At 44.4% G+C, this 126,659-nt stretch overlaps 4 protein-coding genes across 9 annotated transcripts in view; all 4 read right to left on the bottom strand.

Moving 5' to 3' along the window:
• Positions 1–15,784: 15,784 nt before the first annotated feature.
• On the bottom strand, positions 15,785–26,890 carry LOC144142466 (uncharacterized). Its single transcript, XM_077674009.1, has 3 exons — positions 26,733–26,890; positions 24,203–24,518; positions 15,785–16,169 (listed from the first exon to the last, which is right to left on the bottom strand). Exons 1-3 carry the CDS (start codon positions 26,806–26,808, stop codon positions 15,800–15,802), a joined length of 762 nt encoding a protein of 253 aa, XP_077530135.1. The 5' UTR covers positions 26,809–26,890; the 3' UTR covers positions 15,785–15,799.
• Positions 26,891–40,740: 13,850 nt separating this feature from the next.
• On the bottom strand, positions 40,741–84,152 carry LOC144142464 (uncharacterized). Of its 5 annotated transcripts, XM_077674004.1 has the most exons (17): positions 83,994–84,152; positions 80,085–80,162; positions 71,208–71,426; positions 70,712–70,843; positions 66,254–66,424; positions 64,671–64,799; positions 61,126–61,236; positions 60,198–60,293; positions 55,131–55,304; positions 52,280–52,453; positions 50,205–50,444; positions 48,794–48,880; positions 47,147–47,233; positions 44,181–44,243; positions 43,131–43,268; positions 41,354–41,500; positions 40,741–40,939 (listed from the first exon to the last, which is right to left on the bottom strand). In XM_077674004.1, the coding sequence occupies exons 1-16, from the start codon at positions 84,064–84,066 to the stop codon at positions 41,391–41,393; spliced, it is 2,082 nt and encodes a 693-aa protein (XP_077530130.1). In that variant the 5' UTR covers positions 84,067–84,152; the 3' UTR covers positions 40,741–40,939; positions 41,354–41,390. The 5 variants fall into 5 exon arrangements, with proteins under 5 accessions (XP_077530130.1, XP_077530132.1, XP_077530131.1 ...); XM_077674006.1 differs by lacking the exon at positions 47,147–47,233; XM_077674005.1 differs by lacking the exon at positions 48,794–48,880.
• A 10,019-nt stretch (positions 84,153–94,171) lies between these two features.
• LOC144142969 (uncharacterized) lies at positions 94,172–106,199 on the bottom strand. The gene is made up of 6 exons (XM_077674797.1): positions 106,111–106,199; positions 105,093–105,164; positions 98,285–98,452; positions 95,809–95,910; positions 94,992–95,129; positions 94,172–94,182 (listed from the first exon to the last, which is right to left on the bottom strand). Exons 1-6 carry the CDS (start codon positions 106,160–106,162, stop codon positions 94,172–94,174), a joined length of 543 nt encoding a protein of 180 aa, XP_077530923.1. The 5' UTR covers positions 106,163–106,199.
• Positions 106,200–111,487: 5,288 nt separating this feature from the next.
• The window catches only part of LOC144142463 (uncharacterized), an 18,486-nt gene continuing 3,314 nt past the window's right edge, over positions 111,488–126,659 (bottom strand). The window contains exons 4-7 of one of the 2 annotated variants that reach the window (XM_077674002.1): positions 121,449–121,604; positions 117,831–118,049; positions 113,851–114,009; positions 111,489–111,645 (exon numbers count right to left, since the gene is read on the bottom strand). In XM_077674002.1, coding sequence (XP_077530128.1) covers positions 111,527–111,645; positions 113,851–114,009; positions 117,831–118,049; positions 121,449–121,604 — 653 coding nt within the window. In that variant the 3' untranslated portion in view covers positions 111,489–111,526. Of the gene's footprint in view, positions 111,646–113,850; positions 114,010–117,830; positions 118,050–121,448; positions 121,605–126,659 lie in introns of both variants that reach the window. The other variant, XM_077674003.1, reaches the window with a different exon arrangement.

Below are 126,659 nucleotides of genomic sequence, written 5' to 3'. Positions count from 1 at the left end.
TTGTCAATATTGTTGAACAAAATGAAAACTTTAGCCTGATCTGAGGCATGGCAACATTAATACATAAGTAATATTTGCAGTGTTCCTTAATCAAAGACTGCACGGATGCGTGATTTTTGCATTTGAAAATGAAAAATGTTGCCACTTTAGACAACGCACCCAGTGGTGCCATCTGGCAATTGCCCTGGCTGCTCACATTCATGAAATTCCCAGATCCACCACCAGATGCTGCTACCCATACTGCTAAATGCTGTTTACAGCCGTCCGTTACAGGGGGGTAAAGCGAGCTCCGAGACCGTACAAATTGTGGGCGCTGACATGATACAATTTCCATGGTTGCCAGATCAATTGTAATCAGCCTTCTAAAAATTTCTGCCATAATTATTTAACTAAAACAAAGAATTGAAGCAATAGTTACAAATAAATGCCTCAGTAATTAAAACTAGCTTTATAAAAAACTTTTAGTGTAATTAAGCTCTAATTAGCGAAGAAAGAGTTAGTGCGTAGTTCAGTTTTGGTTTCGATTTTTTTTCTCTAATTAGCGAAGAAAGAGTTAGTGCGTAGTTCAGTTTTGGTTTCGATTTTTTTTAAGTGTGCTAGGAAGTGGCGAGGCCCTTGCGCCTGACTTGCGCAGTGTGTGTGTGCAGTCTCCGGCTCAGATCTGCGTGCGTGCAAAACGTATACAAGTTATACAACTCCGAGGCCCGCGCTGAGCAAGTGCCTTGCGAGGCTGTCATTCTTTCTCCACGTTAAGCACCCTATCTATTGCCCCTCAACTGACGCCGGAACAGCAATTCCGATCTGACCTTGACTACCGCAAGTTCACTACAGGCTACGGAGTGGCAGCCAGCGATCGTTCCCGTTGGAAGAGAAATAAAAAGAGGTTTTATAATCCTTCGGTTCCAGTTGTTTTATTCATGGAACTTCTTACAGCTCTTCGTGCTTCGAACTTCCGCGCAATCGTTCGTGAAGGTAGAACGAAAAAATAGGTAACGAAATGCGGTTTCTTTTTTAATCAGTCACAATAAATCAATAAGTCAGTGTTTTCTCCTCGCGCGCTATGTGCGGTAAATTACTGCCCATTCAATACTGCGCATTCAGTCCCGCAAGCTTTCCCTTTGAAGTGGTGGAAAGCAGCTAGAACTTGACGAATACAGACAGAAAGGAAAACGGGACACGCCGCGGACTGTATTTCGCATACTCCCTTGGCATGCATTCTTCCACTCCGTTGGCCTGCGATCGACAGCGCTCTTTCGTTCCTGTGCTTCAAAGCGCCGCGACTCACCGGCAATATCAGCGTTGGCCCATGCGATGTTTTTTTGTGTGTGTCAATAAAGGTTTTACATTGAGCTAAAGCCACAGTTCACTTTACTTCGTTTGAAAAGCCTTGAGCGACTCGCAAAATGTCACAGAATGGCAAATAAAGCGGCACAGCGCGAAAATGCACGGAGATCATACGGAGATTCATTTTTCTGTGCGCCCAATACGGATCAGCTGACTCCTTGGCGTCCTCGCGCATGCGATCAGTCGCATTCGAGCTTGCGCGCAAGTGTTGTGTGAGCGTTGCCACATCTTGCTCAAATAGTCTCAGTACATATATGTCACACGTACGCTAAACCGAAAACACGTCGGTTACCTACCCACAGGAGATAAACTACGCAATGCTGTCGACGCCGCCTACACAAAATCCGCCTGGCCAGCGGTCCGCCATGTTACAATTAATCCCGGCATGCTTCGCTAGCCGGACGCGGAAACGCCACAGTAGCACGTTGCCAGATTACAACCCATCGCTTTCGCCGTTTTTAGTAAGCAAAAACTCAGCTGGCAACCTTCAAATCGTTGTATCATGTCTGCCACTGTGTGTCGTACGGTTCCAATGCATTGGCTCAGCGGCGCGCTTTCCCTCTAGAGTCAGTATATTATCTCTATGGTCCGTTAGGCCCGTCTCTCTCTCTCTCTCTCTCTCTCTCTCTCTCTATCTCTCCGCTCTAATTGCGCTGTTAGCAAAATGGGCTAGGCAAGAAGAACAGTCATACTTTAATATTGTGGACGTAGTCGGATGTGGCTGTAGCTAATGTGGAAATATGCCAGGCTCCCGTGATTTTGTGAAATCTGCCGAGATCGCTGAAACCGAGGGCGACACACGATCACGATCAGTGGACTCGCACGACCCTCTCTTGGAACTCTCGGCTAGTACGTTAAACTCATTTGGGAACCCCTTTGCTCTCCCAGATGGTGGTACTTCCCCTGTTAGCTCCGTTCGCTACGAGCTCACTGGTTTGTTTTTTATGCATCGTGCGCGAAAATAAACCCATTTTCGCGTAGAAGCTTATCGGAGACTGGGCAGAACGTACTGCTTCGTCTCGCCCGGCATCGTCGGCTGGGTTTTTCCACCAACGGGTTCGACGCCACCCGCTTCAGCTGCTGGCAGAGCAGCTAAGCCACCGCGAGAGGTTTCCCAGTTTTCTGTTTTCCGTCGCATTGCAGATCGAGCTACGCTGCTCGGGCTCCTTTCCTGTCTCGCTCGTTGGGAAAGTGTCAAGTTTCTGCGAGAGCTTTCCCGGTTACGATCTCGTGAGTATCATGCGCTTGCCACATCTCGCTGACTGTTCGAGCGTTTCGAAAGCCTTCTTATGACGCTGATCCTCTGCCTCGGCGCCCTTCTATTTTTCTTGCCTGTTTCACTGTAGAATAAATCAATCGCGGCCGCTTAGCATTTGTCCTGGGACGCTCCGAGTTTAGACCCAAATTTCTCAATAACGAACGGCGGCAGTTGGTCTAAAATTCTCGGAAGGCTCGCCTGAACCGTTAGTGAAGCTATGCTGGACGCCGGTAAACATTGCCGGAGCTTCAACCACGTCAGCTGTAACAGCTTCAACTCGAGCAGTTCCTGCCCTTCGGCTCGTTCCCCCCATTCCTGCCTTTCCACCTCCTCGTGCTCATGGAGTTCTTTTTTAACACAAAAGTGTTTCACGCCGGTGTACACAAACCTCAGTGACAGGATATCCGTCACGGAAATGACATCACAGAAAAATTTCCACTGACGCTGTGGCACTAAGATTCGAGCCCACGATCACTTTGGCCGGAAAGGGAGGTAAGAAACACTGTGCCAACTGGCCCTGAAGTCAAGCCCGGATAACTGTACGAACGCGCCTTAAAGGAGCCATGAAGAGAAAATGCAAGTTGGTTTTATTCGAAAGATTTCGTGTTTTATAGTGCCCCCAGCGCTTGTCCGGATACAAACGGTGCTTTATTCACTGAGAAATTAAACAATTTAGGTTAAAATTTTGATTTTCCCGGTCAATCGTGCGTTTTCGTGGACCCAAGTGACATCACTGAAACCGACCGCTCTGCAGCCTAGAGTACCTTCATTCACGCATCCGCCGTACAGGGTAGAGGCACGTATACGCTGGCGCCGCCATTTTCGGTTGCTCGCTCGCCGCCGAAGGAAGTCATTGTGTCAAAACCGCGCTAAAAGTATCGCCGCAACGCGGTTTACTGAAGAAGTTTGAATCATATTGTCTGTTTCGCGTTGCTAGGTCTCGTGGGAAACGAAAAGAATAACGCGTTGAGCCCGTTGGCCCAATTGCGGCGGCACGGGACCGTTCAAAGGTTGTCTCCAACCTGTACAGCGGTGTTGGTTTGTTCCCGCGTTTCTTTACGTTCCGTAACCTAGATGGCGCCATCATACCGTGGCAAGCGTTTGGTTTGTTTTTGCCCGCATTTAAACCTGGCTTGTTTTTGTTCTGGGAGAAAATATTCGTTCCCTGAAACAGTGCTCGCTCGACAAATGGGGTCACGTAAAACACCGTTGCTTGCGTCAATCGGCCAGTGTCGTCTGAGACAACCCCAAGCCCCGTAGTGCTGTGCAGCTAAACAAGCATGCTGTGCGCAGTGCGAACAGCAGAACGCATCAGTACCTCTATGTTTACATGTGCTTTCGTAACTTCCACTGTTTGTCCCATCATTCTTATTGCTTTGTAAAGAATGTTCCCTAAATTTAAGCGCAAAATTGCTCGTTCGTCTAGTTTGTAAGTTCTACCTAATTTGCGTCTGCTTCTGCCAGCCTCCGCCAATCGCAGAGCTTAGCTCATGTGACGACATAGGTTCTGTTGCGGGAAATGAGCTGGTGGGTCGCATGACCGTTCCCGTTTTTCCAAATTATGTAGCTTATTTGAGCGAAGTTTACGTTAAAAGTGGTGTCAGTATGATTCTAACGAGAGAATCTTTTGAATGAAGCAAACTTGTGTTTTCTCTTCATGGCTCCTTTAAGTCCTTCCCTCAAAATTTTTCCATTTATATGGGGCTGCCCTCTAGGAGACGTTAAGCGAAGTAGTGTGTCATGACGCTAATGAGCGCCAATAGTTGGCGCCTCGATAGGACATCGCATAGCAGCGTAAGCTGTTGTGTTCGCATCCGTCCGCCGCCTATGCTGGGGGTCTGATGGCACCGAGCACAGGGGAGGAATAACTTATTCCTCCAGGGTGAATTCCTTTACCGTGGCCCCGTTTAGGAAAACTGTTGCATTAAGGCAGAAAGGCAATGACGGCGACTGGCGAATGTCGCTCCCCTGACAGCTTTGTTGCGACGAGAGACACGCCAGCGGGAAGCGGAACGCGTTCACGCATTGAATTGAAAACTGCCTGTCGCCTTCCACAAGCTGACTTCGCTGCAAGGCCAGCGTCTGCCATACACGCCACGAAGCACAACCTCAGTTGTTCCACGTTTGCTAGCCAGCAGAACGTCGCTCGCCAAGTACACCCGCAAGACTGCAGCCGACCCGCAAATCATGCTCCTTTCGCTGTAGCTGACCTAAAGTTCACCAAACGATTCGCTTACAACCGGTTCGGTTTCATTCTCGCGGTTTGGGAGCGCCTTGGGTTTCGATATGATTTACGCAATGCTTCGGCGCATGTAATCGAGTGTCTGATGTTGATGAGCTTAACCGTGCCATGCAGGCGAAATATAAATAGGGATGCGCAAGTTCATATCGATGCACAATAAACAGTCAACTGCTCCTTTGAAGGCAAATTTCACTTTCGTATTTTGCCAGTTGGTATGAAAGAGGTGTCAACCGCATTTTCTCGGTCTCCTCGCGCTGGCGACGCTCTTTTATTTCAGACCTGGCCTGATTGACTTCCTCAGCCGTTACGTTCCCATTCCACATTACTTCAAGAATCGCCAACTTTCCTTTTGCATGTTCTAAGGCAAGGCCTAGCTCCTCGGAAATTTCTATAAGCTATTTTAAGGTCTTCAATCGTTTCCACTAGCCTCTTCCTGCTCGCCCACGTGATACAGTCAAACCCGGTTATAGCGAACTGCAATATGCGCCATGATTAGTTCGATACATCCAATAGTTCGATATAGCCGAACCCGCCAATAACGAGTTTATTGTTACGAGTTCGCAATGCGCGGTACTCCCCTTGTCATCCCCTCATGCAGAAACGAACGCAATAAAGTATGTCATTACCATACACAAAACAATCGATTTATTGCAAATAGTAAGGCTACTATCCGCCTTAACGATGTAACTGCCTACTTCCAAAAAAAGCGGTGAGTTCTGTTTTACCTTTCGTTTTGGCAGCGTTTTGGATATTTAGTATACTTCGCTCTATCCGGGTTCGTTATAGCCGGGTTTGACAGTAATACCCGTGCCACACGTACACAAAAAATGACATTAAATGCTTAATGCCCTAAGTTTTAATGCCATTAATTTGCTGCTACACGCAAAAATCTAATGCCATTCGCTTTAATGTCAGTTTGGTTTAATGACTTCCGCACAACTCATTTACCTTCGCGAACACCTTAAATCTGCCTACCCTCGAACCCGATGAGCATCAAATGAAACCAACGAAACTCTCACCACCCGAGAGTTGACGCGGAAACGTAGCTAAACTTCCAAATATGACGATTTTTTGTGCACAATTGGTGGCGAAGTTTTGAAGAAGACGAAGTTCACTAGAACAGAGGCAAAAGTGAGAACATCGCGTTACTCTTCGTGTTAAATTTTTCGGATTTGGCTGCCGCTGGCCGGCGACGGCATGCTGAAACCACTTTTAGAAACGGCTCCCACCATTTTTAAGAAAACACTATTTCTCATAAAATTTTGTTTCGCAAAAAACAGTTTTAACGCTTCTAAGGCGTTTTTCTCTACAATGAAGACTTCTAAAATATGAGTGAATTTCTCTTTTTGGTCATGATCACCATCATGCCTAACACATTTAATGCCTTTGCGTTTTCGCGTGTAGCACGGCCCGGCCAGTTAATGTCATTTACCATCTTAAGGCCTTCAGCACTTAATGCCATTTTTTGTGTACGTGTGGCACGGGTATAATTGTGTCGCCGTTCCTATACTATAGAGCTACTAGTAAGGCACGCGCAAGTAATTTCCTATGCTGCTTTGTTCCCACCCTGTGCATGAGCTAATTAGTTTCAAAATACGCTTTTTAGGCTTGAAACAGTAAAAGCTTTCCACAGCGATTCCCACAGCCCTTCCATAAACTACAAAAACTCGTGCTAGAGAAGTCTGCTTAACTGAGAGCGAACATTGAGCTGTTACCACACTAGGTAGTAGCCGTTGCCGATCGATCCCGCAGCCGCCATCCACTGTTGGGACTGGCCATCCCAGCGCAGCCACCACTTTTGCGACGTTGTCTTGGTCAGCCCGCTACCAGTGCGGCGCAGAGCTGAGCAACGAAGTTGCCGAGCTGACGGTGAATTGAATCAGCATTTATATAGCATATGTGCAAGGATACCAAGAGCGTTACATGGCTCGCACAAAGGTGACAGCACGTCTCAACTCGGGGCTGCCGAAAAATGCCGCGCTCGCAACTGATTCCCGGCTGGTTTTGTACCCCCCGGGGTCCGTTACAGCCGCGAGCAGTTCGAATCCCTCCAATGAGGACTCCCACTGGCCGAACTTTGAGTCCGACGAATGGAGGCGAGGCGATTGCTTCAGCCGAGCCGCCACGATGGGGAAAGGGAAGGTGATGGTGCGCCGCCGTTGCCTGTTATTTTGGGTACGTCTGTAGAGGGTGGTTTGACCAAGGCGCAAATCGGCGCTGCCGTCGGTGCGTCGCCAGGTGCAGCGAATTTGGGCTGGGCGCTTAGGCACTTAGGCACAACACCCCGCAATGAAACGGATTCTCGCGATGTCAACTGCCTCCATGGCTTATGGATTTTTTTCTTTTTGTTGAAATTTTGCTGGCGAGTTTTGTGCAACTTATTTAAAATCAATGCATTCGAATCGGCTTCTTTTTTAGCTCTTGCTCACGTTTCCTATTCGCCCTCTCCTTTTATTGTAGGTCAACTTCTCCCCACGAAGCGGAATTCATAATACTGTAATATGGCTCTGGTATGAACGAGCAGCAAACGTCCCACTGACCACTTGTAAAATCAATAGCATAAAATTTATTCCCTGACACGGATAAAAAAAAACGCATAAAATCGTTCTCTACAAGAATGAATGTTCCAGAGCCCGCCCGAGGGAATATGGCCTGCAGTTTGCTAATCAGCGAATTTGGCAACGTCGTTAAACATACGTCATTTACCCGTTAGTTGATTGGCACCACCCTGTAGAGTCGCTCTCCCCGCCAAGAACAAGTGGATTCAGTTACTTGAAAGTAATATCTTGTGATTCGTGGCGTGGATATTGTTGAAGGTTCTTTGTGGCTGCAAGACCTCCTAATGCGACTTTAGAACGTTTTGTTGGGTTGTCAAAGAAAAATTGCGACCTAACTGCACTGGCAAAGAGAAGCACGCGAATAAGCACACGCAAATTCGTCCACGTACGCCTCTGCATAGCAACACTCAACACGGCTGAGCCGTATGTGTACGTAAAGTTGTCATGATCTTTTTTCGCCCTCCCGAACTCCTGTGCATGTGCTGCTGTTATAAACGTGTTTATGACTCCATAAACAAGCAGGAAATATATGATAACCACTTCTACTAGCAGAGACTGCTACCTTTGGCAAACCTGGTTGCCTTGATGTTTATTTTTGCTTGCAGGAACTCGAAATGGACTACCCTTTGGACCTATGACACTGGTTATTTGGCACGCAACGAGTCTTTCCTTTTCGAGTAAGCTTTGCGAAGCCAGGTAGGCAGACACAGTCACCGACGCGGCAACTTCTGACACAGTAGGTCGGTCTGCGACGATGGCACCACGGTTGGCAGCTTGACGGGCAAGGGCGAAAGACGGAGTGATTTGGACACCTCGGCGGACAACCCCTTGCGGCGACGCAGGCTTTATGACCCTTGCCCGGTTGCCTGCAATGAAAAGAATCCGAACAACACTCTTGTTGTTTCCTTGCCATTTTGGAGCTAAACAGGGAAGTATCACTTCTGATTGGAATGTACGAATGGGATTGTATGACGCAGGACCAGGTGTAACGTTGAGATGATCCTCCTTGCCCTAATATTTTGCACATTAATATAGGGTAGTAATATTGCAGAGTAATATTTTGCAGAGTTTTTATACGCATCGGCAGGTTCAACCCCACAAAAAATTTTGCAATGTACACGGCGTCAGTGGCTGTCTTCGGTCTGGGCAGCAACAACAAAAAACCATAGAATCGAGAAAAAATCGAACCATTTATGAGAGAGACCCTCGTTGTTGGACGGGATAATCTTATACCACTGCATTGCGAGCTTTCTCTAACTCTTAGGGATCATCGCAAGCCAGCTACTCACAAGAGATCGGCATAGTGCTGTAGGGGCTATTGAGAACAGGCTTCCACAAAGGTGATATGCAAACTTTTCGGTCTGAAGTAGCGCAAAGATTACTGCGTAATAGTAATAAAGTTGGCTGCACGTCCAAAGTATTTTTAGGTAGCGAATTCCTTTGCGTCAGGTTTACCATGGATGTGAACGAGGCCATCGTTTTTTTTCGCATGTGGTGTAGCCGCTGAACTGAGCAGCTTTATTTTCACAAATATATGTACTCAGCCACAAAACTGCCACTTTTTATTCAACCATCAAAATGTGCCAATCATCAATCATCAATGATGATTGAATCATGTGTCATTATTCCATCATCAAATGGGTCAATCAAATATTCAATCATCAAAATAATCAAAGCTTGACATAAAAAGAGGTAGTCTAAAAACTAGCCTAAGTTATTAAATGTGGGGTAAGAAAAGCTCAGGTTAAAGTCATCGTTAAAACGAAATAGTGAGGAGGGATATTACGATGACTGAAATAACATTGCCCTCCTAAACAGTCTGTACACAAGCGGAATAAATGTGATTCTTAAGCGACTTGTGTGTAGGCATAACTTATCATCATTTGGTCCTGCAAGGTGTTAGGCAATTTCTGAAGCATGAAGAAAATGTCAACGAGTCTTTTCAACCTTATAATGTATATAAACGCGTACGTACTTTGGAACATGGAAGCTGCACGGAACAGCAACTTTTTTCGCCATGCTCTTATAATTTCAAGTATTCACTCCTCAAATTCTATCCGAGGGTGACTGAATTGTAAAGAAGTTAAAGATTGATAAAAAGCTTAATTGTATAGTCTACCCTACCAGGCAATCAGACCATTGATGTATGCTTAGAACTAACAGCGGCTGACCCTTTCATTCGGACAGCAATATGGTCCACTTACCTCACGTAGCCAGGTGCGCAGGCGCAACCTCTCACGCACTGTTTTTTTCTGCAGTAAGCAGCTATGGGTTTGTTGCAGGTTATTAGGCAAGGCGAACGGCACAGGTGAAAGTCTTGTTTCAACCTTCGGTCACAGCTTCTGCACTGGGAGATAGTGATGCACTTGCCCCACGCGTTGCGCACGTATCCACTTTTGCACACGCAATACCGTCTTTTATATAACCTCGAAGCTATGGTGAGACTGGGATGACAGAACGTGTCCGCCCGTGGCCTCCACCTGACACGTCTTTCTTGTGGTCCGCATCTGCGACGTTGACCTGCGAGGCAGTAAGGATGACACGGAGAGGGTAACAATTATGTTTAGCGTTAAATGGGTATAGGTCAAAATACTATCGCTGCTTGGGGTCACTATGATCTCATTCGTTCGTAACAAGCAGCAAAAAATACGATAGGTGGCAGATATCAGCGCGTGTCTTCGGTTTATATTGTGCTTCACAACAAAACGTAGCCTCTTGTGCTTTGTTAATTTGTTATTTCTGCCGGAAAATGGATTTGTCACCCACGATTGTTTGGTGACTTGGAATAATATACTACCGATTCTTGCTGGGGTGCAGCATTGTTTGAACCAAAAGGGTCGGCTTCATTTTGAGGAAACCTCTAAAAATAAACAATTTTACTAAGTATGGCAATCATTCCACGTAAAGCCTACCTTACATTCATGAAATATTGGACGATATATAGGGGGATGAAATTTAAACATTAGCTTGACTTTTCCATATAAGCTTTCAGTATTTTTGGTTCTTTCAAAACACAGGAATTCCGGTAGAACTTCCAGCGAAGCATATGTTCACAGCTATATAAGTCTGACGTGATTGTGACAGAACTTTCTACGCCAGCGGGAATACTTCGTTAATTACGGCATCTGCAGGTGGACAAGACCGCCCGCTGTCATTGTTTCATTTGAAGTTATTAGTATAATGCTGTACCCTCTCTAGGCACCGATTTGATATTAAAATTGTGTTTTAGTGCTTTTTCTTTACGTGTAGTACTGCTGCTACTTGCAATTGTATTTTTGCACTAAAATTAATAATGAAGCCTCAAGGCACATCACAAGCTCGAAGGAAATGATGATGCAAAATAAATGCGTATAGACGAAATAGGCCTACAGTAGTTGTAATCAACAACAAAAAATGGAAAAGAAACGAGTTATAAATGAGGAACTCACAATAAAATGTTATTAGTATGGTTAATATAACAGAAACAATTGTCATTTGTATATCTCCATATGCAAGTGACGTTGTACAGCCTGCAGCTTAATGAACGCATAATCGCTTTTTGATGCTGGTGCATGTTAATTTGTTTTCATCCATCTCCTTGTACATTACGCCACGACTTTCTTTTGTTTCTGAAGTTTTCGTGGATTTTATCTCCTAGTCTTTGTTTAATTTGAGGTGTCGAAGAAACTATTAGGTGCCACGAAAAAAAGCTCTGCATAATATTCTAACGCCTCAGTATTCACAAGAGAAGCTGTGTATGCACCGTTCTTTTCTAGGTGAGCTGCGAGCACCTAAAATAAAAAAGCGCGTTTTGATAATAATTCTATAGAGATTTGATTGATTGATTGTAGGGTTTGATGCGCCGACGCAACGCAGGCAATGAGGGGCGCCGTAGTGAAGGGCTCCAGATCAATTTTGACTACCGAGGGATTTTTAACGTGCGCAGAAACCTCGTACACGCGGGCGTTTTTGCTTTTCGCCTCCATCAGAAAAGCGGGCGCCGTGGCCGGGAATCGAACCAGCAACCTTGTACTCAGCAGCGCAATGCCTTAGTAGTAATTCCATAGAGAACAATGCCTTAGTAGTAATTCCATAGAGAAAGGGGGCACAACTCTATTCCATTGTTTTAGCGCCATCGTGTAAAACCACTAATTTTCTAAAAAAACATCCACTGTTCATTCCGCCGAAAACAGCCCACTGTTCATTCTGTCGAAAACAGCCCACTGATCCAACGGCAATGTCGCGACGCCTAAGGACTGTGGAAGCAAAACACCTGATAAAACGCGTAACACATAACCGAGGAATGCGAACAAACGGAAGTAGACCAGTAAGCTACATATGATATGGGCATGCTCTTATGACCTGTTTTAAATCACTCCGAGATCTGGTGTGGCCTAGGTTGAGAAACATTCCTTAAAAGAGATCCAGCGGGGCATGGGTTTGTGACCCGTTGTTGCTACTAAGAAGTTTTTTGTCAACACGGAAATTAAATACCTAAATTGATCAACAAACTTCAAAAGAGAAAATTTTCAGTCGTTGCAACTTTAGTAGTACAACAGTCCATCTGATATCATCATTTGTAGAAACATCGTTGGTCAGCGAGACAGACGTGTTTGGACAGGTGCCTGCTCAACAGAATACGAGTCTTTTTTCTCCCAGCCACTTACTCCGCCTCCAGGATATAGGCTGTATTTCTGCAGTTCAAAAATAAATTTAATGACGGAAGTAACTACCAGCTCCAATATCTCCATATACTAAAAGTAAAAAGTCTACTTGCCGATTTTTCGGTTGCTTGCCACGACGACTAATACAATAGCCAGTAAAAAAACGCGGCAAAATATTGTCGCCCCCATTCCGGCATTGAAATTGATGTGATAGATTACTGATGCAATCTTTAAAAAAATCACCGTGCAGTTTCGTGCTGCGCGGTAATACACCAGTTATAACATCGCCAGAGCTCCCGATAAAAGTGCGTAATCAATTTCCAGGGGAAATAAGGAAAATCGTCATTGCTGGCTTAGGGCTTGGTATAAAGTCTCTGGAATACCGGATGGGACAATGGACAATGTGCGCTCAAACAAGCCACCATGTATATCTGCTGCCCGAATCTCTTCGTGTCCGCCAGGTGATGGAGCAGGGTGTGAACAATGGGACTGAGACCCCTGTGGCCACGAACGAGGCCAAGTTTTTTGTTGGTTGCAATGGAGACAGCAGGCCGCAAATAAAGAAAAGGTGTTTTGAAAACACTGTTTCTCATGTTTGTCTAGTCATACACAGCGAAGCTGTTTACAGCTAGGGCTGTGTACAAATTTGTGGGCGAAAACTACGAGAGCTTTGGGTGTAAATGCGCACACTGTTCATAAGTTGTGTAGCCTCCGTAGTCATGTCTTGACGATACGGGAAGATATTTGCTGTGCATAACACGTTCATGTCGTGGAGTAATAAGAGACAAGAGCATTCTGTTTTCGACAGCGTGTTGTAGGCTTATATTGCAACAGAAGTACGACGTTCGAGCGAGAAATATAGACTAGGTAATATACTTAGGCCATGTATCATAAAATGTCAGATCTGTGGGTGTTAGGTTGTGGAATATGGATGAACCACGCGACGTTCGCGAAGGAGGGCGTCAACGAGTTCTGAAGGAAAGATGCGGCTTCGCTCACTGAGCACCTTTTGAAGAGCACCAGTGCAAAGTACTAAGTGTCGCCTCAGCAAGTAGCGCAGCTGGTTTGCCACCATACGGAAGTGGTTTAAGCCCACAATAAACCAGCGGTTGCCAGAATTTGTGGCAGGCAGAGGGTCACAGAGGTCAATTCCTACGCGTGGTTTTCAGCTTGACTTACCTTTCTCGTTTACCAGATAGCGGCCGAACGATATCGATGATTGCCTTTACCATACAAGCTAGACCCAGCGTATTTAACCTGGTAATCTCGCCGTGTTTCTGCGGATAGTTGAGAAAGAGCAACCGTGCTGACGTCACGAGCAGGGGAAGGCCTCCAGCTTACGTAGAGAAAACGGAAGGCACGGGATTCAGGTGGTTAAGTTTTTTTACGGAGAAATAAAACAAGCCCCACGGTTAAGTTACTCTACAGCGAAATAAAGCATACCCTGTGGTCAAGTTACTCTTCGGCAAAATAAGGCATAGCACGGCAAGAATCCAAGGCCAGGTCCCCTGACATGTCAAGAGCGCTACGCCAAGCGGCAGAGGTGGCAGGACGGCCGAAGCAGACAGATGCTTTCTTGAGCAGTCCCACAAAGATTATTTGCTTTATGTCTTCCTCGAAGCACGCCTGCAAGCAAGCGCCGACCAATCCTTCAGTGTATGAAGCCGAAAAGAAAGGTTCACAAGTGCGTCTTTTTTGGGGAGTGCTGAAAATTATTTCTTTGAATTTTGCATGACTTTAAGTTTGCTTTTCTGTGATGCGGTGAATTTTTCTGAATCACGCTATTTATACACTAAAAAAAACTGTGAGAAATTACAAAATCACGTGCTGTCACCGTTGGTTGATTGGCATACATTTTGGCATACATACATACATTGTATGTATGTATATGTATGTATACATGTATATGTATGTATATATGTATATGTATGTATACATACATTGGCATACATACAGCATACAAGAAAAATTCGTCCTGGTCCAGGATCCTGGATCCTGGACCAGGACGAATTTTTCTTCAACTGCGAAGTTTCCGAGAAAGCTGTATAGCTTTCCTTTGTAGCCGTATGGCTGCATTTAGGTGGATGTCAAACTTTTCTTTACAGAAACTTACTCCACCTTGGGGATTTCCCCTAAATCTGGTCGGTTTTATTTGAATGATTAGGTTCTTCAGTGTGACCAAGCACTTGACCCGGAACAAACGGTGCTTTAGGCATTGAGAAATTACACATTTTAAGCCAAAAGTTACACTGGCCATCTGAATCCTGTGTTTTGTGACGTTATCATGGGCGTACAAAGTCAGGTATCTTAAAAGAGTATAAGTATGTTGACTAGGGCTCCAGCGGATGGCGAAACTGCTTCTTTACTGTCAGTCCTCCACTATGGAACTACGATACTGCCAAGGACCATTGTTAGCACACACTTTCTTTTTGACGGGATTTGTACTTGGCTATTTTTGTTAAGATTCATAATAATCGCTTCAGCAAAACTTCGGCATGCTCATCAAACAAAGTCACAGAAGACACTGTCGCGTATCCCAGTTTGCCAGTGTAAGCTGAACGCGCGTTCCGGATTGCAGCGAAAGCCGTAATTGTGCGCGCAGTACGCAGCGGCACTTCTATGTTTACGTGCGAGTTCGTGACATCTTTTATTTACTCCACCATTCATGCTTCTACAAAAGGAATATGCATTACATTTAAGCGCAATAATATATATCAGCGGATTATAAGCCGTGCGTAACTTGCGTTTTATTTTGCCGGCCTATGCCAATCGTTCGGAAGCCCACAAGACGTCATATTTTATAGTGCAGGAAATGAGCTAGCGGGTCTCATGGCCATCTTTTTTTCACAATTATATAGCTAATTTTAGCGAGGTTTGCGTTACACGTTTGCCAGTGGTATTCTAGAAGAGAACTCTTTCGTATGAACCAAACTAGCATTTGGTTTTCATTGCCCCTTTAAAAGAATGATAAAAACTGGGGGGACGGGGCTACACAACTGCAGTTTGCAAAAGACTCCGCATGTATTTTGCCCTAGCACAGTACAAAATAAACATTCCGGCTGTTCAAGAGGATAGCGTTACTGTGTGCAGCTTTAGTGTTAGGAACAACTTTCTAGCTTCGAAAAAACTAGGGGAAGACTAATAAAAACAAAGACATATAATAACTGTACACACAACGAATGATTATAAGGCTAACAGCAAATGTACAAAGATATGGGAGACGAACGCTAAAAAAGAGCAGAGAATAGTCTGATGTAATGCGGGATCACTCATGCACTGATGAGAATAGGTGTGAACAGGGACATCTCATGAGTACAGAATTGGCGTGTCGGCATTGCACCATCGCTTGTAAATACCCATGTATTTGATAGTAACTCTCCAGAGAAGAAATACTTACGAAAATCGTATTGCTATTTATGCATGCGACAGCGGCTTCGGCGCTGTTGGCGGCTTTTTTGCCAAGGAGACCTTCCAGTACGAATGCAATGTCCCTGTGCAAAAGGGTAACTTACCTGGTTGTTGCTGTCGTCAATGCGGCTCTATCAACTAGCAGCAACTAGTTTTTTTTTTTTGGGTATTACCGTAGCTTCAAAAGCTCAAACACGGTATGCATCTTCCGGAGTGCGTGGATATTTTTAATTGATTTGCAGCATCACAACTCGCGCATGGCTGCAGGGTCTGCGCCTCTGTAACGGGGGGCAATGGTTTTTAACACTACACTGCGAAAAAAAAAACAAATACAGGTCACCTTTTTTTATAGAGGAAAATCGTTGTTTGTAGGTTTATTCTTTTCTTGGAAGGGGTATGACGGGGTTCTATTCTTTTCTTGAAAGGGTCCTGGCAAGGTTTTATTCTTTTCTTGATAGGGTCCTGCCGGGATATCATTGCGGTGAGGACACTGGTCTTTTGCCACGCAAACTTCCTTGAAGTATCGTTGAAGCTTTGCGTATCCGGGCTCGCAGACGCAGTCACCAGTGCGGCACTTATGTACACAGTCGACTGGATGTCGATGCTGGCACCTTGGTTGGCATGTAGATGGGCATGGATGAAACGTTGAGTGCTTAGGACACCTAGGTGGACAAACGTTTGCTGCGACGCACCCTCTTTTATTACGTCCCGGTTCCCTGTAAAGGAACACAAAAGAACACCATTGTTCTCTTTCTCGATTGTTTTGCCTCTGTTACTTGACGCCGTTACTTATCGTTGAAATCGCCGTATCTATGTCGAGAACACAGGAGCCCTTATCATGATTTTATGTGCTCTTGTACGCTGCAATATTTCTTAAATCGATGTAGGAAGGGCGTCTTTGAACCCAACATTCGTGGTTGAGGCGATTTGGTGTGATAGGTGGTTGTATCGTGCTTAGTAGGAAATTTTCTTAGTTGGAAACTAAAAAAATCACGGAGAAGCAAGAGCAGTTAGGGCGCATTCTTGATTTCACGCGCTTCACTATCGTCGCGAGTAATCTTAATTCTCGCTGTAGAGATGGTGAGCTTTTCCTGATTCTGAATTAATGGGATCAGAATGTCGCTCTTCAAAAAAGGAAGTCGTCTCGAAGTTCGCATTAGTAAAATTGTCACACCATGATTCTACTGAATAGTTTACGATTAAGGCAGCATTCTCAGCAGAACTCTAAAACAAAATGGTTTTACAACAGTGGCGTTATGGAGCGATGATATCCAGGTATTCTGCATAGAGTTTCTGCGGAGTAATCAGTATGCATACCATTCGTACCAGCTAAATTTCTTGCCACCCAGCGGAAGTCCCCTCTACGGCTATACCATGTTTCATTAGGAAGTGAGGAGCTAATAAAATCAAAGCAACTTCATATTTAATTGGATCAATTTAGTCCAGCACTTGGAATAAATAATGCGGCTTAACGAAGAGGTATATCTATTTCAGTATGGAAAATTGGCTGGCAATTACGATGCTCCCTAATGCGATATTTCGACGCAGCAGCAGTGCGCAGAGGCAGCACTCAATCGTGGGTTCTCTTGACGGCAGCGATGATGAGCGGCGCGAAGTGCGTCTCAGGAAGGGAGCGCGACCGTCGTCTTAGGCAGAGAACGCGCACCATCGTCCATAGGTCGGCAAAACAGAAAGAACTCACTCAAACTCAATCACACTTTTTTTTCATTCACGCTGTACTCAATCAAACTCAGACTCAAAAAGTTCGTCTGTTCACAAAATCACTCGTACTCACTCATCAAATACTCATTTGTAATCGTACTCACTTGTACTCAAATTCATTTGTCCTCACGAGTATTCGTACTCAATCTGTACTCATGAGTACTGAATATGTACTCATGAGTACTCACTCTGTACTCATGAGTACTCAATCTGTACTCATATGAGTACTCAATGAGTACTACTGCTCATGAGTACTACTCATGAGTTCTACTCATTCTGCACTCATGAGTACTACTCATTCTTCACTCATGAGTACTCCATCTGTACTCATAAGTACTCAATTTGTATTACTCACGAATAATCAAGTTATCTGCACTGTTAGCTAGGTCTTAGCTCGAATGAAAGACTAAGTAGAAAAAATAAATTGTTTAATTGGTTAGAAAAACACACGTTACAAATAAATAAGGACAGAGGAGGAAAACGTCTGACGCGGTGCACTGTCGTGGGGTGACTTACTGCGCGAAGGCAAGTACATGTGAGAAAGCGAAACGGAACGTAAGCACTTGCGTTGCGTCTGGCGTCTCCTCTTGTTCTCAGGCCGGGTCGGGCTCAGGGGAGCTCGGGGCTTGTCGGAGCGGCCGTGGCCGTAAACTGCGTTTTTCTGCATGTCTTCGGGTGGCAGCTTTTGTCGTCCGTTTTCTTGCTTGCACTACTGCTTGCACTACTGTACACAGGAGTGCATATATACTCAAGAGTGCAAGCACTCGGAAAAACAGTATTCATGAGTATTGTACTCATGAGTGCTGTGTACTCATGAGTGCTGTATACTCATGAGTACTGTGTACTCATGAGTACTGTGTACTCATGAGTACTCATACTCATGAGTACTCAAACTCACGAGTGCTCATACTCATGAATACTGTACTCATGAGTACTCATACTCATCAGTAGTGTACTCATGAGTACTGTTCTCACGAGTAGTGGCCTTACCCTTGTACTCACTCGTCATCGTACTCACTGTTTTTGAAATGCAGAGCGTTTCTTAGCCTCGCTTGTTCCTGCGTAAGACGGTGTCAACAGTTTAGCGTCCGAAGCAGGTGCGCCTCTCCTTCCCTCCTCTCTCTCAACAGCAGCTGGCGCGCGTATGCGTCGTAGTCAGCCCGTTCACTCCGTCGCGGTCTCGGCGTAACAGGTGCGTCATAGGAGTGCGGTGGTGCGTGGAAGGGCGCGCGCTGCTTGCGCATGCGCGCTCTCCCCCCCCCCCCCCCCCGTACTGCTCTCCCTCTACTGCGCGCGCTGCAAACATAGCGGCTAGCGGTCGCTCGTGTTTCAGTCACTGCGTTGCTCCTTCCTTCCTTGGTTGACGCTCGTGCCCACGTTTACTCGTGTCTGCTACTCCAGCATCACGGAAGAAGCGATGGAAGCAACACTGCCTTCAATCAGCACTGAGGCCCCAATGCTCTGCATTTACTCGTGTTCCCCTCGCGGGAAGGCGCGGGAATTTTTTTTTCTGGGTGTGTGATGACTCATCATCGTACTCACTCGTGAGTTTGAGTACAAATGAGTACAAATAAGTGTACTCACTCGTGAGTTTGAGTAGAAATGAGTACAAATGAGTGTACTCACGAGTGAGTACGCTGACCTATGCCATCTTCACCGGTACGCCCCTCCCTCTATACCCCCCCCCTACCCCGCGCGCACGTTTTCGCCAGCGTCGCGCAGAGGAGCGTCACGTGCGGGCATAGCATGCTGTCTCCTCCTCCCGCAACACACACTTTCAGAGGGCGCTCGTGGCGCCACGGTGAACCGCCATTTGTTCACGATTTCGGGACACTCTCCTTTTTACATCATACGGCCTCTCCTCCCCCACCGCACACTTTCGGAGAGCGTTCCGCCACCACAGAGAAACGTGCTCCCCTTACAATTGCGTGCCCCCTCCTCCTTTGCTTTCTTTCACTATTCGGTCTTACCATCGTTCACTCGGTTACAACTGTGACGCGGCTCACCCCAGATACGTTCGCCAAGGGCTTTGTAGTAAAAAAAGTGGCAGTTGCTTAGCGTAAGCTAAGGTTCAGCTGGTTAATTTAGGTTTCCTGGTTGCAGAGGATTAGCTCGTTATCATGCTTACTCTAGCTTAAACCATTTCCAATCTAATCCAATTCAATCCAGTTTAGTCCAGTCCATTCCGGTCCAGTCCAGTCCAGTCCAGTCCAGTGCAGTCACTGCTCCTCGAGCATGCGCAGAACGGCTCTCCGGGAGCCACGCGAAACGGCTATCAAGCGGCTCCAGCGTAGCGTCAAACTTGGCTACTGCGCTACGGCGGCGCAGAGCTAGGCACGCGCTTGGCGGCAGTGCGTCTGCCGCGGCTATGACGTCACTCCTCTGGAATCCGCAGACCGGCAAATGTGCAGACACAATTCTCTACACACCCGTACTCCTATTGAATTGGATTTCAATCCAATTTAATCTAATTCAATCCAATCCAAATTCAATCCAAACCAATCCAATCCAAGCCAATTCAATCCGATCCGATCCAAACCAATTCAATGCTCCTTGCGCTTGCGCTGAACGGCCGTTCACGACACACGCGAAACCGCTCAACCTCGGCCACTGTATCTTACGCTAGAAAACCCTTACAGAAGGACCGAGACGTATTCTAAATCGCCGTGTACTCAATATAACCAAAGCAGCGCGTGCTTAATAACAATCTCGTGGCGCACTGAAACTGCTCAGTAATTTACTGTGTTTTTGTTCCGATCATTTTGACACCAACGAGGGCATACCGAAAGGAAAAAGGGGTCGTAGGAGCACTTTGTATTCTAAGTAGGCATATTCAAAATGGCTTTGTGTTTTACCTTTGTTCAAGCAAGTTTTTGTTTCCATCACAACTTTAGTCAGGCATTCTTTTAGGCTGTAACATTATTGGTGTGTGACTTTTTATACGAAGATTGCAACATTCACAACAGGCTGTCTTAACATTTCATACCTTCTGTTTTACTGGAAACATAGCCTCGACAGAGCACTCGCAGGCAGATAAAAGTTGATGCAAATTTTGACCAGGCCATAATAACAATGTCCACCACATAGCATAAACAGCGCACAAGCAAAAGTCGAAAAAGCATCTGTCTGGGTGTTTTCTTCTGCACTCTTTTCTCTATCCTTCTTTGGTCAATGCGCTTTCATACAAAGCTGTACAATGGTAATTGGGAAGCTGTTTAGGTGAGCGGTATCCTTCAGTCGCCATAAAAACACTCAAAAAGTGAGGGAAAGTAGCTAGGAGGCTTAGGGAGGTCCCGGTTAGTCGAACCCGCAATTATGAATATGATTAGGGAGGTCCCGGGAGTCGAACCCGCGACCTTTTGCTATGAAACCCGCAACCTGACCACTCGGCCACCCGGAACGCCCGAGAGGTATGGGTTGCGGCGTCGGATAACAATTACATGTGCAGCGAACTGGACAGAAAAAAAAGATTGTGTTGGCACGCAGTGCGCTAAACGTGCGAGGAAGGAAAGTTAAATAGGAAATTTCACAGGTATTACAGCCAAATGGGTTAAGTTTGAAGCGAAAAAACAACAACGATTTGAGGCGCCCATAGAGTGCAAAAACCATTTCATCTCGCCTTATCAGGCTCCCTCATTACGATGCGGGAAGGCAAATATACCCATTGCCTTGGGATGCCAGTAATAAATAACAAACGAAAGAAAAAGAGATAACCTAACCGGCGAAATTAGGCACCCCTAAAGGATGTTAAATGCCGCCGCCCCACGAAACCAAACTGGGAGAACCGAAGAATAAACGCTTCCTGTGGTCGGAAGCTGAGCTTGGTCTATCGCGTCTTGAAAGCGGCTTCTATGAAATTGCGTTCGTGGCGGGGCCTCTCGCGTGCTGTTCTCGCCAGTTCTCGTGCGTCCGCTCCTGAACATAGAGTTTCATACTAATATATACTACAGGGAAATCCGGAGCTGCATTCGCGAGCCGCCGTGGGCAGCGCCATTGCAGCTAGCGACGTTCCTCGCCTCCTTGGCTTGGTTAGCCACATGGCTTCTATTTCGTCTTGAAGCCGAAATCCATAACAACTGGTAACATCATTTTTGTTCATCTTCCATGAAGCTTCTATATATTCCCTGAAAAATACATCTTTCAGGAGGTTTAATTTTAAAATAACAAAACAAAATCGATTAATCTTCTGCAGTGATATTGTTGCATTTTTGCAGCCAGAGGCAACTTTTCAGCCTGTTCGTGAGCCATGCCAAGGACAAGCATAGAACGTGCTTGCCCGGTACATGACGGAACGCTCACTGGAGCGCGGCTCCCCTAGACAGTGGCGCCAGATTTCTCTCTAGTGTATATTAGTATGAAACTCTATGCTCCTGAAGGAGGGGAACGGGCGCCGAGTTGGCGCTACAGACGCCGAGTTCACGCTGCAGTTGACAAGTTACCGCTACAGACGCCGAGCTTGCGAAGCCGGTTGTCGGGTTCTAGTGCGTGCTAATGCGGTCCGCATCGGGAGAGATGCGCAAGAGTGCGGACAAAATGATCCGGACCTGCCAATTATGAAGAACTTTCAGTAGCAAGTTTGGAAATAAATGAGAAGAGCAACAGCCAGATCTCCAAAGAAGGGAGCGGGGTCGCCAGCTCTGCTACATCCTTAGCCTTGCACCACTAGTGCAAGCTGCATCAATTTTTTCTTGCCAGTTTTGGGCCAAAACATGCAAACCAAAACGGAGGTAAATGCACTGGCACCAGTTTTGAAGCATCTGGAAGAACAGTGTGGCCGCCACAGGTTGGCGCTTCCGCTGGGTGAGGTGGACCTTCTGTTTTTACGCTTCAACGTGGCTACCCACATGCCCACTGTCGGCGTCTAACGAGCTTCCCAAAGCAGACGCGCAGTTTTTGTTCCTCTACCCTTGAAGTTCACTAACTGGCTAAAGGTGAAGGCTCTCCGGAGCAGGTGCCGTAGAGTGTGCGTCGTACAGCTCGTCGTTCTCGCGTTACAACAAGCCACCAACATAGGATCGCTTGTTGTGTACAGGGTCTGACGGCGTTGTTTCACTCCTTACCTGCAATATAGGTCGCGGCTAATTTTATCCGGCTGCTGATCGGGGTGATGACGGCACACTACGCGGAAGCAGCTTAGACGACCTAACGTCAGCAATAACTGGAGCGGCTTTACAGCGTTCATCCTACTTTGCCGTGGTCGACAGCAGCTCCGACAGTCAGCCCAAACAAGGCAAAATATTCATCGACAAAAGTGACTGATCCAGACACGAGCTATCGAGTCTAGAAAAGATTTTGCACAGTTAAGGGAAGAGATGAAAGCACTACTCCGGCATAATAGCACCCCGAAGGCTGAGAATGAAAGGCTCACGAAGACAGAAGAACTGGTGCAGCATCACAGGCCGAATATCTTAAAACTAAGGGGTATCCAACACGGCGAGCTAGAGAATAGGGATGATGCGGTGGTACTGGTAAAAAAATCTGTGAAACAGTTCATGCAGGTGTTCAAAAATGACTGTGACGCTTTTCACTGGGTCCCGACATGAAAACGCGATGTACAGAACATCGTTGCTCTGTTTGTGCGTAGGGGTAGACGCGATGATGTACTTGCGAAGGTTAGGAGGAAAAAACTGACGTGCAGAAAACTCGGCTTCTTCTCTGATCACCAAGGCCACGTTTACGAATACCTAACGCAAACGAACAAAAAACGACTCGGCGCTGCCCACAAAAAGCTGTTTGAAGAGTAATGGAAGCTTGTGTGTGCAACAAACAGGGAGGTTTGTGACTCGGAAGGACGAAATTGCACAAATTATACAAATTACATCCCAGCGTAACCTCTCAAAATCACATGGGTGCCTTCACTGGCGTTTTCAATGATAGCGTCATGGTAACAGTAGCGGTTTTTTCATAAAACGCAGGGATGAAAGTGGCGCATATTACAGTTTTCAGCGCCTGAGCGGACAATGTTTTGGTTTAAAAGTTTTTTCGGCACTTCAGATTGTTCCAAAAAGCGGAAAAAACACAGTTCACGAGTTACACCTTCTGTCTTCGACTGACACTCAATTTAGGCTCTCTTCTTCACTGAAACCTGGTTTTCCAGGCGTGACTTCACTCCATTTTCCAGTGGGGACCTTGTTCAGTATCTATTAAGAAAAACAAAGAGGCGGTGTCGTCGCAATGTTCGTAAATGATAAGCTAAGTTTTACTTTGGTTGCAGGGACTTCTCTAATTGCTGAAGCTATCGAGCGCATAACAATGCGTACAATAGAACGTAAAATGACCGCAGTTTATAGGCGTCCCACTGGTGATAAGGGAAAATTTTTCAGCTTCCTGGAACACCTTTTGACATGTTTGCGCCTTAAATTACCCGTTCATTATGATAGGTGATGTGAAAATAAAGTTGATAGCAGAAAATGCATGGCCGTCGTCAACAACACCACCGTCAACAACCTTTACCTCACCAACGCTTAGAGGCGAAGTACCTCTTGCTCGGAGGCATGTCACTTGTTCGTGCCCCGTCCCCAGTGCCTCTGATGATGATTGTGTCAAAATGACCCTAGGGATTGGCCAACCAAAGAATCCATCACGAGGCAGCTTCGCGTTCAACCACCGTCGTCACCTTCCCGTAGGGAAACCGCTGAAGAAGGAAAAGGACAAGAAGAAAAAGCTGCGAAGAGGAGGGCTTTGACGTTGCTCTCAGCCGGTGCGCCAACGTCAACAACCTTTACCTCACCAACGCTGACGGAGACTACCGATTCGACCACAGAGACGACAACCTCGGCAAGAACATGATGTATGAGTTTTGCGACTTGAGAACCACCGCCTACTCACCGTAACACAACAGTACTTGCGTGCCTTTGCCACCGGTGTGGACCCGGACGCGGAATTCCCTCTGGCGCTACTAAACACCAGATGACTCAACATAACGGCAACACAATATAACCACACGGAACCCCCATGATGCTTCGAATCCTCATCATGGTTCCCCACGGGAAGATGGTGTAATTTTGTTATTACAATGTCCACCTACCTCACATAGCCAGGAGGGCAGGTGCATCCAACCACACACGGCTTATTTCGGCAGCGTAGTGGGATAGGTCTGTTGCAGGTTATGTTGCACGCCGAGCCACACGGGTTAAAATCCAGTTTTAGTTCCGGGTCACAGCTCTTACACTCCTCTTTAGTGATGCATTTGTCCCATGCGTTGCGTATGTATCCCTTCTTGCATACGCATTTCCGCTTTTTGTCCAGAAACCTTGGCATCGTTAGTTTTGGATGACAAAAAGTGTCGCGTCGTGCCAGGAACCTCACGTGTCTTTCGGGATGTTGGCATTTGTGAGGTTTACCTACGGAATCATATAAAAGACACCGATGAGAAAATAGGAGAAAAACAGGCATACGGCGTATCTTCGCCTATGCCAATAAAAAAGGCTAATTCTTGTCATCGAATAAAGCAAAAATAGTAATTTTTCCCTGCCGTGTTATCTAGCTTTTTCTCCATTTACGCTCGGCTTTCTCTATAGAGATTAGTTGAGAGAAGCCTGTTTTTGTAAGTACTTCGGCAGCGATGGGTGTCTCGTATATACCATTCACATTGTAGAGATATGAGCATTTACGTTCCAGGGAAGTGTGAAAAAGTTAAAAGAATATTCCAAATTTAGAAATTTCAAAAAATGACACAATAAAGTTCAGAAGAATATTAACTATAGGGCCATTCCTGTGCTCATTTGGAGGAGTAACTAAATATACCACATAATAAAGTTCCTATTTTCTTCAATGTTCTCCTATACAAAAGCGTGAGATGTACTTGCATTTTTTGACAACGCGATAGTGTAAGCCTTCTTTCTGTCTAAGGACGTGCAAAAATACCAACTAAGCATTACGCATGCTTTGTAGATTTGCTCGTTCGCTACAATTGTTAAGCAGATATAAATGCAAAAATTAGGGAAACTTTACATATCGTGTTTTAGGGTGGAACTATTGTACCTGTGTTCAATAATATTAACAAATATTATTATTGGTAATAATATCAGAGCTCCAAGTCGCGATAATCGGTGATATTTGAAGGGAATACAAAGATGCTTTCAAAGTATCAAATTCAACCATGCTTTTACTATTCAAGGAAGTGTTTCGCACTCGATAGCTGGTGCCGTAAAAGCCATAAAATTTACTTAAGATATAGTAGGTTATATTCTCCATCGGAAGTTCTGAAAGTTATCCAATCAACGGTAAATTATAAGCACTGGCGGCAGGCATTACAGGGAATTTGGCGATAAATTACTATATTATTGACAAAAAGAACTCCGGATGATCCCTGAAGGCGAGTGGCCTATGTTACACAATAAAGGGAATATTGGGCCAATCACACCAATCAAGGGAAATGACTATCAGAAACATTCGAGTCGCTCGGCCAAGTAACCTTGGATTTCGAATAAAATCCTTCACCTCCGCGAGGATGTTTATATGGACTAAACTTTTATGAAGCGTGACGTGAGTTCTGTGGTGTGGAAGCGAAATTCCGTTGTCTTCTGGGTACAAGCCAATCATTTAATGTGTCGGGCCGAGATCGAGTTACCCCAATCAGGTCAATCAGCTTTATGTCAAAACCAGTGATATTTTTAACTGCCAAATGTTCTGTTATCTCACCTTTGCGGATTTAATTTGTAAATACGCGTGGATTGGTACACTTTAAACGTGTTCACAGGAGGGTAGTGAGATATCAACGCGTTTGCTTACCGTTTACCGTCGAACCGGAAGTAGCAGGCGTACACTTACCTTGCAACAAAATATCGCCGTGTGAATTACCGCCATATGCGAACAGATAGTTCCAAAATATTAGTTATATTTTTCGTATATTCACATGCGGGGATCGCCGGCGCGTGTATCCCATCAGCAAATACGGAAAGTTGCGTTTGGCAAGACTAGCCTGTGCGACGACCGTACTGATATCGGTATATATTGTTCGCATTCGGCCCGAAAAGCCCCACATACTCACCTGCATGCGTATGTTGACCCCTCTTCCCGAAAATAGAAACGAAGAAGCTCAAAGAAGACATTTTTGGGGGTCACATGGAGGAAGCACCAGCGTCTAGCTTCAATCTACGGATAATTCAGAAGCGCTGTTTTAGCGTTCTGAAACAGCTGGTAGGTTTCGTGGCGCCTAATCTCAAGGATTCGTCAAAGCTTGAATTGGACCCCTACCACGAAGAAGGTAAATTTAAACGCAATTTTTTTTGTTCCTATGGTGGTCAATAGACGTTTGGAAAATATCATCAAGTGAACTCTCAATGCTAAGTACAATCATCAAAAAAAATTCAAGTGGTTTTTCAAAGGCATAATATGGGGCTACATGGCAATGCGATACATTATTTTCGCTCCTGTCAATAAAAACAGCAATTAAAATTACAACGCAAAAAATTTTGCCGAACAGGAGTGGTCACCCTAACAAGTACTAGATATGCAGGCTGGAGTCGCATCTTGTACTTATCCAAAGCTGAAATAGCATACGCGATGTGTACCTTCAGTGGTTTTCTTAAGTAAGAAATCAATATTCTACTTGCCTTTTTCCTGGTTACTCTCAACCATTAGAAAAACAATTGCGAGCAAAATAACACGGTAAGCAGCTGGGCTTCCCATCTCTTCCTTCAAATTAGGGCGCTAGATTACTGCTATGCTCTGAATACCAGTAACCTGCATGTCTTAAGCCACCCTCAAAAGACGCTTCGGAAAATGTCTGCATTGTTTCTTGTGACGTGCGTCATCAATTCTGCCATGAAATAAACGGAAACAAGTGTACTGCTGGGGAACCAATTGTTTATTTAGTGGCTAAGGACAGCAGGACATGTGGATTGAAACTTGCGAGTACGTCTTTCGTAAATCAGAATCCCTGCCTGTATATTAGATGATTGATTAGGGCCAGAAGAATAGGTTTCTAATCCCGTAGCGGGACTCAAAAATTTACTTTTTTTTTTGCATAGGCAACAAAACATACCAAATCAATCAGCAAAATTTAACTTCAATAGCACTGCTTCAAGAGAGTGCTCTCTCCTGGAAGTACTTCTTTTAGATTCCCTAAAATAAGTCGTGTGAATTGTTAATCTGTCTTAAAAGTAGGACAGAATGAGGAAAGCGGCATAGTTTCACCTGGAGAAAGCTGCAGAAAATTTTCCAAGCAAACAAAATATAAACTAATGTTTTCACCAAACCTACTTCAGTGCCCAGAGCTTCTAATAAAAAAAGATTTTCTAGCGTAAAAAAGAAAAACAAATGTCCGAACACCAGTGGCGTGTGTATTCAACTGGCAAATCATAGAAATTTTAACGGCGAAGCTGTTTAGCAGGTCATACATTTTCGTGTCCGCAGTTCAAAATACCGACAAAATGCCGAGAGCAGGCACGTAAGCAGTGCCTCGCGGCGACCGCCCGGCAGTTAAACATCCCAAAAGCTGCCGAAGACTCCTGTGTGCGTGCCTCGAGACGACCGATTAGAATCCCTGGCGCCCGTTGGCAAACCAAGCATGCCCACTTAGGGAGATTGGTGGAGCAAAGATTTCGGCGGCCGCCCGGTAATTAAAAACCAAGCAAATGCCGATCGCTCGTGTGTGCGTGCCTTGCGACTGTCACCCAGCATCCGTGGCGCACGTTTTTCAAGCTAAGCATAAAAGGGTTGAGAGTTGGGCGAGTTGGTAATGATGCATTTTGAAAAACAAACTGCGCACAAATTAACTGGGACAAGAACACATGAAGACGGCGCACGCGCTTGTGCCGTCTTCATGTGTTCTTGTTCCAGTTAATTTGCGCGCAGTTTGTTTTTCGAGATGCAAGCTAAGCATACCCAATTGGAGGATTGGCCAAGATTGCAGCGACTGCGCAGCAGTTAAAAAAAACCCACGAAAATATCGAGCGCTCGTGTGCGCGTGCCTTGCAACGACCGCCCGGCATCCCCGGCGTGCGTTTGTCAAGCCAAGCATACCCACTTGTGGGATTAACCAAGATTGGCGAAATGAAATCCAGCTTTCGCTGTAATATCGGCAACACTTCCTCGCAACGAGTTACCACGGGACAGCGTACGCCCCTCCGAGGTAATGTCCAATTATTATCACTTTCAATAAAGGAAGGAAGCTCACACGCGCAGCAACAATGATGGCGTAAGGGCCGTTGCGGCAGCGAAAAATGAGCAAATCGGCTGCAATCGTGGACTTAAACCATCCTGATGGTCGTGAAGGCCGCGTACAGCTTCGCTACACTTCAATTCTCACGCGTTAGTGGGATCTTCCTTCATTTCTTAGAACTTGCGGCTAAAATTGATAGGTATCAGAAACCCACGACCTAATGACATTAAAAAGAGCCCAAGGGAGATTGCGATGTGATGACAAATCAGTTTCAAATAATGAAGGAATGATTGACAACGGTTATGGAACAAATACCGTTTTCGCGCAAACACACTGTTTGAAAAAAATACAAGTACACCATACTGTCACTTGTAGAACGAAGAAATAAAAGCCTTGAAATAAAGCCGCTTTGGCGCAACTTTTATTTGGGGCGGTATTTTCGTAACTGTCCCTCTTGAAAACGTCCCTTTCGCGTCCCTTTCATCGTGACGTACTTCCGGTTAAGCAGTGGGCCTTTGATAATACCGCCACTGTTCTTGAAAAAGCATTTTAAATAACTAAAACCATCGCAGACAATCTTTTATGTGTTTATTGGAACGTATTTTGAAAATATAAACGGGGTGAGATTTTTTTTTATACGACGTTGAAAATTTTCACCGCAAGGGGACGAAACTACCAGCTGCAGCCAGCTGTTTCCTGTGACAGTGAAGTTTCCAGTGAAGTTTCCTGAACAATGCTGCGGCTGCTCAGTTTTTTGCCCTTGGACTCCGTTTTGGGGTCGGTGACAATGCCCGTGTATCAAGATAACCCTCCCGTTACGTATTTTGGCATCGATGCTCTTGCGGCATGCTGACGGGGGCTGTTTCAAGAACCTGCAATGGTGCGTTACGTCGTTGACATTTTCGTGGTGCTCTACGAGTGAAAAATGTGTAATGGGGGGTGGGTGATTTTCGTTTCTTGACTTACCTGTTGCGCGTGAAGTCTAAGAACGTTAGGCTGGTATGTGTATGCGTAAAGCACCAATAAAATATTATAAATGTCATGCCGAGTGCTTGTGTAATTTTTTTGCCGTCTGCTGGACAGCTATCAAGCTCGCAGACGATCGTTTATTCCATAGCACCTGCCAACCGTTAGCTAGATCGCAGACGATAGTTTATTTCACTGTGTAATGGCGGCGGAGTAGATGCACAGGCTCACGGAGCGCTGCGACAGTGATTTCCTTCCTTCGTAACCGACCGCTGACCGAAAGTGACCGGTAGCGAAGAAACGAAGGGCGCATAACAATTGCTCGTCCACGCTGAGCCCGCGCGTCCGCCGACCAAGTTCGTCCCGGAGCTCGTTGCACAGCCACTGCAGTGCACGGTCCTCTTTGAGAAGCGGAAATGCTGGCGGAATGCTTCTAGGGGCATATCGAGCGTGTCTAAATTGCCTCTCGACCGCTTGTTCCGCCGGCGAACCAACAACAACGCGATACTCGGCTTTCAAAAACGGTCTATTTAAAATTCAAATCGCCTGTTCGAAGAAGCCACGGTCAAACGCAGTAGGTCCGCCGCGTTTGCGTTACGTCACATCCGGTTGTTTGCTTTTAGCCAATCAAGGCTCGCTCAAAAGGGACGCTTTTGAAAGGGACACAAAAGGGACAAAACACGAAAATACCGCCCCTGAACTAATCCACAGGAAAAGCACAAGCGTCGATGAACCATTTAAACAAAGTGATTGCTCAGGAAATAACCAGCCAATTGTATAACGGGGGTTTGTTCAGCGTGCATTTACCTTGAAGAACCGTTCCTCCGAGAAACATGCAACCAGACCAAGAACATTATCGACAACATAAAAATATTCTGATAGCCTTTCTATGCTTTGGCGAATTCCTTCAATTTGAGCGAGAAAATTTTGTACAGTCTTGGGGACCTTGCAGAAAACGCACTTGATAATCAGCTGTGAGCTCCTTACTGCTGCTGTCTTCTTCACTAGCGTATACACTGAGCTGGTATGTTGTTAGTCCACCTGACCTCCTGACGGTTTAGCCTAATGACGGTTGAGGACACCTGGCGGTTCAGCCTAACGACCTTCCAAATTTTATAACACAAAGTACATCGACGTGCGGTGAACACATTACCACATTAGGCTTGGAAGCGTAACGTAAGTCCACTCGAGGTCGTTGTAAACCCCGATAAAGCGTACAATCACCCAATGTACCCATTTGCAGTCTCCCCCATTCGGCGCCACATGCCGGTCAGCGCCAATATGGGCACTGATCTGGGATATACCAGCGTTCAAATCCAACAGACTTTGTTGACAGGGTTCCGGCTCTCAATAGTTGAGATAATTGTTGAGTTCTCACCACGGAAATCTGGGGACGGCGTCTTTAGGCCAACCAAAAAGATTCATGCGTGATAACCTCAGATATTATTTGTTACGACCTGGCGTTGAAATTTGTTTTGAAGTGCAGCGTCGTGGTCAGGGGAATTGGTATTTCGTGACGCTCTAACAAGGTAAAGCAAGCACTTTCGGGAGCATGTTCTCAAGATCCCAGAGGCAACTTCCGCTGAACACTGTGCTAATCTCGAATAGTTTACAAACAGGCAGTACTTACCAATAAAAATAAATGGTCACAAGCCTGAATAATTACGGCGAGAAACATCGCCCTCACCTCAGCTCAGAGGGTGGCCAAGTGTACGATTCGTTTTCGCAGGCCTCCCAAATGTAGGAAACGGGCACGATCCCTTACTACTTAGCGCCTTTTTTGAGCCCGAAAATATGCCAGCGCTGTCTATCTGCCGACAACCAACTCGCTAAATTACAGAGATTTGTTATTTCCCGCACACAGAGTGGGTGGTGCTTGGCGTGTCCACCTTCGTTTTACCACCATAGGCAGTGGTTCACTCTTTCTGAACGTAGCAGCTTTCCTGGCCAATGCGGTTTATCAGCGTGAGCATGTGTGTTCGCGTCAGTTCGCGTCACGAGCGCCACCGCGTAACTGTATACAAAGCGAGGAGTTTCCTCTCTGTCTGTGCTGCGCTCTTTCTTGAGGTAGGGGGTGTAGGCTCTCCGTGGCCGCTTGGAGTGGGTAAAACCAGGCAAGAGCCCTTGAATACAGTCTTTTATCACTGAGCGCAGTTGAATTAGTATTTTTTTATTTTTTTGTCAATTTTAAGTTAACTTCATTCACCTTCTTGAAGCAAGATATCTTCATGCTCCAGGGCGTGTTGCCGATTCTTTATTTGGGAGTACTTCTCAATACATGAACTCCTTTCTGATAAGACGAAAAACTGTCATTGTCCTTTAGATTTCGTCTTAGTGTGAGTTCTCTGTATAAGGTTTTTGGAATACCAACGGAAGCAAACAACCCTTAAAGACACGTAGCGTTTCAGAGTAAATGGCCGGAGTTCACTTACTAGCGCAACAGCACCGTCCTTAAAGGCGCTATGAAGATAAAACACAAGTTTGATTCATTCAAAAGATTGCCTCGTTAGAATTATACTGACACCAGTTTTAATATAAACTTCGCTCAAATAAGCTACATAATTAGGCAAAATGATACCACCATCCAGCGAGGGAACCTGAGTTGATGCGAAGCATCACGGAGGTCCCGAAACGTTCCCGAGATTGGGTATCCAAATAACGAAAAATGACAGAACTCCGGACGGCGCAGCGTGACTCAACCAAAGCAGCAACTGATGGAGCGGCGCACGGACCATGTTTATTATATAGAGCAAATGGAGTGGGGAAGAGGAGATGAGAGAGGAGACGCGCATGCCCGCTTATCGCGCAGCTGCGGCGATGAGTAGCGCGCGCGCTATCGCACAGCTGGCGTGGAGAGGGGGAGAGCAGGAGCAGTGCGCGCGCAATCGCACAGCCGGATCGGAGAGAGGGAGAGCAGGAGAAGCGCGCGCGCTATCGCACAGCTGGTGGGTAGAGGGGGGAAAGATACGGACGGACGACGGAAGGACGACGGACGGCAGAGGCGAAAGCAAGAGATGCTTTGCCTCTAAAAAAAGGAATGGCTATGCGACCCACTCGCACAATTCCCGCAACAAAACATATCATGTCATACCAGGCAGCTCTGCGATTGGTGGAGGCCGGCAGAAGCAAACGCTAATTAAGCAGAGCTTAAAAGCTTGCCGAACGAGCTATTTGCGCTGAAACTAATGCCACATTCTCTTTCAAGCAGTAAGAATGGTGGTACCGACCGTGGAAGTTACGAAAGCACACGTAAACATGGAAGTAGCGATGCGCACTGCTGTTGGTACTGCGGGAACTATGCTTGGTTTAGCTGCACAGGACTGCGGGGCTTTGGGGTAGTTTTAGACGACACCGTCCGATTCACGCCAGCAACGGTGTCTTACATGACCATATTTGTCGAGTGAGCACTCTGTTTCACGACACGATTTTCTCCCTAAACAAAAACAAGCCAGGCTCAAATACAGTCAAAAACAAACGAGAGGCAGAAAAGAGCTTGCCACGGTATGGTGGCACCATCTATGTTCACTAACGGTAAACAAGGCTTTCCAATCGGCTGCAGAGCGGTCGGTTCCTGTGTAGTCATTACAGATCACGAAAACACATGATTGAGCTGAAAAATAAAAATTTTAACGTAAATTGATTAATTTCTGTGAATAATACATCGTTTGCGTCCGGACACGCGCCATGGACACCATAAAACACGCACTCTTCCGAATAAAACAAACTGCTATTTTGTCTTCATGGCTCCTTTAAGAGGCGACGTGTGTGGTTTTATTAAACACACTGTAGGCGTTTGAGTTTCCCACGAATAAATAACTATTTGAGCTCTAAGGAGCTATAACTATAAGGAACTGCAAAGGGGTGACCGAACGGTTGAAATAGTCTGGGATACCCAAAATGGCCGAAGTGCTATGACCTATATACTGGTAACGGTGGAATTGGCCATGCGAAAGCAATATCAACGGCATGTGCGCGAGCGCAAAATTTTATTGGCGCAGTCAGCAAATATTTGGGTTGAATCTCCTGCAGCTCGGCGGCCAAGACGGCCTAACTGTGAGGCACTAATTTCAGCGGCGGCGCCGCATCCCATGACACTGAAGTGCGATTGCGTGACGTGTGTGATACCTACCAGGTTTGCACTGCTGTAGTGCCAAACAGCCGCATACCCCCATTCACATCCACGTCGCTCTTTCCGGGACAGTCACAGTCAGTAGCGATGGGGGCACTGGGCCGGCATATACCAGCGTTCGCTGACAACAGATTTTGATTGCACTGTTCTGGTTTTGTACCTTTAAAATGGTTGACGAGTTCTTTTCGCGCGCTTGAGAGAAGGGCGCTTTCTGCGAACAAAAATGTGTTATTCCTGATTGGCTAAGGCAGCGTTTATTCGCTAGGTCCATGCGTTTCAACTATTTTCCAAGTATATCAGTGTTTCTCAAACTACGGCCAGATTAGAAATTTTAGGGCTCAGCGAAGACCTCCCGAAAGGTTATCCCAACCCCTAATTTATTTCTCATTTTTTTACAATGTTTCAGAAATAAAAGAGTAGCTGACAGTTGCGATACTTTCTAAAGCGGAATTAGAGCGTGGTTTGTTAGCTGTGTCGACTGCGCAAGTAATTTCGGTCAGACTATGTTGAGGCAAATAATTTAGGTCAGACAAATATGTATCTTTACAGCCCTTTCGTATTTATTCAGGATACCTTACAGGCCCATGGGAGGGCATAGCGTAAGGGGGAGCACATAATTTGTAAAGGGGGATTACCGACAGAGAAACAAAAAATGCCACAAGGCAAGAAAATAAACACATTTAAGAAGTCAAAACGCAGCAAATACAATGTACAATGTTTGAAGAAGGAAAAACACAAGTTAAGATTGCGAACTAAAGTTAACAAAAATGGTATTATAGCTACTGCACATAGGTATGTATACAATCAAAGGTACAGGAATTCATGAAAGACACAGCCAACATGTGCACTTCGGAGATAATGAATATCGCTAAAAGCCAGAAACATATGAAATAAAAGGTATACAAAAATTGTACAGTGAAAACATTATGGTGCGTAATGATCAGATAAATGGCGTCGAAAGGTTTCGTGGCATGAAACAGATGCGATAACGTCGGGGAGATCATTCCAAAGGAGTATTGCACGTGGGAGGGCAGATGAATTAAAGGCATGCGTGGAACCATAAATGCGTGAGAAGCTGAACTGGTTGTGCAGTCTACGTGACATGGTAAACGGGTGGTGAAGATTAAACTCGGATGATCTCGAGGAATAAATATATTTATGAAATAGGCATAAAAGTGCTAAGGAGCGACGTGTGTGTAACGTTTGAAGGGAGCATTCATGTTTAATCTGGGTGATGCTAGCGTATCGGTCGTAATTAGATGATATGAAACGAGCAGCTCGATTCTGAATAGACTCAATCATGTCAATTAGATAGTTTTGATGAGGAGACCAAATAGAAGAAGCAAATTCTAGCTGTGGAAGGACTAATGTTAGAATAGCAAGTTTACGAACACTAGACGGGGAATTGCGTAAGCTGCGTCGTAGGTAACCAAGTGATCGAGAAGCTTTTGCGCATTTGCTAGAGATGTGGTCCGACCAAGACAAATTGGGAGTGAGAATGATGCCAAGATATTTGTACGACGACGTCCGTGTTAGCAAGTTACTGTTTATGCTATACGGAAAATCAGAGGTAATACGCTTACGGCTAAAAATGATTACATTACATTTAATTAAATTTAGTGACATCAGCCAGGTGTCACACCAGCTTGAAATCAGATTAAGGTCATTTTGAAGGTCTAGATGATCATCAGAATTGTTTATTTTACAGTATATAATTCAATCATCAGCAAAGAGCCGAACACACGATGTTAAATTTGTACCCAAGTCGTTGATGTAAATTAAAAAGAGTAAAGGGCCTAAAACGCTGTCCTGCGGTACACCAGAAGTTACGTCCGAAAGAGTGGAAGAAAAATTGTTGACTACAGTGAACTGCTGACGGAATGTAATAAAGTTCGCGAAGCCATGACAATGTTAGTGAATCTAGCCGAAGAGCTGATAATTTTGCTATGAGACGACAATCGACTACACGGTCGAATGCTTTCGAGAAGTCCAGAAAGACACAATCAGTTTGGAAGCCATTGTCCATGTTAAGGTGCAGATCGGTAGTGAATTCGAATAGCTGGGTGTCACACGACAAATCTTTTCGGAAGCCATGCTGATTTCCTACGAAAAACTGATTAGATTCAAGATGGCTGAAAATGTATGACGCAATGATGTGTTCGAGCATTTTGCAGCACACGCACGTTAAGGAAATGGGGCGATAATTGTTGGGTGAGCCTTTGTCGCCAGTTTTATGAACTGGTACAATCTTACCTATTTTCCAATCAGATGGTAACTGACCTGATGCTAATGACTGGCGGAAGATGTGGTATAAGAATTTGCTCGAACTTGTAACGGTGCCTTTTAGTATTTTTGAGTTGATATTATCAATACCTGCGGAAGTAGAAATTTTAAGGTTGTCTATAAGGCGTTCAATGCCAGCGATAGTTATTTCAATGGATTCCATATATGCCCAATTGTGCTCACGAACATCTGGGACGCTACCATGGCTTTCCAGGGTGAATACGGAGGTGAAAAATCGGTTAAATACAGTGGGGCACTCCGAATCGGGAACCGAAGCTAGGTCGTTATTTTTCAGCAAGATCTTGTTAGTATCGCGTGACGGGGATATTTCTTTCCAGAATTTTTTGGGGTTTGACTTTAGTAAAGAACGAAGGTCATGCGAGTAGTATTTACTTTTAGCGGCATCTATTGCTGCGCAGTATGTGTCCAGGAAACATTTGTATTTCTGCCACGCCTCTCCAGTACCAATACGCTTCGCTCGCTTGTAACGGCGTTTTTTCTTGCTGCGTTGCTGCCGAAGGGACTTCGTGAACCAAGGGTTTGATTTGTCATTTTTAATCGTAATTAATGAAATATGCTCACCTACTAAATCCGTTATTTTATGTTTGAAGATTAGCCAGTTTTCTTCAATATTTCGAGAATCAAAAGATGGTAGAAATGTCTGATCGAAGAATAATTCGAGTTCTGCATTGATGAGGTCGAAATTCGCTCTATTGTAATCCCGAATTTGTTTGGTGGAAAGACCAGTAAACGGTGACGTCATTTTTAATTCAAATTGGAGTATGTTGTGGTCAGAGAGACCTTCTAGGTAAGATATTGGGTTAATGGTTTCCGGGGCCGACGCAAAAACTCAATCTAAAATGTTTGGTCCACGGGTAGGTTCGTTGACTATTTGTGAGAAGTTGAAATCTAAAGAAAGGGTAATGAATTCGACGGAGGTTTGGCAGGAGGACGACAGCGTAGCCCAATCAATGTTCGGAAAATTGAAGTCGCCAAGAATGTAAATGTAATCAGAAGGGCACAGCATGACGGCTTCAGAAATGCTATCTCTCAAGTTCTCTACGAATGAATTTTTACAATCAGGCGGACGGTAGCAAACTCCAATCAGTATGTTACCAGAACGTGTACGACACGTGGCCCAGAGGATTTCAATTGATGATTCAACTGGGATGGCCTTAGACAAAAGGCTGCATTCGCTCCATATTACTTTTTCTTCAACAAACACTCCATTTACAGTCCTTGATTGTCATGAACGAGGTCTTGTGACCAGAGGAATGGACGGATATATGTTTGACTTGCTGTTATGTTGCAATGTCTGGTTCTAAAAAACGAGGTCTATGCAAGTATTTCGCGAGGTAGTTACGGGCTTTTCCGGCGTTACAAAAGAGAGGAACGGGATGTTCTCGCACATCCAGGTAGGAAATTCCCGTTTTTCTTGATTTCTATAATAAAGTCCCCGACTAGTAACATCGGTGTAGCATGATGGGCAGTTACAGTGAGGTGGGGGAGTGCACTACGCCTTTGGCGAACGCGGTAGGCGACGGCTAGACAACCGCTACCACCAAGCCTTTGAAGAATTTCAGGGCACGCAGTTCGCCAACATCATCAAAGGCACCAATGATTTTGGAAGAAATTGCTAACAGACGCATACGCAAGTAGATAGCTCCTCCCGCCGCTCTGTGGCGGTCTCGGGGAGCCGCATACCTGCTGCTTCGGTGGCGCGCACCTTTGGATTCTTGCGCCGGCGGCGTTGAGCTTCTCCTCGGGCTGCGACTTTAGCGGCAGCGGTAGATGCTTTTATACCTTCGTTTCATGAAGGTACCGCGTCATTGTAGTACGCACAACCGCATACGCTTCTCTGGCGTAATCCCGCAGCGTGCCTACCCCGCAGAGATTGTCTCGCGTCGCGTCGGCATGCCGTTCTCCGCCTCACACTTTCTATATGCTTCCATCCTGGGTTTCCCTGCTGTCTCTGTATCGTCGGTCTTCAAATCATTCTTCGTTCGCTCGGTCACTACGAGGCGACGGCAGGTCTGCACCACACACGCGGGCACCTCAGAACGGCGCTCTAAGATGTGGCTGCGCACCATCATTTTCGTTTAGTTTCTCCGCGCAGCCTATATTATAACGTTGCCTTTTTTGTACGACACACGAGTTTTATGAAAACTGCAGCCACACAAAAGGCTGGGTGGCTTTTAACTGCAAGAGAAAATCGTAGGAAAATATTAAACGCCTGAGCCTCATAGTCTGACATAAAAGGCGCGTATTGAAAGAGAGTGTTGACGACTTTTGCTACAAGTAAAAATTGTTTGACATTATGGCCCGACGAATATTGGTCATTGTGTGGTGCCCCATCACTTTTGATTGCGCAAAGGGTGTCCCTGGCACACTCACGATTTAGAGCCATTGAGGTAGGCAATCGAGTTCAGGCAAATTGGTATTTTGCGGCGCTCGCTTAGAAACGACAAATGCCCGCTCGTCCAAGAGCAACTGAGGCCATAAGAATGGGACTTTTTACATGACAACTTCTCTAACATCACAGTTCTTTGTTTCCGGGGTAGACCGCTACTGATTATGTCCCGTCATGTTCAACTGTTACGAGATATGACGTAATATGTAGAAGCTCTAGGTGGACTTCAGTTCCCGCAGAGGTAATGGGCAGATGTAGCGTGGTTGTAACGCCCTCGGCTCCAACACAAGAGACCCGGGTTCAATTTTCATTTGAACGAAAATGCGTTTTTTTTCTGCACTGGGCATAAACGACCCCACCTGTTTACTGCACAGTGTGGACATATTGAATTGATCGAAAAGACGTCCATACATTCTTACTGCATGCTGCTGTTATGTGGCTCAGCTTTTTTCTTCGAGTTTCCTGAGTTCCGTTCTGTTGCTTAGGGGGCTTTGTAAAATTAGGCTGCACCTTTGAAGGTACACAGGTCTTAAAAAACCTAAATTCTCTCATTGTAGGCAACAAATGTGGGACGCGCCATTGGCATCACCTGCCGCAAGACAGACTGGGGGAGTGTAGTGTAGTGTTGTGAATCATAGCCCCGGTGGGAGCGCCTAGAACTACAGTCACCATGTATCAGCTTACGTATTGTTATCATTGGTCAAGCCTTAAAGTAAGGCGCAAGTTCCTACCGTCCACGATATCTGCTAAAATCAACTTGTTTACTTGTCAGCAGGAAGTACGAACAAAAATAAATGGTCGCAGACCTGAATAGTTAAAGCGAAAATTATCGTATTCACGTTTGGTTACAAGGTGGACACTTGAACAATCCATTTTCGCACGCCTTTCAAATGTAAGAGATGTGCAAGACCGTCTGCTGTACAGAACATTTGCCTTCATTTGCGTGAAGGTAATGCTGCAGCACTGTGTTTCCCGGGGGAACTGCATGGCTCCATTTGAACGACTTTGCCACTATTGCCTGCTCAAAGACCTAGTGTGTGGTGCGTGGCGTCTTCCTCTCCGCTTCAGTACCGTAGGCGGGTGTTTGTGATGCTGCTATAATGTGGCTACGCGACCTGTTCGTGGTCGCAGGACCACTACCAGTTGTATTTCGAGAAAAAAATCACAGTCTGCCTCATCTAATGAGAAGGATTTTTGAAACGCGAAGCGTTCTCTTCGCAAAATAAGTGGGCGTTCGCCATTGATTTCTTTGGATTCTGATTAATTTATAAGTACTAGTAGCTTAGAGTATGAGTACATGCTTGCACGTTACACGTCACATGTACCATCGGGAACTTTGCACTTGCACATAACAAATTTGCGGTCCCTGTGATACACGGCCACCGGCTCGACTACTCTAACGCTAAATAGGGGGTCAGCCAATACCTGCGTGCGTGTGGCAGAGTACCTTTATTGAGACAAAGATGGTTGAAACCAAAGCTTTCTCCATGCAGGCTTAGCTTCAGTCAAATTCCACATTTTAAACTGTATCAAAAGTGTCCGCATTGTGCAATCGCATAGACCTCGAATTCACTCTGCGAAGGACCAAGGTTAGATTCAGACGATAGAAAGTGTTTTTTTTTTTGAAGCGTTTGGTATGCCTTCGCCTATATTCATGATCATAATGTCCCCTTTGTGGAAACTCACCGTTTAAGTTTGGGTTTCTGCATTGCATTTTGGCGTTACAGTCTACTCCGCAAGGCAGGCATAGTTTTCACTTTCAAATCACATGGTGAGCTACAAGTAGTAGCCAGGGTATCAAGATTAATTTGAAAGCGCCTGCCCCAGCAGTCTATGAAATGTTTTGTAAATGGGCCAGCGGTTTCCCTTCAGAAAATGAACCCATACGTTCCTGAACTTGTCCTCGTAAGCCTACACTGCTTAACCAAATTTAGGTTTGCTTCTACTGACTCGGCCGTCACATTACTACTGCTTGTGTTCCATTGGGAGGGCTGAAGCTTCTTCTGCATTTTTTCTTATGTAAAGCCTTTTTCTGTTATTTCTATATCAACAGAGAAAGCGGGCCATGTTTCGGGGAACATGGTTGTTGCAGGGTAACAAAAAATGTACTTTAACATTTATTTGTGTGGTTTGAAAACTTTAAAATATTCTACCTATTATATCCGTTCACTAAACAAAGTGATCTTAAGTGTTATCACTGAAAATGAAGTCTTGTTGCGGCTTCCCTCCTTGCTTTTGAAACACTTTTGTCTGGAGAGGGAAGCCAAAATACCTTCCAACAAAAATAGGATTACAGAGTAAAATTTGTGCGCGCTCGTGATACCTACCATAGCAAACTCGCCAAGCCTAGAAACCGAACATTTTGATTACCTTTGCAAATACGCCGAAATTTAAAGTAAATGTATAGTTCCCCTTTTCAACGCTGAAGTAGAGATACTTCCAATCTGCCACAGCTTTACAACGTTACAGGAGAAGGAAACTTCACTTTGTTAGGTATCTGCGGATTATTACGTTTTCCTTGCTGTCTCCAGATAATGTATATCTCACGCTTTGATACTTAAAGGCTAAGGACGGGGCAAATGCGGATGTCTTCATTTAAAATAGAAAAATTTATGCCTATATGATCATAATGTCCGCATAAACGTTTCCTAACATAAAGGCTGGCATTGATAAGTGCTAAGAAAACAAATACGTAATTTATTAGCATTGATACAGAAGACAAAAAATGTTTACAGCGTGTTTTAACAAATATTTCGCTTGTATTTTCCACCTTCTGAAGGACTTCTTCAGATCTTGTTTTCGTAGGATTCAAGGATTGCCTGGGCTCCGATGGCGCCCCATCGTTGCCAGAAGGACCGCTAAACGAAAGCTGCGCACAAGAAGCAGAACAACATGTCAACTCTTGATTACAGGTTGCAAAATTGTTGCACTTCAGCGCAAGTGAAAAACGTAGGTTGGGCATGTATCTTCTATTTTTGATCATTGCATTCGTTTAACGCATCATGCGTCCCTTACGTGTGTTGATTAACTAACCAGTTGAAATGAAACCATACTTTCGTGGCTTCATTCAGGAATTTTCACTGTATTATTTCCAAACATTATCACAAACTCCCAAAACACCGTGCGCGATGCATTGCCTTGAAAACTGAACTGCAAAAGCCTTCGTTCACGATACAAAAATGTTTTCGACTATGTGCGTGTTTTCTTAACTGCCTAAGTATCCTAATTATTTTTTCCTGTGTTATAGTCTCCCCGTTTAGTCTAAAATAGGTGATTTCAATACCTCGTTTTTTGTAAAGAGCTTTCCGGGAAACCTTTGATCACAAAAGTCCAAGGCTGGAAGAATCAGGTGAGGCGCTCCTGCGGAACCGGTTTCGAAAGGAAATGACCACCCGCCTTACGCCTCGCTCGGTTTTCAGGAACCTCCTTACTGCAACGAAATCACAAAAGTATTGTTAGAAATTGTGAAGAATGAAAAATAATGTAAATATTCTTCTGAAAAAGAAATATATTTTTAATAATTTATAAAAATTATTTTAAATATTTAAAAATATAACATGACAAATTATAAATAATGGGCTACTTGCGATGGAAAACAAAGTGTATAAAGCAGAATTTTGCGTCCGCAACATATGCAGAAATAAATATACTGCACTGGGCTTCTGAAAGAACAACAGAAAATCTTCTGTACTTATATTGGTCAAATTCTACTGCGTGTGGTTTGCCATTGTAGTATAGAAATAGGAATGCCCAAAAGCGAACGCCTCCTTGGGTCTCGTTAGACAGTGTGCACTTTCATGCGGGCATGACACGGTTGCTTCAGAGTTGACCACCGAAGCTGTGGTACCTTGTGCTTCTTTTTCAAGTTTTATTATGGAAGAAGGGATTTTTGTGTACGAATAAAAACTGTTCTTCCGCCAGGGTTTCTATACACGAATTTGCACATTTCTTGTGGTTTCTAGCACTGCTTAGATTGCACGTTTGGAATGGCGTACGTTGTGCCTGTAGATTTTAGACACATGTGGTTGATGTTAAAATACACCTAGCCATTTTAGAATATTTCAATAGTGGTCCACATAATTTTTAGCTGTCTTTCCCAGTGTCAGCGTTTGAGGTTATAACAAAAATTACACCATTTTTCTGTAGGGGAACCCTGAGTAGTATGCGAAGCAGCCATGGGGTCGACTGAAGTTCCCATTAGTTTTCAGTTCGTCGTTTCCGTTCACCTTCAGCTTCGCGTGCCTTCGTTGTATCAGTAGCTTCTTGCCAGAGTTTGAATGAGTGAAGAACATAACGGGCGTTCGTAGGACATGCTCCCGTCTCGGTTTGTAGCGCAGTGGGAAGAGCGCCACGTACCTCCCGCTCCGGCCGGAGAGTCGTGGGATCGAAACCGGGCGCCGCCTAACTATTTCTTTTTATAGCGGGATGCGCTGACGTCAGTCCAAAAGCTGACGGGGCTTAAATGACGTGCATACGCAGTAGAGTGCGGACGGTGGACGAGAAGGGAGGGAGGAACAAAGCCGCGAGCATGAGATTCTCCGCATCTAAAACTTATTACGAAGATGTTGGGTAATTATTTTCCCTCAGAATACATTTTACGCTCCCTCCAGTAATAGCCTACCGGAAATATTTTCAGCACGGAATTGAAAGCTTCTCAGATATATGCTTTTTGAAATCCCTAAACTTATTGGGAGAATACGAGATTTGTTCATATTGCAGAACACGTACGGAATACAGGTACGAAATTTATTTTTCAAAGTTTAGAGGAGCTTTTTCAAACATAATATCCTTCGGGCACCTACATGCTTGGGAACGTCTTAGCGATCAGTTACCAAACATGCATAAAAAACCAGCAAAGAAATGGCACGTCAAACAGGCTAATAGTTGACACACCGACTCTACGTTTGGCGACGTATTCTTGTGGGCGTATTTACGCTCACTATTACTTCTATCTTCACTGGTACCTGATCACGAGAGCAGGAAATAAGTGTGCACCGAAGACGTAACAAGAACTTGCGGAATTATGTATATATATCTTTGTAGTTTTTAGATGCACTTACTGAAGCGCATGGCTAGGAGACGTCTTGTTCTGTGGAACGGTGATCCTCGCTTGATGTGCGTCAGGCGTGCAAGTACCACGGCGAGCCCCTTGCCCCTTGTACTTAGGAGCAGCTTTGGGTTCAGCAGGTATGCGATGTCTTTCGAACGAAGAATAAAAAGGCTGAGTTAGTTATCCAAGAAAAGACAAGAAGGCAATTTTGCATGCTACAAAATGAAAACTTGAAATTTTGTTCACCCATGGAACACTCCCGCCACGCAACTGCCAAGTGATCGTTGCCACTTTTAGGACATGGTTGCAAAATGTTTTCCAATGCCTCTTGCCACCCGCATAACTTTTGCTGTAACCATGCATCTGTAGAGAAACGTTCACTTTTTCCTGTAACTTTTTTGTTTAAATTACTTTTATGTATTATTTGCACTTATTAAGTTCGCTTCACTACAGCTGTTATGGATATCATGGTGGCAGCACTAAGACTTAAGAATATATTTTTAGCGACAGTAAAATTGAAGCTTCAAAAAAAATTTTCTTCTTTGTCACAACAATCTGCGCCGTTTCTTGTCGGTCAGTATAGTGGAAATGTCCATCAATTATACCGGAAGCTTAAGCACCATATCTGTATGAATATCATGTATTGCCACATAATGTCCTTAAACTTTTATACTTACAAATCAAGAGAAATGAAAAGTGCCAGAGCAATTTCTTTGAGGCGAATGAACCGCTCTCCCAATTGACGTCGCAGTATTACAAAGGAAACATGATTCCAGGTCGGATCATGGACTCCCAATACAGTATCAGAGAAAATTTACATAACCAACCATATTTTTAGAATTCTAACGTCTGCAATAATTCTTACTTTGGGAATTTCTGACCTGGAAAGTTTCAAAACAGATATGTAATTTTTGTTGGGGGTTACGTCCGCCTTCGTGAAATTTTGAAATTAATTTTTTTGCAATGCCTAGACCACAATCTAAATTAAATGCGGTTTAGCTCAACTTTTCAGACGAATTCAATGATATGCCTAATGAAATAGACAAGAAGTACCATATACCTTTGTTGTTAAATCCTTCTTCTTTAAGAATGCGTCTCACTTGTCTTCTATTTAGGGTGAGCACTGCAAGATAAAAATTGAAAAAAAAACAATGTAACTTGCTTTCATCAATATTGTTCATTCATTGAAGCGATGTCATGTACACACTTTGTTGCGTAATATTCTTTTAATGTCGGTAATTCCCTTGGTTCCGCGCAGCTCTCTGAAAATGTTCAAAGGAAATTCGCACAATATCACGTGACTACTTGCTTGCCCCCTCATGCAACGTCACCGAATGTTACGAAAGCTTACATTTTTGCAGGATTTTATGCTTTCACGCCAGAAAGCTCTATCGTAAAATTTTTTGTGACCTCCGGAAGTTCTGTCATTTCGAACAGGATCTGACAGCTCAGGCGCGCTGTGTACATAAAGGGCCGTTATACTTACTATCTGGGCACGGTTCATAACCTCGAGCTTCGTAAGTCCTACTGCACGTGCGTTGACCCTTCGGTACTACCACGCGTCACCGCCATCCCTGCCGTTAAGTTTGCACTAGCGGCTGCGCCACTACTTCGACACAATGTACCATCCCCCTGCTAGAGCGACGCTTCTTGCATTGGCTTTCACTCACTTTGCGTCGTACCTTCGCTTGTTTGAGATCCCTTTCACTCACCATAAGCCTTAACTTCCATCCAACCGTTCAACGCGGAACCTTAGAAGATGTTTTTTTTTTCGCAGTAAAGAATAAGAGAATACGGCGATTACTCTTTGAATTACTACTTACAGGTACAAGAAAGATTGAGAAAAAATATTAAACACAATATGAAAGAAACAAAACTTTATTAAACTCACTTCGATAAAGGACCCGTATTTAGCCCAGTATTTCGGCATGCCAGAAGTATGTTAGCGTTCAAGTAGTCCCCTTTAAAACTTTCGGACTGTGGCATGCTCTGCACATTCATTGATCTTGCCAAACACATTACAGACCTGAATACTACACCATCTAGCGCTTACCAGGCTCTTGGTGAGATATACTCGTGTCGGCATATGAAACTGCCACGTTTTTTTAGGAAAGAAGGCATTTTTCAAAATAATAAACCAGGAGCTGATGTGCTCCGATAGAGCGAAACCACTTAGCAAACATATTCCTTATGCTGAACCTAATGGTCAACCTAATGCTCAATATGTCAAAAATAAATTGCTTGTTCGGTAGCCGGTGAGAAAAAAATGGCTACTATATTTGAAATACTGCGCCTTATCTAGCCACTGTGTTGGCTTCTATGCAAATTTATCAAGAAAAAGAAGTGCGCAAAGACCAAGGTTCCACCCGGAGCTGACTGGTTTAAGTAAAAAATGCCCGCAAAAAGACTTAAAAGCCTCGTTTAGCGGCATAGCAGAAAAAAATTAAAAATGCAGACCTCGCAATCAAGAAAAAATTCAGCTGAGTTGATTTCCTACCGATGCTAAGGCTTCTATCCTCTACGTCATCTGTAAACATATTTTTGTAAACCTAGTGTTAGCTGATTTATTTGGTTATACAACAAACTAATTTCTACTTACGTTCCACTAAATTTACCCCGCATCATGTTATGACAACCGCTAACGTATTCCTTCAAAACCGCGGGCAACAAACAAAATTTTTTTATGTGTAACTATATTGTGCAGTGCAAAAAAAGTTCCTGAAGTCAGAACCATTATATGGCCCCGCTTCTCTCACGGCTCCGAAAGCAGTCTTTATGCGCTTCATCCCTAATATACTTCGAAATAAAGAGGATATATAAAGTTCTACCCAAATTTACGCCACCCATTCTCTAAGAACGTGTAAGCGCACAACTAAAATGGCACTGGAGGGGGGGGGGGGGGAGTGCTTGACATAGCTTAGGTACGGTGTTGAGTCGGGCACTTGGAATATCAATAAGTAAGGTGTTCTTTACTGCGAATTCCTTTTGGCAGCTGCGCTGAAGCTATATTATCTGTAAGTCACCGTAGCAGAGCGGATATTACCCAGAAGGGTGAGCGCGTAGAATGTCGTTCCACATGAGCAGTGTCTGGTTTTGTGAGATTAAGTAGTTGATGTAGTCTGTCAGACTCCTCCTAGTAGCTACTGGGTGCCTATATGAGGTCACAGATCGTAATCTTACAAAAGCAAAAATTCTTGAAGCGGTCCTACGATTTCGTTTGGCTCCGCAAAGAACTTCATAGAACGTCTACTATCACGCCGAATGTAATATGTACTCACAACTTGTGACGCGACTAGTGTATTGATTTTTATTCGCAGTATAGGGTAATTGCATTTTGAAGAATGTCCCTCGGAGTCATAAAAAAACGTGACTTCGTGCACAAGGATGCGAAGGTTCTACAGCCCCTATTCGGTTAGGTTGAGACAAAAATTGTCTTTTCACGTTGTTCTCGTTGTTCCCAAATACGGTACTTTCTTAGTTTTAAAGCTCAATGCTTTATTTCTCTCTTCATTTGTGTTGATGCGTTTACCGCTTTCTTCAATTCAAAACGGGCTATTCTGGAAAGCGAAAAATTTCTTTGAGTACCTAAAACCTGTAAACCTGTTGAATTTATATAGCGTTTATACATCTGTAACAACTGAAGGCCACTAAGCGTTCTCCAAAAAAACTTGTGCCTGAGGTATGTTACTAAAAACTGAAATACATTGATTTGAGTTAGCATCACCGTGTTTTGAATGAGTAAAACGTTTTCTCAGCGCTGGCATTTTTAATGTGTACAAGTGATAGATGCTCTCGCAACGAACATTTAACCGGAGTATAAGTAACGATTCATATGAGAACTCTATCTTTAACTGTTGCAGCCATATGCACTATGCTCATTTGTGGCTGTAGCCATTCGTTTATTAGATATACGTATATATGACAAGCGCGTGTCATGTCAATTGGCACAGTGAACCAGTGCTGCTGAGCCGCCTTCATTCTTCGTCACCGACGAGTAGAGTGAGTAAAGCAGCACATAAAACACACCTTTCATATTACCTCCTTGGGGGCCATGCCTAACCCCTCCGTTTCCTACAGGCCTTCTGAACGTCGGTGGGCGACCTGTTACTCCACCTTGAATAAAGTAGACGAACTTGCAAGGTATAGACAGCCGCACAGTGACCATTGAGTTTGCGCTTTCAGAAATATATATGCGTGTTTTCATTCCTGTTACCACATTTTATTTGAAGTGCAGAAGAATAGTCATTTGTAGGCTGTATTGATAGCAAGTGGAGTAATTTACTATCGTTTCATAGGGCCTGTAGTTACCTATGACTTTTCACATTATTATATTGCGGTAGTTATTTTTTCTACCATAAATAACGGTTGAGTCTCTTTTAATAATAACGCAGGCTGTAATGTTATTCGCAATATCAGAAAACAATTACCACAGCAACCAAGTCAGTGCAGAAGTATTGGAGTTTTAAAGGATTATCTCATTATTAAGCAAACAATATGGTTTGTACTAGTAATTCCAGTTTTTTTTTCTACTTTCACAGAACGTACTTGAAATCTCAACAGTCATTCTTCTAGGCGCTTGGGATCGTCATCGTGCATTACACTCAGGTGAGCACATGAGGTGTTTTTAACGAATAAAAAACGATCGCGAAAGAACCGAATTTTTGTGCTCATGTGTTACAACAAACCGGCTTGCGTAAGGTGCAGATTGATGTGCAGATCGAATGTGCAATTAGTAATGTTTGAAGCACTAATAAGAAGGACCAACAAAGTGTTTATGAATTTCAGTTCGTCACAGGCATGTGACGTAGAAAACATAACCACACTTAGCGGTTTTACAATCGTTGTTGTATTTAAAAAAGAATTTTTTGAACAAGTATTGTCAGTGAGTGTATTTGCGTTGCAAATTCTTAAGAGCAACGGACCTACATTTTTCTCATGTAATAGCCGTGAAATAGTGCCATGCAGGACGTTTTACAGTTTAGATACTATGTGTGCTAAATTCTCCTGCTTTTCTCAGCAAATTGTTATAAAGCAAAAAAATCAGGAATTTATTTTCAAACTTCCACCTACGTCTGAAGAAATAGAAGGAGGGTGTTCCTTAAGCAAAATTCTGTTTGGTTCAGAATAACCAACGCTGTTATGCTTAAGAAAGTATACTTTATTGCTCTCATATTCGTTATTTATATATATTTCTCGCTGTTTCCTATATTGGATGCTCTGCTGTAACGCAAAAATATGTGTTGAAATACTCTCAACCACAGGAATTTAGTGCTTCTTTCACAGGCCTGCAGTGTAGTGAAAAAATATGTATTGTTAAAACAAATAGGTTCCGTAGTTCAGTTCCTGAAACCTGCAACACTCCTTGAATGATCATGTGCATTTTCAGAAAGTTTTTCTTGCATAAAGTACACTTGTATCGTTGGTTTTATATAACGATCAGAGAGTTCTGGCCACGACTATCGAAGTGTAAAAATATCATCTCTATAAAGAATTACTCTTCCAGTGACATGCACGACGCTCATAGGCCGCTTTCACAACTTCGTTGGTGCAGTCACAAATATATGGTATCCATGCGCTCTGTCTCGCCAAGAGGCACAATTATAGGGATTTATTAGTTGCTAGTGGATATTCCTTGTTGACAATAGGATCAGTGAAGCAGCACTCAAAACGTACCTCTTGCTCCACCTCCATGGGAGACACGCCAGCCCCCTCTGTTTCCTATGGGCGTTCTCATCGGCATTCTGCCACCTCCTAGTCCCCCTTGAAGGAAGTAGACAAACTTGCGTGGTTTAAACTGATGTATACGGACCACTTAGACACTGCTAAAGAAAAATATATACGTAATGCCTACTCCACCATAACTTCCTTTGCATCAAACAATACATTGATGCGTAATAGATATTGGAAGTAAGAACACAAAATGCAAAATTAGAGTAGTGCCTGTGACCACCCACTCTTCGAAAGCAGCGATGTACCGTCCAGGGCGGTCAAGTCGCACTATTTGCAGCCATATTTGTCATGAGGACAACAGTAATGGAAAAGCATGCTTACGAAAAGACGTCAGAGCTTCGACAAACAGCCTATAAAAAGCCTATTTTATGCATCAGGATATTAATCAACTCCAATTGTTTGAAATCAAGGGGGACCTTTGCTCGGAGGTTTCGCATTTATTGCTAGAAATATATTTAGCTTCTAGCAGAAAGTTATAAAACTATAGCAATACTGTATTTCAAATCTGGTTAGCGTGGGGTGTGCTACAAGAAATAAAATTGCCCTTTAGACAGTTTCAGAAAAAAATCTTTTGCCAGAAAATTGCTCTACCTCGTATGAGTGATCAGTTTACTTAGAAGGGGATAGCTTGTGGGATATGAAGTAATCACGCCTATTTAGATAGCCACAACCTTAAAAGCTGAGCTGCAAAATACCTCTAAACTTTTAAGCTTGCATTCCTTGCCCATGTACACAATTGTGCTCCTTAGTGGCTATATATTCTAGACAGGTATAATATTACCTCTTGGCTCTAGATGGTTTATTGCGTTCTGCTACTCTAAGCCTTTTTAAGTGTGTTGGAACTCGTTGAGTCAAATCCCAACACGGATTTGCGAAAGCAGCACCCACATATAGACTACCCCTCAACATTTACAAATTCTAGTTGCCTATTTTAGGTTAAAACAAGCAGCCTTATCTTGTTCATACCATTAGGTGAAATCAGAACTTTACGTCTTTAAAGAATACCTCCTATATACAGGAGTGTAACTCTTTTGCTCATGCAGAGGTAGATAACATACACAGATAGACAACATAAATAAATGTGTTGGTTGGCAGGTAAAGGCTACTCTTCATATCATCACGCGGAATTGAAATTCAAAGATTCAGCGTCGACAGGCTATATTTGGCACACGGCGAATGCGACTAATGCGAATCGTTGAAACGTTTTGGTGAAATTTTCCGGTTAATATGGCTGAAACTGAATAAAAAGTGATTATGAATTGCCAGTTCCACAACAAACACAAAAGCTTACAAGCGGACCTAAAGTGCGGTACCCCACAGGACAGTCTCCTTGCTTGTAGGTTAGAATACCGACCTCTCATACCACCTCGTCGTGTGCCTTGTGATTCACGGCCTGTGCTTCCCATAGGAGTGGATGGCCGGCGAGGCGATGGCGTCTCAGGTGGTCGGCCTCCCCTTATATTCGGACCAAGTGCCGGGGGCTGGGGTGCACCCCCAGCTCCTCCAGGTCCTCCAGGTCCTCCAGCTTCTCCAGCTCCTCCAATTCCTCCAGGTGCTCCAGGTCCTCCAGTAGCACCGCCTTCCTCTGTAGGTCCTAAGAGGGAGGTTATTAGGGAGAGGGCCGCGTGTACACGTTATGTAGTTTATTTTTTTCTCTTTTTTACGATGTATAATAAAACAGTTAGAAGTTGCGAAATTGTAGATGTTAAAGTTGTGAAGAGGGAGCGTGACATAGTGGGCAAGAAAAGTCCAAAAAGAACGAAACGGGAGAAACAAGTATGCGTGTTTTGTGCCTTCATGCAACGGCCCACCTTTTGCCTGACTTCATCCAACCTTCAGGCATTACTACCAAAGAGTATAATCCACACTAACGCATGTGTACACTGCACAGTCATCCAAGGTTCCCCAGCCACCATTTCCACTCAGATGTTAGAGTGCTTTCTTCTAGATATAACTAAAAATTTTCCATCACCCCAAAAACTACTTTATCGTTCGGACACGAAATCGTACTTATCCTGGTCATATTTGCGAGGTTCGTTTGCAACTTTACCACACATTCGCCCCAAACTCCAGTGGAGGTTGTTTCCAGCCCAAAGTCAGGCCGCAGCATGCCTAGTTCCTGTCTGTGTTGCGCCGCCAACAGTTCACCTAACCCTTTAGCAACAATGGCGTCATTGCTTCGGAGCATTCTAGGCAATCCGAATTCTCTGAACGAAAACGTAGAGCCCTTTTCTTTTACTTCGGGGCGGGATATACCATCTGGAGTTTTGTTGAGAGCCTCAAGGCTGCACGTGCAGCGTCTTTCGCGTGGTGATAATATTACTTCTTAGCCATTCTTTGGTGTAAAATTGCGAAAGTTCGCTCGCTCTCTTACAGGTGGGTATACAGAATGACAAAATAAACTTTTGCGCTTTTGCGCAAGTACAATTTGTGAAGAAAGGTCAATCAACTATTTCATGGGGTGAAACCAATTCAGCGAATCGAAGAACAGCTAACATACTCCAAGTTCACCTTCGCCTCATTAGAAGTCCATTAAGAGAAACCCTTTTTCAAATTTATACGCATGCTTAATTGCTAATTTTTTTCGCCAAATATAGTTCGATATGTCAAGAGGCCTGCGATATGGTCAGTAATTTAGAAAATATATTTCAGGATTTTAACCCCCTTTAAAACTTACATTTGAAATTTAACCCCCTTTAATTAAAAAAAAACGTATCTAGCCACGTTGATGGCGTACGCCATGGTGGTAATGTACACACAAAAATTAAAGCCGCTAGTTTGAACAGCTTACTCGAGAAGTTCATAAAAAAGTCACGCAATGAGTCTCGCACTTTTTTTATATATTTACATGTATGCCGTAACGGGGGTATAAGGTGCTAATACACGTTACTGGCAAATATTTGGTGTGTTGTCATATGTTCATATGATTTTAAAGCACAGCTGCTTTCTCATGATTCCAACAAAAAAACATAACCTAAGCACGTCTCGCTTGCGAGACAGATTACGTGGACAGAACTTCCATCTCTTTGCTTATCAGGATGAAGCTTTCTCACTTGTAGTCAGTTGTGTTAAGTTGAACTTGTAAAATCTTGGAGCTTTTTGCCATTATTTTCCCCTAGTTGTCCGAGCCACTGCAAACAACATAAACTAAAAGCAAACTTGAATTTCTGTAGTTGTAGCTTCATCTGTCATTCAATCGTTTGGTTTGATAAAGATTAAAAAATGCATGTGTTTGCCTTGGCTGATCGGGTGGCTTTAAATTACAGAGTTTTAGTAATGGTGCATAATTACAAGAGTTTGGTATAAAAATTTACAGAAATATGCCAATTCACAGGAGATAATGCGCTTTTTTAAAGAAATATCAGCATATGCCAAAGGTAAGAACCTGTCTACGTCTTCTAAACGAATCATTTTATGAATAAGTCCAACCTTCCAGGCCTGTAGTTTCCCTTGAAGCACCACCGCCAAATCCGCTACCAAACTCTCCTCCTCCCGTCGAGAATCCTCCAAAACCAGAAGGAATTCCTCCACCGCCTAGGCCGCCAAAGTTGAAGTCGCCCCAGCCACTTCTTCCCGCAACTTCGCTCGCCCCTCCACCAGGTCCTGAGAAATTGGAAACGAGAAAGTCTCAGTTTTTATAAAAATAAACATTCTGGAAAAGCTTAAAAATAACTTTGAAATATCTCCAATACCAAGGAAAGCAAATCAAATCCACAAGACTCGGAACACTGCGGAACAAATCTGCTCGTGAGCCTTCGTTTTATTTTGACAAACAGATTCTCTAAGATAAACGTGTGCGCACAACTGATAAATTACGCCAATGAACTTGTGCACTAAGGGAATTATAATGTCCAAGAACCAAACGCTTAAGTGAAGAGTTCACCGAGTCTACACATTCGAAACCGTAGCAAATGCGTGACATTTTGGGGGTGGCGTTACCTTTACCCAGGTGAGAGTGGCATGAAGGGGCGGTTCTAGCTTGAATTTGATTGCTGCAGTCAACAGACCACAAAGTGATGAGATATTCTGTTAGGCAACTATGAGAGCCGAACAGCGCTGCAGAGTTTTAGCGGCGGCGCTGTAAGCCACTTGATGAAAACGTGACGCGCGCGGCATTGTTATAACGCTTTATTTTTGCCCTGCTACTTCTTATTTTGGGGGGGGGGGGACACATGACTGGCTGGCGTAGTTTTATTTGTAATGAACCAGACCAAATCTAACCGCTACTTTCGCTAAAAAAATACCGTAACCTCGATTGGTGTACAGATCATTTGCTCAATATCAACACGCAAGTGTTTTATGGCGGGGTAAACAAACCTAACTGACGCCAAGGAAATTACATCACCAGAAACGTTCGTCGCCGAGGTGGCGCTAGGTTTTGAGCCCACGATCACTGCGGCCGCAACGGGAGGTGTGAAACGCTCTACGACTGAGCCATGCAGTCATGGCCTAGTAGCTGTACGAACGCGCCTTATGTCCTTCCCTCTGACTTCTCTATTGCGATGGTGCTGCCGTCTGGGAGAGGTGAAGCGAAGTAGTGCGTCAAGACGCTAATGAGTGCCGATAGTTGGTGCCTCGATAACGTAGTATGTAGCACCGGAAGCTGCTGTGTTTACCCGTCCGCCGCCTATGTGGAACGCCGCTCAGCTAGTGGAACGCCGCCGCCGCGCTTCACTTTCTGAGCTTGTCGCAACGCAAGCGCTTGCGTACACGCCACGCAGCAGGACCAATGTGGTCGCGTCTTAGCCTAAGCAACCCGTCAGCAGGACGTCGCTCGCCAAGCATACCCGCAAGACTGCTGCCTACCGCAAATCACGCCCCTTTCGCTGTGTCGTACTGTAACTTCCCCAAATGATTCGCTGACAACCCGTTCAGTTTTGTTCGGACGTTTTGCGAGCGCCTGGGGTTTCAATCAGATTTGCGCAATGCTCCAGCGCGTGTAGTTCAGTGTCTAATTTTGATGTGTCTAACGGTGCAATACCGATGAAATAAAATTAGCCGTGTGGAAGTTCATATCGCGCCACTATAAACATTGCAATGCTGCTGTGAAGGCACATATCACATTCGTGTTTTACTGATTCCTATAAAAACAGGAGCAACCACATTTTTAATAACGTAAATGACAGTAGGAACCAAAGGTAACTGTTTGGAAAGTTGGTTGCCAAAAGACGTTCGGTTTTACTCACCCGTTTCGCAATGGTGTTTCTTGACAGTCATAATAAAAGAGTTTTATTTGACTAGATAAATACGTGTCACAGATACCGCCCCACAATGTGCCAGTGTTCGCCGAACTATGCTATGCACATAACACTTACCGTATCTGAAATCGCAAAGAAAAGCAGCAACTCCATGCACATACCATGCGTAAAATCAATATTTCACATCGGGCGGCCGGTCCGAAGGGTTTTTTTTTAGGAGAAAACACCACTTTTTGTTAACAAGATCATCAAGAAGTATTTTCAAATCGGTTTAATTGAAGGCAAGGTGGCACACTTGCTTACTGGAAGGATTCGGCCACTTTTGCAGGCGTGGTATGTAAAGATCGGGCGGATTCAATACACCACCTGGTTGCGTCGAGGTCACCGGAGCAGAACACCACGACGAAAGAGCAGAGTGGTCGTGTTTCATTTAAACATTGGCGCTTTCACGGTTTTTATTCATGAAGTTTGTTCAATGGCGAGGGTTTTAGGCCCAAATGAGAGTAGTATTATTGGCCAGAGGGAACGTGTTTCTGCAGAGAAGCGATTCTGCTTAGCCACCACCTCTCGAATACACGCTTGTCCGCTTTAACATTCCCGCTCCATTTCATAGCCTGTTTTGTAGGTGCTTGAGCAAGGAAAGTATCTACATTCTCCTCCATCATCATCACCAGTACCAGCCTACTGAGGTCCACTGCAGGACGAATGCGTCTCCCATTGACCTCCAACCACTCCTGTCCTGGGCAGCTTGCGTACTTCCTTTGCCCCCGAAAAACAGGGTTAATCTCTTATCGTGTTATTGGCCTCCCTGTTCTTCTAGTCCCATCTCTTGGTATTGACTGTGTTACCCTGGCAGCGCACTGGTTGTCATTTCTTCCTACTAAATGGCCAGCGAGTAAGAGTTGTAAGAGTTAACCCAGACAAGTTACTTTTAATAAGAGCAAACGCACAGGGTCTCACAATGGCTCTAGACAGAATTATTGAAGAGGGGTGGCTAAAACTGTAAATTCAGCAACTAAATACACGGTGCGCGCAAACTTGTGCCTTGCATCTCCATTCAAGGTTGCAAGGTAGACCCTTACCTTCAGGGCTGGAACCTGGAGAGCCGACTGAAATCCCGCCAGTCATGCCTCCTTCCCTACCGAAGGCCCCCGGCATTCCACCGAGAATGGTGCCTCCATTTTCCCTTGGGCCTCCAGTGCGCGTCAAGCCATCTTCGCTTTCTCGTATGTGATCGTTCATTTCGCGTTCAAATTCTAGAAGATGCATAAATGGGAGGACGTCACTGTACACTTACAGCCTTTTGTATCATGTGACGCCAAAAAACCATATGAACGCTTTCTACGGCTGATACAACCGTCAATAAACGTATTTCAAAAGCGTTAGTTTTGAATGCGGGTACGACAAGCAAAAAAACGAGCAGGCCGCGTTCTTTGACCGGATAAGTTATGAACCAAATGCCTTCTTTCGCCTTAAACTTTGTATAATTCCACGCTATTCCTTCTGGACTAAGAAGCATAGATGCCTAATAAACGGCGGTATTGCAATCGAGGATATAGTCTGGTGATTCGTCGCTCCACAGAGAACGCTGCACACAGAAAGAGGCAACGCGTTGGAACTTCAACTTTCTGACAGTGTTTATTCCCCTGTCTCATTGGGAACGTCTGCGTGCATTTTTTTAGAAGATTGAGTAAGGCAAGTGCTAAGGCATTTTGTATTTTTTCTCTCTTTGAGAACGAGGGGCAAGGCGCATTGAAATATTTGGATGGTGTTCTGTGAGGAATATGAAGTAGCATAATTATTCCTATCAGTTAATACAGGTGTACTTGGGCACTGAGTGACGAGAAAAAAAGCAACAGAGAAATCGGCAATAGCTGGTCTTTTTCTATGCCTGTAAAAACCAATGCTCACGCATGAAGCCAATTCTAGAGATTTTAACAAGGCATTCCTGATCTCGTTGTTTAAATAACTGCGGTTTCCCGTTAATGAAAAAACATTCAAGTTGCTTTATTACTTTATTTACTTTTGTTTCTGTTTTTATCCGGTGGTTCAATAGAAAAAATTATTATTTCCCTACCTACTGCATTGTTTTTATTCTAGGTGTGAGACTCGTAAAAATGTTAATGCAAGATTTATTGTGAGATTCGAAGGAACAAGTCTGCATCGCATTCCTTTCAATCGTAAACTTGGGAATCAGCTCTCTGCGTACGCTCCCATCTGGTTCAAGAATGCCTAACACGCCCATTTACGCATGTAGTTTAGGAGGCGCGTTCAGGTGCTGTGAAACCGTGATTTCCATCATTTTTGTCTAAGAAATTACCTTTCCTTGCTTAGATAATCTTCTGCATCCTGAAACTCCTGTCGCAGTTCAGCATTGTCGGTCTACCAACGCTACCATTCCATCCTCTTTTACCGACTTCTGGGCTCTGCACTTGTTTGACAATCTGTGTTACACTACGCACCATTGCGTACAAGCGGTGACACGGCTCATTTAGAGTCGCCTGAAAAACTTGGCACCAGCAGCTCCAAAAGGCGCCACTGTCATGTCAGTGGCGCATTAGTTTGACGTTACACTCAGGAATGCCCCCCAAAGCGGTCGTGGCCAGCGTATCACCGGTACCACTTCAATTGATGTGATCCTCTTAGGGCATGGCTTGTTAATGGCCTATGGTAGTTTCATAGCTACAAATTGCAATTTCGTTCTTGTATCGTCGGAAATGGTCTAAATAGCGTTGCAACATGATGGCGATGGGAGCACTCTGTTGAGTTTACCCAGCCGGCCAAACCGCTTCCGCTCACTGACTAAGCAGAGTCACTGTTAATTATATTCGTAACTCTGGCTAGTCAGTGAGCGGAAGTAGTTTTGCCGGCTGGGTAAAATTCAAGACAGACTGCTCCCATCCAGTGCCGCAATCCTCAAATGTGTCATTCCGCGTGTGCAAGTGATCAGTTTGTGCTGATTTTACCCAGCCGGTCAAACCGCTTCAGCTCACTGACTAGCCAGGGTTACAATTAATAATTAACGGTAACTTTGGCTTGTCAGTGAGCGAAAGCGGTTTGGCTGGCTGGGTAAAATCACCCCAGAATGCTCCCATCCCCGCCTTGTTGCAATACTATTTAGACCTTTGCCCCAGTGTATCGCTATTTGCGCGAAGAAGGGGGGCAAACCCCCTCGGCCGTCGTTGTCCTTCCACTAGTAAGTTAAGAATCCTAAGAAAAAATCATGCTCCCCTTCGTCTAACAGAGGCGATGGCTCAACACGAAGCTTTCTCGCGATGGATTATTTGGTTGGGCAATCCCACACTGAGAGTATTTGCTCCTCTCGCGGTACGCACCACTTATATAGAGTACCCTTAGTAACTCTCGGGTGTGCACTCCATAGGCCTAAGGTTTCGGTTTGAGTTGTACGGTGCAAAACGGTGCCTGCTGGATGCCGTTCAGTGAGAAATTTTTGAGGGAGTGTTGGTTTGAGGTGTTAAAGATGTGATGTCAGGTCTAACATTGTACACCTCGAAATAGGAGGTTAGGCCTAACGTGTTGTGGCTAACAGCCTATGCCACGCAGAGCAATAACATTCTTCTCAATACGCATTCTACGGTTGTGTTCTGGGTTTTCCAATCCGCTTTTAACATGCCGGAATGAAGCGATCGGGTATATGCCGGCTTCATAACGCGAGGGGACTAGGTTTGATTCTGGTGTCATGCGAAGAAATGCAAGAAAGAGGCCCAGACAAGAAGAGGGGAAATGACGCGTTGAAATAAGACGACGGTGAAAAGACAGAGACGCAAGGCACGCGGCACTAAGATCATTGCCCCGACTGCGGGTCCGGGGGCTCGAGACCACATCATGACTCGCGCCTGCCGCTGGCCTACCAGATGCGGCAGGCGACAGCAGATGGCGGCAGAGGCGATCCAGCGGAAAACGAACAGAGGGAGTCGCAATTTTGAGTGTGACATGAATGCACGGTGGTCGGGCGACCGGACCCGTGCTCTGCAAAAGAGGTCTTCTAAAACCGCAACCTCTAGGACCTCTCCATCTCAAGCGAGTCGGATGGCATACGAGGAGTGATGGCGGCGCCTTAAGAGAGCTGCGTTCGCTACTCTGCGACGAGTGCTCGGAGCGCGCTCTACCACCGCGGCCACGACACGTCACCTGGTACCTCTCAACATCGCAACACTACGACTGTGCCTCTGATACGTTGGGTACGACAACCCCTTTCCAGCAGCAAACACCTACTGCGTCCTTTTCGTTCCTTTCCACACTGTGTCTCTTTCTCGTGCGCTCGAACTCTTGGGCATTTTTCATGTCGCTTTGTCGCAGTTCCCGATTGTTCTTTACTTTCCATTATCCTTTTTTTTAGTTTATTGTGGGTACTTGGTTTGGGTTTCGGAATAAAATAAACGTAACTTCTCGTTCACTCAGTTCCTTCTAATAAGTATTGTCCCGAACCTGACACCCGGACACGGGAAGCGTTCCTTTTTTCCCTTCACACACGATCATTTATCATCACAGTCAGGGAAAGTTGGCTTTCCTGCAGGGCGTATTGGCGTATAACGGCATCAGTGACGACGATAAACTTTCGCTTTAGTATCAGCCCATGGAGCATTAAAAGCCACCCGCACTTTATATATCACACTGTCTCGCAGTGTCTTTGCTGTTACGGGAGTGTTTGAAATGTTTGCTTTAAACGTTGTCGTTAAAAAAATATTCACTTTTTCGTGCTTTTCGGTAGTTTACACAGGTCGAAAGTTCTCGCCAGTGTCATCAGCTAGCGTAACTTGGGCACCGAAATTCTCACTTAAAGATGCTCTCTTTATTCATTATTTCATCAATAACCAATGAAAGGGTTTCAATAGCGACACACCCTAATAAATGCCGGAGAACGCAAACTGGTCCTCTATTTGATTCTGGCCTAGCACTGATACCCGCGAAAGTTGGCAGCTGTGTCAGATACTTATTGGTAATGCTTACACAAATGATTTATTACCCGTATTTCTGTTGTTATTACAATTAAAGCTCGTTAACTGGAACTTAAATAATTCATTTTTATGGATAATTCAAACAGTGCAATTGGGTCCCGCAAAGCCTGCGTAAAAGTATGTGTATAAAAAAAGCGCGTTCATTCGAACGTGAGCGGCGTCCGCCATCACGGGTAATTCGAACTACGCTATTCGAACTACGGTAATTCGAACGAATTCGAACGAATTCGACACCACGCCGGCAACTTTGGGCCTGGCCCCGGCCTGTGGAACCCACCCGTGGGCTACACACGAGGCGGCGTCACCTATAGAAGGCACAGAAGAATGTAGAGAACCCATAAATCAAGAAAAAGCATATCTAAGGCTCTATTCTCAAACGGTTTGTAAGGTTTCTTTTGCGGGCTACGTCAATGTGGACATGAATTCTGAGTGATAGGCGTACTGAGGGGGCATTATTTCTGAGGTTGAAGGCGTGGAGCCTCTCGCTTCCATTGACTACAGAGATATGGGCGGACAAAACGCCTGTGCGACCATCGCTCGGAAAATGGGGCCATGTGGAGGGCCACGCACCTCACCTCCAGTTTTTGGGTATACACCCAAAGGAAGCGTGCCGGTGCATTCGCTCGTTACAGCAAAAAGTGTTGGTCTTCGCCTTCCAGGATAAAATCCATACTTAAATGACGGATTTCCCCAAGCATTCAGTTGCTGGCTTGCTCTTGTGCTTTCCAATTGCAGAGTACGGCTGTGTTTGCTCGCTCCCTCTAGTTGGTACTTTCATATATTTGAACTGTAGGGTTATTCTAGCATATCGATTTAACGAGCTTTCACTGTAATATGTGGTTTTGTCGAATGCGCAGTGTGACTGTGTGACGTAGAGATCTTCGGAAGGTTGACCTGAACGCACATATGACCCTTTACCCGTCAATGAGTATACCCCTTAAAGGCTCGTTTACCTGCATTCCTATTCTCTGCCTTACCACCAAGGATATTTTTGGAGTGGAGTACTCTTATAGGGTTACTTTTGGTGTTCTGTCAAGGATACGAAATTAGGGTGCCAACACGTTATCCTTCGCTCGCGCAGTTGGAATAAATACGGCACATTCAGCTAGTGAGATTTTCGATGAACCAGTTAATAAAGTAAATGCAAATGGGAATAATTCAATGGTTTACCTTTAAAGTCAGGGTCTGATAATATGTCCGGCTGGTTTCTAGAGCCTGCACCACCACCTTCAGATGTCGAGCCGCCTGGTCTTTCCACTTCGCCACCTGAGCACCGAAGGCCCGAACAAGTGCAGACGGCACGAGATTAGAGTTAAACCCGAGGACATTACGAAAAAGTGATTAGGCACGTAGAAACAGTAAAAACAATGCCCATTTTGTAACAGCGTAGGTAAATTTGCAGTATCAGAGTATCAAACAATACAGAAGTAACCTAATGCATGCCGCACGGAGCTTTCATTAAAACACAGACTGTATTTCTCTCTTTCCATGCCCCTTCCACTCCCTCTCTTTCTCTTTGATATAGGAGAAAAATGTCGCACGCACGTTGGAACAAAGGCATACGATTTACTACTGCCCTAGCCAGTGGCCTGGCCATCATTAAAGCACGATATATCAGTTTCCAGCGTACGGCCAGTCCCCTGGACAAGGTGTAATTTTTTTTTCGCCAAGTGTCTCACATGTAACTCAGACTATTCTCCGCGATCTTTGCGCGCTTGCTTTGTTTTTGGAGTACATATAGATCCCTTTTTTGTTGGTTTTCAACGTCATACAGCTACGCAACTTTACTGCAGCGAACGCTCCAAAACCGCCGTGTACACGTTGTCGTTTCTAATGGGTGTAGAACGTAGCCATGTACAGCCTCAAAGTATTTAACGAGTTCTTAAAGACCACAACGGGATTTTCTACGCCATAAAACTTGCAACGTGAATGTGAGAGAAGCAGTAGTATTATAAATAATGCTTTCAGTTGGGTAGCTCCAGCTAACAGGTTCCAAGTTGCAGCGCATTTACACTTAAAATAACTTGGACGGTTGCTGCAGCATTGTTAGAAATAACCACAAACACTATTATAAATAACCACAAATGACCACACTAACCTCCGTTCATACCAGGGATTCGGCCAACCGGCAAGCCAGCATTAGAGCCCGAGGAAGGTCTACTTGGTTGCACCGAAATACCGCGGCCGCCTCCTCCGTTCTCGTTACCGCCTGGAATACCCTCGCCACCAGCAGTTCCGGCACTTAGATTGTCGGTTAGGACAAACCATTGGCTAAGTGCGTACAAATATGTAACATTTGTATTATCCTTCGTATCATTGTCCATCAGAACCTGCCATTGGGGAGCAGTGTAGCGGAATATAGAATGTATCATTAACCTGCCTGATCGTCGGCCATCTTCCTACAAATAATTTTTATTGACTCCTGCAACCCGAGCGTCTGTGCGTTATACTCTCTGCAGTGGCATTACGAATGTCGGTTCCTGGTACACCTTAAAGGCACACTGCATTGAAAGTTTCTTTGCCCAGATTTGACCCAAATAAATTGTTTAAGCTCTGCAAATCGCAATGGTGATGTTTTAAGTCCGATATCTGCGGCGCACATTAGCTGAAAGCGCTCAAAGTATCTGCAGCAGAGGACGTTTGGACGTTGCGGAAAGTAGCCAAATCAAGTTTCGAGTGGTCTGTTACGGAGAAGAGGTACCTGCCCCGTGGTGCTCGCGCTTTTCCAGTGAATGGCACGGCGCACTGTCGTGTACAGGAATGCGTTCGTCGGGGATTTTTTTCTGCAACACCTCCACGCTATAGCACCATCGGCGTCGCATGTTTTTAAACAAACAGCAGAGATAGCATTTATCCGCAAATTCTAAGTGCAATAAAAGAGATAAAAGCCTACAAAGTACGCACCCTTGTGATGCTTCAGAAGTAGGATAAACATTTTCTGTTTGAAACTATTATTTAACAAATAAAAATAGCACAAAACATCCACTGACCTGTAAATTTCTCATTCGTATTGAATCGGCAAGAGAAAGCGAAAATCCTCTATAAAAGCTTGACAACTTGTAGTTCCGCGGGCAATATTTCCTGTATTTGGGCTGCCCTAACGCCACGTCCACCCCTCATACATCTCGAGAAGTTTGATGACGTAACTAGAGTTGTTTTAAACTCCGGTATTAGTATTTGTGCCACTTTTGTTTCGCGAAATGAACTGAAGCCAGCCTTGGTAGTGGTAACAAATATATCCGCACAAACATCCCAAGTCGTGTTCGCGAAGCACGAGAACTAAGGAACCGGCTCCTAAACGATACAATTTAATATTTTATGAAACCATAAATAAAGTATTTTTTTGTAAAATCACACATTTAGTGTACTTGAATGTAAAATCTTATCGACTACACAAGTGGCCTAATGCAAGCGTCAAACCTTTTTCACGTTTTAGTCCATCGTGTACCTTCGGCAGCCCACATGCAGAATCAAACCAATTTTTCGTTTCGATCCTCAATGTGCAGCGAGGGCAAAGTTATTGGGCAAATATTCACAATGCTGTGTGTACGTAAATACACAGCGAAAAGAGCCTAAGATTGATAGACCAACTCGACTTTAGAGAACACCCTTTCCAGCCTTCGTGGCCTGATCTCTTCAGTGCGGTACACCTCGCCAGTTCACGTGCGTTGGCGCCTGAAGTGAGGATCATAAACGCCGAGTTCGCGAAGCCAGTTGCCGCAGGTTCTACAGCCTGCTAACGCGTTCCGCTTTGGCAAGATGTGATAGGCAGCGGTCAAAACAATTCGGGCCTGCCAGTCATGGAGAACTTTCAGCGGCAAGTTAGAAAATCTGCGTGGGGTTCAACAGCCGAATATGCAACAACGGGAGAGAAGACGCCAGCTCTGTTGTTTCTGCAGTCTTCCACCATTAGTGCAAGCTGCGCTAATTTTTTTCCCTCTAAGGGCATATGTTCACTCGTATGTGAGCACGTCATTGCCCATATTCTACGAATCTTTGACATGGTGTTACTGAGGACTAGACAAATACCCAGCTTTAGGTTCCGGTCATGACTATCCGCCATTCCAATAAGATAGTAGGTCTACTTAGAAGCGTTACAGTTACCTTTATGGTTTGCTTTCGCCGACACAAAGGGAAGTAGAAAAATCATGTTTATTATGCATACGAATCGCTTTTACGTGGCTTGGGTGCGTCAAACGAGCCTGCTTTAATGAAGACGCTTTAACTTTGTTGGAATGTATTTGTAATTCTCCCTTGTTTACCTTTGGTGATAGGAAAGAAAAACGTGTTCGTCTTAGCGTTTCAGAACCTCTTTCATGAAAACTTCCAAATTGAAAGGGCAGTCGCTTCATTATTTCTTAGCTCCTTATAAACCACCAGGATGTATACGTTTACTTTTTCAGACCCAGCGGCAGCCTATTTAAATCAAGGAATTTGGTACCCACATCTCTACGCCTCTACCGAAAAAATTTTGGGCTTAGTAATGGGTTACTGAAGGAAATAACACAATTTTGGTCGTTTTAAAAATCTTGGCTACTCGCGCAGAAAGCAGAGGTTAGCAGAAAAGACTTCTGCGTTAAAACTTCTGTGAATGAAGGAAACACCATTGCAGTAATATAAACTCCAATACCATTGTCAGGGTAGCAACACTACATTTTCAGGCGTGTGCTCCTTGCTAGACCGAAGAGGTGGTAATAACCCACCGGATATGAAGGAGAGTTTGACATTCACCTGAGTGCAGCCATACGGCTACAAAGGAAAGCTATAAAGCTTTCTCAGAAACTTCGCAGTTGACTAAAAATTCGTCCTGGTCCAGGATTCGAACCCAGGACCACCGCTTAACCGGACCAGTCGTTCTACCAACTGAGCTAACCAGAAGGCAATCAGTTTCTACCGCGAGAACAACTTGATCAACAATTCGAAGTGCAGGTGTTAATCGACCGGACTTAAGGGAAATCCCCAAGGTGGATTTAGTTTATATGAAGGAAAGTTTTACATCCACCTTGGTGGAGCCACACGGCTACAAATGAAAGCTATACAGCTTTCTCAAAAAGCTTCACAGTTGAAGTCTCGAAGTCTCTGAAAAAGCTCTATAGCTTCCCTTTGTAGCCGTATGGCTCCACTTAGGTGGATTTCAATCTTTCATTCATATAAACTTACTCCACCTTGGGGATTTCCCTTAAATCTAGTCGATTAACTCACCGGATAGATTCGCATCATTTCATCAAACGAAATACAACAAACCTCCGCTTTCACCTCTCGGCGGCCCCCCTATCGTGCCGCCACCATTTACACGACCTGTAAAAAATCAACCTGCACACGCCGAACACTTGCCAAAGAACACACCATAGCGTCAGAGATTTCGTAGTGTTAGCTCCGTTCATTTTTCCTGCATCATGCGTTCACACAAATGTTATAAAATATAATATATTCTTGATGCGTCGAAGAAAGTATTTTTTTCGTATCTGATGGTGTGTTAAGTTCTATACGCTATCGCCTATTAACCTGGGGGTGTGATACTTAGTGTTCTGTCACTTACAGAGCGAAGGTTCAAAAATAATTAGAAAAGTAAACTCAAGCTAAAGTTTACTCTTGGCAGTTGTCCCTTCAATTCACTATTTCTGCAATAATTTTGCGGCACACCTGTGGGGATGCCTCCTGCGGGTCCAGGACCCGGGGCTGGTCCTTCAGGCGATGGGAAAGCACCCCTTCCACCTGGGGCTCCACCAGGCAGAGTCGGTTCCCCTCTTACACCTCCTTCTCCATTCGGCACTATTTGAAAGAAAAAGGCTTATACATGCTATAGAGAAAGAGGCAACTCGTTGGGAAAATGTTTGACCTTTTTTTTAAGTGTCACACTGTGGTAAAATATATAGCAGTAAAGTTATAGATACCCTCTGTCATCTCCTATTTGTAACAAAGGAGTTAGAAGGTGGTGGTTAACCTGCCATTGATGTTTGATGGCAAGCGCAATCTGCAGCTAGTGATCAACTGCGTAGGGAATCGGCAAAAAATTGAGAGAAATTAGGGAACGTGGTGGTTTAAGCTGGACGGGCGCCTTATTAATGATTCTACAGAGAAGGAGCAGAGAATGCGATGCCTACAGTTTACAAAGAACACTCATTCCATCAATCAATGATTTATCCGTGGTTATAGGTTGGAATTTTTTCCTGAAAACTTAAAAAATTTCGGAACGATTTCTGAAAACATGTGAATGACCAAAGTTGGCCAAGAACAAGAACAGTAAAGAATCACCGCAAGTTTTTTATTGGAGGCATGTAACGCCTAGTTTTGTATAGCTAATCTCTGTTGTCTAATAGCTGTTGTCTGAAACTATATTTTCATCAAACATACTTATAGCCTAAAGTTTTCAAGGTACGTCTTTCAGCAGATGTAAACATGTAGTTATTAGTTGTGCTCAATTTACCGCCAAATTTTTCTTCCTATATACGATTCAATTTTCAAACAGGTGTTCTGTTTCCCATGGAAGTGCATAGTTTGGAAGGTGTTTCACTCTGTAATATTTTTAGATATGGCACAATATTGCCACTCTGGTCAGCGCAAATGTGATAATGTGTCGAATGTTGTACAAAATCATGCGCAATTAACATCGCCTGTTAACCCGCTGTTAGAATTTCTGAAGACGGAGTCAGGATGTTACAAAAGGGCCTAATACAAATGTAGATTTACGCAAAGGCAGAATACAAATAAAAAACAAGTATATCACAATGTGCCTGGAAATGTGGACGCATGGATGAATTACGGCTTTGTTGATGGCAAGGAACATCAGAAATTATTAGCAAATTTTGTGGTAGCAACTGACTCCAGGCAGCCGTCGCAGAGTATTTATGGGTTACTATAACACGCTATCGAACTGTGTAATTCTGGAATAAGCACGGCTTAAGCACCCTTTAAAGGGAGAATTCAATCTGCGCGTTGAAACTGGATTGCATATTTTGCTGTCCGCTTGAATCTTCTGGCTCCAATAAATGTTTGTACGACCAAATTTGCTTACATTTTTATGTATTGTATTATCGTACTAACTGTATATTCACTTTGACGGATTGGAGAACATGAAAAATGCATACATATCGTGAACTTGCTGCCATTATAATATCACACATACGGAGTACGTACTCCTAAGTAATACATTCTGCATATAACATTGAAGAAACTAATAGAGACCACGTTTCTGAGTACACATTACAAATATGGTTTTTACCAACCTCGGCCGCCAATGCTTGGTTGCATGCTCGGCCCTACAGCCCCACCTGGACCAGCTGGCATTGGTCCTGGTTGTACTCCGGCAGGCGCTGGTCCAGGTCCTACGCCGGAGCTGAGACCAGGTAAGCGTCCACCAGAGGGCCTTCTTCCGCGAAAGCCGCCGAATTCAAATTCTGGAGAGTGCACGTACCAAAGGTGCACAAAGCTTAGCCATTGGGCGAAAGATATTTTCAAGTTCGGCGGCAGCTTGAAGAAAGAATTGTTATTGTTGGAGATGTTTGAAAATATTGGCAAAACTGTGTCTGGGCTACCGTGGACAGGGTTCTTAGTAGACGTTAGGTATACCCGGACTGTTGTAGCGTTGCTTTGTTGGCGTAGCTTGTTCAGCCAAAAGGGATCTATATGACGCTTTCAAGACGCAAGAAGCTCCATTCCCTCCAACACATCTGCCAATATATATGTATGTGGTTAGAACTTGTATATGTGTATAAAATGCGCGAAACACACCGCGCCGTTTGAAACTACTCATAGAAAACCTGTACTGAGTTTAATTGATACTGGACGCTTGAATACAATGTAGTTAGCTGTTAGCAGAAGGTACCCGCCGTGATAGCTATGTGGCTAAGGCATTGTTCTCCTGAGCCCGAAGACGCGGTTTCGATTCCTGGCCACGGCAGCCGATTCTCTGATGAACGCCAAAAAAACGGCCGTGTGTTCCAGATTTCAGCTTACTTTCAATATCAATAGGTGGTCAAAATTAATCACGAGCCCTACACTACGACGCACTCATCGCCTGCGAAGCGTCGGTGTGTTGAATCCCACAATCAATCAATCAATCAATCAATCAATCAATCAATCAATCAATCAATCAATCAATCAATCAATCAATCAATCAATCAATCAATCAATCAATCAATCAATCAATCAATGTCAGCAAAAGGTACATAAATCTGGAAAAAATATTTATCGCAAACTCTGGCACCCAAGGAAGCACAGGTTTTGACGTTTATATGTGTGCGTTTGTTATACACAAATGTATACACAAAGGTCTAAATTTTATAAACACATGTATTAAACAATACGCGCTCGAAATGCGCACGGTAAAAGTTTTATGGAATTTATTTTCCCACATCTGCCACACTTTAATTAACGGATAACTCGGAGACCAACTGGGATCCCTCTCGGTTTTATGCCCATTGACACTTTTTGTGTTCATTTTTATACGACTAATCTCACGGCACTTCGATAATCTTATCTTCATCAGCTACGTAATTACTATTTCGGGTGTGACAACTTTATCAGGTGGCCAACTATTTGTGTGAAAATATCACTTCAACACTCAGTTATGAAATGATGCTATTCAACACAATTGGATACCCTGAAAATCTTGGGCTATTTTTTAAAATGTCCCCCTGTCTTAAGTTAGGCGATCGATAGAGAGAGCGAGAGAGAGAGAGAGAGAGAGAGAGAGAGAGAGAGAGAGAGAGAGAGAGAGAGAGAGAGAGAGAGAGAGAGAGAGAGAGAGAACAATAATGAAGACCAGCGAAGTTAGCTGAGCCGTTGCGAGTTAAGTGGTAACGATCCAACAGAAGTGTGGACAGTGTCTGTCAGCGAGGAGAAAAATTCATCAGAAGCTCTGGGTTCTACACTTGTACTGTGTAGCAGGTAATTATATATAGAAAAGCAGGAAACCACAAGTAACCGACCCCGGTTATATTCCTACTGTTAGTTGTCTTTTATACATGTTTCAGCTTTTCAAAAGCCTTCTATCAACTGCATTAAAAATTTGGGAACAATGGTCTCTGAAATTATAGACACCTAAATGGAGCACTTCGTTTTCCTATTTGCGTTCTTAAAAAACTATACCCGATTCCACAGCGCTCTGCATTAGGCTGAAATTAAACCTAATGTGGTCACCTTGCATTCCCCGAGGCAATGAACTGATATCCTAAAGAATCCTAGATGTGGTTTGTTTTGCGCCAACGCATACGAGTAGGAATCTAACTACGCTGTGTAGAAATTCAAGGCACCGGGAACAATCTGTGAGATGCTTTGGTTCTGATTTTCCTTATTGACGTATCAATGCATAAGAAACAGCGTCATTCAGAGTGTGTTGTTGCGTTAGTTGCCCTAATATTTCGCGGAATTTTACTTTTGGAAAAAAACAAAAATTCTAAACTAAGAGCAATGCCCAGGTATTTTTCGGAAGTTGCGTAGCCTCATTATAAGTACCATGTTTTTGACGTGACTACCTTTTAAGCCCAGAAACGGTTTCCGCGAGCTCATGAAACAAAAGGAAGAAAAGCAGTGGCGACTCCCTTGTTACGTAAACCACCTTGATAAGGTAAGCACTAATCACCTACAAATTACTAGTAACTCTCTAGTGACGCACCCTTCGTTCAGCTTTTCATGACATTATTCACCGTGCCCTAGATATCTCTATGCATGCACCAGTGATTCAATGATGGCGTACCCTTCGTTCTCTTCTGAGTGGACAGTTTCCCACGTTACCCACAGCTGGGCCACGATATCCAGAAAAGGGAGGAAGCTAAGACAAAACAGCGAAGCAGGACAACAAATGAAGAGAGAGAGGAATATGGGAGAGAGCATATAGGAGAAGAGACAGGGGGACATAGGGAAAAGGGGAACGCGGAAGTCAAGGACAGTATGTGTTAAGAGAATATAATATGGGAGGAAGGAGGGGAGAATGAGAATTAAAGGAGCCATGAAGACAAAATGCAAGTTGGGTTTATTAGAAAGACTTCTTAGTCCTGATAACAATGATACCAATATCATCGCAATCTTCTAAAAAATAACGGAGATATTAAAGAAAACGGGTGAAGCAGTCGCGACCCCCCAGCCCATTTTCGCAACTTTTCTATGACGTCACGGAACCTTGTTTGTGCGATTGGCGGCCGCCTAACTCAGCTGTCGCGACGACACATGACTGGACATCTGTAATGGGGCTTCTAGTTCCATTTGACCGCATCACTTGAATGCTAACGTGCAGTTACCCCACTGAAAATTATGTTTTATTGTTGGCCCGTATGACGTCATTCTTGCTCATAACAAGTCACTACCTGCCCATGCCTCTGTAACGGGCAACAACTTCGCGCACCAACAGGCTCACGAACTGGCCCACCGAGCCCCAGAGGTCACCGCAGCTCCGACGCCACTTCTGACCTATCAGGAAATTACCCAATTTTACCGGACTACCAGACAAAAATTCCCGTGCCCTCACCCATCCCTCAGCAAAACTCAGGAAATAACACTCCGACAATTACAAGCAGGCACGTACGTTCACCCGGTTCGAATGAATTTATTGTTTCCCACACAGTACACCGCGCTATGCAAGTTTTGTCCACAGCGAGGTACCCTTCAGCATATAATTGTGGAATACGCTCACAACCCAGCCCTACCACCCCTCTCCACCTGTTCCTTTCCTGAGCTGTGGGAGACACTGTTGACCAGCTGTCAACCGGAGGACCAGACTCCCCTGGTGACACTGGCCAAGACGGCGAGGGCAACGCATGGATTCCCGGACTAGGGTTCCACTCTCACATTTGAGCTCATTAAAATGTTTTCTCTCTCTCTCTCTCTCTCTCTGGCGCAAAATTTGAAACTTTTAAAATATAAATACTTCTTGATTTTTTCTTTTAAAAAACCACCTTTTGTGGCTCTAATGGAGCTGAGTGAGACACTAAATCCTAGTTCTTTGAAATTTTAAACGAAGTTGTATTTTCTCTTCATGGCTCCTTTAAGGCAAAAAGGCAAGAGGGGTACGTCCTGAGATATTGCAAGGATAGGAGAGCAGAATCACAGGACGGAGGATAATAAAAGCGTAACTGGAAAGTGAATAGTCGCGGAACGAAGAGGGAAAATGGGGAAAAGAAATGGAAAGTTCGGAAAAGAGAAGCGCGAGGACAAAACTAGGCGAAAGGGAGGAGCGAGAAAGGATATGAAGGGTACCGGAGAAGACGAGAGGAAGCTGGTTTGGCATTACGTGGCAGAGGTGGGAGGCACATTAACGACGCCAGGTGCATTGAAGCAGTCAGTCAGGCAGCCCGCTTTTTATCTTCCTATGTTTTCGACTGAATTTATTGCTCTCACAAGTAATTATCGCCTGCAGAGAATCCCCATTGAAAATGCCATAATCGAAGTATGTATTCTTTATTGTTGTAGTACAAAAAAATCATTTAGTAATTTTCGGATTTTTTATGCTCCAGACGAAAATCGCACTCACGTATCCATGAGGTCATTTATTCAGAAGCAGACTTTCCAGCAAAGAATGCCTATTATTTACGGTTCTCTTTCGCTAGCTACTCAAGCATTTAAAATTAACAACATAACTTCAGCTCTGTTGAATATACTTGTGAACAATATTCCAAACATTTGGCGTTGAAAGTAGTTATATCTGATAACACTGTATGGTGGATCTTAGTATTTTCTTTCCCACAAACCTGAAAAAACATTTGCTCCGGGGCCGCCAGGACTAAATGGTGAGGGTCCCGCAAAATCGCCACCAAAGTCGCTCGGTGCCGGTCCCATGCCTGGTCCTCCAAGTCCGGGTCTTTCACTTGGTCGAGCAGGGCCTAAAATAAAGTTATTTCAGAATATTTTAGTCGCTAATTTTGATTTAATATAACCATGCGGCTTTTGAGACTACCGATTTTATTTAGTGTTAGTGGGCACAGATAATTAGGAGTTTTAAATGGACACAGTTCAGATTGTTAGTTTAGCATTGGTCGAGATACACGCCCAGAAATGTTTTACCTTCTTGAACATAAAAAACACATAGTTCATGAGATTCTGCCTGTGTTAATGGAAGAGGTCAAAAATTTTGAGTTATATTTTTTTCTTTTGCAAATTTATTGTGGATTCTAATAATTACTCGTCTGGCTAGAGATCCACAGACCTAACATTTGCATTTTTTATGATGGAGAAGGTTTAATTTACTTGGTTGGACACCCCCTGTCACACCGCCAGGACCTGGTTGGACAACCGCCGTCGAACCGCCAGGCGCAGGAACCAACGGAAGAGATTGAGGAGGCACTGCTTCCGGTTTCGGGGCAGGGCCTGCCTCACGAGCGGGGCCAGGTGGAGGCTTGTTACTTCTACCACGTTGAGGGACGTTGTCTGGGAGACCGCTGTCTACTTCACCAAATGGATTGCTGCCTAGATGGGCACAGGAAGAATTTTTGGTATAAATATCTCCTATATACATAATAACAATATCAGCGATATTTTTGAGCGCTACATAGAGAAGTATACAGAATATGGCTCGAGTATTAGAGGTGTAGATGCGTTCAAAATGTCACATAAAGTAACTTATAGGCGCTGTGGCGTTTCGTCCATGACTCCTCCATGTTAGGACATTACTGAAGCCTTCTTTGTTCAAACTTACATTTACCCTATTCGGCCTTGCGCCTACTAATAAATGTTCGTCGTTCGCTCGATACAGGCAAGCAAGCGTGGGTGACGGTGGCTAGGCTGTCCAGTGTGCAGCTGGTCATAATAAAATAGCAACTGCCAGAAGATGAAGGGCAATACTAGGCCATCATGACGTATATACTAACTTTCAGCTCAGGCTTAAGAGGAGAAAGTAACTAAAAAAAACAATGTTTTACCTGTCGAGTAACTTTATTACATCATGTAGAACTACCGAATGTTCACAACTTGCATTCCTAGTATATAGCAGCTTTCAAAGCTTGCCAACATATAAACACCAAAGATAAAACTTTTGACATACCCCTTCATCACTGTAATTTATTCTTATTGTGGAAGCCTAAAACAGCTTTTATTGGTGTACAGAATATCAGAGAGCCATGCCCTGGCACCACCTTGCGGCACTGCCCAAAAAACGGTTGTACTTCCTATTTGTAAAAACATGGTCACTACTACGAACGGTAACCAAAAACATTATAAAAGAAAGCGTTATAATTAAGGAAGAGAAAAGGAAACCTTAAAAATTTGTGAACGTTGTCTTGTGTCGAGACGGGACACTGCAGTGATTGGTGAAGTTATTTGGAGATTATGAGCTTGTGAGATTATCTGTGCAGATGAAAGTCTGGAGTCCCTTGCCCGCGGAATGACCCCTGTCGGTGCGTTTACATGAATTTTATTAGGAGAAAAATCAATTCAAAATTGTTGCTCTTCTTTTTGAATCCCGCATCAAGATTCCCATAAAGTTTACTATGCCGCACTTTTCCAGTTTGACGTTATTGCGCCGACTGCGGGACTCGCCGACCACAGCGCCAACAAAATCAGTCGGACGGCTCCCGGCGTGTCGTAGCTATTCAATCGAGCAATGAAACCTGAACCCTGACAAATTTCTTGAAACGAAGAACGTGCGTTTATTTCTTTGGTTTGTAGGCTGTATACGCTTAGCAAAGTCAATGAAGTAAAATGAAAACTCAACACTAGCGCATGTGTGACACGTTAGTGGCCTTACTACGCCTCTTTACGCTTTGCAAGGAGCTGTAGGCTGCAAACGAATTTTCTACAGTTGCGCGTGCACAAAAGGTCCGTTAAGCGGGATTCACACGACAGAGGAGGAGGCGCGCGGAGGCGGACGGATATGTGACGTCAACAGCACGTGACCAGATTACTTGTCCTGGCGGCGCATCCACACACGCGGAGCTACGCGGAGTAACTAGCAGACGACAGCACCGAGGAACAAGTTCCATTCCCCGCCGAGGGCCACCGCCGTTGAGCGAAAACATGCGCAGGCATTTTCTTTCCGGAGCCTCCGCGGGCTATCTCCACCGAGGGGCGGAGCCTAAAACCAGTCACGTGAGTGGGCCCCGCGGGGCAGAAAGAGAGGGTTTCTCCGTCGTGTGAATCCCGCTTTAAGGACGTGAGATGAGCCAACGAAGATATAATAGGTAAGAAACATTAAAATCGACCGAAGTTGTTGTTTTAAAGCGCCGAACCAAGGTAGAATCAAGATGTAGTTTTCGCGGAGTAGAAATGGCTGCCCAGTTTGCATCACTTGTGATCGCGCTTCCGATCTGACGCGGACCCAAAGAGATAGTACCACCTATTTAAATCTGAAATAAAGTAGCTTATGGTAACTTATTCAGCTTCTTGCGAGCCTGAATAACGTTTTTAACCGAGAAAATGAAAGAAGTTCTACGAAGCACTCAGGACTTTAACTAAAACAAAAAAAAAAACACCAGAAAATATCAAGACATATACCCTCAATAGCGAACAAATGATAAAGGTAAATCTATGCCAGCGCCCTCACGCACTTAGCTGTAAAACAACGACTCAATACAAGAATATAGTTATCTGAAATTCAGTGAAGTTTTCATACGGTTGTGTGCATTCCGTCGCCTTGATGTAGGTACTTACAAAAACAAAAATAAAGCACCTAAAGTGAATTGACAGACTCACAAAAGTCAATCTATTGGAGTGCACTCACACGAATACCTAAAAAGACAAAGAAAAGTTACTGCCTAGGCGCCGTGTTCCTTGAATGGCACCAAGCAAATGCAGCGTTAGTGTAACGGATAAGCGAGAAAGAATTTCTACGGAATAATTCAAGATTTTGGCATTTTTCATTTTCCCAAAGTTCGCCACATATATTCACAGTGAAGTGTAAAAAATTAGCCTTCAGCAACCGCTAAATGGGAAGGTATAAACCGATAAATTCAACAGCATAAATAAGGCCTTCTGCCGGTAAAGATACATTGTAGTAAAATAGTTGAAGTGCAATAATTCACTGTACGTGTTAATTTAAAGTAAGCCTATGCATGCGACTCAAAATTTAAAGAAAAGTAAAAATGCAACGGCAATATTAAGTTCAGTTCAGGATATTTGCGTCTGATACAAGAATTATATGACAGATCAGGTACAAAGGTGCTGGGGCTCTCAACATTGGCATGAAATGGCACAGTTTTTCTTCGGTGTTTTACGGCCGAGTTCCCTCTCTGAGGATCGTCATTGAGAGCATGTTGCCACCCCATAATCACCAAACAGCACTCCTATTTAGTTTTTGCAGCTGCGCTAACCACGATACCTTTTTGCCTGGTAATTGTCTCGCGCTAATTTAACGCTGAATATTTTCTTTTTCTGTGTCAAAAATTTGGGTTCAATAATCTTCTTTCTTGAAATTTTTCGATGGCAAACGATATTTTCCTCGCGTAATGAACCCAACTACTTGAATTTTTTTTATGTGCTGCGTCTTACATTTTGTGAAAAAATAAAAGATTCCCCAAACCGCGAACAGGGACCGCGGATAGATTATTCCAAGCCGGAGGTGCTGCCATCTAAGAAAAATGTTTAAGAATTTCAAGAAGGAAGCTAACCGGCCGACAAGTCGCTTACTTTCACCGCTAGTTCTGACATATGAGTATACACCGACTTGACAAATCGCAGCGGCTCTGGCCTCCAACCACATAAGTATTTTTGCTGTAGTGTCACCACTATGCAAGCACGCTACTGAAACTTAAAGAGAAACAACTCGTCCCAGTCAGTTGAAGGAACGTAATTTCTAACAGTTTGTCAAGACTGCAGTTTGTGGCCTGATATCAAGCTTGGCTCAGCACGTCTCTGAATACATTTATTTGCCATTTATGTGTACGTGCCGTACGGTATTTTTACGCTCAAACCAACTCCAGTTTGACTGTTTGCATGTTTACTATTTGTTATATAATCCCTCCGCCTGCTTAAAGGCATTTTTCGTGGTGGTTTTATTCTCGCCATTTTCGCCCTTTCGGTTTCATTACGCATCTTCTGCTTCCACGGGCGCTGGTCTCTACGAATAATAGCCACTTAATATCTCGCTTTACTTTGGGATGTGTGCCTCTGCGTAACTTACGAATACAAAGATCCTCTGCGAAGACTGTAAAGCCGTTGTGAATTATTGAGTCATCAAAACAAATATACCTTGTCTCCTTTGTTTCTGTTAACGCCATAGAATTTCATGCAGTATTAACTAGAGAGGAATCTGGCGCTGCTGTCAACGCAACCTCTGTGATGCCGCTTACGCATCGATGGGAACGATGGGGAGCAGTGGAACTGGATTGCGTACGATCGGAGCGTCGCTATGTCTGCTTATGTGGTTGGAGGCCAGAGCCTTTGCGGATCTGGTAGCCTGACCGGGATGGCGTTCGTTGATTCGGAGTTGTGGCAAAAAATTGGGCCGAGTAGGGCAAAGAAAGAAACTTTATGTACAGATATTTACATGGTGTTTGACTGAGTGAACAGGGTTCTGTGCTCCTGTGCGCACGAGATTAAAAAAAATTACGCCCACCTCCCCCCGCGGGAACCCTGGTGTGATGCGACGCTGAAGGGGGTTCCGTTGGGTGTTTCCGTTGGGTCGATTAGTCGAATGGCGTGAAACCCGTAGTGAACGTGAATTGCGTTTCAATCACATCGTTGGGTTCCACGCGAGGGGATGAGGGCGTAATTTTGAGCATAATGAGAGACGTTGTGGTTGTTGTCGTTTAGACGGAGGCTTTATTAAAGGAACCGATAGAGCAAGTCCAAGCGCGGGCGACTGTCGACTGAGAGACCGGCCGGAGCGCGGCACTCCAGCGCACCCGAAGGAGAGGAGACCGCGGAGAGAGAGAGTGCTGCACATGCCCACAGCGCGCAGCGCCGCTCGCAGCGCCACCCACCGGCGGACTGAGAGTGCGCTGCGCCACACACCCGGAGATGTTGGGCGAGAGCGTTCGCTATAGGAGAGAGGAGGGGGGGTGAGCGGAGGAGAGACGCAGCTGTGCAGACGAGGACGACAACGACGACGGACGCAGGACAGGGCCGCCGGTAAGAACTGCTCCTCTCAACGTCGCAACTAATAACCAGGCTGGGTCCACCCCCTTTCCACCTTTTTTTCGGCTGACGTCAGGACGCACCAGTCACGAAAATCCGGGGCACTGAAATTGACGTCCACACTCTCACAAAGCGAAGGCACTTTTCTTCACGCACAGGTCACTCGGTTGGCTTCGGTGGTGCAACCTTCCTTGAACAGCGACGTCTGCGACCCACAACAAAGATGGCCCCACGATGCTCGGCTCGCAGCTGAAGATTGCCGCATTTCCGCCAGAAGAGCAACGCAGCACGCCATTTTTCATCCCCCCCTGCACCATTCTCGCTCATTGTGACCTGCCTTGCTGGCGGGCGCTTGGGTAACCGTGAAACCACGGAAAGCGGCTTGTGTCCAGTAGCAGAATTAGTCGCCCACGCGTCCTTGCGACGAAGCGTAGTCGCTCCCCGTATATGAGGGGGGGGGGTGGGGGGAAGGAAAGGAACCGGCGAAAACCAGACGACGGGAGGGGTGGGTGATTGAACCCACTGATATTTCAGAGGGTCGTCGCAATACCAATACGCCGATCCTAACAATACTCAACACACAAGTGCAAATAAGACTTCTTTAGTATTTCGTTTGCAGTTCTGATGCGGTAAAATAGGTCCCGTCATCAATCGTGGAGAAGGATCGCGTAAACATTATTACTAGCGAGAAATGTGCTGCCATCCAAAGGAAATTTTAGAGAATCACAATAACGTGGCTTACACCTCAGCAGGTCTCGCATCTAACTGTACCAGTGATCTCTTTCTTTCATCATTAGTTTGGGAAAGATGTCCTGCGACATAAAAAATAGCAATGGAACCGGCATCGAACCCAAACAGACCTCCACTGTAGTTGCACGATAGCACAAACCATATAAGGGCAACCAATACTTCCTCCAACTCGGTGGAAAGAAACTTCTTTCAGTGTTCAATGACTAGCGCTTCGGGTTTTCAGGTGAATTTGAGGGAATATACAAAAAAGAAGCCGGTGAAATTTTAGACATTCCGTATTTATCTGATAAACACCTATTTTAGAACACACGGCGGCAAAACATGATGGTCGTAAATCGAACTTCAGGATACCCGGTAAGTCATCAGCAGTACTGGCCTTTTGCACTTTTAGGCGATAACCACAAATGGCCGCCGGTCTCTCAAAAATGCGTCTTTCTCCTCTTTCAGCACAAGCACACTGCCTAATTAAGGGTTGTCTACCCGTATTTGGTTGGACGAAAAAATTTACACCATTTTTTTGGGGGGAACCCTGATGACGATGCGAAGAATCATGAATGTTCTGTGTGGTTACATTGTGGTGCCGTTATGTTGAGTGATCTGGTGGTTAGTAGCGCAAGAGGTAATTCCGCGTCCGGGTCCACACCGGTGGCAAAGGCACGCAAGTACTGTGACGTTACAGTGAGTAGGCGGTGGTTCTCGAGGCGCCGAAACTCGTCAATCATGTTCTTGTCGATGTTGTCGTCTCTGTGGTAGAATCGGTAGTCTCCGTCAGCGTTGGTGAGGTAAAGGTTGTTGACGTTGGTGCACCGGCTGAGAGCAACGTACACGCCCTCCTCTTCGCAGCTTTGTCTTCTTCTCCTTCTTCTTCTGAAGCAGTTCCCCAACGGGAAGATGACGATGGTGGTTGAACGTGAAGCTAGCTCGTGATGGATTCTTTGGTTGGCCAATCCCTAGAGGCATCCTGCCACAATCATCATCAGAGGCGCTGCAGACGGGGCACGGACAAGTGACATCCTCCCGAGCAAGAGATGCTCCGCATCTAAAAGCTTCAGTGGTAACACATGCCCTGGCAAGGCTGCTTTATCACAATTTTTAATTTCTCAGGTCGGGTGCACAGTTAAGTCTTCTGCATGAAACTAGACATGTCGCAACGTCCTGATCTTCATCTGAACTGCATATCCCCCAAAGCTATCCTTTATACATCGCACGCTTTCGTCGATACAAACTTTAGCAAAGATCAACCTAATCTCGTAGACCACCCGTATCGCCCTTTTAACGAAGGGTTGGTATGCTTCTTGTGAAAGTTTTGAGCTTATAATGTCTAGCAGGGATTTCCGAGCTAAGCTTGGCAACCTTTAAGTGGACGTGTCTCTTTTTTGAACACTGTGCGGATTCCCTTTCGACGAATTCTTGCGGGATGATTTTAATTATGATAGAACTTGGAGCAGAGAGTACTCTAGTGCACCAGCATAACAAACTTCTCGGGGCCCGTTTGCATAGACTGCTCAGTCAATGGCGTTACCCATGTGATACTGTGACAACAGATGTCGTTTGTTGTCGCGTTATTTAATAGAAAAACATTGTTTTCCCGTACGAATGACAGCGCTTCCACGCACCGAATGTCCATGTTGGGGTTTTTGTACAAATTCAAGCCTTCCCTGTGAACTTTCGCACGTGCATATACGAGCTTAATGACAAAAGACAGCTCCTCAACGTAAAGCGAAAACCGCAAAAGTTTGAGCATGTTTAAATGAACGAATATGCTCTAAAATAATAATGCTAGTCGTACAGGTGCGTAAGGTAGCAGTGTGGTTAACCTGTTGACGTTGAAGTTTGCATAGGTAAGAAACGCTTCAAGATTTAACCCTGAATATTCGTTGCTGGGCGGTATCAAATGTAGTGATCAGCACCATCGGCATTGATAAATACGGCCGCTACTTCTGATGCGAGAAGCCGCACGCCCCATTGCTCTCCAAGCAACGCTGGCAAGTTTGAGAATTACACTTAGCCCCATCTGACGGAGCACACCATCCTTGCACGGCAATTTTTTAGCACGCTTGCTCCCATTGTCGCCGGCTGCGATGGGCAGGTGCTATCTACAAAGCCAGTCGTGGTTACCACGTGTGTCGCTACGCGTATTCGTTGAATGCATGAATTTCTTCGTTAAATAGGCGAGTTTGCGGCAGTGGTTTTCGCTGTAGCGGCATTCACTATACATAGGCAACATACGAGCAAGCGAGGCCATATGGCATACTTCTTTGTACAGGATACTTCTTAGTAGAAGCGTTTTTTGTGGCAGCATTTGGCTGTACATGTTTTATCATAAGTATTTTGCTTGCGGACTTAGATGCGTGTCTGCCATTTAAATGTCTGTAGCAAAAATTTCTCTCGAACGTTCTGACGGGTTTATGTTGAGATATCATTTCACCCATGATTTGGAGTAATTAAAATATAGCGTATTTAAATGCGAATTTCGGTAAATTAGATAATTGCAAGATATAAACTCCAAAAAACATGTTCTAAATTTTGCCAAAATAAACTCCGGAAACCCACAGCCCTATCATGTCTAATGTTCGCACCTTTCAATAATGCGTTTCTTAGCAGCCTTTTCTGCATATATTTTTAAGCCTTTAGGTGCATCTGTCTGGCTTGTTATTTCAATAAAAACTATCAAAGCAACTATAGTATTCCTTTTTATCTATTCCCCATTGTGGATATCATCCCCCATACTGCCGAAAAGTGCGGCCCGTGGTGATAAATGTTCTCGCGTTTTGAGCCTTCTGGTTTGATTCTGCATTTTCTGCTTCCGCGTGCCGTAATATGTACAAATTAGAGACAACAAGGCCATCACATTACTTCGGAAGATATTCCTCGGCGTCCCCTATGAATTGGCGATTCTTTGTGCTCCTTTTAATACGGTTGGGAACCAATGAGCCATAAACAAACCTATGTTTTCTGTTTATTCGGTTAAGGCCATTCGTCCAGCATAAATCTGATGCAAATTGCTAAAAAAATATTCATAAATTATTAAAATCTTGGAACAAAACGTATTCCGGAGCAGCATTGTTCAACTATTTGCGCATACAGCGTGTGCTTTAAAGGATTCTTTAACGAATTTTATGTTATTTTCGTACTTATATACCACCCAGGGCTGCTACTGTTATTCTACCAGTTTGCTTGTTTGAATGCAGTAATTGCGAGGAATAGCTACTTATGCTCACACTGACCACTAGTATGCGGAGTTCTATTAACAATATATAATGTCGAATGCCGGCTTCTTCACAACACACAAATTTTCTTGCTTACGTGCCAGTGCTTCTTCGGGCGTGACTTGCGTGGGCTGACTGGAGCGTCTACTGCCATATCCAAGAATTACGATTCCAGCTGCAAGGAATAGAACAGAAGACATTGCAACCAAGAATATTAAGGTAACATTAAGCGGGTATATTTGGTTTATGGTTTGAGTTATCAACAAAATTATCCCTCATTGGGAGTTGGTCCAACCCTATTAAGATTCAAAGCATACTGATAGTCTGCTCTCAAGGGTATGCTGCAGGAGTTAAAAATATATATTTTCTTGCATTGTGCAGAGGGCCTCAGACGGGTGATTTGCCCGTCATACCCACCATATCGTGGGATTAAAACAAAATCAGTGGAAATTAGCAACAGGAAATATGAAATGCTTTGTATACCCTCAAGCTTATCATCGTCTTAGAGACACTATAATTACACCAGAACTAAGCGGATACTGGCGCAGTCAGCTAGAGCAAAGCGCCCGAAAGCAACGACTATACAAGCCGAAAAGGCACTGATTACTAGCGCAAACAAAAAATTGGTCATTAAAATAAGGGGTAAATTACGACGACTATGTGCCCTACACGTTACTAGAAAATGCTATCAACGTGCTTCTGGCCTCACCATCTAAATCAGGTGAGACTAACTACATGTTTGTACGTCTTATTGCTCAAGAAAGATTCTATAAAAAACACTGCGTTTAATTTTAAAAAATCACATATTGCTTCTTTGTACCACATACATAACTGCTTGTTCACTGCCTTCATAAAAGACAGGTTGTTTAAATTTTCTACTCCTAGTTTCAAGATATTCTACAATGGGCGAATTCAGTGGATATGTCCGCAAACATTTGATCCTACAAAGTCAAATTTGGTTATCAACACGGATGTGACTGAGCTCACAAGTGCTAGGAATACTTTCATTGATTTAACCGTTTCTTTCGAGCATCCTCTCATTCATAATCTTATGAAAAAATACTTCTCGAACCGCCGAGGAAAGACTATTTTCAGGTAGGCTATTAACAAGACGGTCAAGATCGCGTAGACTTGTAAGCATGGTGATTACGTCTCCAACAATCAGGGTTGATAATGGTGATCGCTTAGATATATTTACAGTACATTATGTTTGCCTGCGTGCTGTGATAATAAACCTAATATTTATAAAAGGCTCCCGGTTTACTTTCCCTTAAAGGAGACGTGAAGACAAAATAGAAGTTTGCGTTATTCGAAAGATTTCTTGTTTTATAGTGCCCCCAGAGCTTTTACGAATGCAAAGAATGGTTTATTCACTGAGAAATTATTTATTTAGGTTAAAATTTTGATTTGTCCCGATAAATCGGGTGTTTTCGTGGTCTGCCATAACATCACAGGAACCGACCGATCTGCGGACGATTGGGAAGGCGCCACCATACCGTGGCAAGCCGTTTTATGCCTTTGGTATTTTTTTTAGCGTGTTGAAACCTGGCTTGTTTTTTGTTCAGGGAGAAAATCGTTTCGTGAAACATGGTGCTCGCTCGACAAATATGGTCCCGTAAAACACCGTTGCTTGTGTCAATCGGCCAGTATTGTCTGAGACATCCCCAAAGCCCCGCAGGCCTGTGCAGCTAAACCAAGCATAGTGCGGGCAGCTCAAACAGCAGTACGCATCGGTATATCTATGTTTACGTGTGCTTCCGTAACTGCCAGTGTTTGTACCCCCAATCTTAAACTTCCGGTACAAAATGCCCTAAATTTAAATCAAATAGCTCGTTCGGCAAGCCTCTAGGATATGCCTAATTTGCGTTTGTTTTTGCCGCACTCCGCCAATCGCAGAGCTCGCTGTTGCGGGAAATCATAGGTTCTGTTGCGGGAAATGAGCGAGTGGGTCGCATGGCCATTCACTTTTTTACTGATTATGTAGGTTATTTGAACGAAGTTTACGTCAAAAGTTGTGCCAGTACGATTCTAATGAGGCATGCTTTTGAATGAACCAAACTTGTGATTTCGCTTCATAGCTCCTTGAAGGGATCCCTCGGGTGCGTAAAGCGCGTACTTTACGTTTCAGACGCACCTATCGAGTGGGCAAGCAAGTAAGCTTGCTAAAAATTAATGGGACATCGTTAATTAAGTCCTGGCAAATGTTTTGCTGGGGCTTGGGGATGGGGTGGTACTGAGTAGTTTTTTTATATTTACACCACAGCCCCTCACAGGGTGTGCTATTGGTGCGTAGAACGGGCAGCCAGAGTACAGTGTTTGTCAAAATTTTGTGGGCCACTGCGACCGTGGCCGGAGCAGGCGCACGGCCGAGTAGGGGCGCTGCGCTCGTCGCTGTCGGCTGGTTACGCGGCTAAAGAGGGTAAAAAGAACTTTCGCGCTTCCTTTCGTAGTGTGTCTGGCGCGATAACGGCAGCGGGGCAGTTTTCTTCGAGCAGTTGCACTACGCTTTAGCGCAGGCACTTTGCGCAGCACTGGTCACGCCGGACACAACACAACAGCAAGAGGAGAAGTTCTCCTCACTCTCTTTAGCCGCGCAACCAGTTGACAGCGGCAAGCGAAGCGCCCCTGTTCGGCCGTGCGCATGCTCCGGCCACGGTCGCCGTGGCCCACAAAATTTTGACAAAGAGTGTAAGTTCCAGGTCTGCTTCAGCTGCAGGTCTGTTCCAGCTGTTTCATTGTGTGACGAACTAGCGAGTGTTCACACATCTTCGAGTGGCAGCTGAGCCTTCTGCTTTATTGCGATCGATAATCATTCCATAATTTTCGCGTGTCGTATTCCGGGTCCCGTCACGCGTTACGGTCACCGGCTGGCACCTGTCAGTAATGTCTTTTGAGTTCACGCCCAAATTCTCAACCACGCTCACCAACCGCCTGTTGCGCTCCCACAATAAGATATTACTCATCTGATGATTCTCCCCCTTTCGGGCCATGCTTCTTTTTTGCCAAAGTACCGTCGTGTGAACCTGATGCTTATGCAAACTAGTAATTCTAGTTCCCATGACATGAATCACTCTCGTGTAAAACTTACCAAGTCTTTCTTTTCAGGAGTAAACGTTCAGACAAAGCTAAGCCCCTGCATGGGCCAATGTTTTAACACGGTACTTTCTGGCGAAATATTAGGCCCCCAAAATGAATTTAGCACATCCAATTTCGATCACTCGTGCTCTTGTGAAAACAATTTTCCTGCATTTACAAGACCCTTGTGGAGTATGGAAGGCACAATAAATTTTACTTTTTTCCGCAAAGTGATATTTATTAGCACCCAACCACTCTAAAAAGGTCGGTAGTTGTGATAAAACGGCTGGTAGAGAAATTAGTTGCGATTTTATTTATTACTTTCTTGTTCATGCTCCTTATCAAGACGTGCGGCCACACTCTGCTCGACCGCCCTTGGTGGTATGTTGCCTAGGAGAGACGAGAAAATTTTGCTCTGGTCGAGGATTGGGCGCGTGACGAGACACTCTCCATACTCTAAAACTGTAAAAGTAAAATTGTTTCATTGCGTGCGAGTGCTCTTCGTAAATGCAACATGTAAACACACCATAAGGCGGTATTTTATGGGCTTGCTCCGCAACTATATTAGTATTTTCCGCGCCGCTTAACCATCTTCGGGTCTAACCGATGCCGCCGCATGGACTCTGCAATTTATGCGGTCGTCATTCCTCTTCACTGCTCTATGACGCGCCTAAATGGTGCAGCCAGGTAATCACTTTTCTCCTTTTATCATTCTTTTTCTCTAAACAATTGTCGCTCATCACAGATAACGAATAACATACCCAAAAGCCTTCACGCGGAAGATAAAAGCGGAAAAAAATTTACAGTAAAGGTCACAGCCTTGTCATCGCCGAAGGCAACACAGCAGTTCGCAAAAACTTCCCAAGTATTAAATTCCCGCCATGCAAATGATACTAAAGCAAGCTACTTAACACGCAGTTCTAATACTCACATCCCTCGGTGTACGTTGGTGCTTCCAAGGTTACCAGAAGGACGCAGGTAGTGAAGGAACCTAAACCAATCATATTCCCCGAATGCGCTTTTTCGCGCAGTCGAGCGCTGCGTCCGCTCAGTGCTCACAGCATGCAGAATGGAGTTCGTTCTTGGGAGAATAGATGCGTCAATCTTGTCATCTTGACATGAGAGGACGGCAGGCCCAGGCCTTCACAACGTGTCCAGGGAAATTGAAGGTCGAAAAATACACATGGGGCAGCTTCCAAGATTAAAGTTTTACATAAATGCGGAGAACAACCAACAACATTCCAAGGCTGTGGCACATCCGCAGCATCATCGCTTACGTCACGCGTGTGCAGAATAGTGATCTTTTACTCTCGGTGTAAATAAACGTGTTGGTACAAAGAAACAGAGAAGCAGCGATAACAACACGATGTAGACTGAGAAGACACAAAGTACATTGTGAAACTTCAGTCTACGTCGGGTTTTAGCCCTGTCTCTTCAAGTTTAATTATAGCCAGCTTCCAGTTATTTGTGACATCGGTAATGCTACACTTTTTTGGAAGGCTCGCTGGTGTTGTGTGACCCCGGTTATTGTGTACCTTTCAGCTATCATAAAAATCAGAATATAATAACTGTACCTTTGAGTTTTTGTTGTTGCTGTATGGCAAAAAATGTTCCACAGTATTTTAAGAACACGCAGGCAATATGACAATAGTATTTTTCGCAAACAGGAAATTTGTTAAGCACATCAGCGCTAGTAAAGCGCAAGCGGTTGACATGAGCTGCCCTGACAGATCGAGCCCAGTTTCAGCACACTGAGATGGTTATATATTCGTATTCAAACTTTTCAAACTTGCATCGGGAGCTCAAACTTTCTTAAAATATCTTACATCTGAAAAAAATTATTTTTACAACCCAGTCTTTTGTTCATTGTGATTGCGCCAACCACTGTCGAATAAAAACTGCAACGAGGGCATTAACCACGACGACTGTACTATTGGCTGTATGTTCTCTAGAATAGTGGGTTTATGCAGAAGTTCTCTTCCACAAGGGCGGTAGGAGTATCGCAACCCTTGCTTGGTTTCAGATGTCTCCACGTTGTGGAAAAGAGGCGTCGTAAAAGCCGGGTCTAGAATTGCCGGGATGCAGCCTACGTTGTGTGTACGACGGCGCGTGTGGACGGAGTCGTTGGAACCTTCAGGAGGCGTTTGGATTTCATTTCGACTTGCCTCGAGGGCATAGTGAAGCCTTTAGTTATGTCCAGATTATGATTTGATTTGGTTTGATTTGGCGCAGAAAAGCAAGTCCAGCAAACTCGCAAACAACCCGGTTCAAGCAACTGGCTACCAACCTGTCACGTTGTACTGTAGATTCGTAGCACTTGCGATTGGATGGCTACTTCCTTGCCACGAAATGCCCAAGCCTTCAATTACGGCGTGATTTCTAGGCAGCAGTCAAGTATGTCAATATTATTGTTGTGCCGTTTTCTTACGTGACATTCAAGACATGTCGTTTTATGTCCATGGAATTGGCGAATCCGTAAAAGTGCTGTTTGCAATTTACGCCCTAACGAATCAAGGCTAGTAGGGAGATGCGGGAACGGTCTAAATAGTGTTGCATCACGTTGGCCATGGGAGCAGACATAGTTGAATTTCGGTAACTGGCCACACCCCTTCTGCTTACCGACTACCCAGAGATACTATTAATTACTCATAGTGATTCTGGCTAGTCAGTGAGCGGAAGTGGCTTGGCCGGTTGGCTAAAAGTCAAGACCGACTGACAACTTCCATGTGCGGAACGACATCAGCGAGGTTTTCTGTACTGGATGCGAACACTGGGTCCTGACTTTTACCCAACCGGCAAAACGGCTTCCGCTCACTCACTAGCCGGAGTCACTATCAATAAGTAACAGTATATCTGGCTACTCAGTAAACCGAAGAGGTTCTTCCGGTTGGGCAAAATGAACTATGACTGCTCGAAAGGCCGCCATGATGCAACACTAGTTAGACCATTCCTTGGCGATGCTTACCCTATGTGCATACCTGAAGGCCCATCCACAAGGGGGGCGTAATATACACATGCTCGCCCGTCGGCGTACCTCGACCAACGAGCGCGAAGAAAGGCGTGCTGTGGCGTATGGTGAATGAATTATTAGTCGTTTGTTGCGCAGAAGGCTGCGCGAAGCAGATATATGCGCAGTGCACCTGCACGCAAAGCGTGCTGTAACCATTTCCGCACCCGGGTTCGAGTAGACCACTGCTTTTCGGCGGAGTTGCTAGCGCGGAAGGGGCTCTGTGAATTCGCTACGCGCTTCTTGCCTGGACGAAAGGGGGTTGTCATCGAAAAGAAAGAGTCTGGTTTTATTGCTGTTAGCTCGGATGCAATTAAACGGTCATAAATTGTGAAAACAAGCTTCAGGTGAAGCCAGTCCAGTGGAGTTAAACCTAATCGTCGTTGTTAGACGAAGAGGTGCACGATTTTTTCATTAATGTCCTTTGGTCAGTTAACTGATCATTTGAAGGTTTCAGGTAATTTGTACCACAAAGCTGTGTAACTGCTGTGTAAAGTGTCACACTTGTTCTTCATAATCATTTATATATAGCACCATTATGCAATGGAATGCTTTGCCATAGTGCATTGCAACTGTCAGTGATATCATGAAATATTACGAGGTTATAAGTATTAACAAAGCACTTCGATTGCAATAAGACGTGTTTTCTGGGGTGTATAGGTTGTATATGTGTCTTTTTTGGAAGTGGTGTATTTTGCTGTATGTTTACTTTTGCCTTGCACTAACTTGTACTTACAATTTTTGCTTTTTGTCAGCTTTTGTCAGCTTTGCATTTTTATGATCACTCTCCCCCGCCTCCAATGTAATACTCTCGTAGTGAGGCTTTGAGGATTATTTTGAGTACATAAATAGTGTTACATTTTCTATTATCAACAGCCAGCAAAATTTATAAATATTTCTTATTGCATGGGAGACCTAATTTACCGTGCATATAAGAGAAATAATTACCAAGAAAAAACAACAAAACCTGTGCCCGAGAAATTATTGTCACTCAATTCCTTTCAAAATGCTATACGTGCGAAAAATATGCGGTCTAAAGTTTCTGAAAAAATATCGTGTTTTCAGGCGTAACCGTTTATGAAATTAAATCAGGACAGCAAAAAAATATCGCCGAAAAGTTTTTCCAGACATAAAAACTCAACGGAGAATATGATAGCCGAACACACGTCATCAGTAAATAGCTACGTATCAATGTTGATCAAAAAGTCCGTATTATTCGTAAGGACAATCACGTACCATTAATCCTGTTCACTTAATGTGCCATATTTACATAAAGTCAATGTCAATATGACAAAACTCAATATGTCAAAAATCGCGTGCGGAGGCAACGAGATGACCCACAAAATGGCTTTCGGATGCACACAAAATGACCTAATTCTGAAAAATGAAGAAAGGGTATAATATTGCGTTTAGTGTCCCCAAAATACGCAGGAAATTTTCCGTGAGAAACATTTTGGTTTTGATTGGAATCGAACGAGAGCCCCCGAGTTCAAGATTCCCAATGCTGCCCAACGCTGCATTAAAGTGATGCTTCTATCATACACCAATGTAAATCTGAGGAAAGCCTTGTGTCCTTAGATTTCAAAAGGCGTGTTAGATATGTTTTGAATTCTACATGAGTGACCTGCTGATGGTGCTAATTACAACAGTTCCATTGGTGCCGGCAGCAAAGTACGATACCGCTGAGTGCCCTGCTTGCTTCGTTTTGCAGGATAGGCACAGCGACCGGCCTGGTGGCAGTAGGGTTATTCCGTGTGATGCATTGACACATGAGATTACATAATGCGGCTGCAGCATACTGCACGCAAGCAGAGCGAACGTAATATGTGTGTGCCACCCTGATGCTAAGCTTAAAGTTACAGTTTGATCTCTAAAGTTGTCGCTCTGTATCCGCGAGGGATTTACACTTAGGTTCAAGAAGGTGGGCACTTTAATTGGCTCAGCATAGCGGCTGCATAAGGTTAATCCTAGACTGATGGCTAACCAAGGCTAGTCACCGGGTACCTGGTTCATAGAAATGGAAACCAAAAAGGCGCAAAGGGAATATGAAGATGCTTACAATGGTGATAAGAAGGGGCCCTTTCTGTGTTTGGGAGCGATTGCTTTCGCAGTAACTGCTTCATAAGGAGTGCTTAAGTGTCCAGGAATTATACATCTGGAGTTCAGTTAGGGGTAAAAGTAATTGAAGACGAACACAAGCAAGGTGGTGCGTGCATATCGGCAAATCTCAGATGACAGCAATACACGGATAAAAAAACGTCCCTGGCAAAGTCGTCTTCTTTTACATAGTATATTTTATTGTGAGGTTGAGCTCCATGGCAGCACCCCTCCCTCCCGCCGGCTCCGCTCCTCCTCCCCCCCCCCCCCCACCCCCGTTGTCCGTGCTTTGCTTCCGAGTATAAAGATTGTGAGAAATTCTGGCAAAAAAAAATGGGTATGCTTACATTTTCTCCGGAAAAATAAATAGAAATGTTCAGTTTTCCACCAGGTGGCGTCGCTGTAGAGTTGCAACTTAAGAATAATTGGCGTACTACAGCGTAGACGTGGTCGATATAAGGACAATAACATGGTGAAGGCTGGTGGCGTGACTGCGAACAATCTAGCATGTGGCACTTTGAAGGGCCAGCCTGTCCTGGAGAGTTGCAGTGCAAACGTTCTCCGCTCATGCGGCCAGCGGGACTTCACAGGAGCCACTTCGACGCATCCCTCGCCTTCTGATCTATTGCTGGTCGCTATTTGGGGCCACCATTGGTCTCTAATGCAGTTATCACGTTTCAGATGTGTTTTGGAACTTTTTTTATGAGTAATAAACACCAAAGCAGATTTTCATGTCATTTTCGTCACCCAGGCACTCGGTTTCGGAGACAAGCTTTAAGAACTTCGTTATTGTGCTTTATTAACTTGCTAAGTTTTTATTGTGGTAGCTTTATCGCAGAAATCTTCCTGTCGTACTTTAAACAAGCAATAAAACGTGTTTTGTCTAGTAAAACTACGGGAGCAACATAGTTGTAGTTTATTGTGATGGCACCATGGTACAGGCCTTCAACCTCCGTACTTTATTCTTAATTGTGAAAACAGCCACAAACTTATGGGGTTCCATAATTGCCTATTCGATACAAACATACACCATGCTCAACAATTACCCGGGAGATAATCTGGCGTTAGTTCACTTAGCGCAATGTTTAGAGGTGTATAGATTGCTTTTGACACAAAAAATCCCTGCTTCCCTATTCAAATATAAACCCGAAACTACCAATACACTGTGTACAGAGTAAAAATTGTTCGGTCATTTTGATCCTTGAACGTGGATGCCGAGCGAAACTTGTTAGTATATATTAAAGTAGTGCAACAAAGGTTCGGTGAAACGTAAGAGCGAATGTTGCTTCTCTTGGTCCTTCATAGCAGTCTTTCGTAAGAAAAAACATGCGTACGCGGACGTTGTTTTATTTTGATTCAACACATGACGTAAATAATGCCTCTTGGTAACTAACCAACTCAAACTAATCTGCAAGTATACAAATGAAGTATAAGCTTGAGGTCAAAGTCTTGTTTTGATGATAAAAACATGTCATTGACCTTTAGCTTACGCGTCAAGCAACCTCAAGGACGAAAGGAAAATACGCAGGACAAATCCTGACTTGAAAATCGCCATTCAGCACCCGCAAAAGGAGAAGTCCAGACAAGGTCTTGCAAGAACACTTTACATTGCAAGTGGGGAGGGCAACATAGTTTTTCACTGCTTAGCGAGTATCCTGTGCGTCACACAATCTCCGATTTCTCGCAGTGCACAAACGCCTACATCCAAGCTTTTTACGAGCCATATAGGATGATATACTGCCGCAGCGCCACAGAACCGCGCCGAGAAAAACTACACCTCGGTCACCGCACGTTCTGTGCATATGCTGCAACCGCTGCTGCAGTCACGTCGGTATCCCTGCAGCGCGTGACGTCATAACAACGGGCGGTAAGTTAGATTGTCCCGGCACTGACGTACGCCAAACGTTCCCTCCTTTAAATGCAGAGCATTTCTTAGCCTCGCCTCTTCCTGCGTCAGACGGCGTCCACAGCTCCGCGTCCGCAGCAGGTGCGCCTCTCCTCCTTCCCTCCTCTCTCTCAACAGCAGCTGGCGCGCGCATGCGTCGTAGTCAGCCCGTTCGCTCCGTGGCGGTCTCGGCGTAACAGGTGCGTGGTAGCAGCGCGGTGGGGCGTGGAAGGGCGCGCGCTGCTTGCGCATGCGCGCTCTCTCCCCCCCCCCCCCTACTGCTCTCCCTCTACTGCGCGCGCTGCAAATATAAAGCGGCTAGCGGTCGCTCGTGCTTCAGTCACTGCGTTGCTCCTTCCTGCCTTGCTTGACGCTCACTCCACCCTAACGCGACTTTACTCTCCTCTCGCTACCCCAAACCAACACCAACGCAACTACGACCCAACTACCCAACCTAACGCGACTTTACGCGGCGTTAAAGACCCCCAATGCTCTGCATTTACTCGTGTTCCCCTTGCGGGAAGGCGCGGGAATTTTTTTTTTTCCTTTTTTCTTACAGGGGCGCAGCCATACCTATTTCCTCTCTCCTGCTTAGCCCCAGCGTTCACTCTTTTCCGCACGTCGTGTGCACAAGTCCCCTTAAAACGCATTCACAGGATTCATATTGAGGCTGCATGGGAAAAGCTTCGCGCAGAAAAAGTGTTTCGACGCGATTTCAAACACTTCTTGAACACGAGAGCCCTATTCCGATTTATTGAAAACACAAATACAGCCACTCCAGGGGAGGTGCGCACGTGTTTGAATACTTTCCCGTGACAATTCAGCGCATTCGTACTCCCGTACTCTCCATAGCGGTTATATCATCACGTCCAGCGATGTCATATCTTCTTTTCTCTTGTGGCAAACTTATTTTACAGGCTATAACTATGCCAACATCCATACTATTTCACAGTAGCATCCAATATTTTCCACTTCAAATAGTAAGCTCCATTCGTCACCCCAATCAGTAATTTAGATATTTGTCTTCATTACTTACTTTGAGTAGAAAACTAATCTTGAAGATTTCATCCCCCATTGCCACACAATTGAGCCCCAAGGTCGTCCCCCTAATCACCTAGTTATCCAGTTTAATCACTTCGTCACCCATCCTCACTCTCTGAGTCACCCACCTTAATCCCTTACCCATGGGTCTTATTTCATTAAATTCACTTTTATCACTCTTAATTTACTATTATACACTAAAATTTCCTTATCATCCGAACAGTCTTATTAACCAGCGCACACACTACGTCAAGACTTCCTGGCTTTCATACACGGTTGTTCACTGCGGCATACAACCTGATATTACCACACAAGCAACATCCGATACAAGCTGCATTCCAATACAAACCCCAATGTACCTTCTATTATTTCCTGCGCACAGAGTAATTTTGGCACGATTGGTCTGGATAACCGGTTTTTGTGAATGTGGACTGAACAAGTAGAGATACAAAACTTTCGCCCTAATAATTCCGGCCATCTTCTAAATGAGAACACCTACTTGGACCAGGGATGTGCACCACGCATGCGCCCAACGCCCGCAAAGCTACACTCATGCCTAAACGCAGAATATGCGCATAAATTGCTTTTGATGTATGTGTGTCTGTGTGCCTGACCGGAGAGCTTCCCTCCGTAGCTTGTAAGCACCAATTATCCCGGAATATGTTTTCTTCGAGTTCTTCAATCCGACCGTGTTGTTCTACCGCAACAGCAATTTTTTTTTTAATTCAGAGCGAATGCAAACAGACGCCGAACGGACAACGGACGAAACACAGCGCCAACATTCAACTATTTTTGTTCCTAAGACAGGCGCATATAAAAATTTACAGAATTATCGCACTGTTGGAGCCAATATCGATGCGCTGAAGTATCGCAACGTAATATCGGCTCCTTATATGTCAGATTGAGCGGCCCCCATTCGTGGCATGTTCTTTAGAAAAAGTGGGCATATTGCGCGCAGAGTTACTATTAAGTTTAGTTGTGTTTGTGTAAATTTTCAAACATTTGTTTTGAGAAACAAAAGTCTGCTCCTGACCTGCGATGCCCCCGTAAAGTTCCGAGATCGTATGAGTGTACAGGCAAACAAGCCACGCAAAGGCACACTGGCATTTTTCGTGGGCAGGATACAGAACCATTGGAACTCAGTGGCAGTTTTGGTCGCTTTTGAGATGAAAAGACGGGTGAACCCTGCGACGGAACACACCTTCATTGAGCATTTCAGGAATTTAAGCAGTCAGGTAGTGAGCTGACTTCGCGGCATGCAACAAAAAGATTTAAACCTATTCAAGCCAGGTTGTAATTCGACGGCACTCTCTATCATTCGTCTTTGCGGCCACTTTATTTATTGGGGTGACGCACAAACAAACGGAGTGCTGTGGCCAAAGGGAACACTAAGCTCATTCTCTTAGCTCGGTCTCATATTCTCATCTCTTGTGTCCCAATTTGCGCCCTCCTGTGACTGCCCAGCGGCGCACACAAGCCATGCGGCTTATGCGGGCTGGATACTGTACTGTATTTGAAATGTGAATAAACATTATTATTATTATTATTACATTCATGATGAACGGTGGCGCTGTGCACTCCAAAGAAGCAGACAAGTACACTCCGTGGCTTTCTCCGGAGCATGTGTTAATAGATAAAAAAAAACTATATTTTGATGTTGATTGACGCTTTCCAACCAAACGCAAGTAATGCGTAACGACGGCTTTGCAAAGAAATAGTGTCAGTTTCGTAACATCAAAAACGAGACTTTATTGCAACAACCACGTTCTGTGCAGCCGGTGGTCATTCCGTTCAGTAGCATTGGCTTGTGTAGCACGGGCGTCCTAGGTACGCACACCTCCTGCATCGGCTCGAGTACCCACCATACATATTGCTGCCGTAGCCGTATCCACCACCTGCGTTAACAGTTTGGCCACTGAAGTTTTACTTCATTCTGAAACTGGTAGGACTGTTCACATTTTGGTGAACAAAGATGTGTGCATGCGCTCCAGTGCCAGACAAGAACGTAAGCGTGGAAAGTCAAAAACCAAAAATCTGTTATATCCGTCGTCAGCGAAAAAAAAGTTAGTTCCGCCTGAGCAAGTTTTACCTTCTAAAGTGGAGTGTGGGATGAATCCCCTATTTTGATAAAGAGTAAGGTCAGTTCTATACTTTAAAACATGTGAACGAAAACCTCACAGAACTCACGGTGGATAATCAGGCAACCAGTTCCACGCCTAACTCGCTCCAGCCAGTAGCATGGCCTCAATGTTTCTTCTACACGAGCCTGTGTCCTCAAACATGTTGCTCGCTTCTTGTTCTTAATCGTTTATCAAGGCCTCTTATGTCGACAAGTGCTTCCCTTCAAGTATTGTCAATATGTACACTCTTGTGTCATACTTTCCCGCGCCTGCCCAATATATCTGAGCAATTATTTTTGCTCATCCCACTCCTTAGCGCAAATTACGTACCTATGCTACGGAAATAAATTTAGCAGCGCGCCACCCAAGGTCCTCAGTTCTTTAGTTATGGTCAAGATTGTTATGATTGCAAAAGTTTTTTGGTCATCATACCTATTTGATTCCGTGTTTCAAAGGCCAGGCAGAAGTACTTCGCTGTATTGATGCAGGTAAGTTTTCTGGGTTCGGCGCGTAAAACAACCACGAACAACACATACAAGTTCACTACAATACCATGATTACCTCGTTGAGATAATACGCAGGCAAAACTTACAAGCTTTAGACTCTATCACCAATCACTAGACTTCAACGCCTAGTTCCCTACCGCTGGGAATACCTTTCAATGCTCTGTTCCTTCCAACCTTCCTTTTGTTGTTCTCTTGCTTTCGCCCCCTTTCCCATTTCTGATGCTTAGGACAGCAAACTCCTCTGTAGCCCTGTTGACATTCCTGTCTTCCTTTTGCGTCCCTTCTTCCTACCAGTGTTACACCCAGCGAGGCAAAGCCATCAGGTTTTTTATTGAATCCTTGCACTGAACGTTGCCGTGAATCTAACACAAATATTTTAAACGCTATTCTTCATGACAACCAGCCCATGTCTTATGACCTACATAATTGATTTGACTAGCGCCAGTAATATCACTAGTCACATGCTGCAAGGCACATCCCACATCAGAGCTAGAAATAAGACTGGTGATAATGTCGTTATGACCTCATCAACGAGCCGTACGTCTTTACAAGTTCGAATGAAGGTAAATCTTATTCTTCGAAGCGGATAAGGTCCCTGATGCCTACAAGAAGTTTTTTATAAGCTAACTAAACGCCTCTGGAGTTTTATTTACCTGGGGCTTCCATTACAGAAACATCACAAGGAAAGACCCTCCGCAAGGCGTCTGTATCTACAATTTTGGCTTGTGGTTAGCAACAACCAGAAGGAACTTGCGTAATAGTGAACTTAGCTTTAGGAGTGCTTGTGCCATGCGCTGTTATTTTCGAGTAACAATTTAAGCAAGTAAAACCATCGTTTGGATCTACTAAAAGCTAGTACTTCAGAGGTAATACTTAGGTTAGGTGGTCATTATTTCTTTAAAATATATTTTAAACAACAATTATTTATATTACAAAAATTAAGTTTGACGGCCACGTTCACAACGTGATTATTTGAAAAGGAATTATGGCGGATAATTTTGAACGCGTGCTTCGAAATGCAAATTCGAACGTTGATATGCACCAACCAGACCATAAACTTGAAGGGATTGGTTTATTGCATGATTTCGGAAATATTTTCTTCGCTTGGTTTAGTTTCGGATGTGCGCTAAACAATACAGCTTCTCTGCATAATGCTATGATACTAATGCGCCTCTAACCCCTCTTTTGTTTCCAAGGTAGAAATCTGCAGGTTTGTAAGAAGGGTTGGTGCTAGACCTTGGTTGTAGTTTAGGTATTTGTTAGAACAACTTACCATATCCGTCATACAAACGGGAGCCCAGACGTCCCCTGCTGCCGCGAAGGCCCAAGCGTCCCAGCCGACCGACTAGGGCACCTAGTAACAGGCCACCCAGTGCACCTCCCACGATGGCGCCGGCTAATCTCCCACGTTCTGCAGAAATGCAGCAAAAAATAGCGACATTGTAAGCTTGTAAACCTGCGCATAAGTTATGCATAGATTATATGGCGATGATGAAATGCTCATACTATCGGATGACTCATTCACCGGCAATTATCAGGGGATATGTGGGGGCTTCATGCGATCTAACAAACTTGACTCTGGTGAGAGTCCCTAATATCTTCCGGTGGACATCTGGCTATAGCGTCGTGCCGGCAACGTCCAGGCGACGTGCGTAGCGACCTGAGTATTGTCGAGGTTCCATCACACTCACAACACAAGCGTAAAGGGTTAGGCCCTATGGAGAGATCGCATTACGGGGAGTGGTGTGCGAGTTCGAGGTAGAGCCAGTGGACGCTCGTGCGGGGTGAAAGTGTCTTGGACCGAAGAACTGGATGAAAATTTCTTTGGCCCTTGTGGCACTATAAGACTCAATGGGAAAGCATTTAAAATATCGCCTTAATATGTCATTATTAAAAAAACAGCTTTTCTCCTAAGGTAATAATAGATCCATGGTTCGGAGGGCATCTTCTCTGTAAAAGCAAAAGTTCCATTTGAGACGTACCATGACCACTACGCTTCTTTGGATTTGCTGGCAATCCCTCTCACTACTATGTCATACAGCTATGTAGCCAAGATATTTGTGCAAAATACCAACGGCGAAACTACTCACCTCTTCGGCGTTCTGTAACATCAGAGTAGCGCGAGCTTACTCTACTTCCTAGAAGTCCGCTGAGAGATCTTAGCGTGGTACCAAGATATCCATTGCCAAGACCTGGAGGAAATAGAAGTTGTTAGTATCGTTCAAAGGTTTGAAAAAAATATGGCAGTTGCCCATTTTGTCTTTTTTGTATTCCCATGCCTTCTGCACCCATTTTGTCTTTGTTGTATTCCCACGCCTTCATAGCTCACACGAAGCCTTAGACTTGTGCTGCTACAATCAAACCCAGCTATAACGAGCCCGGGTAGAGCGAATTATGCTATATATCGAACAAAACTATTTCAGTTACGGAAATAAATGGGAAACATATTCCTCATAACGAAGTTCACATCCGATATATCGAACTCTGCGCGCCTGGAATGGCCGCCGAAATGCATGGTCTCGGAGTGGTGATTGAGATGTGGATTGGCCGCGACTGAGACATTGCGCCTTGCACGGAGCGACGTGACGCCCGACACTTTCCGTAACTGTTTCCGACGCGCGGGACTCACGACGGAACCCACCCACTCAGCGAATCCGGACCAAGGCACCGGCATCGGTGAACTGCGGGGGAAAAAAAAGGAAAAAAAAATTAATGTACCGGGAAGAGCTCGCCAACGTTCCCGATGATGTCGCGAGTGAAAGCCGTCCGACGCTTATAATTAAGTGCTTTCGGCAGTCGATGTGCTCCGCCAATGCTTCTTGGATTTTGGAGGATGCGGACTCGAACTGCTGCAAACATTCTTTCGTGTAGAGAATGCTATGCTAGTTGAAGCCACCAAAACGAAAGTGAAAACAAAAATCACCGCTTTTTTTGCAAAGTAGGCAGTTAAGGCGGAAAGTAGCTTTATTACTTGCAACAAATGGATGATTTTGGGTATGGTAATGGCTACTTTACTGTGTTCGTTTCTGCATGTGGGGGTGGTGACGTTGGGGTAGGGGGAGGGGGGGGGGCTCTCGCGGATCACGAAATCGTAACAATAGGCTCGTTATAGGCGGGTTCGGCTATATGGAACTATTGGGTATATCGAACTAATCGCGGGGCATATTGCAGTTCGCTATAAACGGGTTTGACTGTACATAGTAGTAGTACCTTTGGCAGAAACAACATCGGTATTATTACTCAGCTCCTCCACTTGCCCACCTAGCTCAAAGCCTTTATTCTACACGGTTTCCGATCACTGTGTCAAGAAATCCTTTTCATAACACCATGGCTTCACTATAATTAATGGATCATGTCCAGTTGCTGCCATGATTGCTACTGACTGAGTGCGTAAAACAATGGTGAATTACTTCATCCAGGACAATATATGGTGTTACACGGAACGACTAAGTTTGTGATTTGGGATGGTGAACGTGACATGTTTTCTTCAGGTCATCAAATTGAAAAAGTTCCGATTTAGTTCGGGGTCGACATCAGGTGACTTTGTTATGTTTCGTTTTAGTTACGGTACTAGAAAATAATTTAAATCAGTTTGTAACCACTTCCTTCGTGCTTTACAAATTTGGTAAGCGAAATTGTTGAAAGGTCCGAATAGAAACGAATTATTGAGTTTACCACCACAAGTCGAGCCCGGAAGAAGACGCCTCTGAATAATAGCGCCGATCATGGAGCAACATACTGGGGTGCTTACGATGACCTGTACACCCACCCATATGGAATGCATTGTGCATCACCCACGCACGCACAATCACCCCCAGAAACTCAATCTGCAAAAATCATAATTTTAGTTAGCTCCTATTGGTGTAGGTGGAGTACGGGAACGATACAAAATCGAAGAATACAAAGGAGGCAAATGTTGTAACAATGAAAGGCATTTCCCGACGACATGATGCGCGAAGCTTTAGATGGAACAAGGTAATAGGGAAAGGAAGGCACGCGAAACGGTTTTGATTTTGTGACAAAATGGGGTATGCTAATTGTAAGTGATGCACAGTTGGTCACGTTTCACGCATTAAGTCCTGTAAACAAGCCTTCTTTTACGGGGTGATAAAGCGGCGTTACGATTTGTCGGTGCATATGTTATTTTCTACGAGAAGCTATTCGAGGCAATTCACTGGTCAAACAGATCAAGTACAAAATATTCCCCATCCTGACCGTAAGGTTGCCCAAAGAACCGGAAGATTTGGATTCGTCGTTAACCCAGAGCTGTAGATAAATGTCCACTCATGAGGTATTGTTATTGGCCTCGCAAGCTTTGTCTTCCCAAACGTTTCTTTCCCACTTTATTCGCAACAGAAACGATATTACAGCTAAGCTCAGGCATTAGGCTAATAGGATACCAAAAGTATATGCTACCTTCTCAATGCGGAAGCCTGTCTTTCTCTTGCCTCAATGCTGTGAAAATCTGTTTAGGGGAAAGCCCACATAGAAGCATTGAAACGCGTTGATTACTTAGTTTCGCAAAGCGATAATGTGCTACAGCAAAAGCCATTAAAAATTACAAACCAGCATATCCTCCTCCATACAAGCCACTTGGAAAATATCCGCCAATTCCGGTGCTGTAAGGCACACCACCACTATATCTCAAGCCTCCTCTAAGAAGTGGGCTTCCACCGAGAAGCAAGCCGGCTCCGCCAATGCCTGCTCCACTTTCGTCCCCAATCAAGCCGTAACCTGCAAAGTAGAAAAATTGCTGAAGTATAACGACAGAACAGGAATAGACAGCTGTTCAATTTACCCAAAATGAAAACAAGAAAGGTGTCAGGGCACCGTGCCTAATATTGTGACACAATATGCAAACATTGCTTTGAAGAAAGTACGGGTTGTCTTCCGGATGACGGCTTTTATATCACGGCGGACGTTTAGGGGCGAGGCTGCTCTTGCTCGGTCTTTGTCTCGTCCCGGGTTGCTGCTGTATCCGGCACATTAATGATGATTGCAGCTGGATCCCCCTAGGGATTTGCCAACCAAAGATTGGCCAAAGAGGTCAAAACGTTCAACGCGTTCGTTGCTAGCCAACAAGGAGGAGAGGAAGAAGAGGTTGTCGTACATACATACATACATACATACATACATACATGCCAACTCTTACGTCTGTGTTATTTTCAACGAGCCCCTCATTTCCTATTCTGATTCGCTACATACATACATACATACATACATACATACATACATACATACATACATACATACATACATACATACATACATACATACATTAGCATGTGCAGAAATTTGCTGAAAACAGTGAGCACAGAGGAATGAAGCCCGAGTTTGTGCTGGTATAATAATAACAAACTGGCTAAGGTTTAACACAAATATTCGGCCACCTTCGTAATTTAGGTACGAAAACTGTGGAAACGGCGGAGCAGCTGGGCTTCACTAGCTTTATTTGGCTTTCCTTTATTATTATTATTATTAATATTATCCTTAGGTCTGACCGTTTGTTAAGAAGAACATGGTCGAAAAGCGAACCTTTCTCCATGCAAAGTGAGATAAATAAAGGTCCAGAATCCACCCTTCTTATTATTATTATTATTATTATTATTATTATTATTATTATTATTAGTATTCCTGCTGCAATCCTAAAAACATATGCAAATATATTCGTTCCTGTGTTCACTTCAATATTTAATAACTGTCTCCGGTCGGGAACGTTTCCTCGCTCATGGAAAATCTCTCGCGTATTCCCTGTTTTCAAGTCAGGCCTAAAAACTGATGCTATAAACTATAGGCCTGTCTCGCTGCTTTGTTCTGCCTCTAAAATTTTTGAGTTATCTCTTCATACGGTCTTGTCTTTCTCATTTAAACATGTCCTCATTCCTAATCAACATGGATTTATGCGTGGTCGTTCAACTTCCACGAACCTTATATGCTTCATGGAGAAGGCTGTCCCAGCAATCGTTGGTAGAAGCCAACTGGATGTGGTCTACTGTGACATGAGCAAAGCCTTTGATGTTGTCAACCACTCGTTATTGCTTGCAAAGCTCACTCTGTTAGATGTACACGCTTCTTTGGTGGGTCTTATACGTTGTTATCTCAAGGAGCGATATTGCTATGTAAGTGTTAACGGTCAAACATCATTTAGGTACAAAGCAACCAGTGGTGTACCCCAAGGCTCCGTCCTGGGTCCCCTTCTTTTTTCCATTTTCATTAACGATGTTGCTTCTGCCATTCAAAATTCTTCTTTTTTGTTGTACGCTGATGATATAAAAATCTTTAGAGAAGTGCGTAGTGTTCAGGACTGTAATTCTCTTCAGGTTGATATTGTGTCATTCCATCGTTGGTGCACCAAAAACGACCTTATTTTGAACCCTTCAAAAACTAAAGTTGTCTCCTATAGTAGAAAAACTCAACAACTGCAATACCCTTATGAAATTTTAGGCACCACACTGCCGAGGGTGACCGAAATTCGGGACTTGGGAGTACTGTTTGATTCTTCTCTGACTTTCTCTTCCCACATTGCACAAATTACCCGTCGGTCTCTTCGTTGTCTGGGTGCTGTTTGCAGGTATTCTAGAGAGTTTAAAGGTCCGCTTCCTTTCTTAAAGTTGTATTCGGCTCTCTGCTTACCTCTTCTTGAATACGGGTCTGTTGTCTGGAATGGAACTTGCAAGTCCAATAGTGACCGTATCGAAAGGGTTCAAAATAAGTTCCTTTCTATCTTTAAGCACCGCTTCCGTCATGTGCAAGACGACGCAAACGGCATCATGTCTCTTCTGAAAAGCATTCCTTCCCTTCGGTGTCGACGAATGCGAGCTGATATTATCTTTCTCTATAAACTTCTTCATGGTAATATTTTGTGTAACGATTTGGTTACACTTATCAATGTCAATTTGCCAAATAAACTTTTCAGAAAATTTCCAGCTTTCAGACCAGTTGCTTTAAATAGCCGACGCTCGTCCATCTGCCGAATACAATGTGCATATAATGAATATTCCGTTCGGCTTGATATATTCCAGAGCTCCTTTACTTTGTTCTCTAATGAGTTGAAAACTGTTGTAGCTTAAGTCCTTTATGTCATTCCAAATTTATGTACCCTATGTATTATGTGCAAACTGTTCTTGCTTGCTTTTCACTTTTTCTTGTTTTGTGTTGCTTGAATATTTGTACGTTTTTAGTGTCAGTGTTGGTAATGCTGAAGCTTTTCCCCCTTTTTTTTTTGGAACTTCCTAATATGTTGTTAGAAAACCTTGGCTATATACGTATACTCTATGTCATGTTGATTCAATATTTGCTTGTATAGTTCCTATTTTTCACATCTGCTGAACGTTTTGCTGGCCGAGTGGCATGGCTTGCAACACTAAGCCTGCCTTTTCTTTTTTGACTGTCTGTTCTTTTTTTTTTTTTTTTCCTTTTTTGCTTTCTAAGATTTCTGTAACTATTGTTACTTTATTGTTTATGCCATACATATAGTTTGTGTATGTTGTCTTGTCTTAATTGTAGTGTTTTTTTTTTTGTATGGTGTACCAGTACCAAGACCCTAGGGTTGTTCCTGGGCACCGAAAATAAAGGTTGATTGATTGATTGATTGATTGATTATTATTATTATTATTATTATTATTATTATTAATATTATTATTATTATTATTACTATTATTAATATTAATATTATTATGCTTAGGTCTGCCCGTTTGTTAAGAAGAACATGGTCGAAAAGCGAACCTTTCTCCATGCAAAGTGAGTTAAATAAAGGTCCAGAATCCACCCTCCTAAAATCCAAAATCCAAACTCCCAAAATGCGAAGCCAAAGTCAACTTCAGCTCAGCCAAAGACCATAGCCAACACGCGCCCCATGAACCCAAAGGTTATGCTGCGGGCCCGGAATGCGATGATACCGCCATCCGATAAGCGATAGTTCATGAAGGAATGCACGAAGATTCGATTCCGACCTCGGAAGGCGTTTTTTTTTTCCAAATCGTTTCACGCGTTATATGTCATTGCTGCTGTTAACTCAGTACCCCTCGGGCCTGTGGAGTGGCCGAGAGAGTAGGCGGCCGGCTTCACGGCGTTAAGGTCCAGGTTAACATAGTCCAGTGTTTACCGGAAACCGCCTGTTTAGGTAAAAGCATTATTGCGACAATGAAATGTAGGTCACTGACCCAATCAAAACATCCATTTGATGTTTCGGTACCCCTACGGGTATCTAGTTCACAATGAGCATGTGCCGTTGAAAATGAAGCGATATATTGGGCATTTGGCGTTGCAATGAGTTCCCTTAGATATGGTGCAGATTGCGGTTCGTTCGGTTCATCTTGTCGGGTGTCGTCTGAATGATTTGGGATTCGAGCAGCAATTTAGAAGACGGATTGCGCTCGGTTGTCAGAACTTTCGGCTTGTCTCACTTGACCACGTGTCCCGTTTTCTCACAGTGCTCCGCCAGTGTACTTGTTTTTGCATGGCCCTTGTTTACATTGTTCCAGTGCTGCTTTAACCTCCTTTTCAGATTGCCCGTTTCGCATATGTACACGGATTTGCATTCGGCGCACGGAATCTTGTAAACAACACCTGGAAACTTGGAGCGTGAGACTTTTACGTTGACCAGGTCAGAACGCAGTTTGCTAGTTGGCACGTGCGCGATGTGCACACCGCATTTCTTAAAAATCCGTGTGAAAGCTTCACTGATTCGTGGGACGTAGCGAACTGCAGCACGTTTTGACGCGGTCCTTGTGGACTCTTCTGTCCGCTACACTAACCCGTCGCTAATTCGATCTCCAAATATCTCAAAATCTGGGTTAAGTCAAAACTTTTCTTGCCCTACATTTAGCTCGCGTATACGTAGGCGCAATGTATTAAGCCCCCATTTATTCGAATGGTTTAGTTTTCGGAGAACCAATGATATGGATATCTTGAAATGTCGGCAGAGAGGACACAAGGCGAAACCCGCTACACACCGCAGATAACGTCTCCGTTCTGATTCTTAGCTCCCACTACGTACGGAACACGATCATACATGGCATTGTAACGCGTAAAAGGCGAGGATGACGCAGTTCTTCCTTCCGCAATAAAAAAAATTCCCTTTTCCTGTGAAATTGCACCCTTTATTAGGAAAGCTCCCCTCCTCCGTGGAGATTTTGTTACCAGCATTACCGCTTATTTTTCGGTGACCTGGCCACAATGTTTTGTCGTTTAGCTTAACTCAGCTCCTTTTATCTAGAAACCTTCTGTCGATTTTATGACTCCAGGTGTACAGGGATTGCTGTATATCTACTGGATGATTAGATTGTTCCTTTCGCTTACTCTGAAGGGAACTTAAATGAAACTAAGCCGGCGTCCTATCAATGGCGAGACTGAACGACCGCGCGCTGGCGGAGCAGGTCCTAACCGCTCCCCTAGTCATGTGGTTTGCTTTCACTGAAGCGTACACACAGACGGAGCAGCCGACGTTGAGCGATCAGTGCCGGCAAAACAGTTGTTTCACCCTCGCCTTGTCAGATGGTGCCGCAGCGGCGAGGATCCGAGCGAGCGAGGCACAGCTTACGCGCGTTCGGTTGAAGATCCCTTGCGATGCGACCGACCAACTTGAAAGATGTAGCAGAGGAAAGCTTTTCATTTCAGCATAGAGGTAGTGATGTATAATCATCATTACATCATCATCATCAACAACAACAACAAAAACAACATCTACAACAACGGCCTATTAAGATCCACAGCAGGACGAAGGCCTCTCCCAGCGGCCTCCTAGAACTCCTGTGTTAGCACCTTCTGCAGTATTGCGGCTCAGACCGCCGCTGTGGACAGGTGGTCTACAGCTGCTGGGCACTGAAGGCCGAGAGTTGCTTTGGTAAATCATGGGGCGTTAAGGCCAACTACTACACCGGGGTTTCCAGTTCCTTCTCTGGTGGCGGAATGCTGCTCGTCTCCGTGAAAGGCATCCTTGCAGGGTTGAACCTGTTTAGTTTAGCCTCTCAGGCATCCAGTATGATGGTTACTGCGGACCAGGCACAATCCATACCTCGGCAATGACAGATACCCTTGAAATTTACATAAGCACGCCGAACTATCTATAACCGCCTACCCTTATCCTAGCCATACGTCGAAGCCCACCTTCGCTACAACTAAGGCCAACCCTCACTTGTGCGACATTAAGGTAGAGCTGCCAATTTCCTTAATATCGCAGAGCGTTACGCGTCGAGTGGGTTAGTGCATTATCACGGTAAGAAAAGCTGCAACGAGGCAGTGTAGTGTTCATGCGGAGAACAATCCCTTCAGTGCTGTCGGTTCCCACTAGGCTTCTCCCGCTAGCACGACACAACAGCTTCCGCTGGTAATCAGCCACGCAAAATTACTGTCACTGCCCTGCAATGAAGACAGCTGGCTAACTGCCAGTGGTGTAGCTTCTGTCGTGCTTGCGGCAACAAACCATGAGACGACGGTTGCACTTGCGGGATCATCTTGAGAATAAAAACTACCCTGGCTCGTATCAGCACTTCCTACCACGACACGGCGCTGGCTCACCCGCGGGTAAACGCTTTCGCGATACCACTAACCAATATCTGGCTGCACAGTTGCTGCATAAATGCACACTAATAGTTGAATCCTAGGCAAAACGTTGTGCTTATATCTACAGGTTCTGAGAAAGTTTACTGGAGCAAGACGCAGGGTAACCCGCAGAAGAGAGCCTGAATTTTGAGGGGTGCTTATTTCTATACCTTCTGAGAAAGTTTGCGTGAACGAGATGCAGGCTAACCCAGAGAGAAGAGCATCAATTGTGAGTAGTAGCTAAGGGATAATTCCAACACATAAAAAAGCACTAGTTATCACTTCAGACAGCATAATTTTTGTACGTGGTACGAGTTTGGGCGAATAAAATTATGGCTTGAGAGAGTTAGACACACAAAGTTTTGACACCGTTCTGGCAAAAGTGTGACGCGGTTGCCACTGACATCATTTCTCAGCTTTCATCGGCGATGTTGTTGATCTTATGAGTTATCTCTAACTTGGCACGCGCTATGTACTGCTCGTTGTGCTACGCCAAGGTACTAAATGCGGCTTCTCTTCACTGTTACACACTTTACTGGGTTATACGTGCGTGAGAAAATATGTTCTCATTTTTTATTGCGCAGCAAAATGTCAGTCACTTAGTTAAGTGCGAAAATCCTGCACCATGCCTGGCGTCGTGGCAGTTCTCAATATGCGACAACATGTGCACCCCTCATGCTATTAATTTGAGGCCTTTATTAACGCAAAAATAAAGACAGGTCACTCAAAATTCATTGCTGTTTGTGGAAATCAAAAGCCTCCTTCGAAATTGTGCTAAGGTTTGTCTTTTTCTGTTTTGGCGTGGCAACACTTTCTTGTCTGTATACTTTACCTGAACCCAAGGAGTAGTCTCCGCTTCCATACCCTCCTACTCCGTCCACGTAGTCATCGTAATATCCGTAACCTTTTATCGAAAACGGGAGAAAAAAAGGGTACATTTAGTGTTCGTTTGTGATGATTTCGGTTGACTTTACTTGAAAAAGTGACTGATGAAACCAGCCATTTTTTGCCGAAGAAGGGCACTTCTTGGGCATTAGTGCTAGTTGAGCTTTTTGTTTCTTGAGTGTCAGCATAGAATCATTTTAGGAATATTTCTACTCGAGGTTGCTAAATCCAAGCATTACTTTTCAGTGGATTCTTCGTTTTATTTCTCGTAGAGAGATGTTGGGGTGACAACAGTCAGGGCTTCAATTATTTTTTGTGCTTGTTACGTATGATACAGTCCCGTAAGAGCGGAAACTTTTGGCAAAACCCTGCAAAGTTATCATTAAATGCTTTGATATGTTTAGCAACAATTGCAACTACTTACATATTGGAGAAATAATAAGTTATTCGTTGACAAAAGTTATCTTTTCACCAGACCAATACGAGATGACTTTGACGATTCAGTGAACATTCTTTATGACTGATGGCCTGCTGAGGCCACAGCTATTCTTCGTGGTAACATGATTGTCTACGAATGATACCAGTGCATTATATTGAGGGGCAGTTCGGACGGACACCCATAAATGCAAATGAAACCCACCAATTTTATAGCCGCTCTATGCTTTTCGGTATTGGTGTACAATATGTTGCACTACTGCACACACACACACCCAAACTACGGATAACACACACTTATCGCCTAGATGCTCCTGCTATGTGACGGCCTCCTACTGCCTTTCTTTATAAGGCATGGGTTTTTTTTTTCAACTAATTGAATCATGCCTAAGAAACCCTTAATTTGTGTGCACACCACTTTTAGGTACGGTTTTGCATTCTTAAACAATGCGTTCGTTAAATAAATTGATTTTTACTCAAACTAAATATTCTCAGAAAATTTCCGAACATATACACGTAGGCACACATACCGTATACATGCCCAGTTAATGCCACAAAAAGTAGACAGCCGAGCTTCCACATTTTTCCTACTCACTTCTTTTCGTAAGAATAAAGCACCCACCAAGTTTGCCCAAACTCGCCTCAAAAGAGTTTTTATAACAATGACTGCGTCAATCTTGTCGTGTGTGGTAACCAGGGGGTTGAATTTCCTGCCGGACAATGTGATCTCGAAGGGTCCCAAGGTCTTTTCGGCCTTATATCCTTCTAGTGCCGGTTTTTGAGGGTCTTTAAACAATGTCGGATGAAAGTAACCAATTAAAAAAAAATGTGCAAGCCCCCTAGGCTGAAGGCAGGGAATCCATCCGTTGTATTACTTCATTCGCCATGCACTTCGAGCTCTTAGAGTTGCATACGTTGCACTAATGACAGCACACGCAAGGTGGTTTTAAATATAGCTAAATAATCGTTTGAAAGAAATAATACATTTGAACCCCGCCCTTAGGTTCCTCAGTGCTGCGTTTTCCAGGGTGCTATGTTCTTTTTAAATGCAGAGCCTTTGTATAACTTACGATGTCACCCGTGCGTCGGCGTCCGCAGCAGCCAGCCTCCCCCTACACTATAAAAAGAAATAACAGTTACCGGCGCCTGGTTTCGATCCCACGACCCTGCGGGCGGAACGCAAGGTACATAGTGCTCTACCCACTGCGCCACAAAACCGACACAGAATGAAAGGCTACGAACGCGCCTTATATCCTTGACTCATTCAAACTACGCCAAGAAGCTGCTGATACAACGCATTCACTACCTGTGGGCGGAACGCGAGGTACATGGTGCTCTTCCCACTGCGCCACAAAACGGACACAGAATCAAAGGCTACGAACGCGCCTTATATCCTTGAATTATTCAAACTACGTTGTCAGCGGCGTGCGTTGGCGACTCAGCGGCGTGCTAGCGGCGTGATAGCTGCGTGGTGTACACGTGATAGCACCAACCCCCCAAACACTAAATGTTAACGCAATACATCCACCCCCTATGTGGCGCATTTACTCGAGTCCCCCTCGCGGGGAGATGGGCCCTTTTTTTTTCTAGTCCCGCGGCAGCTCACATAGGGTCCCATGTATTAAAATTGTCAGTCTTAAGTAGTGGCTCAGATTACGTTCCCGGATCATTCGTCGCAATATAACACTCCGAACCCCCCCGGGCGACATGCGCGGACCGCCATTTTGATGCTTGACGAGCCTTGGCCAGGCTTGGCTACAGAACTGACTGCTTGATGCCGCACGCGGGTACGATTCGTCACCACTAGAGAGCCCTATGTTACTCTATGCAATCACCATCATCACTGAGCTTACAACGGAACTTTCACATCGAAATAACGGAAAGGAGTGTTTGCGATAAAAGCACCACCGCAAGAATAGAACGCGCTCTCGTTGTCATCTTGCGCTTCAAAATTTGAAGATACCGTTGAAGTTCCTACCGTGAACCTCGTCGTGCCTTGATGGCGTCACAAAAACAGGAGGTGCTTTCCCTTCAGGAAAAGCTTGACGTTCTAAACGCAAACGAGAAGCAGCCAGCGCGGAAAAGATTCCACATCACAAGGAACTTCGCATTGCCACGCGTGGTGTTACCTAGCGTCCGCAAATAGTGGCAATCCTGCATTATGGAGTTTTTTAAGTTGCGAAAGCCAAAGTTGCAGCCATACATGGTCGCAAGTGAAAGCTACCCTGTTTTCGTTCATTTTTGAAGGTAGGTTTTCTTACTGCTGCGTTTTCTTTATAGTTACGTTTCGCTTTGCCGTTTATGTAAAAAAACGCATGAATGGGGTTCCGCTGCACTCCCAAGCACAAAAAACCTTCTCACTTCATGCAGTTTGCACTGTATTCGTGGAGAATGAAGTTACGTTCTGCTAGTTTGAGATATCAGAAGTAGGCGACTGTTTGACACCTTGAGCAAGCAGCGCACTATCTGGAGTTACTCCTCTCCGAGTATAATGCAAATATTCACTGAGATATAGAAACTTGTTTCTTCCGTGTTTTCGACGCCGTGCATTAAAACTGCCGATATATCTCACCAATGGCATTGCACCTTTGTGCAGTTGTTAGGATAGTTCCAAAGTTTGTCTCTTGTTTCGAAGAAGCCTATGGGAGATATAGGAGTAATATTTTTTTCGTTGTACCTTTTTTGATCTGAAAATGGTTGTTTTGATATGGAGGATTAGGAGCGTAGTACTGCTCATTTTTTTGCTCCTTGATTTAAGAAAACAAAAGGTCTTTTCTCACGGGTTGCAAGCCTGCGGAAAAATTCCCAATTTCGGTCTACCTCACGGAGTTCATACGAAGTGTCGAAAATCAAGAAATATAAATGTGTGACCCTGTATTTTTTCAACCACTGGTAATATCGACAGCATCTTGCAATAGCTTAAAGGTGCCAAGTACACGGAAACATGTTGCCATTCTAGTAACAATTACCATCAGTGCCACTGCTGCGCGCAATAAGGACCGCAGTGGTAGCTTCAGACTTCCCAATGTCAGTACAACATTATACAATGTCTATTTTTTCTCCGAGTGTCTTGGGGAAAGCGTGGATTGTCTTTGGCAAGTTGTTTCGCTCGTGCTGAAGTTTTTTGGGAGACCCATACATCTTGTCATCCTGCACCGTTGATCAAGTGGGCACGAATGCTTGATAGCTAGTGTGTTTATACAGATGTTTCTGTGCAGGACTGCTTCGTTACAGCCCCTGAAATGTTGAGCGAGCTGTCTTTGTCTGTTAGGAATTTCGAAACGTTTACTGCAAGATATTGGGGAGGTATATTTAAGTCAGAACTCAGTTTATCTACACTAGCTAACACATCTACAGCACTAAGGTTGGTGATGGTATGCGAATTGTTGAACCTTAACAATATCATAATTGTCCGAGGGCACTTAAGACCTCTGAAGAGTTGCAAACCTGAAAGAAATTTTATTCGACTGAGCGCTCTACTGCGCCCACTCACATGAATATATTGACGACGCAGCCAAGGATATTTTTTTAGGAGTCTGCTTGGTTTTTCGCAAAGAATAAACGAGCGACGATTGAGCTACTGACACTTCATTCAAATACATATTGGTACTTTATATGTCTTCATTGGGTCTATGCCCACTCTCGACTTTGCTTCAGGTGATTAAATCGCTATATTCAATGCAATATTCGCAATTTTAATTTTCAGCGCCAAGAAATTAGACGTTCCGGAGGGCATAATACGGGTTAGAGAAATTTAGCAGTGTAAATATTAAACGAATTTCGAAAAATATTATAAATCTTAACCAAGAAAGTGTTACGCCCTAGTACAAATTCGTCTAGAAATTGTAAACGTGAACACTGTGGTTAGCGAAGGTTCTGCGAGGATATATTTGACTTTATGAGAAAAAAATGCTGGCGGATATTTGTTTCAAAGGTCTGTAACCTGAACAAATATGCGTGATAGCCAAGACAAGGTTAGAGACATCCAGGTCTGCGTCATTATTTATAAAACACTCAATATTTTAGGTCACAACCAAAAAAACTATTTCGCTCCTTAGGCACTCTAATTATTGGCAATCAATAATTGTCGGTGAAATAACTAATTACTTGACAGGTCCCAACTACGGCGCCGTGGAGACTACATGTCCGCTACGGATGACATACGAGGAGGCCAAGGGCTAAAGGAATGAAGAAAAGGCTAAAGAATGCTTGCAGTGGAACAACAAACATGTTGGGAAGCTGCTGTAAAGCAGGTCACTCAGCTAAAGAAGCTTTGTAAGTTGGAGTCTGGGCGGGGACCAAGCAAAATACCTCCCGAATTCGACACAACCAGTCTTGTTCAATGCCGAAACGGATTGTTGCCTTTATATTGCTGACGCTGAACATAGTAATTGCGTTGTTTCCCGTGACATTTGGGCGTGTTACACATGTTTTCTGGCCAAAATAAGTAATTTGGTCATGCTATTTACCCAAGTTACAAATGGCGAACAGGAAAGCGCACTTTGTATAAATGTCCTTTTTGCTTGGCCGAGAGGATGAGCCATTGGTACGGCGTGGTGCCAGTAGCGCCATCAAGCGGCGCTAAGAGAAACCATTCATTTTATAGTGGTGGCTCAACAGATGACACACCAACATTGTGAACCTAGGGCGTATATGTCGCACTAACATCAGGCTTAACGTTACAGTTTCATAAGCTCGTAATCAAGTACCTGGGCATGACGTACACAGAGTTTGATCTACTTTGGCTTAAGGTAAGGCTCAGAATGGCATCGTCGGGGGGCAATAGCAGATGGAGGGCTAACAACGGCGTTTGGCCAAGCCTCTCAGTCATAAAAACGGCAACGAATGCAAAGTAAATGGGAATTTGATAAAAGGAGGACAAGTTGGCCAATTGGATACTAGTGTTTTCGCATGTACTTTACTGTTCCGATGGCTTAGATGTCCTCGTAATACTCCATATACATCTGGAGTTCCATTACACGCGAAAGCAATCAGTATTGTTACACACAAGCAACGCAACGCCTGCGTATAGGTAGTCCGTTTGTACTCAACGCCAAAACCCCTCCGAACATGCACGTCGCAACCCGTGATTCCTCCGTGTGATATATATAAAATGGCTGGTGTCATATTGCGCCAACACTAGGGGTGCAGTTGAGAGATAGTATGCAGATATTGCAATGCAGTGCAGATGCGCTTCGGCCACTATATTTACAAGTTTAAAACGCCAAGGTACGCATAATATGGCACTGTTGTCACGTAGGTGGAAGCTCTGGACACGTGTTCTAAAATACGTTACTGGTATGGCTTCAGGTCTCTGAAAATTTTACATTTTGAAATATCCAAGGCGGGAATCCTTACGAAATATTTATTTTCCGGCAAAACAGGCCATTAAGCTTGTTGTGTATATTAAACTTACTCCTGCCTCGAACGCTAGAGCTGTTCTGAAACCGAAGTATTTTACAAGCGTTTTACAAGCATTCCGAGCGCGCTATTCAATCCACACATGTTTATGCCTCGTTTACGCTTTCAAGGTCTGAAAATTTCATGGTTTCCAAACAAAAACCTACATCCTTATTAAAAAAATTACGCTTGCTAGATTACGACACCAGGCCAGATAACGTGGCGTGTATGGACTAAAATTGCGTTTGTCACACGTAAATTGAAGCTTCTTCATCCACTCAGAAATGAGATATTGACATTTTTTATGTACATAAAGTAAAAGAAAATACATCAAAGGACGTACCTCTACTACGGTACAGCCCAATGTCCCCATATCCGAGTGAGGTCCTTACAGACGATCCCCCATCCATCACCATTTATTCTGTGCACATTATGGCCTCTCCTACCACATATTTACGATAAAACTCCCCAGACAAACACAAGTGTTGTCAAAAAGAAGTATTTTATTGCTTACACAAGACTCTTCCCACTTTGTTGGGATGCCTACTACCAGTATCGGCGGCGGCAATTGCCGGAAAGACAACCTCGGTTGCAACGGCGACATCTTCTGTAGCGACCATATCCGCCATACCCGCCGTATCCTCCGTATCCACCATAACGGCCTCCTGCAATTCAAATGCATTAGTATAGAATAGTAATGACCTTCGGAATCCAATAATTGCGAAATACACGCGGAATAGCGCGAACAGTTTTCCTAACAAAGTCCATCTCAATTCAACATGTAGCGCGCGTGCAGTGCCTAACACCAATAAATAAGCGTATCTAAACAGTTTCCTTTTCAATATAACTACATCTTTCACAATAAATGTTTGCACGAACGTGTAAATCTATACTCTAGCTTCTGGAAAAAACTGAAGAGGTTCCAGCGCCCTGCTCTTTTTAGGAATTTATTAAAGAGCCTTTTCCGTCTGGGCATAGACCCCCTGCCGAAAAATTAACTTCCCTGTGTAAATACAGGTAAAAATGCCAATGAACGTCAATTGGCGGCCATACCGACAAACGATTTTATTAAAATGGCCACAAAAACTATGAACTTTGGGCTGCGCATTTTCACTGAGAAATGAAACGCAACATGTGAAGTTTGTGCATTGTTCGTGCAGTGAAGTCCACAGCTTTGAAAAATAACTTTTGAAGACGATCATTGCTTATTATAACAAACAGTTAACCCAAATGCTTGATAAGCTCATAAAACACACCTCGTTGAAATTATTACTAGATAGCTGGTACTTGTAAAGGGTTGTAAATGTTCTCAGAACTGCAATGCATGCGGATTCTGAGTAGTAATAAATAAACTTTCTTTTAACCCGGTTATTTTAAGCCTTTTTTTTTTGTGAATAAACTTCGACTGCTCCTGAAATGCCGGCTGTAGGAATGAGAAATATGACCGATAATAAGTGAGGCGGGTATTTTCCCCCGTTTCAGGGTTTTAACCCCTTAACCAGAACATTTACTCATCAATGCCTGTAAAGTAAGCACGTTCATGCCACAGAATAATCGAAATATTTTCGATTCACCAGTCAAGTAAGAACGGAATGTTTATAGCAAGAACTTGCAATTAAACTTTGAAAAAAAAAATCAAAGCTCCGGCAATGGTATCCCTTATATCATACGGGGAACTTCCATTTCCCAGGTACTACGCCCCCTGGGATCGCAGGGAATGGTAGAGCGAAACAAATTTACTTAATTGCAGGAACCATTTACAGAAGCAAGGTTTACGATATTCCTACTTAAAAGATTGCGAAGACTGAAAAACGCGAAAAAAGTGGCAACATAAAGCTAACCAAGACAAGTTTGCCCTTCCTCAAGGTAAAATGTACGCGTTCAGAATTTGCGAAACCGGTGCTTGCTCTGCCTGCCGCATCAATGACCTACTTTTTCAGCAAATTACTTTGTGAGAGTTTTTACACCGATCCCAGTCAATTCCTTTCGCATAAGTGTACTGGTTAGTAATAATTCTTCGGTTGTCGCTGGCCAAAAAATTAAAGGCTTTCGATACTGGGAAAAATTATTAAAGTTTTTATAAGTTATTTGGATGACCAGAAGTGACTTCATGACGCACTAGTATTGTTCGAATGCACTTCGGAAATACGTTTCAGAAGTCACTGAAATGACAAAAGCCTAACTCCGTAAAACGTAGCTGCAGGAAGTACCTTTACAGACAGATTCGAAATATTCCTAAAAGCAATGTTGCTTGCAGTTCTAGTTGCCTCGGCCTCATTTTTTCAAAGGCAATAAAATGCCAGAATGCACATAAAGTCGGTAAAATAAATATTACGAGTGAAAAAAAACCATGCAGCGTAGATTTTACAGACTTTCAAAGTTTGGAGGGGATGCATTTATTCAAAGTAAAGTTCTAATTCAACAATGCTCTGCATTTAACTGTTTCTTATTTGAAAGTTGTTGCTCTGTTTTGATAGCAAAATTTTTCTCTTCGTCGATCTCTTCCACGTTGCGCCAAGTTCAGGAATATTCCCACTAACTACGTCTCTACTGCGTCTGCGGCTTTCTCTGGTTAAGTGCGGATGTGTGAACATTCTCGCAGCAGTGTTTCAGGTTTGGTGGAAAGTATTAGCGCTGGTCCTACCCATAAATCGGACATAAGCCGAGCATAAAATGTTCCTCTTTCAAGCGCTTAAATAGCTGCCATGCTTTGATGTTATAAATGGACAGCGACTTTGTGATATTTGTTTACTAAATAATTAACTTCGAAGATCCATTCATAAACTAGCCTTGCTTATTTCTCTCATTTCTTTTCTTGATGTTCTTTCAAAATCTGCCGTATACTTCAAAGCCAGTATTTCCCCACTTACCAAGGCCACTCAAAATTCCTCCCAAACCACTGCCGTAACCGCCGTAGCCACCGTAGCCGCCGTAATTGTGACGACGCCCAAGACGCCCAAGAAGACCGCCAAGCGCTAAACCACCCAAGCCGCTTCCGAGACCAGCGGCGAGGAGGCGTCTCCGCATACCTGAAACGCAAAAGAAAACATGCTAGTGTAACACTAAAATGAAAACTTTGCTTTGGAGGAACGGGTAATCTCTACCCCATATCTGTTTCAAGAGGATAACAGAATCGGTACACTGAAACAAGCGCTGAGATTTAAAATCAAGCATACTTCCAGAGGAAATCTGTGCATTTTGTGCTTTTCCTATAGTTTTGGCAGAGGTTCACTCTGTGCGCGAGGAAATACAGCAATTGAAAGTCTAAATACTGGTGTGTTTGTGCATGGCTGATTCAATGGCTGACTAGTAACAGCTATTTAAAGGGAATTTGAAGGCAAATAGCAAGTTTGGCTCATCGAAAATTCAACTGCCACGAATCTCTCTCACCGTTTATTCGGTGGCGAAAGATGCATTACCAGTTAGCAATTGCAAAATGCACTTCATTCTTCACGCCATTCATGCCGTTTCGCGTGACGTTAACGATTGGCTGAAGCCAGTAAGACCGCGGTGCAGTCTAGCAGGAAAACTAAAACATACAGAGGAAACCATCACGGCCGCAGCAGCCACTGGTAGAGCACTTGGCGGATACGACAAAACAACTTGCCCGCCATACACTTCCGTTACCTGCCACTTTGTGTGCGTGAGTGTTGTTGCCCCACGGCATGTGAGATGGTGATTACGCAATCTGAATGCGGCGCGCGTCCTTTTACTTCGCCAACAAAACATCGATTGGACTGCGCACCCGCAACGAGAAGGACGACAGGGGCGCACATTTGATTTTCATTTTCCTCATGGATACTCGGGCTGAAGTCACTTTGATGCACTCGACTTAACAACATCGCTCCATCTGTTAGTTTAACTTGTAACAGCCTGCACGCCAAATTTTGCCGTCCGTTACGTCGGCATCACCGCGCGTGATTTAGCAGAACGTTTCGACAGTTTGCCGTGGTGATATGGCAACGCTTATTGCGGCATCTGTAAATGTTTTGCTAAGCCAGCTGCTTATTGGCTCATCTGACAGGAGGGTGCTTAGAGATTTTACCAGCGCCGAAATCACTACAAATAAACGCCTTGGCGCCAATATGAAATTGAAAAAGCGCATAACATGACAAAATAGTGTTGTTTTGCCTAAGTACGCATAACAGCACACAACGCCCTGAATCAAAGGCCCAGTTTGACGCACACATTTTATTCAACTTCAAAACCATCAAGCAATAATTTCGAGCAAACAAATCGTCACGCCATGCGCTTTGAGGCCAAAGCGGCGAACTTTACAGGCGATCGATGGCCCCCTGTTCGTTTGAATGGTAGCACTAGCTTCCTGTGATTTAGGGGGCGAACAAATATCTTTACTCCGGCGCAAGCCGAGGCGGTTTTAAAAAAAACCGCGCGCACTCTACCTACTCGGTGTGGGGTTAATCGTCGCTGTGATAATTCTAACACAGTAAGAATAGCCCATTCACAAGAGCATTTCGAATTTCATCGCGAAGCGAACGTGACTACAGCACAGACACACACAGCTTTAGCCGCCGGCCTGGGTGCAAAACTTCATTTGGGCCGACAGCGCTACGTGAGGGTGGGAAAAACTTATTTTATAAGACGCAGATTACTGTCTACAGAAGATCGGAGCTGTGGACAGTCAACCCGCTACTTCCCGAGTTGATGTAAACAAGATAACAGAGATGTGACAACGCCGAACCTGCAACAACCATCGCAACCGCAACCGGCGTCTTGGCTGGACAGCTTCCTAATGGCGGAATTGCTTAGGGTATACGTCTATCTTTATAATTTTTCATTACCTAAGAAAGGTAACCCGCAAAGAAAGATATCTGTTTCGATAGAGCTTATCTGCGCGGTGGTCGTTCTTTTGTTCGTCACGTGACTCATGGTACATCCGCTTAGTCTCCGTTTACGCCAGGTCTGCTGGGCGAATGATAGCTTCATTTCTTGAAATATTACACAAGTATTTCAAAATACTGCCTCAGAGACAGGTATATTTGTTTTCTGTGGACACAATCTATCTGTTTCGACTTCGGTTTTACCTTTAGTGTCCCTTTAAATGGCCACATTGTTTTACCTTGCTTAATATTCTGTTTCACCATGCCATCCCCCAGAGAAGTCTTTCTATATGAAGGAATGTTTTGCCTTCTAATGAACGACGTAGGTGGATGTACGAGCTTCGGAGTTGTTATAAAAATGAAACTGTACTGTGTAGGTCACAGTATATTTTTGTTTGAATTGCTAGTTACTGTAGGCGTAGTTTGTTCTTGGCGTGCTACGATATACTATTCAGATCCTTTTCCATGTAAATAAAAACAAACATCTCTGTTTGTAGCCCAAAGCCACATTACTTTTTCTCTAGATAATATTTTCTAAGTTTGATTTGCTTTGTTTAAACTAGTACGGCTCATATACCTCTCCGTGTTGAGAACACGCTGATCCGTGGAGGCAAAACTTTCCTGTTGCGGCGCTTGTTATTATGCATTATTCTTGACACTTATTTCCAATTAAATTTTTTTCTGTATTTCCCTAGCTGCTGTTTCACTACAGAACATCTCGAGAAAATTTTAGAACAATTGCTTTTATTCACGGGGAAAGGAAAAACGTATTAACAGTCCACAAGCCAGGAGGTCAAATTCCTTGCTTGGCTCAGTGATACATCCCTAGCCCTACTGATGCCCGTGATGCGAAAGAAAATGAAGGAACCTCAGACTACTGCGTAAGACTTGAACGTAGCGAAGCTGTACGCAACAGCAGTATTTTCGCCCTTGTTTCGCTTTACGGCGTTGTTTAAGCCTCGTCGCCGTACGCGGGACCACAGCTAGATATTCGCCTTCCTCTTTCGCACTCGGTTCAGTGCCGCACACGGCTTCGTGGCCTCCCTTCGTTGCACGCACTTATCGCTGCGGCGGTGGCCGTCTCGCTTTCCTCCGCCACGTCCCGCGCACGGGTCCCGCGCACGTCTCCCTTTTCTCCTCGACAGTCTCTCCCCTGTCACCTATTTCTCCCTTTTATCGGGCTGCTGCTCCGTGCCGGGCGCCTGCTGAAAGGGGTGTGGTTTGACATATAGCGCTCAAGGACAAAACTGGTTACCCCGCGAAGACAGCCGCGAAGACGCTGCAGTTTTTGGCACATTTTGGCCAGTCTCCTTGAGTGGGTATGCTTGGCTTGACAAACGTGCGTCCTGGAACGTGGGCGGTCGCAGCCAGGCACGCACAAGGGAGTTGTCGGCATTTTCATGGCTTTTAACTGCCGGGCGCTCTCCGCGAGGCACGCGCTCACGTGCGTTCGGCATTGTCTTGATCTTTTAACTGCTGACACGAAACTCTGACGATTTTCTAACCAGCTTCGCTGTTAAAGAAATTTTTGCCACCGGCCTAGAAAGGGTGCATTCCTCCAAATTCCATGTGATATATGTTAACACAAATGTGTGCAAACATAATAACACGAAATTTATGCGGCGTGTTGGGACATAAAGCCGCAAAAATCAAACAGATTGCGCAATCAGAAAGATCACCCTCCATATTACCCGTCTGTCGAATTATGACTAGCAGCACCAAACTGCGAATAAAATCGTTTTGCTCACCACGTGGTAATGTTCAAAAGGGGCAAGATGCGCTACTAACTATACTATAGGCGATAATTTGTAAAACTTTAAAGCCAAAAACAGAAGAATGCAGCGTGCTAAAGGTACAACGTACTGTTTAAACTCCGTAATGATCACAAAAACACAGGTTTTTGCCCGCGCAAGGAAAAAGTAAGCCACGAACCCTCCTATTTAAAGTGCTTTCACTGGTGACCAATGCCACGTACTCGTATCATACGTGTGAAGTGTCGGACTACTCACGTCTACTGAGCCGGCCACGGCGACCTAGTCTACTCAATAGCCCGCCGCCCAGACCAAGGCCGAGCCCGGATCCAACTCCGCTCAGAAGGCCTCCGCTCAGAAGGCCTCCGCCGAGGCCTCCACCAAGCCCTCCGAGTCCACCGAGCCCTCCGAGGCCTCCGAGCCCTCCGAGCCCTCCGAGCGATCCTAGTCCACCAATCCCGGAACCAAGACCCAAACCTGTAAATTGAGAAATACCGTATTTATTCATTGTATGAGTAAATAAAGCAAAGATATTATTTTGTTTAAGGCATTGTGTATTTAAGAGCACAGAAATCTGCGGCTAGAAAAGCTAGGAGCCCATTTTGTTATTTATATAGAGGTGGCATCTCCATTTGAGGAAAACACCCAAGGAATGCAAAATATTGACATTTAACCATTCAGGTTTTTAGGTTAGATAATTCATTTCAGGTTTTCGGCATACTCGAATGAAGTAGTACTAGGGCCCAAAACAATTTCTTGAAGGCAAACTGGCCGATATGACATCTCGGTGTCCCTGTAGGCTCATCCAGCGACTACTACTTAGATTCGCTTTACGTTGCTCTCAAATTATTTTCGTCTGATTGGTTACCGTGGCAAAAAGGATTTCAGGGAAAACGCACGTCTTGCTTTCGGGCCCTGTAACGTAGTTGATAAGAAGTTAGAAACGTAGTTGTCAATGTAGTCAAAAAGTATACCAAAATGTCGGAGCATGAATATTTCCAGATGCTACTTTCCGCCTCGTCGCAGTTCTTTCAGAACTGACTTGTTGCATTTCCTCGACAAGTCAGAATGAATTTTTGCGCAGTTAATACTCGAGGCAAAAGGGGGCTGTGCGCGTAGATCAAAGTAAAGAACGTTGCGCTGCCACCTCCCAGAGCCACGGAAACGACCCAATTGTATTTATATGGAGAGTAGCGTTCGAAATTAAATTACAGAAAATCTAGTTAAAGTAGAGCTACACAATTATGGGGCGTTCATAATCAAGGTGACACCTTTCTCTGCCTAAAAAATAAAACTTTTCAGTTTTTTAAGCTTCTGGTTGTGAGATTTTTGAGCCGAAAAACAGGGAATAAATAATTTTTTTATCACATAAGAGCCTTTCTACACCTTGCCCTTGTTCACAAGGTGCTCCTTATTCTCAGGTGGCAAGTAATTGCGTTGAAACCAGATATCCAGGCACTGCTTTTGTTTTTAGCCTCGGTTCACCCACGAACTCGGCAATACAACCCACTGAATTTCCGCGTGTACATCGTAGACCAAAGTATGAGAACGCGTGATCTGAGTAAGAACGGAAACCCGGTGAACTCTTTAACTGAAACAAAGCTGGTGCTTTAAGTAGCGGTAATTAAGTAGCATTGTCAGTTTTTGGACAGACATCTTTATTTTCGGTGACCGAAAGAGTGAACCGTCCTGAAGGGAACCTGTTTCTAGTAGTAACGAAAGAGGTATGACGAGTTCAAAATTCTTTAGTTAGGCCTGCTGATAAGCTTAAAATTTTTATGCGACTATTTTAAACAAAATGCGTTACTTCCTATCCTAATTTTTTATAAATTGTGAGTTCTAGAAACGAATTTGTGCATCACTATTCTTTTATACCTGTATAAGCGTTGGTTAAGGTTTTGAGTTTTCTGTAAAGCTCTTTTCCCGTGGACACACTAAGCAGAAGACTCTGGATACATGATTTCCCGCATGGAGGCAACACGGTGGCGTGAACCTAAGAAAACCATCTATCAGCCTTACTCCCAGTTGAAGCAGTTCACGTATCAATGCGTCAACAATTTTTAAAGACCTGCTAAGAAGAATGCGATGCATTTTGTATATGGAGCATGAATAGGCTGCGAGATTGGGCTGGTTGGGATACTATCGTAAGAGTACTGGCAATTTCTTCCCTAGCCGGTACATTATCCTGAGACATTGTAAGCGGAAAGAAATTTGCAGCTGCGTTCGCTACGATTTCTCCTGGTGCTTGGAGGACCAACGTACCGAAGTGCAAAATTGGAAAAGAACCGTATTTCTAAAGATTAGTGGTCACAAAGAGCCACTGCTACTCAAATTTCTTCAGTACTGACAACGAATATCAATGTAGCGGTACGGAAGGCAAGAATCAAACGGAACATTAGGTTCAAGTTTGGTGCCGTGTGTGCACTCTTGCGCATTTACAGAACAGCAAACACCGACATTTTTTTGTTAAATAGGCTTGATCCTATCGCTGATGCTTCCAAGCCGAAAAGATATAGATTTAATGGGGACTTTTCACTGAGTTGTGGTCCACATATTTGTATTTTGTCAGGCTTTCTATAGACAATGTTCCCATGTGGAACTGAGTATGGCGTTTTTTGTGCATTATCTTGTTTTTGCTGACAGAAAACGTGGCGTTTATTACTCTGGTATTACTTCATTTCAGATTTCATGTGATGTTCTTATTTTGTCGCAACACGTAACTTTGGTAACCCCACTTACTCAATACAATGGAATGGGGGCCTGTAAAGAATCTTCAAATAAATAAATAAATAAATAAATAAATAAATAAATAAATAAATAAATAAATAAATAAATAAATAAATAAATAAATAAATAAATAAATAAATAAATAAATAAATAAATAAATAAATAAATTGCAGTAAAAACATTTTGTTGGCACTGGTTAGACGGTTATATCTCCTGTTACTAGAATACAAACATCAAGAGCAATTTCAACATAACAAAATGACAGGAATAAAAACTGAGGACTGTTAAAAACGCAGAAATGCAATATAAACAACAATTTCAAAATATCTTGGTGGATATTATTCGTCAGCGGGCATTGGTGCGAGGCAATACAATATACCGTATTTTTGCTATTCCAAGCACCCTCCCGTACTTCCACAAAATATTCGAAAAAGTTTGCTTGCGAATCTAAGCGCCCCTATTTCTAATCAACAATCACAACGTGGGTATCAGACGCGTGGAAGCGGGCCAGAGGTGACGCTGTGGCCGAATCATTTATGAAGTTGTCTATTACAAACCACTCTACAGAATAGGAGACGATCTGCTGGTGGACAATGAGAGCGGCCGCCCAAGCAGCACAACCGAGTCGAATGGTAGTGAGCGTCACTGAGGATCACACGTAAACGGCGAGTTCCCTTTCTGTACCTGCCTTTCTTTTGAATGTTTGCCAGATAAAACATTATTCATTTTGCTCGTCTCGTCAAGATACAACTTTGAAGAGAAGTGGCGGGTCGGGAGGGGGAAGAGGGGGTAATTTGGTTTTTCGAAAATAAGCACTATTCCGCACTCTGGGCTTCGCGATCGTGAAATTAAGGGGGGGGGGGGGTTAGAATCGAGTAAATACGGTAATTAAAAACATTTTCTACCTATGTTGTGTAGGTCAAACAAGGCCACCTGTATAACTCGTGCATTTACTGTGCCGAATTTTTCTGGAGATGAAATGTTGGGGACAGCAACAGAAAACGTAGCTAAACCTTGGTGCACGATGCTGTCAAACGTACAAAAAACATCAGCTTTAAGGTCATACGAAGGAAGAAGGGGCTTACACAGCGCACTTCATTTCGGACTACTTTTCCTTACGCCCAACTGCAAAATTTCGGGCCACCTCACCTCCATTCAGTCCGCCACTAAGCCCAGATCCAAGACCGCCATTCAGGCCACTGCCAAGCCCCAAACCAACGCCGGATCCAAGTCCACTCGAAAGGCCTCCGCCGAGTCCGCCACCGAGTGAACTGGTACCTCCAAGCCCGCCGCCAAGAGAATACCCTACAAAATGTCATGAAATAATTTCAAGATGTCCCAATAAGCTACCACCCAACGAGTCAAAGAATGTTATAAAAATTTCTTCACGCCATAAAAAGAGGTCAATCTTGTTAGCACCAAAACACTTTAAAAGCTATTAAACGTTAGATTACACCATCGTTAATGCTTTTGCACTGTGCTGTTGGCAGACGTTTTTTGTATAAGTGGAATGGTAGTAAGTATTTAAGGAATAAAATATAACAGTCGGCCTTCTGAGATTACGCAGTTGACTTCAAGTGCATTCCTTATGCATGAATGATACTCTCCTGTGTACAAAGTCGTAGAACAATGTATCATTCCAACTTGCGATGTAATTGCATATCATACCACCAGCAGTCTAACAGAGAAACAACAGGAATAGCCGTTGCTTGCAATTGGCCTTGTTCTAATGTGTCGCGCTGCAAGACGAATTTCAGGCTGCAAGTACAAGAAAGGTTTCCTCCGAATTATTACTTTTCTTTGTCACAAGCCCACGGAATAATTTTTTTAATTGAGAAGAGGGTATGCATAGGTCACATTTGCACAATTCTTACATCTTTTTGGGGAATAAAGGTTATAAAGTTTGAAAGAGTACAGTTTGCGCTACACAATTGTAGTTTTTTTCATGTACAAAAAGGATGCAATGCACAGACACTACATCCCTCTCTGGGTAATATATCAACACATGCATACGTGCGCGAATCTCTTCAGGCTTGGTATGTAACTGAAAACCGTTTTCCACAACACGAAAAGGGGCATTGTCACGTAGGTGAATTTTTATATTTTTGGAGAGACTGAACATGCAGGCGTATAAAAAGTTACCCTCCTTGATTGAACTTTTGGTGAGAATGGAGGACACGTTTACCCTTTTACAATCATCTGTTTAGTTGGTTCAGGAACACTGAAAGTTTATACAGTTTTGTCATATTGACCACACTGTTCCTATTCCTGCTGAATAAATATTGGAACACGCAAATGTATACACGACCATTTTTTCACGGCTAAGTAATGCAACTACTTACACCATGAACATTTCTATACAGATGTGTCGCCATGAGCCAGAAAACTAGAAATCTTTCGGGTAAAACATTTTAAGGAAGAAGCAAGACGGAGGAATGAAGCTGATAAAATAGCTCTAGTACGCGTAGCTGGGTTGGTACGGGCTGTGGCATAGATACGTCTCTGTCTTTTACAAGAAGAAACAGAAATATTGCCCGAAGATTTATTGGTAGACAGTTTGGAACACCCCCGTCAAAGGTCCGCCCAATGGACAGGTGTTGCTGCAGTTTTAGAAGCCTGCAGCTTGGCGTTTCTTGCACACCCATCGCACATCGTGCCGACATTGTTTGCGTTGCAACAGTCACAATGGTCCCGTTCTCTCGCTTTAGCAGTGGCCTTGTAGCCGGATGCTTTTTGGTGCCCGCCACTATCCCCATATTATCGCCATCAACTTATTTTTTTCTCTTCTGCTGCCTTATTTGTCCTTGAAAAAAATTACAACGGACGATACTAGGCAGGCGCAGAAGGAAGCGATGAACCAGCGCTTCCCAAAGCCGGCCTGCCGCTCCTTGAAGGGAGCGCCATCTCTGCAAGCTTAGCGTGAACTCCCCTATCTTGCAGGCGCATTGTAGGTCTCTGTTCTGCGGTCATTCTCTCTCCAGCCATCAGCAGCGGGAAGTGTAGCCCATATGGGTCACATATAGCTCGCATAACACTTTCGAGGCTCTAAGGATACATAATACAGTAAACGCAGCAGCGCACAACTAAGGACAATTGTAGCGCTCGATATCCACAAGGCATTCGACAACGGAAGTCATAAAGCCATCTTAGAAAAGCTCCAAAGCATAAAATGCGGTGAGCGATTATATAATTACATACGGAACTTCTTGTGCGACCGCACTACAGAGGTCATTGTAGATGGCCGTTTGGTAGGTCCTTTCAAACCAAGTGAAGGAGTACCTAAAGGCTCTATCCTTTCCCCAACTCTTTTTAACATATTCCTCAAAGACCTTCCCGCCAAACTAGACCCCATCGCCGACATTCGCTTCAACATTTGTGTTGATGATCTGACTTACTGGTGCTGTCAGTGTTCCCCCGGGCACCAGGAGCACCAACTACAGCAAGCGATTGATGCCGACACCGCATACATGAAAGACCTTTGCCTCAACTGCCCCCTCTAAGACAGAATACACCGTCGTGGAGGATGGTACCGCCGGCTGCTCTGACCACAGTCGCAATTTGATCAAATTCACACTAGGCGGCACCACCATAGCAAGGAAAGAAGAACTTCAAGTGCTCTGCTTTTGGCTTCGCCAACAAGGCAAAGCGGACACTTCGGTTAAAAAAATCACGACACAGATCAATCAGATCACGCACATGATGAAACGGATTTGAAAGAAGCGACATGGGGTAAACCAACATGAACTACTACAACTTTTCGAGGCGTTCCTCATTTCTTGCATCATGTAAGCAGCTCCTTACATGCGGCTAACAGACACTCAGATAGACAAATTAGAAACGCAACTGCGGAAACATATTCGTGTTGCCCTGGGACTCCCAAATTACACCCCACTCCATGAGATTCGACGAATGGGAGTTCACACTCCAGTATTACTCCGCATAGACATTTACAAAGAAGCGCAAAAGTCTCGGCTGCGCGCCTCTAGACAGGGACGAGCTATACTACGTTCACTAGGGGCAGAGATTTAGTAACCAGAAGGCGACATTAAAGAATGCCCTTCCTGGGAACACCTGTCGAGGCGGTCTGTACCACTCTCTGCACCCCCACATGTGTGTCGAAAATGACCATGAGCGCAGAGCCCACAGAGCGCGTGCCACCGGCCATTTATGGCGCAGAAGACAGACCAGGGTTACACTCCGGTCTACACCGATGCCGCCGTATCAGACGACGGTATAGCTGCTACCACCGCATACTACGGGAACAGACAAAGTACTGGTCGCTTCCTGGGATTTCGTGATCCCTGCTATGTCAAAGCTTTAGCCATAGCAGATGCCATCATGAACTTCACCAGCAGACGCAAATGCTTATACTGACTAACAGCCAGGATGCGATCCTCCTCTTCTGCCGCAACAAAAAAGCTGCGCACATTCGCAACATTCCCGAAGTGCATCTAACCTCTCAACAACAACAAGAGGTTTCTGTTGAACTCCGCTGGATCCCAGGTCATCAAGGAATACCAGAAAATTTGGCGGCTCACCAATTCGCGCGCGAGAGCATCTTCCGTGAATCAGCCTCAAATTCGCTCCCGGCGGAACACGACCGCCACACCAGCCGCGTCGAAGAAAGACAAGCCAGGCACCAAAAGTTGTTTGACCTTCACACCGATCAAGACACACACTGCGTTCCTCCATCTATTGGTCGCGATCGAAGACAAGTTGCCCCCGCGGAGCTCACGCAGGTGTCCTACGCACCAGACATATCATGCACTACATTGAAAATAAACCTGGCCACCCCAGCTGCCCAAGATGCGGTCAGGGGTACCCTCTAACAACCAGCACGACATGTGGAACTACTTAGAGATTATACAGACTAGAGATTATGCAGACAAGGAACGTATACACAGACTCTCTTTCCCTTTCTTCTGGCACTTGGGCGGAGGGGCTCGACCCTCCAGAGAATCCGCAAAAACAGCTCAAACACACTCTCCAGTAGCGCACGAAGAGCGCCGGCCGGTACCCACCCTCAGTCCGACACTTGAGCTCCTCCTCATTAAGACTGACAGAAGAGGAGAACTGGGAGGCCCTCGTCCAACACATTGAAGCAGTTCTTGGGGGCGACTGGTAACAGCAGCGCCTGCCCCCAGCAACGCGGAAGCCTTTATAGAAGGGCAAATAAAGATTTCTCTCTCTCTCTCTCTCTCTTGAATTCGAATTCCAAGGGGACCATACAGTTGTTCGAATCAAGCCGAGTTTGAATGAATGGGAGGGCGCTAGAATGACTAGAAATCGTGCCACACTGCGTGGGCAGAAGACAAAGAAGCCTTCTCTGGGCTCGTTATCGCTAATTAGGCGCTACTCCACGTTTGTGGCAGGTGACTTCATGAATAATGTTTCGTAAAAAATAATGCCAAGCGCCAGAGCCCTTGCGCCGTTGGCGTGGCGCCCTCTGTAGGAGAGAAATAAGCAGTTTCAGGAAGGTAGCGCTCGCGCCACGCTGTTGTTTTAAATGCAGAGCATTTCAGTAACTCACGATGTCACCCGCGTTGACGTCCGTAGTCGTAGCCGCACGCATCCCCCTACACTATATAAAAGAAAATACTATCTGGCGCCAGGTTTAGATCCCTCGACCCTGCGGGCGGAACGCAATGTACATGGTGCTCTACCCACTGCGCCACAAAGCCGACACAGAATGGGACGCTACGAACGCGCCTTATATGGTTGACTCATTCAAATTACTGCTGACGAGCGCTCTCTCGTCAGCAGTTGCCACAAGTGCAACAACATTAACGTAACGCAAACTACTTAACGTCGTGCGCCCCCGGAAATGCTCTGCATTTGATCGTGCCCCTCGCGAGGGGGTTGTTTCGCACTTGATCGCACTTCCACTGCTCTCTGCGCATGCGTCCCGTCGCTATAGCAACGGAGGCGCGTCGTCTGCTTCCAGGACGCCGCGGTGTCAAATTGAAACGGGTGTGAGCGGTGGTGCCGCACGCCGTTCGTCGAAACGCGCCGTCTTTGCACATGGCAACGTCTAAAAGTTCATTTGCATGTTATTTAATTAAGCGCCTCACGACATCAGTACGTGGGGGCGTTCGCAGAAACTGCCGTCGATGCGGATACGACAGTGCTACGGCGGCTCTGCTCTGTGATATCCCTCCGACGGTCACGTGGGCAGCTTTGTTCATACAAAATCCACAAAATCCATCATTTCGCGGCACTCGCTGAAACCGAAACTGCGACTGGCCGCATTGAAAATGCCTCTAATTAAACAACCGTCGCACGCTGAAGCAAATGAGTTTCTAGAGGTTATAAGTAGGTCACTAGCTACTTATCGCAGCAAAAAAAACAAGATGCAAAATT

The sequence above is a fragment of the Haemaphysalis longicornis genome, unplaced genomic scaffold, assembly GCF_048455015.1.
Source record: "Haemaphysalis longicornis isolate Haplotype H1 unplaced genomic scaffold, Haemaphysalis longicornis Haplotype H1 scaffold_6, whole genome shotgun sequence".
NCBI lineage: Eukaryota > Metazoa > Arthropoda > Arachnida > Ixodida > Ixodidae > Haemaphysalis > Haemaphysalis longicornis.
This window is presented reverse-complemented; position numbering and strand designations above follow the sequence as displayed.

Excerpts from the sequence above, each read along its gene's own strand:
- LOC144142466 (XM_077674009.1), bottom strand. The coding sequence starts at position 26,808 with ATGGGAAGCCCAGCTGCTTACCGTGTTATTTTGCTCGCAATTGTTTTT. Across the intron at positions 24,519-26,732 it reads TGAGAGTAACCAGGAAAAAG|GTAAACCTCACAAATGCCAA; the intron begins GCAAGTAGAATA and ends ATGATTCCGTAG. Across the intron at positions 16,170-24,202 it reads TGCCCTCCTGGCTATGTGAG|GGAACCGGGACGTAATAAAA; the intron begins GTAGGTGGACAT and ends GTTCCTTTACAG.
- LOC144142464 (XM_077674004.1), bottom strand. The coding sequence starts at position 84,066 with ATGATTGGTTTAGGTTCCTTCACTACCTGCGTCCTTCTGGTAACCTTG. Across the intron at positions 80,163-83,993 it reads ACCAACGTACACCGAGGGAT|CTGGAATCGTAATTCTTGGA; the intron begins GTGAGTATTAGA and ends TATTCCTTGCAG. Across the intron at positions 66,425-70,711 it reads CGGAGCAAATGTTTTTTCAG|AATTTGAATTCGGCGGCTTT; the intron begins GTTTGTGGGAAA and ends TGCACTCTCCAG.
- LOC144142969 (XM_077674797.1), bottom strand. The coding sequence starts at position 106,162 with ATGTGGAAGCTCGGCTGTCTACTTTTTGTGGCATTAACTGGGCATGTA. Across the intron at positions 95,911-98,284 it reads GTATGGAGGAGGATATGCTG|GTCTTGGCAATGGATATCTT; the intron begins GTTTGTAATTTT and ends TATTTCCTCCAG. Across the intron at positions 95,130-95,808 it reads TGTTACAGAACGCCGAAGAG|AACGTGGGAGATTAGCCGGC; the intron begins GTGAGTAGTTTC and ends GCATTTCTGCAG.